At 39.0% G+C, this 124,788-nt stretch overlaps 5 protein-coding genes across 8 annotated transcripts; 2 read left to right on the top strand and 3 right to left on the bottom strand.

Moving 5' to 3' along the window:
- The first annotated feature begins 3,241 nt into the window (after positions 1 to 3,241).
- LOC102231003 (C-factor-like) lies at positions 3,242 to 12,380 on the top strand. The gene is made up of 7 exons (XM_014472938.2): positions 3,242 to 3,442; positions 6,088 to 6,142; positions 8,254 to 8,450; positions 9,512 to 9,557; positions 9,677 to 9,795; positions 10,797 to 10,907; positions 12,140 to 12,380. The coding sequence occupies exons 1-7, from the start codon at positions 3,296 to 3,298 to the stop codon at positions 12,251 to 12,253; spliced, it is 789 nt and encodes a 262-aa protein (XP_014328424.2). The 5' UTR covers positions 3,242 to 3,295; the 3' UTR covers positions 12,254 to 12,380.
- Positions 12,381 to 14,561: 2,181 nt separating this feature from the next.
- Positions 14,562 to 62,481, bottom strand: bcar1 (BCAR1, Cas family scaffolding protein). 2 transcript variants are annotated; one of them, XM_014472930.2, is made up of 8 exons: positions 62,009 to 62,481; positions 31,222 to 31,932; positions 23,498 to 23,647; positions 21,747 to 21,842; positions 21,108 to 21,485; positions 18,337 to 19,209; positions 17,029 to 17,118; positions 14,562 to 15,965 (listed from the first exon to the last, which is right to left on the bottom strand). In XM_014472930.2, exons 1-8 carry the CDS (start codon positions 62,018 to 62,020, stop codon positions 15,420 to 15,422), a joined length of 2,856 nt encoding a protein of 951 aa, XP_014328416.2. In that variant the 5' UTR covers positions 62,021 to 62,481; the 3' UTR covers positions 14,562 to 15,419. The 2 variants fall into 2 exon arrangements, with proteins under 2 accessions (XP_014328416.2, XP_023206352.1); XM_023350584.1 differs by lacking the exon at positions 62,009 to 62,481 and adding an exon at positions 45,372 to 45,718.
- A 4,797-nt stretch (positions 62,482 to 67,278) lies between these two features.
- cfdp1 (craniofacial development protein 1) lies at positions 67,279 to 76,196 on the bottom strand. Its single transcript, XM_014472934.2, has 8 exons — positions 76,129 to 76,196; positions 75,876 to 75,946; positions 73,950 to 74,070; positions 72,763 to 72,934; positions 72,490 to 72,599; positions 71,626 to 71,751; positions 68,619 to 68,777; positions 67,279 to 68,374 (listed from the first exon to the last, which is right to left on the bottom strand). The coding sequence occupies exons 1-8, from the start codon at positions 76,140 to 76,142 to the stop codon at positions 68,284 to 68,286; spliced, it is 864 nt and encodes a 287-aa protein (XP_014328420.1). The 5' UTR covers positions 76,143 to 76,196; the 3' UTR covers positions 67,279 to 68,283.
- A 12,226-nt stretch (positions 76,197 to 88,422) lies between these two features.
- On the top strand, positions 88,423 to 93,409 carry gal (galanin and GMAP prepropeptide). Of its 2 annotated transcripts, XM_005810102.2 has the most exons (7): positions 88,423 to 88,511; positions 88,594 to 88,674; positions 90,261 to 90,315; positions 90,754 to 90,825; positions 92,276 to 92,362; positions 92,527 to 92,598; positions 93,196 to 93,409. In XM_005810102.2, the coding sequence occupies exons 2-7, from the start codon at positions 88,594 to 88,596 to the stop codon at positions 93,255 to 93,257; spliced, it is 429 nt and encodes a 142-aa protein (XP_005810159.1). In that variant the 5' UTR covers positions 88,423 to 88,511; the 3' UTR covers positions 93,258 to 93,409. The 2 variants fall into 2 exon arrangements, with proteins under 2 accessions (XP_005810159.1, XP_005810160.1); XM_005810103.2 differs by lacking the exon at positions 90,754 to 90,825.
- A 403-nt stretch (positions 93,410 to 93,812) lies between these two features.
- On the bottom strand, positions 93,813 to 101,768 carry LOC102230219 (C-factor-like). Of its 2 annotated transcripts, none has more exons than XM_005810114.3 (6): positions 101,563 to 101,768; positions 99,533 to 99,584; positions 96,501 to 96,688; positions 95,337 to 95,492; positions 95,045 to 95,155; positions 93,813 to 94,672 (listed from the first exon to the last, which is right to left on the bottom strand). In XM_005810114.3, exons 1-6 carry the CDS (start codon positions 101,701 to 101,703, stop codon positions 94,559 to 94,561), a joined length of 762 nt encoding a protein of 253 aa, XP_005810171.1. In that variant the 5' UTR covers positions 101,704 to 101,768; the 3' UTR covers positions 93,813 to 94,558. The 2 variants fall into 2 exon arrangements, with proteins under 2 accessions (XP_005810171.1, XP_023200487.1); XM_023344719.1 differs by having other exon boundaries at positions 96,501 to 96,556.
- Positions 101,769 to 124,788: the final 23,020 nt, after the last annotated feature.

The raw sequence follows: 124,788 nt of genomic DNA, 5'->3' as shown, positions 1-124,788 counted from the left end.
AAATAATAATGACCTGTTTGAGGAGTTCCAATCAGGTTTTAAAGCTCATGATAGCTCTGAAACAGCACTGCTGAAACTTACATATGATATTTTCTTAGCTTTAAATAATGGACTTGAGTCTGTTCTGGTTTTGCTAGATCTCAGTGCTGCTTTTCACACAGTTGAACCACAATATTCTCTCAGAACGACTTGAACATGTACATACAGGTAAAAGCCAGTAAATTAGAATATTTTGAAAAACTTGATTTATTTCAGTAATTGCATTCAAAAGGTGTAACTTGTACATTATATTTATTCATTGCACACAGACTGATGCATTCAAATGTTTATTTCATTTAATTTTGATGATTTGAAGTGGCAACAAATGAAAATCCAAAATTCCGTGTGTCACAAAATTAGAATATTACTTAAGGCTAATACAAAAAAGGGATTTTTTAGAAATGTTGGCCAACTGAAAAGTATGAAAATGAAAAATATGAGCATGTACAATACTCAATACTTGGTTGGAGCTCCTTTTGCCTCAATTACTGCATTAATGCGGCGTGGCATGGAGTCGATGAGTTTCTGGCACTGCTCAGGTGTTATGAGAGCCCAGGTTGCTCTGATAGCGGCCTTCAACTCTTCTGTGTTTTTGGGTCTGGCATTCTGCATCTCCCTTTTCACAATACCCCACAGATTTTCTATGGGGCTAAGGTCAGGGGAGTTGGCTGGCCAATTTAGAACAGAAATACCATGGTCCGTAAACCAGGCACGGGTAGATTTTGCGCTGTGTGCAGGTGCCAAGTCCTGTTGGAACCTGAAATCTCCATCTCCATAGAGCAGGTCAGCAGCAGGAAGCATGAAGTGCTCTAAAACTTGCTGGTAGACGGCTGCGTTGACCCTGGATCTCAGGAAACAGAGTGGACCGACACCAGCAGATGACATGGCACCCCAAACCATCACTGATGGTGGAAACTTTACACTAGACTTCAGGCAACGTGGATCCTGTGCCTCTCCTGTCTTCCTCCAGACTCTGGGACCTCGATTTCCAAAGGAAATGCAAAATTTGCTTTCGTCAGAAAACATGACTTTGGACCACTCAGCAGCAGTCCAGCTCTTTTTTTCCTTAGCCCAGGTGAGACGCTTTTCGCGCTGTTTCTTGGTCAACAGTGGCTTGACACGAGGTATGCGGCAGTTGAAACCCATGTCTTTCAAGCGTCTCTTGGTGGTGGATCTTGAAGCACTGACTCCAGCAGCTGTCCACTCCTTGTGAATCTCCCCCACATTTTTGAATGGGTTTTTTTTCACAATCTTGACTAGGGTGCGGTGATCCCTATCGCTTATACACTTTTTCTGACCACAGTTTTTCCTTCCCTTTGCCTCTCTATTAATGTGTTTGGACACAGAGCTCTGAGAACAGCCAGCCTCTTCAGCAATAACCTTTTGTGTCTTTCCCTCCTTGTGCAATGTGTCGATGGTCGCCTTTTGGACAGCTGTCAAATCTGAAGTCTTCCCCATGTTTGTGTAGGCTTCAGAACTGGACTGAGAGACCATTTAAAGCCCTTTGAAGGTGTTTTGAGTTAATCAGCTGATTAGTTTGTGGCACCAGGTGTCTTCAAAATTTAACCCTTACACAATATTCTAATTTTGTGACACACGGAATTTTGGATTTTCATTTGTTGCCACTTCAAATCATCAAAATTAAATGAAATAAACATTTGAAGGCATCAGTCTGTGTGCAATGAATAAATATGATGTACAAGTTACACCTTTTGAATGCAATTACTGAAATAAATCAAGTTTTTCAAAATATTCTAATTTACTGGCTTTTACCTGTATAATGGGAACTAGACTGGTTTAAATCCTGTTTGTCTGACAGTTTCCACTTTGTTCATGGGAGCAATAAATCTTCACACAACAGGGTTACTTGTGATATACCCCAGGACTCTGCTTGGATTACTTCTCTTCCAATTGGAAAATCATCAGCGTATGGGATAAAATTTTTGCTGTTATGATGATGATACTCAGCTATACATGTCCATAAATCCTGATTAATCCAATCCCTTAAACAGATTACAGGCATATGTTCAAGACAATCTGTGATGAATATATGAATATTATAATTAGTGAGATGACTTTTGAAGGCTGCTCGCTGAACTTGATTTTATTTAAAGGATCAGAATAAAAAGATCTGAAGACAAAACACTGAACACTGGGGCGTGCCGTGGTGGCGTAGTGGTTAGCGCGACCTGTATTTGGAGGCCTTGAGTCCTCGATGCGGGTTCGACTCCCGGACCCAACGACATTTGCTGCATGTCTTCCCCCGTTTCCTGTCAGCCCACTGTCATATAAGGGACAGTAGAGCCCACAAAAGACCCCCTGGAGGGGTAAAAAAAACACTGAACACTTTTTCTTCTACTTCACAATTAAGCACTTATTAGTGTTGGTCTAATATGTAAACAGTTCAAGGAGTTTTTGAAATGCTTCGTCGTCCTCAGAGTTTCTGAGAATCACTGATTCATCCATTCATAGTTATGTCAAACCCTTCTCCTTTCTGGTAATCACTGATTCATCCATTCATAGTTATGTCAAACCCTTCTCCTTTCTGGTAATCACTGATTCATCCATTCATAGTTATGTCAAACCCTTCTCCTTTCTGATAATCACTGATTCATCCATTCATAGTTATGTCAAACCCTTCTCCTTTCTGTACTATTCTTGTTCATCTTGTTTAGGTCACCAAACTTGATGGACTCGTGTCAGCTATGTACTTTCTGTACTTCTGTAAAATGTAACTGGCTGGTTGCATGTGACCTGTCTCAACCCTACTGACAAGAAACTATTAGCATGCAGGAAACTTTCTGAAAGTCTCCATAGGGAAATTAACCACACTGCTTGTTCATGTTCTGACATCATGATTAGGCAATGATTATCTCAGAGGGTTATTTCTCAGTACTTCTAGGGTAAATGCAGTACCAGGTACTGAAGACACAGCTTCAAAATGTGAAGTTGATGTTAGGACAGAATAAAATTCTCATAGTTTAAATGAGGTGATGAAAACAGACAGACTTTGACAAAGGAATAGTTTTTTCTGGACAGACTTTGGATCCCTAAAAGTCACATAGCAGCTGCTTGGTGCATGATGACTGTCTGAATCTAAATGTGTAATAAGTTGCAAATGTTGACATAGTGATCCTGCCCACTTCAGAACGTACACCTATGACACAAATCTATGATTTCAGTGACACTGTGTTCTTTCAGTTATACTTATTGACTAACTGTACAGGCAGACGGCTCTGAGGGCTTGACTGCCAACATGTCAGTGAATCTGAAGGGCAACATTTTGGTAACTGGGACCAACAGGGGCATTGGTTTGGAGTTGGTGAAACAGCTAGCTGAGAAGACCGGACCAGAAACCCAGATTTACGCCAGCTGCAGAGATCCTGAAGGAACGAGGGCCGAGGTAGTGAACATTCTTCTCATAGTTTTCACATCCCGTGCAAACACAGACATATGCTGCTGCGCACACAGGAACTTCAGAGCTGTTTATTGATTCTTTGCAACTTTCATTTCTGTACATTTATTTCTGTTTAGAAAGGCAACCACTTCTAACAGTTATGTCGTAGCTGTAAATATAATGTTAGGCCACACATAGCTTTTTAAAATAATTAAGAGAATGAGTTAAAATGGACCCCTGTGAACGTTTCGTAAGTTTTCGTGTTTCCATTTGGGTCTCAACTGCTTCTAAAAACAGCCTAAGCCCTTAAAAACATCCACTCAGTCATTTAATGCTTTTTGGTCATTTAATGCTCATTGTTAATTAATAAGCAATGGGGACCCAGCTGAGCCCTGTCCATTACCTGGCAGCCCAAGTGGAGCTTGGTGTGAAGAAATAAACAATTTCACTTTTTATTCACCCAGCTAGTAGTTATTTAGTTTTGGACTGTATTTCCTTTTTCTTGAAAGTTAGCTCTTCAGTACATGGGCTCTGGCTAGAGCCCATGTACTGTGCAGAGGTATGAAGACTTTAATTGTTGTAGTAAACCCTGTGCCTACAGAACCTGCAGGCTGTGAGTCTGTTTAAAATGAGGAAATTATTCTCTGATACTTCCCCTCTGACTACATTTAGGTTCATAGAAAACATCACCTGAATAAATCTGACCTGACATGTCTTCTATGGACCTTTGTTATTTCATCTGATTTATTATTCACCTACATCAGGTCAGATGGGTTACATGAGCTGCCTGACAGAGGCAGATTACTCTGAGGGACTTTAAGTCAGTTTTAACTAAACAAGATAAATAAATTGATCAATCAAGTATATTTGTATAGGACATTTCAGGAACAAGGCAGTTCAAAGTGTGCTATATCATGAACACACACACAAATACAAAGTTATAGAACACATTGTCAAGTGCCGTCATTACACATCAGAATGTTGGTTAATGTTTCATTTATGATGTTTCAAAAGCAACTTTAAACAGGTGGTTTTAGTCTAGACCTAAAGAAACTCAGTGTTTCAGCTGTTTCACAGTTTTCTGGAAGTTTGTTCCAGAATTGTGGTGCATAGAAGCTGAATGCTGCTTCTCCATGATTGGTTCTGGTTCTGGGGATGCAGAGCAGAACCAACACCAGAAGACCTGAGAGGTCTGGAAGGTTGATCTAACATCAGCAGATCTTTAATGTGTTGTGGTTCTAAACTGTTCAGTGGTTTATAAACTAACAGAAGCATTTTAAAGTCTATTCTCTCAATGGAAGGACTTTAGAACTGGATTGTTTTTTTAGACAGACCTGTGAAGACACTGCTGCAGTAATCAATGTGACTAAAGATAATCTCATGGATACGTTTTTGTAGGTCTTGCTGAGGCATTAGTCTTGCGACTGTTCCTGTTTTTCAGTGGAATTTCAGTCCAGGGTTTCCAGTTGGAGACATGACGGAATGTATTATGGATTGAGCTGGCTCATTAATCCTTGGTACTCAGATGAAGGAAAGTGGAATGATAATGGCTCCGGAGGCTTGATGTTTTTTCTTTGGTGCAGTAGGTTGCAGATGAGAGGACGTCTTGGCTCTAAGCCAGCCGAGCTGTATCATCTCTGTATAGGGGTCAGTCCTGTTAGTCATCTAGTCACAGATATATTTTGGGGCTTTGCTCCAAGGCAGTTCCTGGGGCGCTAGCTGCTTGTTAAGTTGCTCACAAGTTGTTTGGTAGATATGGTTTATTTTCCAAACTTGAGTTGATTTTAATATTTACCTCCAGTCAAGAAACTCTCAATTCTATCGACTGATGTCTCTCTAAAATATTGTGATATTGTATAATTATGATCGATTGGAATTTACAAAATACAAAATTGTAAATTTATTTCAATTTACACAAATTTAAAGGACATTTTTGTAAAGCGTCTCAAGTCGACATTTGTTGTGAAATAATAAACTGAACTGAATTGAATTGAACTCAAAGAAGTACATAATTGAAATTTATCCAAGATTTCCAAATGATTTTACATAAAAAAATATCTGAAAGGTTGATGTTAATCTTGTACCCCTAAATGAAATGTAGGTAAACCAACTTTGTTTAGATGTTACCTGCTTAGTAGGCAACAGCAATCCCTGTGCAACTTTCACAGCTGTTCTGTGAAGGTCACAGATGTTTGTTAGAGAACAACCAGCATGAAGACCAGGATGCAGATCATGGGGAACGATGTGGAGACGTTTTAAACAGGGTTAGATTCTACAACAACACCACAGAACTCTGATCAATCCTTCATCCGGACATGGAGAGAGAACGGACCAGCTGCTGGCCTTCAGGCCTGTCCAGGAGAACAGGAATCAAAGAAACAGCCAAGAGGCCCACAGTGACTCTGGAGGAGATCCACGGCTCCAGTGGAAGAATCTGTTGCCAGAACAACTTTTATTTGTGCACTTCATAAATGTCTAGAATGTGTAGAAATGTCTAACATATTTAACCCACACTATACAATGCAAATGTATGAAGATCAGAGCTAAAGAAGAAAAAATGACTGGTTTAAGAATGAAGAGAATGTTACAACATTTACATATCACTAAGTGTCCTCTTCCTCTAACTTCATGTTTTTATTTGTGTTCATCAGGCTCTGAGGAACGTGGCCAATCGGTTTCCTGGAAAAATCACTCCAATCAAATTTGGTAAACACAACACACCCCATAAGAATACAGTACATTTTGAAACCTATTGTCATGTAATTGCAAGTCTATTTTTCCAGTGACCAGCTATGTAACAAAAACCAACAGTAGCTTCCAAAGACGGCAGCTTGAATCAGGTCTTAATTAAGATTTCAATGTGTAAAACAGGTGCACACTTCTTTCATAGTCTTGATTTTTGGTTTATTACATTTTTTTTTTAAAAATAACTTTTTTTACTACAATTTTGTGTATTTTCCAAATTTTCTGGATGGCTTTCATAATCGTTCTCAGTTATATGGAATCAAAATCAAGGAAGTGATGCAACCACACGTGGCTGTTGGGTAAGAGGTGCGTTACATGTGAAAGGTTTCCAGGGAAACACAGACACACACAGGGTAAACAACCATGCAGGCACCAACTCCCACACAATGGCAGCTTAGTGAGGCTGGTTAACCTAATGTATCAACATCATAGCACCTCTTAGTCTTTGTAAAGTTGGTTTAATAAATGTTTACCTACTGCACGTTTAAATCATTTCAAACAATGACCCCATTCAACACCTGCAGAATTTTCTAACAAACTAAGATACCTGGAAATATGTGATTTTACGTTTGAGATTGACATATTCAATCTGGAATTCATCTGGGAGTAACGCAGAGTAGAATCGCTGTTCTCCACCTCCAGTGGAGCAAGTTGAGCTGGCTTGGGGCTCTGGTTAGATTGTGAGGTGTTCTGGATACGGCCCCCCAGGAGGAGACCCAGACCCAGACTTATTTACCTGTGTCTCCTCCTGTACTCCTCGTCCCTGCAGGGTGTCTGGGCAATAAATTATAAAATCACCACATTTATTCCCATGAAAAGGCTTTGTAAGAGCCTTATGGTTGAAATGAGCAGTTACTGATGTGGCAGGAGCACACGGCTTTGACACTTGGGTGGTGGGTGTGTCGAGGTGGGCGTGACTGTCTCTAAGGTATGAATGACCACCACTGGAGAAATACACTTGAGCATCATGACTCAGCATCATCGCTTAGCATCATGACTCAGCATTCTAGAGGAGATTTACTCTTTTAAAACCTCAGACATTTACTAACACCACAGTGATCTCCAAAGAGCTGACACCGTGTCTGAGTCTAGTAAGGGAGGCCTCCAACTGCGACTGCTGTACAGAAAGCTGTCTACAGACTACTGCCAGTGTCTGGCTGTCCAAACAGGTTCACACTCAGAGCAGACTGTAAGATGCTAAAAGCATTCAAATCCCCCAAGATGTTACCATCGTACCCAAAGCAAGTTATAGCTACTGTTGATATAGAAGTGCACATCTGTATTTGCACAGTCAGCATTTTATGACAAGGATTTAGAAACATCCTGAATAACAATAACTTGGAGGGTTTCTAATAGAAAGCTTCATTTATCTAAAATAAATTTGGATTTGCAGAACCTTTGAGAATGAACCAGAAGACTTGTGGAACATTTCGCTCATGCTTTTTAAAAGGACCATGCTCTGCCCCGTGTACAAACGTGTTGTAAGACTTACCACCAAGACTTGACTGAAACTACTTGGCCTTGCAGTAGGAGAACACAAATCTAAAGGATGAAAGTCCAGAGCAGAGCATGACTGAAACGCTTTGGTGGGACCTGAGCAGAACTGTCTGCAGAATGACCTAAAGAACACCGAGTCTGCTATGATGAGAGCAATAGAATCAAGAAATTGTTCATGGGGCAATCTTAAATGAGTGAAGAGATAGAGATCAGATGTACATCAACATTTGGTTCTTGTCTCAAAGTAATTTCATCACAATGTGAAGCTTTATGTTGTTTTGTATTTTGGCCTTTTCTTTCACTCTGGCAGATTTTGTGAACCAGTAGCTCCAGTGAGGAAAAGCAAAACATCAGCTGATAGACTGAAGTACTGGCACAAAACACATCAGAACAGAGCAGTACAGAAGGATTCTATGCTTCAGTTTGGAACAGAGAGTCCTGCCAACTAACGTCTGTGATTTCACTTCCAAAACAATCCAGAACTGTGTGTGTTTTGGGCTGAATAATGAAAGGTTTACCTACTTATCATCTTGGTGGATGCTTTTCCAGTTGAATAACTTCATGTCCATTTGCAGATACAGCAGATGAAGACAGCATCTCAGCTGCCTTCCAGGCTGTGAGCCAGAAGCTCGGAGCTGCTGGGCTGAATCTTCTCATCAATAATGCTGCTATCAACAAACCGTCAGCCCCAGGATCACTGTCAGCCACCAGGAAACAGGACATGATGGAAGTGTACGAAACCAATGTTGCTGGACCATTTATCCTCACAAAGGTTGGTTTTCAGATCAGTTGAGTTTTATAGGTAGAGTTGGAACCAAAACTTTACAGATGTGAGAAGAAATCAGACAAAATATTTCCTGTTTCAGATCGGCGAAAATTACCAAAATTATTATACCAGATTATTTTTCAGACAATTTTTTGTTACTTCAAAAATTAAACTGGTTACAGTTGAATGATGCTGTATTGAAATTGTCATAGGAGTGTGTAAATTCAAGCTACTACCTTGTAGAAACGGGATTTCCAGTTCTTTGAAGACAGTCGGATCTTGTGGGTCTGTTCCCCTTGAAGCGCCGTTCAAAATACCTATGCAGTCGCTCTTTTTATCTTCAGCTAGAAGGAGGGGAGAGTTAAGGCCACATGATGCCCTGTGATGGATGGACAGATATCACAGGGCAACCCAGAGACACCCACATGCACACACACTATTATTCATTATTCACTTAGTTCAAGAAGTTGCAATCTAACCATTTGTGATTAAATCTGAAAATGTAACCAGTCAGCCTAATAACCGCTCTTGACGCCAAAGAAGCAGAAATAGAATAGTTTCAAAATCTACATTTGTAGACATACTGCTTTGCCTTTCACAGTACAGTCACTCAAACTGTAATTATCAGTCATTTTAAAATTAACTGTGTTTTAGTTACATATTTATTTAGTGGGGTCTTGTTCACAAAGGAAGGAAAAATGGTGCAGGAGATCAATATGGAGGATGGGATCAATGGGTAGAGACAGAAAGTACAAGATCACAGATACAAGCAGCTGAAATGAGTTTCCTCTGCAGGGTGTCTGGTCCCTCTGTTAGAGCGAGGATCTATCCTCTGGTAGGGTCTCTTTGACTCTCTCTCTCTCTCTCTCTCTCAATTTTCTCTCTATCTCTTTCTCTCTAGAAAATATGTAGTTACAACTGTATATTATTCAAATTACACAAAAGTACAAGGCAAAATAATAATTCAGTTCAACAGTTATTCTGCCCAGATTTCGATCTTAAAGCTGTCCCAGTGTCCCTCAGTTTTACCCTAACATGACTCCACTCTGTCACTTCAATCTTTCCAGGTGTTTCTTCCACTCCTCCAGAAAGCTGCAAACACAAGGGACGAAGGTAGTGACTTTTAGTATTTGCATACAAGAATTAGAAACTCTGGAACAGACATCTGGAGAACGACTTACTCTTATTTTAAGGTTTGAACCATGTTTTTATTTTCTGTGGTCTCCTATCAGGTGATGACATGTCCTGCAGAAGGTCAGCCATCATAAACATGTCCACTGTTTTCGCATCTGTGAAGAAGTGTCCTGAGACCTTCCATATGGCCCAGATGTACCCCTACAGGACCAGCAAGGTAATGACTCTCACTTTGGTTCCCTGGAGTCTTGCATCCTTACAGCTCTGTAACTAATTCTGGCTGAAAACTGTCGGTAAATTTGAGATCCAGACATTCTCATTGAGATCTTTTTATATTACGTCAGAAAAGTTCTATTTATGTGATTTCTTAATTCTACAAATTTGCTAATACTCAAGTTGTGTTGTACATACCAACATTATACTCAGCTTTTTTCAGAATTCAAATTCATCCATGATTTAACAAGAGAGTCAATTACTTTTTGACACAGTGCCATGGTTGTTTAGGTAGATTTTTTCCCTTTATAATATGGTGGAAATTTTTCATCAAAATGAAGAGGAAACTTTTCAGTAAATTAGAGAAAGGTTGACCTTTGTCTTTAGATGTTTTATTTGAAGGCTCTGTCACTGAACTAGTCAAAGTCCTGATACGAGTGTTTTTTAAACACTTCTCTACATTCTGCTCTAGCAACACAGAGGGACTTACCTCCGGTCAGTAAAAGGACAGCAGCTCAGCATATAGAGTCCTGCTAAACACCAACTCCAATACTTTCTACTCTCTGTGATTTCACCTACATTGTTCACCTGTTTCTTGCACTTTGACTGGACTTCATGCTTGTATGCATGAGCTGATTAAAGGAAATTAAACAGACACATATAAAAGAAAACAAAATAGATGTACATATCAATTTCTATCCATCCATCCATTATCTTACACACTTATCTCTAGTGGGGTTGCGAGGCGTGCTGGTGGTGGGTCACCCTGGACAGGTCGTATGTATCAATTTTCCATGACAATGAAATCTGCTTTTTTACTTTCTCAAGTTGTCTTTGCCTGGAATTTTTTTTGATCACATGAATGATATTTAGGGACAAAGCAAAGGAATTCAAGAATGGGAGAAACTTGTTACATTAAAATGCGTCTATAACGTAACAAAACGTGGCGATGTTCAGAGGCTGTGAATACGTTTCAAAGACAATATGATTGTTGTGATGTCACAGGCAGCCCTGAACATGCTGACTTGCTGTCAAGCTGAAGACTTCAGGCGCCATGGCATCTTGGTGACGGCCATCCACCCAGGCTGGGTCCAAACGGAGATGGGTGGAGAACAGGTCAGCCTCCATAACACTTTATAGTTGCTTTATGTGAGTGAGAGGTGGTGTAATCCCAGTCATGTTAACGTGAAAGAACAGATTTGTAGCCCGGACATTGAACTTCTGGCTGTGGGAATGCGGCCGTGTTATTTACCGAGGGAGTTTACGTCCGCCATTTTGATCGCTGTTTACATTCCCCCATCGGCTGATGCAGCGGTGGCCTGTGATGTCATCAGCTCTACCACAGCCAAACTCCAGACTCAACACCCGGAAGTTGTTATTGTGTCTTGTCTCTTGTCTTGTCTCTATGCTGTAACTGCGAAGTAATTTCCCTGGATGAATAAAGTACTTCTATTCTATTCTATTCTATTCTATTCTATTCTATTCTATTCTATTCTATTCTATTCTATTCTATACTATTCTATTCTATTCTATTCTATTCTTTATGTCATGTAAAACAACTTTGTTCAATGGGTACAACGGTCATTTTGCAATCTGTATGTTTTGGGTTCGACTCCAGCTTCCTTAGTTCACATGCTGAAGTGCCTCTGGGCAAGGCACCTAATCCAGGTTACCTACTGATCTGTGTGTCGATGCTGAAATGTTTGTGAGGTTGGCTGGGTGGATATGGCTCCAGTGTAAAGTGCTTTGATTGGTTGGTATGAAAGATGAGCAAATAGCTTCATATACTCAGTTTATCATTTTATTAAATACTGCATGCATATGGATGTCATCATGACTGGTTTGGATTGTACTTTTACTTTCCAAGAAAAATATGTACAATCGTAAATAAAAAGTGGTTATTTTCATTTCCATCTAGTAACTTTATAGGGTCATGACTTGATCAAGTTGAGTTAAATGATAAATAGCCTTTTAAATTTAAATTTAATTTAATTTCCCTTTGGGATTAATAAAGTATTTTTGAATTGAACTGAATTTATGTGTATCAATTCCAAGTATCCAAAAGCACTTTACACCACAGTCAGTCATTCACACACACACACACACATTCACACACTCGTGGTGGTGAGCTACATTGTTGCCACAGACTGTCAGAAGTGAGGCTGCCATTTAGGGTTAATGATCCTCTGATGACCTTCAGGAGGAGAAGCAGGTAAAGTGTCTTGTCCAAGGTCACAGTGGCAAAGTGACTGAGACGGACAAAGCAGGGCTTCAAACCAGCAACCTGGTCCATAAGACACGTCCATACCTGGTTTATGTAGTTTTTTTTTTCTGTTTTTTCCCCAAAGGCTCCTCTGATGCCCCAGGATAGCGTAGCTGGAATGCTGCGTGTCATGTCAACACTGAGCAACAAACACTCTGGCCTCCTTCTGGACTGGGAGGGCAACACAATCCCCTGGTAGAAACCATTGTGAGGACCACCAGCATTAACAAAAAATAACTTCATAATAACAATGTTTGTGTTTTTGCCACTTTTGTCTGTATTGTGAAAGTAAGCACTGAACAACTTTCAATAAAGCCATAAACTAAGATCACAATTCAGCATCTTGTTCCAGTTCGTCTTTTTGTGTCGCTTTACCTCTTTGTACTCAACTGTTTCTGGACAACTATTGTTTCAAGTCACCTCTGCATCCGAATGAGACCAAGATCTGGACTTTACTCTGCTCAAAACTTTCCTTTTCTTTATTCAGCCAGTCCTTTTCTGCTTCAGCTTTTTACAGATCCTCTCACATGTCAAACACTTTAAGATACACAGTAGTATTCAAAATGCATTCTATGATAGTGAGCTTGTCACAGGGGTGATTGACAGCGCTAAGACCTTCCTCCAGGCTCTGATTGGCTGTTTCTGAGTGAGCTGTATAATTGTCCAGTAAGCCCTGGGAGAAGGTACAGAAACTCCATTTTTTATTTTTTTTACCAAACGTGTAGAAAACATTTTTTTATATATAAAATTTACATACCGAAGCTTTCAAGTCACAATCCAAAATGTCACCACAGTTTTTGAAAGTGTTCCTAAGGCTTCTGGCCTGTCCATTAATGTTCAGTGTGAGCAGGTCAATGAACACACTCTTTGTGGCATCCCTGTTAGTTAAAGACTCTGCAACATACCTGGGTGTCAATATCACTAGTACAAACAGAAGCTTTGTGAATTTCACTCCCATCATTGAAAAGTTCAAACAGGCCAGTTAGAGGGATTTGTCCCAGAGAGGATTAGTTCTGTTTGCTGAAAACATCCAACATTAAGTTATCCAGTCTTTATTTGTAGACGTCAGTTGACAGAATGCTCTTTGACTTGTTATGGAAAACTCGAACATATCATTAGTGGAAGAATACAATTTCTGGTGCCATTAACGTAATTGATTTGTAATACTTCAATAACACTTTAAAATAAAATAGATTAAAAATTATCTTAAAAACTTCTCTATCAAACATATTGTATATAATACATGATGTGACATTAAAATCACAGTGATTGGTAGGAAAAACAAGGTGATGTAACTTCTGCTCTTCACTGCAGATGGTTTTGTTGTGGTCAGCCATTTATTGACTCACTTATGCTTTCAGTTAAGATAGTTTGTGAGAGAGCAGAGTGACAGTGATTCCCTATGCTGTGTGTGTGATAAGTTATTCCTGCTCCCAGCCAGCAGTCAGATGCTTCACCTACCAGTGGAAGACTGTTAACATACCTACGGTTACTTTGTCTCCGACGATGCCTTTGCCTTACTGTAAAGTATCCACATCCCATTTTTTTCTTTCTGTTCTTTTTTCCCCCATTGTTCTTAGAAAATGTGCAATATTTTATTGATCTGATATGTCGGTAGCAAATGCAAAGATCTAAACTCCTGGGTAATCTGGAGAAAAAAACTTTTTCTTTCACTTATTTCTACTTGTTTTCAATCATTTTATCTGAGCAGCCTCTTTTATGTTCCCTTTTGCAGTCAAGAGTTTCAGTGAGATTCTGTTGTTCTGAATAATATCTAGAACAGGGGTGTCAAACTCCAGTCCTCAAGGGTCGGTGTCCTGCAACTTTTAGATGTGCCTCTGCTGCACCACACCTGAATAGAATAATTAGATCTTTAGCAAGGCTCATGGAGAACTGATCTACACAAGGAGGAGGTAATTTCATTCCAGTGTTTTGTACCTGTGGCACATCTAAAAACTGCAGGACAGCGGCCCTTGAGGACTGGAGTTTGACACCTGTGGTCTAGAAGGACTCATTTTAAAGGCTTTCTTGGCTGTAGTGGCCTTTATGAACCTGAACCGGTCGCAGTCACATACATAGGGGGCGCTCTATCCCTGCTCCACAGCACAGCCCCTGGAATCACTCATTTCATTCCTTTTCAGAAAGGAATTCTCTGTAACCAGACCTCACTGCCTCCACTGCTGTGCTGTTGAACACACATCATGTTTGTTAAATGTTTTTCCATGTAGAAATAAGCATTTTAGCTGAAACAGCAATTGATCTGTGTAGTGATGATGACCTGCTGATATTTTCAATGTAACTTTAGATCAGTTACTGTCTACAAATGTTGCTTTCAGATGTCTCTACAGTCTGTGAAGCATATTTATTCCTTCTGAAACAAAATAATATTAAATTATGAGAATTCTGTTTGTAACTTTTCTATAGTTGATTGTAGTGATTCATTGTCATTCTTTGACTGGAACGCTGGTCTGGAGGCTCAGCTGCTGTCAATGTTTTCACCATAACCATGAGAAGAAAGACAAAAAGCAAATTTAATTGCATTGGTTTTTAACCTTTTACACTTTAGTTGAATACATGCCTCTTACAAAACAACATAGATACAGTTTGTCAAAAAAAAAAAAAAGAAAATTCTGTTAGATGGCACCGATATCATTATAGCTGCACATGCAGCTTCAGGGCTTTGGGTGTCTTTTGGGCAGCAGCGGCACTCAGGTGGACCAGCTATCATAACATGAGCCACTTTGGACACAGTTTCCAGGGCAACCGCAGCTCATCAGGTGACATTGAAAGATGTGTGTCTGGAATGGAGAATGGAGGCACTCACTACAACATAGAGCTATACGTAGCATCTGGAATTTATACATCCCTACCAAGAATGATACAAAGATCAAGAATCAGAGCCATAATTATACAGTAGAGGCAATATTAATAACAATGATTTATATGGTCTTAGGCTACAATTGTGATTTCATAATTTTTTCTTTAAAAAAGGAACATTTAGTGTTATTTTTTGATGAATTGTTCTTTCTGTACGTCTCTTTAAACAGGGAAGATAAATATTTACACTGATTATTTTACAGCCCATCTGCCATAATGTTCCTGTACTGCTGAGACGTTGAAGACAGGAATGATCCCAGTGAGAACAGGGAGGATGGGAAGAGAGATGACGGCTCAGCTCCAGTGAACAAGGACTCCAGAAAGTCTTACTGCTGCGTCTCAGGATTAAAGTGATAAAAAGTCCTGGATTTAGTCCAACCTCAGAACAGGAGTGTGCACGAGCTCCACTCAGAGGACATACCCCACCTCCACTCTGGCCCCCCCACCGCTGTGTGTGGAACAGTGCAGTGCAGTTTGTGTTTGGCGTCCTACATGAGCAGCAGCTGGCCCAGGCCCATCCTGAACTGCTGCGTGCAGCCGGCCAGCTCCTTCACCCTCTCCGTCATCTCTTTGGCTGCTCCAGCACATGGATACTGCAGCGCAGCTGTTTTCGTACTGATTACGATGTCTTTGAGTTTTTCACACAGGGTGTTACTGCTCTGGGCCATGCGACCCCTCACCTCTGGAGACTTGGCCTGGCGTGATAGCGTGTCCCCAATGAACACCAGCTTGTGCGCACTAAGGATGACAAATTTGCTGTGTGCCACGAAGATCTTTGGCGGCTGGTTGGAGTTGACGGCGGTGAAGAAGGCATCAATGGCATTGGTAACCGTGGTGATGTTCTGCTCACACTGCTCCTGGTAGAAGAGGAGGAGCTGGCGGTCACTGTGACACAGCTTGGAGGATGCAGGCTCTCCGGCGCCGTTCGTGGACAGCTGGTTGGCCAGAGGATGGTGCGGAGAAGGGACCCAGTCCGTCATGTCATTGTTTATTGGCCGGCTGACTTCCTGTTCAAGCCGCTCAAATTGTTTGATCTTTAAAAAAAACAAAAACAAAGGAGCAACATTGGAGGCAAAGTTTACCAAGGATCACAAATGATTAGATAGTTGGCCATAAACACAGAAGCAGTTAGGAATCAGGTAAATGTTCAAAGATTTTATAAAGTTCTGTCTCCTCGGATTACAAAAGTAATGTTTTTTTTTCTTAAACTGAATCTAGAATTCTGAACAGGAGGCTCTGGGCTGACAGGGTGTCCTGTTTTACCACCATGGCTGAAAAAACTAAAAAACTAGACAGAATTTGACTGAAATTGATTATCTGAATTTGTGAATTTGAATCTGATTTGACTGAATATCGATTGAATAAATTTCAATGTATCCATTGAATGAAAGTGATTATCATTTTACTATATTAACTTTAGTGTATTATTGAGCTTCTATATAATAGATCAACACAAAGTATTGTACAATGATAAAGGAAGAAAGACACCTGGTGCTCAGTTACTTCTTTTGCAAATAAAAGTGTGAATAGTGGAGCATCTCCACGTGAAGGCAGTTCCCCACAGGCTTGTCACAAGAACAGATTTTGTTGGACGATAAATTGTTCCAGAAGTTATTGCGATAGACAATAATATTGTTGTTTTGCAATAATTTTGGAGTACTATAATGGTAATGGCATAATAATGCAAGAACACATTCTCAAAGATCAATAAACTTTAAATTCTAATGAACATTTAAGTCTGGAGAAGCTGCAGAAATACACACTCCAGTGGACGGTTCCAGCAGGACGGTGGCAGCCAGACCTTAGACCACAGGGTGTTTGCAGACTTTTCCCATCCATTGTGGGTGACTCAGTTTGAGCAACTTAGCAAAGTCTCTAGGTGTGCTAAGCTGGTAGAAAAAGAACTGTAAATATGCATTTAACCGTATGCAATACTTTGTGTTGGTCTATCACATGACAAGATCTAAAATAGTACAAGGGCTATGAAGTATTTCTACTCATATGTAGGAAACTCTGATTAAAAGAGTCTTTAGTCTTTTTTCCAGGCTTGTATAACTTAATGATGCCTTTTGATTTGTTAAACAGCAGAACACAAACCTGTTGCTGCTCCAGCTGCGTCTTGTTGTGTCTGATTATGTTGCCTTTTTCCAGAAGCTGTCTTTGATTCTTCTCAAACTCTTCTTTTCCCTTCCAAACCAAAGCAAACATATTACATTACTGCTTCTGCTTCCCCCTACTGGAGACTAGAAGAACTGCCATAGCATTGCTCCCTCAGCCACAAAATTCTGTATCAGCCTGCTTAATGTTTTTTTTTTTAATTAAAATGAAAATATCTGGGCACAATATTTTCAGACTGGCCTCTCCCTTCAGCTTCACAACATGAATTACAGGCTGTTGTGACACAGACCTGAATATGTATTGTGAGATGTAAAGACCCAGTTCCTTAGTTCTTATACTCACATTATAGCAGTTTGTTGGTAAGCTAAGTCCTGAACAAAAGGCATAAAACACCCTGTGTCCAAATTTGTGTCATATTTTATGCCAGGTGAAACAATAAACGCCATATGGTGTAAAAATATATCCCTGGGGGTCCATTATGATACCAGGTGTTACAAATGGTACCTGGCATCTTTTGTACATGTGTTCTGATAAAATATGTAGCAATAAGTCATCCCTGCTATTTCCCCAGTGAACAGATCCAAAGCTCATTCAACCAACCTGCTCTCTGTATGGGCAAACAAGACAAGAAGATCCCTGATCCTAAAAAACATCTAACTAACAGAGGAATGTGTCACTTTCCCATATCAGAAGTGTAGTGACTTGTTCTATCTCGCTCTTTTAGAAACACAATTTCATAACTTTTGTTTTGCTTTGCTATTTTATCAAAAATAATTTATCACAATCTACTGATTTTTTTTAAAATCTTGTTCAAAAACTACTCCATCAAATCAAAAAATTAAATTCAAGATACATAAACCAATAAAATAAGACAGATTCAGTCACTATAATAAGTTTGTGAGTGGTTTGTAGGAAGCTTCATCTTGTTTAGTTTATTTAATAAATCTTGCATTAAAGAGCAAAGATAGCAGCTAGTAAACATGGAGTCTAAATAACAGAAAGTATAACAGATTTTTAACAGCAGATGGCGAAATTAATCCCAGGTAATGTGTTTTTACATCACCTAGCAACCAACCTGGTGCAAAATACGGAACTTGTCATCTGTGATGCCTTGTGGAGCAATATTATGATATATTTTTTTCTTATTTGGTTAATGTGAGTAAAAGAGCTTGCCATATATAACAATCATTTAACACATTACACTGATATGGACAGAAGGTATTGTGTAAAAGAGACTTATGCCATAATAGATTTTCTAGCTCAACGTCTTGTGTGGCAGTAATGTACCTGTAAATGGACGTAATCATAGTCCTCCATCCAGCCTTCCTCTGTGACCTCATATGGTCTGTCCACTCCTTCCTCCTCTGCAGATGTAAATTTTGGGGGAGAAGGGAGGGGCCGTGACTGAATATGCACTTTCTCCCCTCCCTGGTAGGTTCCGCTACCTGATCCTGTCATGTGACCACTAATCTCCCCAGGGATTGGAGGGAGGGGCAGCTGCTGTTGCTGCTGCCGGTTTGTCCTTTTGAAGAGCAGTGAGGCGTTACCATGAAGAAAGGAGGCCAGTTGTTTGGCGTCATCAGGGATCCCTCTCGCTGTTATGATCAGTCGATCTAAGTCATCCCCTCCTGGAGTCGGAGTGGACAGTGCTGTGGGTGACCATGAGATGCTGTCTAAGCTCTGACTGTGCCGAATCAAACTCTGGAAGACCTCCTCCATCTTTCCAACCTGCCGACCCAGTTTGGTCTGCAGCAAGCGGTCTGTGGCCTGGGCAGCGTTTGCCACAGCACCTCGAGCAAATTCTAGGAAGTCTCGGACAGTGACTCGCACCCGGTCAGCAGCCTGATGAATGGCTGTGAGGTTCCCATCCAGGTGAGCAGGGCTCCTCCAGTTGCCTGTGATGAACGACATCATGAGGGAAACACTGGACTCGACAGCCTGCTGTAGGCGAGACAGACGCTCCATGGCTTGATCAAGGTCCAGCATGAGAGGTTTTCCTTGGATGGAGCCGGAAGCAGGAAGTGAGGACGTGTCCCGGACAGGAACCATGTCTAACGAAGAAGCAGAGTGGTTGCTCCGTGTGCTTCCTGTGCTTGAAGCAGAGAGGCGCTTAAACGACTTGGTCAGCTCTTCAGCATTGGACTGGGCATCACGGACAACCTGGAGAACAACGTGGATGCTGATTACAACTTTTCATAAGTCATGTACATACTGTATATTAACAGTAATGGATTTACATTTTGATGAACAACTGACCAAGTAACTGGACTGTCAAATGCAATGAAATGAGTAATAGAAGGACTGGCTGAACTTTTGAAAGTTTATTCCATTTGGATAGTGGCTCTCTCTATCCTACACTAGAGAGCACCCGGTGCAGCCTAGATCTGAAACAAGGTAGAATATTTAGGAACAGAGCCAACAGCTTGTCACATTATTCCACTTTACTACATGTCATATATTTAGGCTGCTATGAAACTTCTCAAGCCTCAAACCAAATCAGTAATAATTTTAATTAATTTAATTTTTTAATTCTACAGCAGTGGTTTTCATACTTTCTTATGATAAATAAATACTACCTTAGATGGAAAGATATTTTAAACTGTAACAGAACTTCAGCTTATAAAGGAAAGTCAGACAAACTTGAAATTCTGAGTGGGAAAATGAGAGAATTCATGGCAGCATGTTATTTAAAACTGACAGATGAACTCAGAAAATCCAGAAGTCATTCTGTATTTTGGTGATTTGGTTCTCATCAAATCTTTTACATACACACTACTAATATAAAATTCTCTTTTGCACTCTCAGTCTGTACTGGGAGTCCATCCCCAGTACACTTCTGTTTTAAGTTTCTAATGAAATAAATGTGTTTGATTGGCAATTTTACTTCTGGTCGTAATCAGTTGACCCAGGTGGAAATAAGGACCACTGTCAGCAGAGATAAGCTTTACTTAGGGTCTGAAAATTAAACTTAAACTATGTAAAATTATAAGTCAGGCTTAAGAACATTAAGAGGAAGAACATTTGTTTATCTCCTACCTTTAAATTAAAGGACAAGTTGGTTTTGCTCTCTGTAAGGATCATGCTGCTATCTAGTGGATTTACATGAGTACTACTCATCTCTGTTTGACTTATTCTGATCAGATAACACACACCATGTTCTATTTTGCTTTGTTTGTTTCAAATGAAAAGATCTCTGTAACAGATGGGGTTCCGTGTTAAATACAGGGTGTATGCACATTACTGTTTGCTGTAAACATGACTGGAAGTGATTGATAAAACAGTTTTTGTAAGATGTGCTAGTTTTTAGAGACTAGAACTGCTGTAGGACAGTCTGGTTTTGTCCAGACATCAGTGTCACTACCTCACCAGGTTTATCCGAACCTCTTCCTCTTTTCCAATCTGAGACTGTTAGCAGAGGTGGTTGATAAATCTATTACAATATATACCACAAAGGACACATCATCAATATCAATAGAAAATATATATAGATAGAATGTTCAATAATTTCACTGAACTCCGACTCAGCCTTCAGGGGGATGTGGACAGACGAAGGATTTAGCCTCTCGATTGAACTTAATTATTTCAAGTAAAGTGAAAGTAAAATGTACTTTTAAGTTAAAAATGTGTAACATTTAGGTTAATTCCAAACAAAAAAGCAAGTTGTCATCACTAAACAAAAAGAATTAAGTGAGATTAATGTAAAAAAAAGTTCAGAACATGAACTATAGCCCAAATAGACTTTTTAGAGAGTATAACACTAAAGGTCAATAATAGAATTGAAGTTTGAGTTTACAACTTAGCAAAATGTGAAAAAGTTAGATATTAACTGTAAGATAAGATATTAACTAGACTCTCTACAAAAGCTATGTGTTTGAGCTAAGCTACAGTAAAATCTCTGAATCTATGCAATAAATATAATATCAATTGCAAGTTTAGAAACTCTGTTAACAGCAAAACAAAAATGTTTGAAAAGTATCGACATGTGTTAGAATAACCTGGACACTTCTTTACAATGTCTGCATGAAGATAAAATGGACAACATACTGAAGCATCCTTACCTGTGGCGGGACATCATAGACATACTGGTCTCCCCTCTCACCGCCTCGGTCCTCTCGTTCCCGTGGGAAGTCGTACACATCCTGGCTGGGGAGGCCTCCGCCACGCAGGGTGGCTGGGATGTCGTAGATCTCCTGGCTGACTGCACCTCTCTCCCCCCGGTGATGTTTCTCAGTCAGAATAGGAGGCGGAACATCATAAACATCTTCTGGAATTAGCGGCTCATCATCATCACTGACGTTGTTGTGCTGGTACTGGCCAGGAGCGGCGGGAACCTGGTGCTTCAATTTGGCAAAGTGAGGTGGCACATCATAGGTCTCCTCCCTGATTAACTGACCGTCAGGAACATCTTTACTCACTGAGGGGGGGAAGTTGTACACCTGAAGAGACAGAAGAACCAAAATACACTTACATTTTTGGTCCAAACCTTGTGTTTAGTGTTCTTGATGTTCTTGCATCATATCAAAAAATAAAACTGCTCAACAAAATGGCTGAGAAATAGAAGTGACTGGTAAATACAAATACTTGTGCTTAGAAATGCAATAGGTTGTGGTCTTTTCAGGAGGTGCAGTTAATTAATGACAACTAAAGGTCAGCAGCTTTAGGTAATAGTTATATTCTACAGCCCAACAGAGCCTTACAGTTTGCTGGGGGTTCTTGTCTGTGATCGCTGGGGTGTCATATATGTCTTGACCACTAGATGGCCCCTTCACCACCATAGGCGGAGTGTCATACACCTAAGAAAAGTGGAAAAAACAAAATTTGTAAATAATTTGTTGCAGCATACAGGAAATTGGAACAACACAAAACCACACATTCACAAATGTTATCTCCATGTTTATACATGTTTCTGTCTCATCTTACTGAAATGATTATTAGTATCATTAAACCCATTTCAGATTCCTTTCTATGTGACCTACACAAAAGATTGTGCTTCTAACTTCCATTTGGGGAGGTTGGGGTGAGAATTAGGACAGATTATGACTCCAGCATAAATTGAAATAAAATAGTCTAGAGTCGACTGGCAAGGTCTGGATAAAACATCTCCACTGATTACTATTACATCTGAGGAATTCCATCTTACGCCAAGTAGTAACATCAACTGCATAATTTTTGAAATGCCCATAAATGATGTGACTTATAAAATATAAGCCCTGAATACCCAAATAGCAAAGGATGTTTATTCCATGTTGAATTATGGTCAAAAAGGTTGACATTTTCTACCTGGGATTTTATTACTGGGAGTGCTTTTAAATTAAGCACGATATGTTGGGATCAGTGGATTGTGACTGCTTTCTGTACATTTCTTACTTGTCTGTAAATATTATTACTGACGGTTTGTGGATAATGTGTTCCCAGGTAGCAAAACATGTTAATTTGATGTTGAATTATGGTCAAAAAGGTTGATTTTTGTTTAAGGTTGACGATTGATGGTGGATCAACCATCAAACATCCACCCAGAGATCATACATCTTCCACCCCGGTGCTGAGAAGAACTCAGGGTTCAGGAAGAGAGGAAACAGTGGAATATATAGAACTGTAAATTGGAATTGTTGCTGAAACCAGCTGTAGAGCTCAGCATAACAATGAAAAGATACATTGTCTCAGAAAACAATGTGTCTCATCTGGTCCCTTTAGTTTGAAGCTGTCTCAGAATAAGCTCAGCATTGTAAGGACTAAGCTGTCCTGATGATGGAGGACCCCATTCTGATACATAAAATAAACAAAGGGTAACATTACCCCCATGTTGCCCTGACACACTGACAGCAGTCATGTGACCAATGACATTTCGTCCTCTTCTTCTCATGTTCTCAGGTTAAATCCAGCCTCATCAAAGTCTATAAACCTCTATTAAAGTCAGTTGACCTATTTATATTTTGTTGTGTGCCCCTCATTATTCACCTGTGTGTATGTGTGTGTGTGTGTGTGTGTGTGTGTGTGTGTGTGTGTGCATGTGTGCGTGTGTGTGTGTGTGTGCGTGCGTGTGTGTGTGTGTGTATGCGAGGGGGTGTGTGCGTGTGTGCGCACACCTGGTCACTGAGTTTAATCCTTTAGGCCATAGGTGTGCTCATTTGAAAGTCTGATCGATTTCAGTGTGAAAGGGATGTTAGTGTGTACAGTGTTTTGCAAAGTGTGTGCATAGTTGAGCAAATCTATGCTGGATGTTCATAAAAAACTGTAATAATAATAGTTATTTATCTGAATCACCTGCTTTTGACAATGTAGGCAAAAACTGAAGTTGTAAAATTGGCTATAATATTTTGATAGGTGGACTTCTAAAGAAAGTACCAATGGGGTTCTACAGCAGCGAACATTAGCCAGAATGTCAACTACCAGAATGTCAACCCATTGAGCCAAACAGTTTTCACTGCAATCACACATAAACACTGACCTGGGTGCTGTACTGCTGGCGGGTGGGTGGAACATCATAAATGTCCTGCTGGGCCGGTGGCTGATGTCTGGGTGGGACGTCATACTCGTCCTTGTCGGCCTTTAGTGTGTCGTACACATAAAGCTGTCCCACTCGAGTGGGAACAACCACCTGCACACAGCAGCAGATGGACACAACACAGTTTAGACTGTAAATAAGAAAACTAATAGTGTTTATAATCATACAACCTGCATCAGCCTGAATCAAAGAAGGACAGAACAACAGGAACAAAAAAATCAAAGTCCAAACTTTATGACACACGAGCTGTGAGCAGCATACAATTATGTCACTATGACAACCTGCAAAGGTAAGAGCCAAGTCAGTGTAATTCAAATTCAAAAAGACTTTATTGATCCCAAAGGGAAATTAAATGTTGTAGCTCATATTAATTCTAAGTCTTCAAAGAGTTATTGTAGATAGCAATAGCTGTTGGCAGGAAAGCTCTCCTGTAGCGGTCTGTATTACAGTGATCTGAAGAAGCCTCTGACTGAAGACACTCTGTTTTCCCAAGGAGAGGATGGTCAGTGTTGTCCACAATTTTCTTAATTTTATGAAGAATCCTTCTTCGCATCATCATCTCCAGAAGTTCTACAGTCGTCCCCAGAGCAGAACCAGAGCAGAACCAGAACCAGCATTTTTTATCAGGTTGTTGAGCCTTTTGAGGTCCCTGGTTCTGATGCTGACATATGAATCATTGACATTAGTACAAAACAAATCCTGTAGCCATGTCTCAGTAAAACACAAAATATTGCATTCCCTATATTCTTTCTGAGTCTTTGTCAGGGCTTGAAGTTCATCCATCTTGTTAGCTAACAATCTCAACCCATGATGATGGATGGAAGAGATGGTTTGAACTTCCTCCTTCTTTCTCTCCTCTTTGCTCCTGCTCTCCTTTTCAACTCTTCTGGCACTTCCGCCTTCAGTTGTGGTATTATTTCAACTTTTCCTATGTTAATCAGCTGCTCCCTGCTGTAAATCACCTTGTTGCTATGGTTACACATCATAACATCATAGCAGAGTATGAAAAATAGTGCCAAAAATCTGTCCAACTACACACAGCATCCAAAACAAGAAGAAATGGTTATCCAAAAGAAAGCAATTTTCCCCTAGAAAGGCAGGAGTGAAGTTTTGAAAAAGAAAAACATTCAAAGTACAGAGCTACTTCAACATGTTGTCATCCTCAGCAACGCAATTTTAAAATTGAATTATAGTTCCTGAGAGATAAAAACTCGAACATCTTTGAGGAAGAAGGGGAATTTATTGTCTTCACACTGAATGGACCGAGACTAAAGGTGTTCTGTCTCATCACGACACAGGGCGGACACAGAAAAAACACAGCCAATAACAACAGAGCAGGGGTCCAGTCATAGTTGTCGTGGGAACCAGGCTGACCTATTGTGCTCCTGTTTAAACTGTGAATTATATGGTTTGAGTGAAGAGTCAACCTGTCAGGCTGGGAAATCCCAACGCATGACCAGATGGAACCTCACAACATCTTCATCTACGAAGCAGAGAGTCACATTTATTCAGGGAAATCTCAGTGTTCGGGTTCATTGATACAATCAGAGTTTCTGATTCTCCTGTTTGTCTGGTGATGCTTCCTGTACCATTAGGAAAATGTATCAAATTATTTAGAAGTTATGGTTATAATGAATTAATTATAATCAATTGTATTTTTGCTAAATACCAATATTTGACGCAATAAACAAAGTTTTTTATTAAGCATCACTAAACCGTGTTCTCAGGAAATCCCTTACCAGATTAACCGAAGAAAGAGAGCACCATGTGTATCTAGACCAGGGGAGGAAAACTTCTGGTCAGTTCAGGCCACATCAAGATCAAGAATGTCCTTAACGGCTTGTGGCAGAATGTATTGCCAAAACTACCCCAATAACAAATATGAATAAATAACGGTCTCTGCATTCACTTAGAATGTCTTGAAATTAAAAAAAATATTATGGTAAACATCTTTTCACTTTGATGATGGCAGTATACAAATTTGATTGATAAAATACTATCTAAGAACACAACTGTAATACTGAAGGCTTAATTTCTAGAGTCTGCAGGGCAACATAGAATAATCATAATCAATTGTTCTTTTACTAAATAATTCATCCATCCATCCATCCATCCATCCATCCATCTTCTTCCGCTTATCCGAGGTCGGGTCGCGGGGGTAGCAACTTCAGAAGGGAGGCCCAGACTTCCCTCTCCCCAGCCACTTCTTCTAGCTCTTCCGGGGGAATCCCAAGGCGTTCCCAGGCCAGCCGAGAGACATAGTCCCTCCAGCGTGTCCTGGGTCTTCCCCGGGGCCTCCTTCCGGTGGGACGTGCCCAGAACACCTCACCAGGGAGGCGTCCAGGAGGCATCCTGGCCAGATACCCGAGCCACCTCAACTGGCTCCTCTCGATGTGAAGGAGCAGCGGCTCTACTCTGAGTCCCTCCCGGATGACTGAGCTTCTCACCCTATCTCTAAGGGAGAGCCCAGCCACCCTACGGAGAAAACCCATTTCGGCCGCTTGTATCCGCGATCTCGTTCTTTCGGTCATGACCCAAAGCTCATGACCATAGATGAGGGTGGGAACGTAGATCGACCGGTAAATCGAGAGCTTCGCTTTTTGGCTCAGCTCTCTCTTCACCACGACGGACCGGTACAGCGCCCGCTTGACGGCAGAAGCTGCGCCAATCCGCCTGTCGATCTCCCGCTCCCTTCTTCCCCCATTCGTGAACAAGATCCCGAGATACTTAAACTCCTCCACTTGGGGCAGGACACCCCCCCTGACCCGGAGAAGGCACTCTACCCTTTTCCGGCTCAAGACCATGGCCTCGGATTTGGAGGCACTGATCCCCATCCCGGCCGCTTCACACTCGGCTGCGAACCGCTCCAGCGAGAGCTGCAGATCACGATCTGATGAAGCCAAAAGGACCACATCGTCTGCGAAGAGCAGAGACGAGATCCTAAGGCCACCAAATCGGATCCCCTCAACACCTTGGCTGCGCCTAGAAATTCTGTCCATGAAAGTGATGAACAGAATCGGTGACAAAGGGCAGCCCTGGCGGAGTCCAACTCTCACCGGAAACGAGCCCGACTTACTGCCGGCAATGCGGACCAGACTCTGACACCGGTCATACAGGGACCTGACAGCCCGTATCAAAGAGCCCGGTACCCCATACTCCCGGAGACAATGTACTCCCATACATTAAACAATTACTAAATAATTGTTTAATGTTAAAATTTAGCACTACTTTACACTGAAGCGGTCATATCAAATAGTGATACTAAATAGTGATTTCAAGCATTTTCTCTGTGTTGACCATCACTCATCGACAATATTTATGCCTTCTGTTGTCAAAAAACTCAAAGTAAATCCATGTAAAAAATAAATTTCCCTGTAAAGAGCCAACGTTTATCATTCATAGCATGTTGAACCGTCCTGCCCTTATCCATAACTAAACCAATAAATAAATTCATTCTAAAATGACTACGCATACAACCAGAGAACTGTCAGGAAATTCCATAGCGGAAATGTACAGTATATATTAATTTTGTAAATGGTATTTTTTCTGAAATTAATGACTCAAAATAAATGCTTTGAAGTTCCAGGCCTAATCTAGAAAGCAGAGAGTCGTTTCAGCACAATTGGCAGCAGTTGGCTTCGACCCAGATGTCTCCTTTCTTTCTCTGTCACACATACACATAAACGTGGGCGCACGCGCACACACACACACACACACCCACACACACGCGCCCCCCCGCACACGCCCACGCACACACCCCGACACACACACACACACACAAAACACGTCACTACAGAACTGTCAGGTCAGCAGTCTTTTCCATGGTTATGTAAAATGCTCATAATTTCTGTATTGATAATCTTGTTTTGTGGCTCTGTCTTCTTTAGCTGTACACCAAATTGTTTTTCCTGTGGTGAAGTAAATTTAACATAAATGAATTTGAGAAATAAACAATAAAAATTCAAGTTAGCATCTTTACACAAATATATTTAGCATTGAGGTCAAAAATATTTGGTCATTGTAATTCTTTTTCAGAAAAGAAATTGTTTAAGTACTAAGAGCCTGTCTTTTTAAGTTCATCCACACAACAAAAATCTATTTTGTTGTCTTTACTGTGCTTCAGTCGGTACTTCAAAACAAAAAGTACTACCCATAATCCATCAGAGATCCCAAGCAAAAACGGACCAGCGGTCATTTGAAATAGAGGCCATTTTGTGCTAGCAGAAGTCATTAATAGTCATATTTAGTTTATGACAACAAAATCTATCCACTTATTTTGCGTTTGCAATACTGAAATCATACAAAATCACTTCATTTGCTTTTATATGTTGTAATAATTGATTTGATTTGATTTTTTCAGGACAATAGTTTATATTTGACAGTCAGGATTGGCCAGCAAAATATCCCACAGTGCATTGAACCACCAGCAGCAGCAACTAATAAAACCAACTTTTTATTTGTCACAAAAAATAGTTTTAAGATGTTTAAGTCAAAAATGTAGACTCCAAAGCTTCATCTATGCAGGCCCTGCAACTTCATTATTAACACCATTCATTATTATTCGTTAATTTTGGTTGAACATCTTCAGTGTTGAAATAATAAATGAATGAGAATTGTTGACACACTGAGCACACAGAGCTCTGTCAGCATGTCCAGATTGGCTTCATTTCTTAAGTCTCAAAGCAGAACTGCCTGAGGATGGCTCTATACTTCCAGATTTGCTGACCTAAATATCCAGCAAAGAGAAAGCCTGTGTCGTGATCTCTGAATGAATCAGCGCTCTCATAAAAGCAGCAGCTACTCTGACCTATAAACAATAAGTGCATTCACACACAGTGACGGAGAATTCTTCCACATGAAAATATGCCTGCAAATTCAAACAAGCTGTGAGTGGCACGAGCTGGGATGCTTCCTTTTGTTCCATGTTGTTGATGACGTCAACCAGGAGTCTTTGTTCAACAGATGACCTTCGCTCTGAGCAATGTCCCTCCCCCGCTCACTACCAGAACAGTTCAGGCTGAACTGAACCTCCTGGTTATTCCACCAAATATTGATTTCTGAACTCTTCCTGAGTTAAAACATTCGTTTTGTTGTTTCTAAATGAATATGAACTTGTTTTCTTTGCCTTATTTGAGGTCTGAAAGCACTGTGTCTTTTTTGTTATTTTGACTATTTTTCATTTTTTTCTTGTAATTTCAGAGACATGTTGTCAGTAGTTCTTAGAATAAAAGAACAATGTTCATTTTACTCAAACATATACTTATAAAAAAGCTTCAGTGACAGCTGCCTTCGCTTTAGTGACTGATGCTACGGCAGTTACCACCAGAAGTGCCTCTATAGCTGCCATTCCACTATTTGAGCTCAGCTCAATCCATGTGGATTTATTCTGGTATCATTTCAACTTCATTCTAGCACAACCTTTTACTAGCAATATCATGAGCAATATTTATTCTTGTAATTTACTTTTTCCTCTTAGCCTGACCCTTAGCCTTAGCTTGCCCTTAAGTTTTGGGAGACTGGAAAAACATTTTTTCGGGGTTCTAAATATCAATTAATCATGAAGTACTTTGAGACAGACAGTGAAACACAGATATCACATTTTCAGAGGCAGTATGGCAGCAACAGCACCTCCACCAAACACACACTCATCTGTACATCTAAAACACACACATGATCTGCTCGTCACCTGCTGCCACAGAAGAACACAGTCATCCAACCGAGACACGGAGAATGAATAATTAAATCCTTTTGTTTCACCTCATCCACCTATCAAAGACACACAGGAGCATTTGTTGATGCTCTGCTGCGTTTCTATGCTTCCCATGTCATGTTTTGTCTTTTAACAAGTGGATAATCTTTCACCAAGCAAACACATTTTGATGCATTTGTATTGTTTGGCCACATGCAAAATAATTGTTCTGCCTTTTAAAGTGAACATTTTCAAAGAGAATTTTTGCATTTCCTTGTGGGTTTGGCAAACAGATTTTGAGAAACCCACTGGTGATGTTTTTGCCAGAAATCACAACTTTGGATGAAGTTTACTGATGTTTTTCTACATCTGTCACCATCAAACTTCAATGGGACAACATCTAACGTTATTTGATCCTCTCGTGTTGTGAAAAGAAACGTGTTTGAGGTGGATAGTTACAAAAACATGTGCAACAATCAAGGTCAAGGTCTTGGCATATTTAGTCTAAAAATCTTAACTGACATAGCAATATGTACTACTGTATCTCCAAAACTTTAAGCACTTCAGTGTGACTTCTGTCAACATGTTGCTTCCAAGTTTAGATTAAGCCGACCATGTTGGCGTGTTGATCCTTCTGTAGGTGCTGGCATTGCTCACTTAAAAACAACTGCGGCTCTTTCCAAATTTAAAGCAACAAATGTGGATTAGCATGTTTAATGAGTATGGCTAAAAGAAAGTACACCCCCTTTAAATGTCAAAGAGTTCTACTGTGGGCCTGGTAACTTTTGGCTCAGTTTGAAACTGGGTGGAGATTCTTACACAAAGAGGAAGAAATGGTATGTAGATGGCTCCTTTATGGAAAATAAGGATTTTCCATAAAGTCCATAAGAAAATGTATATGCAACTTTTGAAAGTCACTTCATGAAAGTCTCAGTATGAGGCTGCAATAAACATTTAACCAGTTTCTAACTGGAAAAACAAAAACTAAACAAATAAACAAAAAAAGTTGGATGACAGACAGACAAAGGGAGTTTGTTCCGTTTCTATTTCTCTGCCTTTGACATGAACTTGTTTCTTTTTTACCTCTGAAATTAGAAGAGGAGGGGGTTACACATTTGAGGTATGAGAAGGGCCCAAACTATGTCTCACAGACAGGAGGCAGAATGACTCCACAAACTACAGTTCTGCATAAACTCTACATACATCCTGAAAAAAATGACAGTGGAGCAGGGACACAGCAGGAACATGGACAATGTAGTACTGACCTTGTGACATGAAAACACTGTTGTGCATTTTAATCTACCATCGTGTTGAGTTCTGCATGTCACATTTTACAGCACTTCTCTAAATGGAGCTTTAGAATATAGAACTTTATCTGGGGTTCCAGACAAATCCCGGTCATATTCCTAGGATAAGAGTTTTGAAATTAACTTACATTTTTTCATTGTATTTGTATTTTAAAAATTAGTCAAAGCCTCAAGAAAACAAGTTTAGATTAACAGCAAAAGAACACAAAATTTTTATCAAGGCCTTTATGACAGATGTGTTTAATTGTTTCCATTCATGTGTTAAAGACAAAACCACAGCAGGTTGGTTGGTCAGCAGGTTCACTGCCAAGAGTCATGCTGTCAGCTAGATTCTTTCAAACTTTAAACAATAATCAAAACTCTATGGATATTTTTAATCTTTAGTGAGAAAAAAGACACATTCATACCTAGAAGGGTCTTAAAGAAACACAATGCCCAGAACATAACAGTCAGAAAAAACAAATGAGCCAGTGCATGAAATGTCTTCTTCTGTTATGCTGCTTTTCATAATTCAGTTACAATTCATATTTAGCCTTTCATATTTATTCTGATTCATTGTTTGACATTGTATTAATTCCTCTTTTCAAATTCAAAAGCAAAAAGCATTATTTATTGTTTTTGGCAAAGCACAATATTTTAAATTCTTACTCCATTTGCTTCCTCTTCCTTACCTTGCCATGTGGCTTTGTGCTGTTCTCCCAGGATGGAGGTACCTGGTACACATCCTGGCCAGTTCCTGTCACCCCAGCTGAAGCAGTTGCCTGACTGAGCCCTGGGCCTACAGAGGGGGGGACTTGGTAGATATCTTGACCAGGCAGCTCAAACGGTCTGTGGCCTACAGCTGAGGTCTTCTTAGGCGGTCCTGGTGGGGCTTGTGGTGAGGATCCGTTTGGACCACATGGAACCTGATATAGACTTTGGGAGCTCACCTTGGGGCCATGGGAAGGGGGCATCATGTAAACAGAGTCTGTGCTTGGTTGGACAGGATTGGGGCCAGAGTACGCCGGATGCATGGATGTGTACTGAACTGAAGGAAGGGGCTTATTTGCGTACACTGGTGGAGTTGATGTAGAGTTGGCAGTTGGTTTGGAGTATGCGCTTTGAGGGAGGAGGGGTCTTTGCACCTGGGGGGTTGCACAGGAAACAGCTGGATCTGGTGTGGTAGGGGTGACTTGCTGCTGTTGCTTACTGTCGTACATGCCGACCAGAATCTTGAGACGATTCCCTGGGACGATGCCTTGTCGGCCATGGAGAGAGCAGAGCCACCATCCATCCAATCCCTGCGTGTCCCGCTCCAACACCGTCATGATGTCACCCTTCCGGAAGGAGAGCTCATCTGGAGACTCAGCCACATTGTCATACAATGCTTTGGCCAAAATATTCTGCCAAAAATCAGAAACAAACAGATGGAATTATAAAATTACCAATAACATATTAAATAACATTAAAAGTTGCACAAATCAATCAGTCATACATTGGACCTGTAGTCAGACGTCACTACTACACATCGGGTAACACATTACAAAGATGATAAAAGAACACTCTTTACACAAGTATCAGCATGCAACTGCGTCTAAATGTAGATTATAACAGTGGCCATTAACCTTTGAACTCTGGGCGAGTCATTTTATTACCTCAGGTTTCCTGTGACCAAACATCTGATTTACATAAATGTCAAAGAATGCTTAGGAGGAAGGAACACATCTCAAAAATGCAGAACAGGCAGGGGACCTCTGGTCTGTAAAACTCTTTTCATGGGTTTTCTTTGACTGACTCCACTGAAGTTGGAGCGTTCCAAATATGAAAGAATTGAGGTTTGTCAGTAAATTGTTGGACAGGTGTCAGGAGGTAGGACACACTTATATTTGGGTAGGAAATCAAACCTATTTAAAGGGATGTGGTGGAGACCAGAGTTGCATCACTAAGAAAGGATTATTGATATTATATTGAGTTTAATTGATTTACAGACCCAATGTTTCTTGTTAAAGTTCTTTATTTCAGCTGCACATTGACATTTGGTTGAACATTCTCGTGGGCAAGGCGACTAGCCATCATTACTGTACCGGGAGAATGTGGGTACAAATGTTAATATGTTTCATAGGATTTTTTTTGGTTCAATTTGAGTTTAGCAATTGTTTGAATGATCATGTATGTTTCCTGGTGTGTCTCCTCAGCAGGGTGGAGCAACAAAAAGAGGGAAATGCTCCAAGTACTGCTGAAAGTAAAGGATTTAAAGAGCTCTTGAAATAAATAGAAAACAGCCATTCCACTGGATGGAAAATAGTCTTTAATTGAGGACACTCAAAACACCTTCTAACAAGTCCAGACCTGGAAGTCCAAGTCAACAAGTTAAAGCAGAAGCTGGAATGGACCCTGCAACATGACAATGACACACTAGGAACTGCTCAGAAATTAAGAAGTGGAAAGAACTGGGCTGACTCAGTCCAGATCCTCATCTCACTGAGATGCTGAGGGTGACTTGAAACAGGCTGTACCCCTCATACACCTTAGAGCTTAAAGTGAGGAGTGCATTACATTGGTCCCAGTCCTACCAATGTTAGTGGCTGGCAGATGGAAAGAAGACGCCTCTCACTGGCTCATTGAACCAAAGGGTGTGGCACTGACTCTCTATGGGTAGGGTGTCCTAACTTCTTCCTCAGCTAGAAAACATGTTTTGTTGATACATTTTGTTTAATGAGTAAGACAAGATTTCCATAATACAATTTAGTGTACGTGTATGAAAAATCAATAATGCCTGATAGGTAAATAAGATGTCCTGGTTTAAGATGTGTTATGAAGACAGGCTGAGGACAGAGTACAGTACAGGAGGAAAGAACTGTTTTGGCCAAAGACATCAGTTGTTAAAGAAGAGAGATCACATCTTGTCAGATTGGCAAACCATCTGTACTAATACAGTCAGTGATGTTACAGATGCCATGGTTTTATCTGCACAATGGTTCAATAGTTGATTGAACACACAGGTGTGAAAGCCGGAGTGCAAACAGAAACACCGTCAGCCTTTGTGGAACCTTTTGAAACTAAATCAATATTAGTCGTTCACGTCAGACCTCAGCCATGTCCACTCCTTCTGGCGTCAGAGTCCCACCCCAGTTATCACGGACTGGTACAGGCAGTACTGGCTCTATGCCAGAGCGACGCTCACATACAGACTCCTGAGCAGAAAGTCCTGCCTGTCTGAGAAAAACCAAGTAACTGCTTTTACTTTCGTAGCACACTATGGCAGTTTTCCCATTAATTATCCATAATTAATGGGAAATTATGAATAATTTTAATATCATTCACTTCATCATATAATTGTCTCAACAAAATGTAAATAATGTTTTAGAAAGAGGATCAGATTAAGGGAACAAATCAGTTTAGTCCAAAGAAATAAAACAAAGTCGTCTCATCAAGAAAGAGGAAGTGGAATGGACATGAATCACACATCAACCTTTGTTATGTTATCATGAGGCCTTCAGTGTGTTCTGCTGGCCCTTCCTCTGATGGGTTTACTTGAACTCATTTAGCATGGCTGACTCATAGATTCCAGTCACGTTTAGAATTTTGTTTCAGAATTTCCTTGTTCTAAAGTCAGAATCCAGTCAAACAGCAACATTTTTATTCACAGGAGGAGAATCTAATTACAACACAATGGGGATAAGCCTGGTCTAGAAATACCTCAGAAACTGAAGACTGAGCTCATGTAAAGTAAGAAAAATGCAAAAACAAAAAAAACAAAAAACAGATAAAGATCTCATTCTGTTGAGTCTTTTTTTTAGTAGCAAGACATGGTGACAACAGCATGTCTACACTGTAAAAAGCAACTTTATATTTAATTGAAAAAAAGTGTGTGAATCTAACTTGACTTTGTCAAGGCTTTGCTAACACTAAATTAAACCAAGTCCAATTTAGTGTTATATTTAATTGAGTGTGCAATTAAATATAAAGTTCACTTTAATCAAATAAATTAACCAGATTTAACTTATTTTACATAGTTATAATAAACACTTTATTCAAATAAGCTGATGACCTATTGAGGTAAAAATGTTTTAAAAATAAACTTGAAGTAAGGTGAAAGGGTCAGAATCCATTATTTGACAGTGGAGATTGGCCAGCAAGGTATCCCACAATGCAGCAGGACCCAGGTTGGAAGTGAAATAAAGATGATTTAATGGTGAAAAAGGCACAAAAAATCCAAAAGTCCAGGCAGCACAGATGAGCAGAAAGTTAAGGCTCACAACTGGTAGCGACTGGCAACATAAGATGCGACATGATAGAACTGACAAACAGGTAAGACAAGGACCCGACAAAGACACAGAAACACAGGTGGCATTAAATACACACAGGGTAATCACAGAACGAGACACACCTGGGAACAATCAAGGGGTAGACAGGACAACAGGAGACTCAAGACACAGAAACCCAAAATAAACACACAGAAAAACTGAAATCAACACAGAGAAAACTCAATCCTGTCAAAAACTGCATTATGAGTGAGTTACTGTGTTCTGTCTGATTGTGTTTGCTTTACTGGAAAATAGTGAGCAAAATATCACTGCTTTCTTTCTATATTTTCTATCAAATTTGAGCAGAGAAACAAAAAGCAGGCTCCAGGAACAGTTTCAATTAAGGAATTTTCTTTTCACATAAGTAGTTGTAAGTTAAAATTGTCCCTTCAGAAAGCTTTGTCTTTATTTACATGTAAAAAAAGGTTTTGGGTACAATTTAAGTAATTACAACATACTCTGATTCATTAAGTTACCTTAAGTTATGCTCATTAAAATTGCACAAGTTAATGTTACTCATTCAGTTTATTTAATGAAAACAAAAAAATAGAGGCAATGAATTTGCATATAAGTAAGGAGCTGATTATGTTTTACAGTGTAGAGCCCCTCCAGATTATATTTCTACAATAAACATGCGACCATGCACCCACTTTGTCCTTTCCATCATACAAACCTCCCACATCATGATCTTGTTGTGTTTTTAGAATATGCAGATCACAGCATTAATTTCAGCGATTATGTATAATATAAAATATACAGTAGTTTGTCTGTTTGTGTCTGAGCTCACCTGTTCTAACCAGGCTGAATGCTGTTGTTTTGATGTGGTTTCTTTCTCCATAAGGTTAGATAAGGTTCCCAAATAGCAGCTGGGAGTCATCATACTCTGCTTTGTTTGTTAAAGAATTGTGTTGAATCTTATTATCAGCAATCAGAAAATGTGAAAAAACTACGAAAAACACATTTTACTCTTGTTGAAGTTGTGCACAATTAGCTATTTAAAGGGGCAGCACTATATGTTTTCCAGCCACATAGTCATTTTAAGGGACAATCAAATAATTGTGTTACCTTCAGTTGTTATAAAAATTCTGTACATATAATGTGACTTAAAATGTTTTTTTGACTTCGTCATTTACATAATACATAAACATAAACATAAATGAATAAAGAATTAATTTAGAAAGAGTGTATTTACTGTGTACTGACATCTAGGACATAAATATGTTTTATAACATGAGAAAACAAGGCGTTCACTGAATAGAGAGTAATGTGAACAGCTGGTGGAGCGAGTTCAACGCAGACAGGTTGCTCATCTGAGCATATGTGTGTTTGTGTGAGGTGGGGGGGAGATGGAGCGTGTGTGTGTGGCCTAAGATCCTTTGTCTCTTGCCTCCTATTTGACCCCTGGGGACAAACATTGCCTTGCCACAGGAGGGGTTGGATGTTTGAGTTTCTGGAAGTGTCTTTTTTTTCTTACATGACAAAAAGTAAAGAGGGGAAATTACATGTTTGATGTTGTTTTTCTCTCTACGCAAATTTCCACAAAAACCACAATTTAGCAGTGATCCTTGATGATCTTTGATATACAGTCTGTTGTTCTGTCATATTTCATCATTAAGTAGAAGAGCTTCAGTGTGTGGGGGTGTTACCTGTATAAGGATAAATGTGGTTCTTTTTCATTGCTTAAGTTTAAACAATAGAAGATTTAAGTTATGAAAAAACACTGGGTTTCTCATTCTCCCTGGGTTAAATATCACTGAATGGAGTCAGATTTCAGTGAACCAAGGAGAGTTTTGGTGCTTTATTGTTTGCTATTGTCCACTGAAAATGTCGCATGTTTTCCCGTCAGGTCAAAGATTGTAGAATACTGCACACTTTCATGCCACATTCATTTTGGACACTTGCCTTTTAGAGAGTGAAAAGCTAAAGCTCATGGAAAATGGTGGGGACATAGTGGCAAAGAATGGTAACAATAATGTGTAGAAATGTTATCTAATCATAATCAATGTAATCATCATCTCAATTTTCAGCATCAGTATCACTATTAAATGCTTTAATTTACTATAAGTTAACAACTTTTAGATGTTTGTGTTTACCGTAGAGGGTAAACGATCAGGATGATGGGTAGGTCTAGACTTGGCTTAGAACATGTTATAAAATGTTTTAGCAAACATACAACACAGGAGTTGAATACTTTTTAAAGTTCCAAAAAGTGTCAACTGTACACAGACGCGTAAAATATAAGGGAACGTCATTCAGGTACATGTTGATTCTGAGAAGTCAGGAAACACAAATATAGCTGCTTTCTGAAGGTTGCCCTTATCCACAGCCAGAAGCCTAAAACATCTAAAACTAACAGCTTAGGCTGGTCAAGGAGCCACATTTAGCCCTTCAACACAACCAGGTAGGCTGGAATGAGAAAAACAAAGACAACAAAGAACAGCAGTGATCAGCAGACAGAGTCTCCATCAGCCTACTTGCTAAACGGCTGTTTGGAAGTGATACCAGAAAAACAGCTGTTATTTCCCCCCATTGCAAATACAAACATGATTATCAGTGTTTATTATTAATGCATTTCCTTTTCTGACTGAATAAATCAACTCATCAGTGAAGGATTGAGTGGGTTGCTGTGATTAGACATTCATGCATTTTATTTCTTCCTACATCTTTACCAGGACATGAAAATGGCCGATATGGAAATCTCAAGTAATTTTGTATTTCATTACCCAACCATGTGTATCTTATATCTGACTGATATCAGAGACAGGAGAATTGGATTTCTTCTCTAGATATCTACCTGGTTCCACTGAAACACACCTCCACCACTAGACTGTCATATTGTAGCAAAACGATAAAAAAAAATCCCAAAGCCTTTCAGTTTAAATATGATTAATATATTTCTATTTAGCACTTTCCCCCAGTTTTCATTAGCAGGAGCTATGTTAAATTTGCTCAGAGTCAGGATCAGATCTCAGTCCAGCTTACAACCACAGGCAGTAAATCACTTCAGCCAAACCTGCTGACAAACATTCTGCTTACATTAGCAGCACAATTATTCTCTGCAGATAGTAATCTTTGGAGCAGGAGCTGACAGTCTCTGAGAGGAGACGAGTCTGATATGTGGCTCTCTTGCTGCTGCGCTCCATTCTTCCCTCCCCCTCTTTCTTTCCTGTCTTGGCACGTCAGATCTTGAGAAATATTTGGGAGCGCACGGCTGATTTGTTCCATGACAGAAAGAATGTTTCACCCAGCAGCAGCATCCAGCTGCAGCTGGACAGGTATTGCTTTAGGAAACTAAGTCTTAAATTGTCCTTACAGGGATACGGCGCTAGAAGAGCTCTGTTACTTTACTTAGCTTTATTGCCCAAGAAATCTGACACACAAGGAATTTAACCCAGGCTGTAAATCTCTTCCGTTTCACACACAAACTGAAGATGCATGAACAGAGCTACACATCAACAAAGGTAAAAGTAGAGACATGTTTAACTATGTTAGCTTTCATTTCTCTATGAAAAACTATACATTTTTGATTTTCAAAGTCTTGAACAATGTCAATCATGGCAGGAGGTGAGATGTGCAAAAGAAACAAATTGTTTAAATAGGCGCTTGCAGTGTGGATTTTACCTACAGACACTGATTTTGTTCCCTTCAGGCAGATCCAGATTTGTTTTGATGAGCGATAATTCCATCTGAAAAAAAAATCATGCCTCAGGCTATGACTAACAGGAGGAATACGGGCCAGGATAGTGTAGGCTCCAGTGGGAGTGGCCTGGGATTGCTTAACCTGTTTGCAGACAACACAGCGAGGTATTTATGTGTGCTACATTTTCATGAACAACCCTAGTGCTGACAGCTAAGCTGCTGGCAAGACACCACAGGCAAATCATGCACAAAAACATCACTTTAAGAGCAGGCTTAGAGAGTAGATATTTTTACTATTATTCTGACTGAGGTTTTTGTAAGTGTTTGTCATGGAGCAAACTGGTAGAAATTTGGGTACCAAAATTGTTTGCCAGCATCCAGTAACAAGGTATACCATGGTTTGAAAAAGTCACAGTTTAAAAATCACAAAACAGATTCTATTCATGTATTTCCTTTGTATTCATTTAAAAATAATACAATCTAATTACTTCACCTTACTTACAAAAAGCAAACTTGCTGCCTCAAAAAAGTAAAGTTTACAAAGCTTAAAAATGTTAGCATGTGCAAGTTATACATCTCAAGCTTACACCAATTGAGTCTGTTATTGGCAGTAATTCCCTGATCCTTACATCAATGAAATCATTTCACCCTCAGCATGTTGAAAATGGAAATCCATCCTTGGAGTTGAGGAAACTAATCAGGTCAAACATACACCTAAACTAAAGCAACTCAAAACTGAAAATGTTTAATATTGTCAGAATATATTTTCACAATATATTTTTGTTTTAATACCCTCAAACTGTTGGACTTTTGATTCAACTTATCATGTTGTCAGGATCTCTTAACTGTCCATTCCAGAAAATAACAACACATTTGGAAATGATTGTGTTCAACATATGACAGAAGATCCACAGAGCAGCATATATTTAAGGGCTTTCCCAACCAGTACTTACACATCAGAGGTAAAACCTGTCCACACATGCTCTGTGATAACAAACCAGCTTTACCTCTGTGCTAAAAACATCTTTGTGATGCAGACACAAGTCCTCATCTTTACACTGGGATACAACGTTTAAAACCACAGAAGCTCAAGACAGCTCTGGATCAGCAAGAAGAGTCCTCATGTATGAACACTGAAGACTAAATCCAAGCTGAAGGAATCTGGCTGAGGTTGGTTTTTCAGCTATAGAAGCAGAGGTTTGCTCATAAATCCTCTGAGAAAGCTGCAGCTGAGACGTCACCTTGGACAATGACTCAGCACTGAGCAGCGGACAAACACGCCGTGATTCACAGCATGTTGTCAGCTAACTGGAGTGCCAATCCAGACACAACAATACACAGACAGATACTGTTCATATGGATGGTGCACATGCTCCTGCTCTGAGACAGCCAGGAAGGGATAAGAGTTGAGAAATTCAGCTCAGAAAAAAAAACACGCTGCATAGCATCAAAACAAAATACACTCCTCCCTTGAGAGGCGCTTCAAGAACAACGCCCCTGCTGCACTGTACACTCCTACACTGTGTGGTCAGGAGTGGATGACACATCTTTTTTGACCTGATGCCAATTTTGAGACTCATTCAATGTCAGTGTTATCTACATGGAGTCTGATCTACAGCACAAACCAAAAATCAAAGAGAGCTACCTTTGATTCAGTATCAATGAGATCATTTCATCCCTTTTCTTTTATGGCTTTTATTTCAACATGTGGATTTTTTTAAGAGCTCAAAATTGAATAATTGGGAGAATAGCAGTAAATATGACAACATATTTCCATATTTGTAGTGAAATTTCAGATGGAAACATAATGCATCTGTAGTTTCATTAATTATTGAGTTGTGAACTGACAAGGCGACTCCTCAGAATCATCACAGACTAATTGTGGTTTGGTTTTATAAAATAGAATGGCAGTAATTCAGAATCAATTTCTATTTCCAACCAACAGCAATTTCAGCCTGCAAGTTCAGTCTGTAATTATTAAATAATGTTATTCATTCCACATCTAAAACAAAAACCCACTAACATTTAGTAGAAGTTAATTTGGTCCGGTCAAGTGATGACTGCAGGGTTCTGATCCACAGTGAGGGCAGATCACAATGGGTCCGACTCCATTAACTCACTGCCTCACTGACTGACTGCTGTAGTTCTACTTCTACTTTATTCATTTGGTGTCCCATCAAATACAGCTCTTTACATGAGCAAAGTTAGACTTGTTCTGTAAACGTTTTAGCCTATTTCTGAAAGTTGTTTTTTAAAACCAAATCAGTTAAATCATTTCAGAGATTACTGGAAGGGAGAATATGGACAAAATAGACTTAATTCAGTTTACAGTTTGATATTTCACTTACAGTCTTTTAAAAGTTTTTGAAACATGTACACAGTATGTGACTGAGGCGCAGATATGAATGATTCTGAACTGATATGCAACTATTAAAACATGATTATGTTTAAACTAATTTCGACAAATCCAGAAGGCTGAATGATGTAAGAACAGCACCAGGTCAGTTTACAGTAAACACACAACAAAGTCTCTAAGATGGCTGAACCAGAACCAGAACCAGAAACTGAACCAGAAACTTCCGCACTAAAGAGAAAACTGGTTTGGAGCCGAGCCACACCAAATCCGTTGCACAAAACTAAGATACAATATTCTGAAGCAGGACAGACATGAGGAACTGCATCACACAGTCCAACACGGAGGTAGCAGTAAAAACTCATTACAAAGTTCATTGAAACTTTTTTCTGTAAAGGATTAGAAATCTAATTGAGTTGTTGAGAAGCAGGGCTTGGCATCATTTTGAGGTCCTTTCTGTCAGGTCAGTTTGCCACAATCAGGATGATTAACAATCAGCATAAACCAACCAGATTATAATATCATTCCAATCAAGTTGAATCTGATCAAAATATTCAGATTGGGGCATTCTTATGATGCATTTTTATTCTCATCTGCCAGTAGTTATGATTATTTACATCCATGTAAACATGCTAACATGTCCACACTCTAAAACAAGAACAAAACAAAGTCAGGAGGTCTTTCAGGAGAGCAGGGAGGATGTCTCTAACGTGAACGTGTGAACTGATATTGGCATAAATGTCCACATGTTTGGGTAAGTACAGCTATGGTGTTGTTCACCAAATGAGAGCGGTGAGGACTTCATATTTGGAAAAAGAGCTGAAAAGGAAAGTAGCAGAGGATGATCTTTAGGGATTTTGCTTTAGTTACTGATGAAGTAAGAAGATTGTTCAGATGACGTAAAGCAAAAGGTCATGTGGGGAGTTGGGGGGTGCACCCTGTTGCACAAGTAATTGATTTATAAACAGCCATATGAAATGTAATTAAACTGAATTATGAAACAGCTACTTGATAAATATGACAGAATATGTTGAAGGACCTGGCTCAAGAGATATTTTGATGAAAACAGAAAAAAAAGATGTCAAGATTATAATGACTGAATTTATGGATCTTAAGGTGAGTTCTCCTCTAGGTATGGGAAATGCCTACACTCTGAGCTGATTGCATCAGAATGTTCAATTTACTGACAACAGTTAGAGTAATCACTTAGCCAATGAAAAATACAAACCATTTGTAGTAATACGCTTCCAGTTTGGGGAAAAATCAGTAAGACAAGAATAGATTCCCAAGAGAGCGGAGCTGAAACAATGGTGCTGGGAAGAGGATGACCTCTATTGTTTAACAAAGTAATCCCTCCCTGCAAAACGCCAACCAGAGACCAGCGGACAAGTCAGTCAGGGCCAGAAGAGAATCATTTAGCCAGCAGCAGGTACTAACGTCAGACCAAAATGTTAAACATGTTGGACTAGATTTAATATGATAAATAAACAGCAGGTGTAAATGCCAGCCTGGTTTCATCTGAGTTCTCTATTCACATTTTCTGTCCAAACTGAAAAAATAATTTCAATAAACAATATTTTGAGATTTTCAAAGATAAATATATTGCTTCTGATCACAATGAAATAAATCAAGTCATATGTTTTATATTTCATAATGCTTCTGAGTGAAAGAGAGCAGCGCCTGCCTTGTGGGTGGCTGACTGGCATCAGTCACACATGATGCCTCTGGATGAGCTGTTAGGTGAAGTAAGTCAGAGTCGGCAGAAAAGTCGGAACTTTTCTAACCAGCTGGTTCTGGATAACCGGTCAGATAACTCACAGCTCCAGGTGGGACATTAGAGCAGTATGAGCACATTAGACTGCAGTCAGTGGAGCGGTTGGTTAGAGTGTGTGCTTTTCTGTCATGTTGGGGACAGAGGGGAATTCCAGGTCTCCATGACTCAGCCAGTAAATCAGTGACAAGAACAAGATTTATGTCCTCACACAAGGTCAATTCCTTAAAATCTTCCTTTCAGTTTATATTTAGATTTAAGTGTAAAATGACAGACTGAACTTATATGAGGAACTGCGTTAATTCTGAACAGATATATCTGAGTGGCTTCCAGAAGTTCCAGAAGACTGAAACCAGAACCTCAAAATATATTGATCTGATAAAGTAGCAGTCAGTCAGTCAGACATAGATCACTTTGATTTGACCATTTTCCCACCCTGAGGGGGATATTTTTCACCAGTGTGATGTTGGACAGGATGTCATCGTAGCTTTATAACCACAGCCTTCCTGCACAGACAGCAGCACTGATAGTTTACTGATATTACTGGATTAGACATTGGCAAAGTAAGAAATGATATTTCATCCTCAGTGCCAGGTGTGAAGCTGATTTTCAAACAACAAAAAATAAAGAGAAAAAAATTGCAACATGTAAATTAAGTCAAATTTTAGGTCTGTGTAAGCTGTCACTTAAACACTTGAAACTGAGACATCACCAAACATATCCAGTCGAGTTGGTCCACAAAGTTGACTGTAGACTGAATTCAGAGTCACCTGTGAATAATTTAGGCTAAATTGAACATTCTGCTAGACCTTTTACTGGAGTTTCCCTGTGGGAAATAATAAATAAAGAATTTATTCCAGATAGTACATTCAGATATTGTTTTCATATCTTCAAATAAATATTTAGAGTCATCATCCTGGTCACTGAGGCTTCACAGTGGTGCAGTTGGTAGCTCTGCTGCCTTGCAGCAAGACGGTCCTGGGTTCGATTCCCGGCCCTGGGTTCAGTTTGCATGTTCTCCCTGTCATGTGTGGGTTCTCTCTGGGTACTCCAGCTTCTTCCCACAGTCCAAAAACAAGACTGTCTGTCTAACTTCTCCTTGGTTGCATCTACTTGCTGATCAAGAAAAGTTATGACATAAAAAGATCAGTATCTTATCCTATAATGTAGTTTTTCATACATCAAACTTGAGACTAAAAGTGAAGTTTGAATCACATTGCATTTTAAGCAATACTGTGTTTCCTTATTAAAAGCACTTTGAACTGCCAATTCAAAGGAATTGAATTGTTTTTACTAACATTATTCCTTCATATATTTATTTTATTTGCTTAAGTAGCTACTACAGTTTTTTATTTGGTTCCTCAATTATTTGTGAGAATAACTGATCAATTACTAAAGTACTAAAATAATGGTTTACAACAACGTTGGAATATAGCTTTAGAACCCAGCCTTGCTTAAACTTCTCCTCAGCTCCAGTTTTCTCTCTCTGGTGTTTTCCTTGCTCCTAATGATGTTGGTTCATTCATTCAGTCGATCTATTACTTGAATCCTAGCAGAATATTTTAAAGTTCATAGTTATAGTGTGATAAAAGGTGGAAAATTGTAAAGTGGATAAATACTTTTCTAAATGTTTGGCTTATTCAAACCAAAACAGTGAAACGGGTAAATAAGCATCAGTATACGCCTCATGTTTCTGTTGAGAGAGAGAAACAGATTTTCAGTGGTCTGGAGGGAAACCTCTTGGTCTCTTTAAGGTTTTTCTGAAGTCGCAGACCATTCACAAAAATGATGTGGGATCATTAACATGACACAAAGATCCGACTACATGGACCTACTTGTCTCCATTCTGTCTCTAAGAGTGGTACTGAAGGATGAGGAACAGCCAGCAGTGGAGCTCTGACAGAGCAGCAGCTGTGTGCCAACTCACTGGAATGCTATCCCATATTAATTACACACTAATTACTGGCGTGTAATTACTTGTTCAACTCACAGCAATCTACTCTGCAGTGTTTCTCTGTCTGCTACATTCCTGACTGTGTAGTTACCCTAAACACACAAACATGGAGGCAGGATGTGAACCACACAACTGAAGTCTCACAAACAATAGCAGGGAATGTCAGGGACTGTTAGCTACTCCCAGCTAGCCGAAGCTTTTCTCTTAGACTCGAGTTCGTTCGTCTCTCCTGCCCTTTGGCCATTAAATCTGTATTTCTCTCTACCATGTTACTGAGTCAGCAGAAACACACACACGTACACACACTGAATACCCCCCAGCCCCATCTGTCCCATTCTGTCTTTAGTTTCTCACTTTTCCAGAGTAATAAACCCATCCAGTTGCACCTCAGACCTCCTCCTTTGGATGGTCTCTCTTTTCCATATTTTCCATTTTGCCTTCATTTAACATCATCGTTAGCTCGGCTGTCGATCTTCTCTCTGCACCTTAACCTTTAATAAGAATGGGAGGAGTTTTAAACTTTATGTTCACATTCCACTACAGCGCAGTCAAAGTACACACACACACACACACACCCTGCTGAGAGCCAACAAAAGGTAGGAATCCACAGAGAAAAAAAGTTAACTCCAGTTTCTCTCCCTCCTCCCTGTCTTTTTCCCCCCTCAGCTCCCTCCACCCCCGCCTCAGTCCAGACAGAGCTGAGGTATAACAGGTCCTGCTCAAATCCTCAAATGCTAAACCAATAACATGCAGTCAAACACCAAGGAAAGAAAAAAACCCTGAGGAAGCAGTAATTTTCCACACACATACACACTCACCAAATAGTTCATTTTATCCCTGGAGCTGTGAGCTAGATGGTGTAATTCCAGGACAGGACTTTCTCAGTCCCTGGGAGACACTTAGATCCTGAAGGAAGATCCTCAAGTTCCCCCCGAAAACCCCTTCAGCTTTACCCCTCCTCCCTCCTCCCTCTTCTTTCTTTTTCCTCTCCGTAGCCCCTTTAGTCTGGTTCTGTCTTCTTTTCAGCACTCAACCAGATCCCGATGCATCCTACTACTTCCTGATCTCACACAACAAGAATGAGAGTGCTGCGTGGCCCATCTACCAGCCCCCTGCTGCCCCTTCCTTCTCCCCTGATCACTCCTATCTCTGCGAGAGGAAAAGAGGGAGGAGAGAGGAACCCGACACGTCACTTCCTCTCAGATCCTGGTATCCCCTGTCTACACTGGTCATTTGAGCTCTTATCATGCAAATGGCTTTGCCCTCCCAATGTCCCCACTGCTCCTTCTCTTTCACCCCCTGGCTGTGAGAGACCGTCAGTGCACTGTAGACGTTCTGCCCAACAAACACAGCAAACACGTCACGTCATTTTTTCAGCCTGAGGCCTGATAAAAATCAACTGGATGTAAAAGCACAACAAACAGAAATCTGCTGAAGAAATCTTAGCGAAACCAGCATTTCCCATATTCCTGCAGATTTCAGTGGTGAAAAGCAGAACTGGTCTGAGATCCTGACCTGTTGTATAAAAACCACAATATGTTTCTCTATGTGTTTAATTTATTTGTATAAAGTGCCTCCTGAAAGAATCACAATGCTTGACTTTCTTTGCATTTTGTTATGTTAGAAGCTTATTCTAACTCAAACTGAAAAATAATATTTAAACAACAAGATAAACACAGAATAGATCACAATGCCTAACAAAAAAGTTCAGGTCGAGGTGTAAACCTATAAAAAAATTTAAAATTCAACAAAATACATTCGTAGCTAATGTATGCAAATTTCACTGACTGCATTAAAACATGGCTCTCTTGGTTTTGGGGGATTTTCTCCCAGCCTTCTCTCTGGGCTCAGGATCAGTCAGGTTGAATGGGCAGAATAAGCAGGTTATATTTTCAGGTGCACAGATGGATTTAAGTCTCATTTTCCTGTGTGACTGTGATCTATATCTGGCTGCTATCATCTTAAAATATGTTTGGTGTCCAGCCTAGAAATGTCTATTTTGGACTAATCAGTGCAGATAATAACTGTATTTGTTGTGGCTTGACAATCTGTAAGCTGTCACCAGGTAATGTTTAATCAAATTGACCTTTGCTTTTCAACAACAGTTTTTTTCCTTCTTGCCTCTCTACCATAAACCCCTGATTGGTGGATTGGTGAAGAGTGTTAGTGAAGTTTAACTGTATGGGTGGTTCTCCTTTCTCTCCGCCCCAATGACTATTGTGTTCGTGGTCCCCTCTGACCAAGGCCCGTCTTCCATTTCCAGTAAGGGAGACCAGTGTTCAGTACTGCTGGACCTGGTTCTTATTCTTTCACAGATTTCTGCTTTGACACAAGTTAATGAGGTCTACTGGACGTTCCTCTGACTCCATTGTTTGGTTTCTGCTCTAATGTAAAGTGTTGACTGTGAGACCTTATCAGGACAAACGTCCCATTCAAAATTATTTCCAATCAACTGAACGTGATAAAGGTGGATAGTTTCAGAAACATCTCAAGTATGGATGTAAGATGTACCTGACCTCACTTCTTCATTCAAAAGGGTGTGAATACTTTTGTCTCTATGATATTAAATGCTTACATTTTTTTATGAATTTACAAAGTGCCTGAAAATATGTTTTCACTTTGTCATTACAGTGTGCTGTAGTGACTATTCTGAAATCAGATGAAAAACAAGTCTAAAAAAAATAGATTTAAAAGAAATAAAGTAGAGAAAACTGACTAAACAGTATATCGGCCTTGTACAGTCAGCTATGTTGATCAGTTTTTAATAATTACCTACATTTGTAAATGAGTCCCAGATCTCACCAAATGAATATGGTATAGAAATGAGCATGACTGATTTTATTTAGGCCATAACTGGACTATACATATTGCAAAGTGAGCTATCCAGAAGATCAATTATAACCTTTTTATATTTGTAGTTCCTCAAAATTGAAGATATGAAATGAAGCTATACAAATAAATATACAAACCACCTATTTATTTGTCACCAAATTAGTTTTAAGATGCTTTAGGTGAAAACGTAGACTCCAGCGCTTCATCTATGTAGTCAGTTTATCAGGAAAGAAGCTACTTTCAGAGCAGTAGAGCGCTTTTTAGCTAGTCTGTAGCATTTACGTGAAACTGAACCATGAGTGAGCTGGATGTTCATTTTCATGACCACCCCGCTCTGCCTGATGTTGTAGCTTCAGGCAGAAATGACTGTGTTGGATTTACTGAAAAAAGTGAACAAGCTATTAATGTTTCCATATTTTTTGTCAAAGTTTGAATAGAGCCAGTAACTGTTTCAATCAAATATTTTCTAGTAGTTTCTAATTCAGAAAAGCTAGGCTTTGGTTGTTGCTTTAGTTATTACAACATACTCAGATTTATTAAGTTAACTGAAGATTTTACAGTGTACTTGCAAATTTCACTGACTGCATTAAAAAAGTTTAATAATTAATACAAGGTTCAGTTTTGCTTGATCCACTTGACAGAATTAAGTTCACTTGGATTTTCCTTTTCATGTAACAAAATAAGGAAAAACTTTAAACTAAGAACAGTCTTGCTTGATAAGCATACAAATTTAGGCAACCAGTTGCATAATTTATTTAAATAAATGCAGCAGAATATTTTTATCGTTGTAGTTAAAGCCAAGATATTTATCATTAGGGATAAATTTTAGACACATGAAGTTGGATGGTGTTGATTATTTTCACTTTCTTAAACCCTGACTCTTTGAAATATGAACAATGTTTGGTAGATAAATGCCACAGAGATGCATTTTGGGAAAAAATCCCCCAGTCAAGCTGAGCCAACTGACTTTTCAGCCACCACTGCCTGGGATCCATGTTGACAACAGCTCTATTATGTCTGGTCCATACTGCACGATTGCCAACTATCCACAAGATCATACCACACACCTACACACACTGCCCCACAGCCCTCCATGTCAAACTGACCTCCACACACACCAACACTGTGCAGAACAAAAAGACACAACTCTGCAAGGTGTAGGTCAGGGACAATCTGAATATGCTAATGTTCTCTGTAGGGAGGCAGCACTTGTTCTGTCTCAGTTCAGATGAAGGACATCTTCACTCACACTGCCATCTTTCTGTGTGCAGGACAATTTTTTGTTTAAGCTTTAAAAACAGTGGTGGCTGATGAAAGTTCCTGACTAGCCTTCCTCCTGTCTTCCTCTCTCCCTGTTCAGAGCTGATGCTGGCCTGCATCAGACCTCAGCAAACTTTTACATTTCTGGTTGACAGCACTGCCTAATCGGCTGAGAGGAAGGAGAATCCTGCCAAAAGTTGTACTTGCACACAGGTGAGGGAATTTGAGTCTTACAAAATTTTTTGCTTTTGTCAAGGTCTGTAAATAGACCTTGACAAAAAATAATTTAACTTGTGTAATCACTTTTTACAAGAAAAATCTTTTTTACACATATAAATTCTTATGCATGGATGCACAAAGATAAAGTTTCATACATCCCAGTTTAGCAGGTGGCAAAGTGTATTTGCAACTACACATTCATAAGCACAACATTACATATTTAGATACTCATGGACACACATCAGTATCTAAATTCTCAGACATTTTATTTTATAAGGCTATAAAACTCAAGTCACAGGTTGCTGTGGTGGTGCAGGGGTAAAGCACAACCCAGGTAATCAGGCCTTGGTCCTCGATGCGCCGTCACAGGTTCTGATGATTACTGCATGTCTTCCCCCTCTGTCATTACCCACTTTACTGTTTGACCTCTCTCAAATAAAGGCCACTGGAGTCAATAAAAACCTCAAGTCGCAACTACATGGTCTGATTTACAAGGACAAAATATATGACTGGAATTTGTGTCCATAGTAGAGAGCACTACATGGTTCAAGTGGGTTATGAACAACAAAGCAGCCACCAAGCATCACCGTAATATTGAACTAATGTTATTTTTCTGAAATGTTACAGGTTTTGCAGCAGATGTAAATCTGACCAAAAACGTTCCACTTAAATAGAACTTAAATAGCTCAGTTTTTGTTACTCGCCATATCAATCAATGGCTATAACTTTATATCAAGTAATGCTGAGGAAGCAAGTGTAGTAAAAGAAATATTGCCACCCAAATGTTGGAGTTTGCCATCACTTCAAAATGTTAAAAATGTTTGGCTTAAAAATAGCAATAAACTCAAAATGATGCTGTATTGCAGTGATCTGTTGATTTTGCGTGAATTTTTGCAATCATTGAATCACAAAAAACTGATGGGACTGAAACTTTCACAGCCACCGCAATGAAAATCCTCTGTGCGCTCCACTGGATGAGGTCAAAAAATGTTTCCTTATCTAATAACGGCACACAGCATATTTCTCTCTTCAGTCTTCTCTGATGCTTACTTTGAACTTTGATCTGCACCATGTCTAGATGTCTAAATGAACTCAGATATGTGATTGGCTGATTTGCTATTTTGGTTAACAAGCAATTAAAAGGCGTAGCTAAAAGCGACCAATAAGCTTAGGTTTTGTGTCTACTAGAGTTTAAACATTTTGTCAAATGCACCTTCTTTACATTTTTCATGCATGTTTCCTGAAGCTAAAACATTTTGCTGCTTACTGACTGTGATAGTTTGGTGTCATATCTATATTGTTCTCTGAACATGAATGGCCATATTTATGATTCCACTGACTTTTTTGTACCATAAATGTCATGAAAGAAGCATTGTACATGACAGGCATCTGGGATCATTTCGCTCCAGCTTGCATGCCTAAGGTCAACAGTCTTTACAAGAGCAATCTCATTTATCATGGGACTCAGTTCACTGCACAGTAGGAACCATTCAGATGTGGTTGAGTCATTATGATGAAACATGTCACTGTACAATACCAAAGGTCTGCTGTAAAAAGCTAATTAACTGTGTTCATTAAATTCTACATTTTTCCAGCTTTTATGAAGCTGACAGGATCCAGAGATTTTGGTTGTGGTTTAAACAAAGTTTCATTGATTAACATCTGAGGGTCCAGATTGAGCCAGTGTCCTTAGCGTAGCCTCAGAAATATTACGAATACGTTTTTTGTAAAATTGGCATTAGATGAATACAATAAATAGGAATATTTAGTAAATTTTGCATTATTGTTTTAGCACTGATTTCACTGAATATGGACCACATGAAGCAAGTGCAACTCACCCACAGCATGCAGGTGATGAGCAAAGTAGACATTAAATGTTTGAAAATCACAGGTAAACAGGGTTGCAGGAATCAAGTGTTTTAGTCTTTTGAGTATTTCTTAGTTATGGACCAATCAGTCAGCAAGTGGTCAAAACTGGAACAGTTTTCCTTAATGTGTTTTGATCGCTGATACTGACAATAAAAAACTGACAAATCTGGAGCATTAAAAGCTCAGAAAAAAAGTCACTTTCTATTCTGTAACAACATTTTAAAGAAGCTTAGCTGACTGCAATCAGTTTTCACCACTATTCCTCCTCTAGAGCCAAAAAGTGGGAGTAAAATAAATTGTGCTTTTACTTTTGCATCAGAACCATCACTAAAGCTACATCTTCATGATGGAACTCGCCCTTAACTCACCCTCAAAGTAGATTCACTCTCAACTCTGTATCAGTTGCATTAAAATAATTATTGTTCACATTAATATTATTGTTGGGGCCAGCTCTTTGACTAGGCCACTAACTGCTAAAGGGGGTGCTGCTGTGGCAACCCAAAAGAAACAAAGTAAAAATGAAAGACATATCATGAAATAAATAATAGCACCTTGACTGCAGCCCTCTCCTTATACTCTGTATTGAAAACAGAAATTCTAGGAAAATAAAAAATCTCTGGTTGTTCCTCATTCTGATGGACTTCTCACTGCCGCCTATCAAACGCTCCAGAAAGGAAAACTGAAGTCACCAACCAATGTGCCACAACCAGCTGATCCAATGTAAGTTGGTAGAGGAATATTTATGTCTGACAGTGAATGTTGAAGCTGAAGTTACCCTATGACCTGCACAGTTTGTGTTTTTCATCTTAAAAAGCTGTGAGCTCATGCTAGAACTGTTTTAAATGATTTCACCATTTTAGAAAACCAACAGAATCTAGTGAACACTGAGACAGCCTACTATTATTATGCAAAAAGCTGTGAAATAAAATATATTTGATGGTACATATGGTTTCCACAGAGATGTCTCAGTCATGAATATGTATCCATCACCTCCCCATCAGGCTCTGATCAGTGCAGCTCGACTCAGTTTCTAACAATGAATTCAGGATGTAGAGAAACAAAGCAAACCCATAAGGTCAATATTAGTTCTCTAAACACATCTCATTTACTTACACAGGACATAAAGCATTACAACTTAACAGCATATGCTAAATACAGAAATTCAACTTTTTTCAGTCAGGAAGGATTCTGGGAGCTGCAACAAATAGTTCTTTTTAGAATAGAGTGTATGGAGGAAGTGATGTTTTCACTTATGCATGTTTAACAGCCTTCACAGCATCCCGAGTAATAAATATTACACTGAAGCTGTTTAGTGACATTTCAAACACAACAACTTGTCAGTCTTAAAAGTATTAATTTACTCTGAAGTAAATTAATACTCTGACTCCAGTCCATGCAGCTGGCTGTGAGGGAGAAGCACACGTCACACAGCCCTCATTCGGTTCTGGATGAAGCACTTCCTGGAGAGCATTTTTGAAACTATTGTGTTGTTTTAAGTCCAGACCTGTTGCCCTGGACCAAAACGTCTGGGGCTCTTTCTGTATGAAGTCTGCATGTTCTCTCTGTTCTCTGTGGCTTTTCTCCTGCTCTCAGGTTTAAATCTGTTGAGCATGTGGTTGTCTGTCCTGTGTTGCCCTATGATGGAGTGGTAACATGTGCAGGACGCACCCACCCAGGATATTGCTGCCATAAAACAAATCCTTTTACCATAAAAAATATAATAGATAATAAAACTCTCCAGTTACCCTTTTTATTTAACAATTTGCCATTTAGTTTTACAGCTTTAAAAATATTTCCTTCCTGATACCCTCGTATTTTCCTCATACCACTCATTAAAGTGGGGCCTTATGTACGGTTTATCATGGTGGAGCTCACCATGGAGCTCAATATCCCACCACATAATATGGTACAAACTTAAGATATTAATTATGGTCTGTTTTAACTATATTTTGAGAAAATGTGTAACTGGACACATAATGACCAGACTCCACTCATCTTTATTTTTATTTACAGAAAAAGCAGATCATTAGTTATTGTTGGAACTGTGTGTGCATTTTGTTATGGTCAAGTAAATATCCACTGATGGCTTTATGTTTGAAAAATCACTCAGGAGTCCCTAAAGGCTTGTTTCCATTTTCTCACTAGTTTAAAGCTTTTTATTCAATCCGTTTGCTTGAAGATGTCAAGTTTTTATTAATACAGTGGTACTTGAAAGATAAAATATAAATGTTTCTTATGAAATAAAAATTGTGCTGGGCTTTGTGTACATGCCTCAGCTCGAACTTATTTAACATTCCATAAAGTTAAAGTTCTTAAAGTTAAATATTTGCTGCCTGTTTTGTTTGACTGGTTTAACCTTCTCTAAAATGATGGCAGATTACAATGATTGAGTTCTGTCAAGTAATCCACTAAGGACTGACTGGGAAGGACTAAAGAATATGAAACTGAACTGATTTTAATGATCAAATGATTGGTGGTAATAACTTTGAGGTTTATGAATCTGTAATATGAAATAAGTAGTGTTTTCAAAATAAAACACTCTCTGGGACTACAGCTGGGATTTGCTCAGACTTCATGTTCTGTGCTGCTCATCTTTCTAAGGACCGGTTCCCTCCGCCTCCCCCAGCCTGACGCCCAAGATAAGACAGGACAGTTCAAGGCAGATGACAGGAGTTAAATTGTCACGCCATGCTTGAAGACCTACCTCCACCTGTGGTGCCCCTTGCAGGCAGTCAAACATTCTGCAGAGCACCTGGAGAAAAGGGACGTCCACAGAACACACAATACATCTGTGAGCTCAGGAAACGTGAAATAAAGTGTTTAGGAAATAAAATGTTTTAATGTTTTATAATATTTGCTTGCCTTTATCGGTTTGCAAAGAAAGTCAAGAAAAATTCCAAGATTAGTCAAAGACCATTTTACACTTAAAATGGCTGTACTCTACCCAACTCACTCAACAATAATGGTGTTATGTGTTTAAGTTTAAAGGTTTATATTTTACATTGAGAGTAATACACAATTGTGTCAAAAACAGGGCATTTGTAGAAACTGAATATGGGTTTTTGTTTGTAAATTGTGAATCTATCACTGACTAATGGATCAAACAAACATACCAGGACCAACAACTAACTGTGTTGGTCCTTAATGCTATCTGAGCATTAAGTAAATTCCTATTCTTCAGAACCTGATTTACTAAATAATATTTAGGGTAAAAGATTAACTGAAACAGAAATCTGTTTGATGTATGGTATTTCAGACCGACAATAAAACTGGAAAAAAAAAATTTGATTAAATCATTTAAATGCTGACCTTTTGACCTGAGCTGGTCTCCTTGCACATCCCCACAAGTTCTGTTTTGTTACTGGTTCTAACATCCCACTCGTTATGTGTAACGTGTCCCATTCTACCCAGCATTACAAACATCAGTGTCATGTTCCGTGTTTTTCTGTGTGTTTATTTTGAGTTTCCTGTGTATCTGTGTCTCAGTGTCCTGTCTTCCCCTTGATTGTTCCCAGGTGTGTCTCGTTCTGTGATTACCCCCTGTGTATTTAACTCCACCTGTGTTCCTTGTTCCTCGTCTTGCAATTGTCTAATGTGCACTCAGTCCTTCGTGTGTCCAGTCATGCTGCCTGTGTTTTTGGACTGTTTGGATTTTGTCCATTAAATCACCATTATACATCTACCTGGGTCCATCTGCGTCTGCCTCACCACCTCACCACCACAATTCATGACAATCAGTAAATAAACACATCCATCCAGCTGAATCTGTGAAGAAGAACACATCATTCCCTCAGTAGCCTTCAGAGGCTCTGCAGCCTTTTTATAGGCCATCAGAAGTAGAGTAGGCTAATTAGCATTCAGTCCCAATATAGTGCAGCACAACACTCCATGTTGTGAAATTTTACAGCATGTTGAAGGAATGCCAGAAATCTGGTTTGGGGAAAATCCAGAAACAAAGACAGAGAAATCATTTTTAAAAAGCTGTCTCATGTCACCTCGGCTGACTCCTGGCTTCACACCAAGTCTCAATATTTACCTAAACTAAAATTTTTGAGCAGAGGAAAACATGTTGGCACAAAACCCAGCTAAGAGGTTCATCTTGGTAAACAGGAGAACTTTATTCCACGTGTGGAGTAAAGCCAAGCTGCTCTGTAAACAAATGAAGAAAAAACCTGTTTGCATTACTTTGCTGTCATATTTTTGATTTGGATGTTAATTCATTTGACTGATTCTGATTTAGACCTACCTCCTAGGCCTAAATCTGGGAGGTAGATTTAGACCTCCGAGATTTTTACAGTATGAAGGTTTGCACTTTTGTAAGTTCTCCCCTGTCTGTGTGTGTATATGTGAGTTTCATTATGATTATATTGATGAAATCTCAAAGAGTTGGAGCTCATCACCAAATAAAATTCATAAAAATAAAACATGAAAAAATCAGGTCTACCATTATAGGGTTGTAATGTTAAAAAAGAGTTTTCTGCTGATTATCAAGAAGAGAATAAATCATTTTTGATAGGTTAACAGCTTCAGTGTTAACAAAGCCTAAAAATGAAGATGTTCATGACAAAGAAAGGTACACACACACACAAAATAACAAGTAAACACCAAATGTTTCCAGTTGGGCCTGGTGAGCTGGTTGGATTAGAGGTTTGCTACTCTGTCAACAGTCAATCATGCTTTCATTACTAAGTATACAGCTCTGTCTGTAGGTATCTGTTTGCTGCTACATTCATTCTTTAAAAAGTAAAAAGTTTGAATTCACCCCTGGAAACACAGACGTATTAAAATGTCACAACATCTGAACAAACGTTAATAAGATTAAGGCTCTTACTGCGCATCTGACATTGTCACATTGCTGACTCTAAGCTGTCCTCCACTGCTGTCACCGCAGTACAACAGGAACGATTTATAAAGCACAAAAGAACATGCTAGAACAAACAAATGGGGACAAAAGGACCTAGACTGATGTTCTAAAAGTTTGGAAAACTGCAATTTCTTTGTTATGTAAGGCCGGTGGGGGGGCGGGGGGGGGGCTGGCCTGGCTGGCCTGGTTTTCAGCCACACTTCTCCACTGAGGACAAGAATGTATTTCAGAGAAGTACAGAGACAAGTATGCACATTCTGTACTGCACAAGTGGTGCACAAATATATGACACTTACACACACACACGCACCCCCACACATAGTGCAGTCTGGCTCATATCCCAAACTTCCATCTCTGTCTGGCCAAAGGAATGCTGCGTTTCCTGTGAGTGCTGGGATCAGCGCTCACTGGCTGCTTCCCATGGCTCTCCAAACAGATTCCAGCACTTTGATAAGGAAGTAATCTTCTCCATGATTATATGTAGCAGCTACTGAAACCACTGCACTAGCAATCAAATCCATATTTCAAGTTACTTTGTGTCAATCTATGTCCTTCTCACAACTCTCTGCCTTGCTGTAAACTTTTTCTTTCAGAATTTTCAAGTAATGTTTATTGTGCCAAACCCGCCGGCTAAATGAATTTGAGCATCTGAACTCGACCAGAATCCTTCGGTCTCAGCAGGGCCCTGAAGAAATATGAGCCTGTTTCCTATTTGACAATCAAAGGTTGTTTCAGCTGTGAAAATATCTCATGAGAGATTTAGTTTTAGTTAAAAATAGAACGGCTGTGACAAAAATAGCAGAGGGGCAGATCGTTTTATCCATCTGAATATTTAATATGGAAACTACAAAGAAAACGCAAAAGAAAAGAACGGAAATGAAATGAGAGGAACAGAACCGCAGCTAGGAAAATAATTTAAATGGAATCTCAAGATTTCCGGGAACGACGTGGACACAGTGATTCAGCACCGAAAAATGTTAGCAGAAACAGAAATGTAACAAAGTTGTGATTTTAATAAAGTGAATACTTTATGCTGATGTTACATCAGGCGTTTCCCAGACATCTCTGTAGATCTCCCTCCTGGGGGAGCTGCTGCTGCAGGGACAACATGTCAGCTGTGGACATGTGCCAGAGGAGCATCCATGTCAGCTTCAGAGAGGATGTTACAGGCTGAACATTAGCAGTCAGAGGTCTTCATGATATGCACTATCAGCAGTGCTGTTTACCAGTAGGTAAGAACTGGACCTAAACTAGTTCTGGTTCATTCATCACATTTCACATTCATTTATAACTGGGGACATCTGTATTGAATTTGAAGCTGTCTATAAGACTGGACTGACATGACTGCATGTATGTGTGTACACATCAGAGCCTTTTCCGTTAAGTGCCTTGAGAAGACTTTTGATTGAATCAGCATTTTAAAAATGACCTGAACTAAACTGAATAAGTCATAACATTATTAGCATATTAATTACAGCGTCACCTACAACTTGTAACCTAGCCTTCCCCTGCTTACTTACACCTGTCTGTACAAAAACTACAGGGAATTTGCAAATTTAATTATTTCATCAACAGAAAACAAAATGAGGGACATTTTTGTTAAAAGGCTCCATTTAGACAACATTTGTCATGTTCCCACTTCTAAAGCATTGCAAAGTTTGTGCTGTGGATTCTGTTTAAGCACATTACCTGACAAAATCTTCCAACATGTCAGTGAAAGAGCTCAGTGTGATCTGGACAGTTATAGATCACACAGATGAGCTGACAATGGTCAGAGAGGTGTCAGAAGTAACAGAACCATTCAGCATCTTGTCTCCTGCTCACTGGCAGTATATTTGGAAACAAGCAATGATCAATTTAATCTATTCATATTAATGATTAGGTTAGGAGTCTTCAGTTCCTAGTCTCACATTTTAAGAGAAGCTACAGGCCTAAAGGTTAAATTTGAACAAAGAGAAGGGGAGGTTTGCATAATTTATAACCATTGCAAAATCAGTGTGTGCATACATAATAAAGTAAAGCAGTGTTTGGAATATCAGGTTTGTTGGTTGTTATTGTCAGCTGTCATAAATACTCAGTTTGAAAGATAAAACATTCTGGAGCAACAGAAGCTAAAGGTCAGAGAGCTGGAAGCAACAATATCACTGTCCAATGTCTTAATGTGCTGCAGGCAGCTACTGAAGCTTTAGCAACAATAAACGGGGATGTTGATGGAAAACAGACAAAGCTTAAAACTGGCCAGACTAACACTGAGAATCAGTCAGCCACAAAACATTGTTTTGTTCTGTTGTTTAGTTCTAAAAGTCTTACCTTGATAAAATCTCAGCTTAAAACAACACAACATCTGAATTCCCTGTTTGCAACTCAGAGACATCAGAGTGAGTTTGTCTCCAGAACAAAGTCCAGCTCATCTATTCAAGAGGAACCAGTACTATCTTCTCTACAATTCTCCATGTTTCAATGTCACATATTTCCTTCAGAGTTTGACTTGTTTTCTGTACAGCTGCAGAAGAAAACTCAGATTATGTGTTGAGAACACTGTGTGATTGGGAAAACACAAAGAAGTGGTTCGTGGGAGGACCAGCTTTTATTTCCAAATACAGCAGATATCCTGCTAGAAGCTGAGTATGACTGCATCATCATCATCATCATTATCATCATCATCATCATCATCATCATCTTCATTATGCTGCTTATTCCCTGGGCCTGTCTGCCCTGCTGGTGCCCTTTTCCCTGTTCCTGTATATATTGCTGCGTCTCTGCCGTGTGTTAACCATGTGGCCCCATCATGTCAGGGGCAAGAGGTCAAAAACACATCACTGACAAGAAGGTTATTCAAGGACAAATCAGGCAGTGTGAAAAAACTCACAAAACAGCCTTGAAACTGATACTTGATGAAGTAAGGTTTTCTTAGTAAAGATTTGCTGCATCCACACACATCTGTGACAAATCCCTTCTTTCATTTCATAATTTGTTTTCCTATGCAGGTTAATCATAGGAAGACAGTTCTGTGCTCCATCACCAAGTTTTACAGATCTTCAATAAATTACTAATAGTACATTTTTCACACTGAAATACCAAAATAGGTCCAAGACAAATTCTGAATAAAGGAATTAAGCTAAAGCTGCAATATAGATTAAAAAATGGATGAATAATTTCATTTAAAACATGAATCCTTGTCCTGAATATTGTGTTGATTCACATGGCAGTTAACACTCTGACAAACACATGAGCTGCTTTTACTGGAACATTCAATATTGATGGAAAACTTAACTGCCTCATTGCACATAATGACTGCACAGGTTTACAGTCATGGTTAGTCAATGATACTTTATTGCATGTGGGCCAAGTTAGAAGGCTCCCCAGTGTGGGAGAGCTAAATATGAGACACAAACCATGTTGTGTTCTTACATCAACACTGCTGCCATATATACAAATCTATGCATCAACTTTGTAATATGGAGCAATCCATTACCTCACATAAACATCCTCATATTCCATTCCAACACTGTTGAAAAAATTGCTGTTAAAACTAACATAATCTTCTTCAAGTTAATATACAACAGAGAAAACCCAAACAACCAAAGAATAGAAGATGCACATCACACATGCTTTACAGGACCAACAGCTGAGCCTTTGGATGGAAACAGTAACGGGGGAAAGTGATGCTGACAAGCAGAACTGATCTGTTTTCTGATTAAATGATCAGACTAGAAACATAGATGGTGGCAGCTGAGCTGTTTTGGGGCATTCCTGTGAGGGATGTAAGGATTAACCAACTTCTAGCAGTTTCTCCTTCTGAATAAGATGTGGACATAACCCACTTCTATAATCCAGAAACACGACATGTGAAACACGACTGGAAATATACAGCAGCAGCGATCAGACAGTTTCTGGATAAAATTTGTATGCAGCAGCTTTGAATTATTTGCTCTGGTATAATCTGGAAATTGCGTGGCTCAGTTGATAGCACTGATTACTTGCAGCAAGAAGGTCCTGGGTTCAAATCCCAGCCTGTGGTCAATCTGAAATTTGTATGTTCTCCCTGTGTGTGGGTTCTGTCTTGGTACTCTGGCTTCTTCCCACAGTCTGAGAGCATTGAATGTTTTTAACTAATCAGGTCAACAGATGTCTCCTTAGATGTTAGGGCATGATTATTTGTTCTGTCCGTCCCTATGATGGACTGGTGACCCCGCCTCTGGCCACTGGAGATAGGGACCAGCTCCCCTAGCAATCCCATTAGGGATAAGATAATGGATGGATGGTCTAATCTGAGACCTCGGGTACATGAGAGTGCGCAGAAATCACACTTAAAGTTCTAACAGCCGGTAGGAACAGGAAGTGCTTAGAAAGAAAAGAGGAGACAGTTCAATTGCACAGTAACACGTTGCATTTAAAAATGGAGATGAAATAAACCATTATGTGCAATACTTGTCTACAAAACAACCCAGTGCAACCTGGAATATGAACACAGATTCACTGATACAGAAAATGACTGAGATGTGTGGAATATAGTTTCCATAGACTGAAATTAGAGAAAATTTGTTCAGTAAAAATATGTTCACATGTTCATGTTCACAAATGGTGAATATAATTGATCATTTATTTAATTTATAATTAATTTATTTAATTTTGCTTTACTTTTAATATTTTAATGTTTTTTTAATTTATTTCAAGATAATGTGGAATGGCACTAATTTTTCTTTGTGTGTGTGTAAAAATCTATTATTCAACATTTTTATAAATACTTAGTTATTTTAACAGACTGACAAATTCACTCTTCAAGAAAAACAATGTTTTTCCAAAGTCAGTGGGTAGTCATTTAAATAATCACGATTTCAACATGGAGGACAATAATCCTGATAAAACATGTCTGTAACTCAACAGCCCTGATTTGTATCTGACTTCTGCTGGTAACTCGTCATGACTTGTGTGTTTGTGTTGGAATCCAGAAACTGACTCACTCTTTTTTCACTTCATTTAACTGTATTTAATTCAGGCTCGTAGGATTGTTGGTGTGTTGTTACACAACCAGGTGTGTATACGGAACAGAACATTTTCCAGTTCATTTTCAAATGTCTGGTTAGTTACTGCAGACCACAATACAAGTCAGCCCCAGTCCCACTCTGACACTTCATAACAATTAATTAAATTGGTGCAAAGTTTATGATGGACAACTCAGTAGGGTCAAATGTCATCAGTATTAGCAATACATTGGTATTGTGATTATATACCACTGAACTCACACTCCAACTTATTTTGTGAAATTGATTTTAAATTGAAGGAAGTTTCTATAAATGTAGATATTTAATATACAAATTAACAAAATTATGCATAAATGGGCCTGGCAAAGCAATTACATGGCAAATTAATTGATTTTAAAATCCTTGGTGTTAAAATGCATCAACCAGCACAAGCTTAAAGATAATTCAAAACTCCAGCAAATAAAGGATATTAATAGACCTAGAGCTGTATTTAAATAAGCATCGGATTGAAACACGAAGGCATTTTACAGGTTTCTAGAAGCTCATACGAGCTCATTACATTTTTCAGGCTGACATGGTAGAACTCTGATTCTGGGACGCTCTCCGATTGTTTAATCAAGCTGAGGTATTAAGGATTTCAGATCCCAACCTCTCCATAAAAAAATCCTGGTGGCTTTAGGAAAGCAGTGCATTTCCACTGCATGCAGCAGATTGCTGCACCAATTATTATCAACAGAACTCAGATCATTCCTCATGCATTAAATGGAAACGCTTTTCCATGTAAAGACACTTTGACATGCAGACAAGTGGGCATCTCACCTACTCCCTCTCTCACACACGCACATATGAGGCCCACAGTTCCAGCCTCCAGGCAGTGTTTGTGAAGCAGATACTGTGGAATGTGATAAGGAGGAACACAACAAGCTCGAGCAGCGTCTGATTCCAGCAGATCTGAGACAGTCTCCAGAGACAGAGAACCCACTGGAACCTCAGCTGCTGCTGATCGTGTTGACAGGACAGGGCAGGTCAGCCGGAAATAGCCAGTCGAGCTTCCAGCACAGAGCCTCAGTAAAATGGCCTAACTGCTCCTTTAATAACCAGCAGGCTGTGCAGCAGCAGCAGCAGCAGCTAGCTGCTCAGGCTGACTGTTAGCGTGGCACAGGGCTGCAGGGGCAAACTGCCTCTGCATTACAACAGCACTAGTGTGTTATAACATATTCATAATTTTTTTTGCTGTTATTCAGTAAAGGAGCAGCCGAATATGAGTCCTATTGAGTGCCCGCTGTAGTGAGGTGGAACAGGGTGTGTGATGGAGCTGTCAGCTGCTCTCCAGCCTCAAGTATCTGCCTTTGTGGACTGCTAATGAGAGGCAGTGGAGGAGGAAGGCTGGCATGCATATGTCGAGCCTCGGGGCTGAGATACTTACAGGAACAGACATCTTGCGCTGCTGTCACTCTTCTCTTTAAAACGCCCGCTGTGTTGGTTCCTCCGCCGCTACTTTTATCTGACAAAATGAGGCAGACAGCCTGCGGTTCAGTCCTCCGAGCGGCCCATATTGAAGTATCCGGAAAGACAGGCTCCCCTGCAGCAGGAACACGTCAGGATGTGCTGGGGTTGGGAGTAAGTGTTGGAAATGTGCGCAGCCCCGGCTTGGATATGCGTCAGCGCCGATGCGTCCGCCTGTCAGCAGAGCCGGTGCGCTCCCTCTCCTCTGTCCGGTCTCCCTGCACCGCCCTGCCGTTTGTCCCGGAATGCTTCAGCTAGCCATGCAGCCGCTTAGGGGAAAAAATGGAATATGACGCAGCTGGGTTTGCTGAGGTCAGATGTGCAGTGTTCTGTTTGCGGATGAGAGCGCTGAGCTGCGCCGCTCCGCGTCGCGCTGCGTGCTGCTGTCCGCTCCTCCACAGAGACGATCCGGTCCAGCCTTAAAGGGGCCGAGCAATCTGCGGCAGATACTTCAGAACAACACAGGATCTGAAAGCAACAATAATAATAATAATAATAATAATAATAATAATAATAATAATAATAATAATAATAATAATAATAACAATAAATATTAGCAGTGTAAAACTTTTTGGTAGTTAGATTTTTGAACTCTATTTCGTTAAGTTTAACATTTGTTGGATTCTTAAACCATGACATTTGCAGGGCCGTGCAGAGACCTTTGGAGGAGCAGGGGCTCAAAGTTAAAAAGGGGCACATAGAACAAGATCTTAAAACTCCGTACAACAACATAGCAACAACCCATATTAATCAAGGATTTAATTGGATCCTACTATATCATTGCCATCTTGTGGGGACAATGCAAAGCAAATGTAGTATATTTTCCCCAACGGGTATAAAGTTTCTGTTTCTGCTGCTGACAGTCCTGGAGGGCTGAGCTGATCTGAGACTGTAGCTGTTAAACAGACCAGAGGAGAGAAGGTCTCTGGTTATGAAGTTATGAAATAAGCTAATTTGCTGCCATTTTACTAATTAAGCCCTAATAATATCTATTTAACTTCTAGAACAACTTGACTGCAGACTGATATATAGATCAAAAAACTCAAAGGGGTTCCCTATATAATGTTTTGATGTTAGCACCTCTGAGATCTAGAATTATAGGACTGAGATATCAAGGCAAAGAAAACGAAGTAGCTGCTGTCAGGGGCCTCCAGCTCCAGACATTTAGGGGCCCCTAGAAATGGTTTAATTGTAACACAGACCATAGATCTAAAGCTGTAGCATCATTTATACAGAATGTTATTAAATTTTGTTTAATGAATCAGCTGAGAAAAAAAAATGACATTTAGGATTTAATTAGGAAGTTTACTTTGTAAAAGTTTAAAGAATCATCTTGATAGTTTGATTGTTGTGTTACCATGGCTACAATATGTTGTAATCTTTGTGTTTGTTCACAAATACATCACAGCAAATAACCAATAATCAGCGATTGATTTTAAACTCGGCCAATAAACTCGGTCTCCCTCTCACAGATTCACTTGATCTAGATTTAAACATGTTAGTGATGCTGAGGTTCTTAGTAGGAAGGATTTCGGGGAGATGGGGGCCCCATATCAGGCCGGCCCTGCATGAACAGCCGCTGCGATGCGCATCCCTAGAATTTACCTTTAATCCCCCGGTGGCCCCATGTCAGTCCGCTGATGCTTTGGGGACATTTTGATTCATTTCATTGTGGCATGTTTGGCTTTTGCTCCGGTTCTAATTATTGCTACAATGTTTTCACTGATTATTTTGTGAACTGCTATGAAATGCTATGGGCCGAATCTTCCTATAACACTTGAGGTTCTGCAATAACTTCTATTGATAACTTCTTCTAATAAAAATGATTAAGTTAAAGTCAGACGTTTTCTCTGCAGCCGAAGCATTTGTGTTTAGGGGCGAGGACAATTATGAAAATATAAGTAGAAACAGTTTTTCTAACGTCAACGTCAGACCTACATTTTTATTCACAAACCAATGTATGGAAAAATATATTCTTGCCCATAATTTGATAGTTAGAGGACACAGATCCGCCCCACTCCTCACCATGGACCCGATGTCTGAACAACAAGGAGGAAGAAACTGAGAGTCATTAGACTGAGGGCAGCCAGACTAGTTTATTTTGCTAAATTATTATATTTAGCTAAACATTATTATTGAGGGGCACAAGTAGGCCTCCTGATGCACAGATTAAAAAAAATTTAAAAACTCAAAAAGGGCATCAAGGATAAAAGGGGCAGGGGCTCAAGCCCCCCCCCTGCAGGTGCCTGGCTTTACATGAATAATTATCTACGATTTTAAGTAGCAGTGGCCTTTGGAGGGTAAATAAGAGAATATAACACCCTAGCTGAGCTCTGCCTTGTCCATGTCCCAATATCACTCCACAGCTCCCGTCACCCTGCCCGTCTTCCTCCCAACTAATTTCCCCAGTTTTGCACTTTCTTGCTCGATCTGATCGTTTCTGTTCAGGATGTCATTTTATTCAGAACCGCTTTTAAGGAATAACAGCGGATGCTGAGTATAAATTACACCACCATCACTCCTGGTATGGTTTTGTTCTCTATGGAGGTGAAGAAAAGTTTGAAGGTTGAGTTGTTTTTTGTCAGAGTAAACAAGAACATTTTGAGAAATGTCCTCAGTGATGCGTTCAGGACGGATGTACCTGTTGCTGAACAGTACAAGAAGAGACTACTGGATGTGTGTTCAACATAAATTATTTAGTTTAGATAATGAATGTGTAAAATAAAATAGGTGGCAAAACCCTTAGTTACACAGCAGTTACTGTTTCCACAGCAGCAGCTTCATCAGGAACCTTTACTGTAGTTTAATAAGCTTGTCTAAGAAATTCAGCTCCACAACATACAATAAAAGCACTGCAAAAATAATACGTCAAATAAGTACACATAACCCGATAGAGAGAGATATGTTCCGATCAAACATTACTAAGGTTTATCCCATTCTTTAAATACTAAGAACTTGATGTATTACTTAGTGAATACATCAAGTTTTTTATCTTTTATATTTAAAAACAGATAAGAGAAAGTTAAAAGCTTCATCTTGAGCATCTGATCCTTATCATTTACTAGTACATCTCAAAAAACTAATATTGCATAAAAATTGAATATTTCTCACCAGTCCTCTTAGAAAGGGAAACTCATATTATATACACTGCCTGGCCAAAAAAAAAAGTCGCCACCAAAAAATGGTCACACTATCTAATATTTTGTTGGACCGCCTTTAGCTTTGATTACAGCCCGCATTCGCTGTGGCATTGTTTCAATAAGCTTCTGCAGTGTCACAAGATTTATTTCCATCCAGTGTTGCATTAATCTTTCACCAAGATCTTGTATTGATGATGGGAGAGTCTGACCACTGCACAAAGCCTTCTCTAGCACATCCCAAAGATTCTCAATGGGGTTAAGGTCTGGACTCTGTGGTGGCCAATCCATGTGTGAAAAAGATGTCTCATGCTCCCTGAACCACTCTTTCACAATGTGAGCCTGATGAATCCTGGCATTGTCATCTTGGAATATGCCCGTTCCATTTGGGAAGACAAAATCCATTGATGGAATAACCTGGTCATTCAGTATATTCAGGTAGTCAGCTGACCTCATTCTTTGGGCACACAATGTTGCTGAACCTAGACCTGACCAACTGCAGCAACCCCAGATCATAGCACTGCCCCCACAGGCTTGTACAGTAGGCACTAGGCATGATGGGTGCATCACTTCACCTGCCTCTCTTCTTACCCTGATGCGCCCATCACTCTGGAACAGGGTAAATCTGGACTCATCAGACCACATGACCCTCTTCCATTCCTCCAGAGTCCAATCTTTATGCTCCCTAGCAAACTGAAGCCTTTTTTTCTGGTTAGCCTTACTGATTAGAGGTTTTCTTACGGCTACACAGCTGTTCAATCCCAACCCCTTGAGTTCCCTTCGCATTGTGCGTGTGGAAATGCTTTTGCGTTCACAATTAAACATACTCCTGAGTTCTGCTGTTGTTTTTCTTCGATTTGATTTGACCAAACGTTTAAGTAATCGCCGATCACGATCATTCAGGATTTTTTTCCGACCACATTTCTTCCTGGAAGACGATGGTTCCCCACCATCCTTCCAGTTTTTAATGATGCGTTGGACAGTTCTTAACCCAATTCTAGTAGTTTCTGCAATCTCCTTAGATGTTTTCTCTGCTTGATGCATGCCAATGATTTGACCCTTCTTAAACAGACTAACATCTTTTCCACGACCACAGGATGTGTCCTTTGCCAGGGTTGTTTAAGAAATGAGGAGTTACTCATTGCATCAGCTGGGGTTAAATAACTTGTTGCCAGCTGAAAGATAATCGCCTATGCAGTACTTATCCAACAGGAGGCTTGTACCTATTTGCTTAGTTAAATCCAGGTGGTGACTTTTTTTTTGGCCAGGCAGTGTAGAATCACAGAGTGAAACACAGAGTGATATTTTCCAGGCCTAGATTTTTTTTTTTGCAATTTTGATTGTGGCTTACAGAAAATAAAAACTCAAAATTCAATGTTTCAGATGATTTGCACATCATGAGAAATGCAATGGTGCCTGACACCTGTAGAGGTTTCCTGGTCAGCCTGGACACGCTCAGACCGGCCACTGCTGAAGAAGCTTCTTGCTCACTGTGTATTGTTTCCAAGCATATCAGCAGGAAATTGAGTGAAAGGAAAAGATGTGGTAGGAAAAGTTGCAGCAGCAACAGGGAGAACCGGAGCCTTGAGGCGATTGTCGAGCGATCTTCACCAGGCGTGAGAGGCAGACTGAAAAAAAATTCAATTGAGTGAAGTATGGATTTGATGGCCCTACCAACCACCAATTCAGAATTCCTGTTAGTTCATATTTAAGAAACCCTCTTGTCCTCCTGCCTTTCATTAACTGCAACAATTTGAACTTGCAGCTTGTATAGAAGACACGTCTATACTCACTCAGACTCCATCCTCTCCGCTATGGGACAGACAAGCAAGGACCAAACTGTAGACGAGGCCAAGCTGGGCGACAGGATGACGGGCAAACAGTTCAGTCAGAAGGAAAAATTATACATTGTGATTTTCTGGATGTTATTTAGATTCTGAAAACACAACGCTAAAAATACACGGGTTCTGTAACAAAAACTTTTTAAAACACTGCACACAAATTACACACAGACGTCTAACATTGAATTCAAGTTATGTAGAGAAATAAAAACAGCTAAATAACCGAATATATATGTGCAAAAAATCATTAGGCAATTTTTTTTATTATTATTTTAAACAATAGCAAAAATAGAACAAAACAATACAGCTACTTAAAAAGCCCTTTTCACAGTCTTCTGGAAGCCAGGGTGGATGCCCTGGTGACTTTTCCCATTCAGTGAGGAAGAACAGAGACGGATCGCTGCTGCTCTGAGCTCCCAGGCACACAGAGCCTCTGCTGCTGGAAGCAGTGAGTGTTCAGAGGGGGACCCTGCTGGAGGAGGGGCTGCTGACCCTGCTGTCACATCCACACAGCTAATCCTCCAGTGAGTTTAGAAAATGAAATCAGCCGTTTTGTTCAAAATAAAACTGAATTCCTTTTAAAAGTAACAGATTAACAGTATATTTACAGATTCAACCTCAAACACCACACAGACCACATTGGTTCATTTACAAGCAGTAGCTAAGGTACAATCCTCCATAACCACATCCTAAACTTTGACTTCTGATTCTTGTGGAATATCCAGCTGGTTATTCCATAAGTTAATGTGTAACTTATGTTTGATGACATACAAACGTAAGTTACAAAAGGTAAAGTTTTATTTCTGCTCTGTGATCCTTAAACAAACAGGACAGCCAGTTGTGTGCACCTGTACAGCTCAGCTGTGAAACAGAGATGTCAGTTAATCCAAAAGTGCAAATGATTGGAATGCGAGGGAGTCACATGTCAGACTGAATCAATATTCACTCCAGAGATAATTAATTTGAAACTTGATGTGAGCTGCAGTAAAAGCAGCAAACACAAACTGGTTCTCACAAGGATGAACCCCCAGAGGCATCAACACCCGTCCATTACCTGACCTCAACCTATTTATACAGCCAGCCTGAAATAGGCTCAGCCACAGAGCCAGTCACATCTCCTATTACAGGATGAACATCAACTCTGTCGGGTGGGAAACAAGTTACAGGAGTTCAAACCCCGCTCCGCTCCGCATGCCGGTCTGTTGTTCATCAGTGTCTCATCGTTTCATGTTGCTCAGTCGGACTGCTTTTTCCAGCTCAAACTGCCGGTGGTCGACGCGCTCCAGGAAGTTCTTTCGCTCCACAAAACTAAACACACAAAAAGAGAAAATTAGCCTTACCTTCCCTCAAACACATCCTAACACACAGAGAGGCTCAACAACTCCCTGTGCAATATGTACGTAAAATGATCTGCTGTGTCTGAATGGCTGCAAGTTGGTCCAGTTCTCTGAATCAAATGCAAAATAAGGACAAAGTTCAGACAGATGTCAGCAGATCCTCAGAGACATGGGGACATCCAGTGTCTCGACACTAAGACACTCTGCTCTCTTACCCTTCTCTGCCTCTGTTATGGATAGCCAGCTCCTCTGTGATGCCCTCCTCTGATTTAAAAGCATCCCAGTCCATCTTTGACTTTTCCAGGGTGCTCATTTTTTGCTTCTTTCCTCCAATCCGATTAAGGATGCTGGACATGCCTGCTGGACGCTTAGCACTGCAGAAACAAAGGAGGTGAGAGCAGAGATGACCGACGCTGAAACACATTGACAGGAGAGCTGAACAGCCCTAGTAGTTGAGCTTCCGTTTGTGGAGCTCACAGTGAGCTGACCTCACCTGACGATGATGACCTAACTTTGTATCGACTGGTTTTGGAGTGAAAAATGTCAGTCTATTTTTCACTTAAATTTGAACACAATTTAAGTTTTTACTTCTACATCTTAGAGTGTGTGTTACATCTGTGGTCAACACAGAGCTCTCAGCTGAAGTCATGTTGAGATGAAAGCTTCTGCTGTGAGAACCTGCAGATCAAAGTTAGTTCCAATCAATCACTTTGTGAAGGAATAATAACACATCAGAGGAGATGAGCCTTGTAATTTCATGCTGCATGACAAAGTCCTGCTTGGTTAATTACTGACAACCATTTCACAGCAGTTATTTTGGCATTTTAAAATGACAACCAACCATGAGAGCTGTGCAGAAATAAACTCAGATTATAATTTGCTGATGCTTGGTTTGCCGCTGCACTAAACATAAACTTAATCTAATTACTCTCTCTCTGTAAATCATCGTCTTCAATCTTCTTCTAATCATTTTCCCTCAAAACCTAAGTTAAAAGTCGCACTGCCATCAACTGTGAACTGTGCTGTGCTCCTGTTTACTGTGTCAATAGGTTTGATATCTTTCCAAAGCTGCAGCAGGAAAATAGAAATATCGAGGAAGTCTTGCAGTTTAGTTTCAAAAGAACAGATTAAACCTTCATCATAAAGGATCCAGTTTAATGTTTCTAATACTAAATGTGCTGCTGTTATTTTACTGAGCTTCACTTCTTCATTAACAAAAAGTCTCACTAATACGCTGCAGATTGAGTGCAACTCTAATCACTGAAATGTTATACTTGGAACATTTCAGTTCCGAGTACACACACACACACACAGTATTTCTTTTTACTCACTAGTTTGTCATCACCTTCAGTTTGGCGTCAACTCCGTCAGATGGATTTTATGCTTTTAATTTTAAATAATATTTCTTTTGTTTCTTGAGCAGACAAATGCTTCTCAAGAAGCATTTGTCTGCTCAAGACAAATGAGTAAAAATATCACTAATAGGGTCATTAAAAAATAATTTTATATTCATTTTTGGGAGATGGTGATGACATAGTTCTGAGTCAGGTCCATTAAAAATTCAATTTTTTAAAAAATGTTACAACTGAGAGTCTGCACCTTAACATCTTTACATTTCCAAAACATTATTTGTCATATTGTATACATAAGCTTAAGGAATAATTAAATTTTTGGGGGGAAAAATTTAAACCCATTTCGTCCCACTTCTCAAGAATCACTGAACTACAAATGACTTTCATCTGTAGTGATAATATTCTATATCTATATCATATTTCTTGTATTGTGTGAAAGAACTCAAGTTCCTCCTGTGTGTTCTACTCTTTTACTACTATCACCCCACCCATCCTAGGCCAACACACACGCACACGCCCACACACACACCCACCCACCCCCACACACAGATAGGAAATGGGCTGTGGACACTGTGGTTCCCTTTTGCTACAGAACTATTTCCCATTTCCTCTCTGCTGCCAGAGCTTTCTTCTCTGGAAAAAGGATGTGCACATCCCCCCTCCCTTTAACATTGTGGAAGTTAAATGAATTACAAATATGAAAAGCCTCTCAGGACAAATAGGCTTGAACATTTTATTTAACTTTCATGCTGTATACTTTTAAGCATATACAGTGTGAAAGCATAGCGAAAAAGTTGGCATGTTTATGCATCAAAAGTTCATCAATATTTAATGTGCAAACTATATCCTAACAGCATGTCAACATCACGTAAAGTATGCCTTTTTGCTAAGGTGTAACAGCATCGGTTTATGTGCTGTCACTGCACTTACTCATGAGTTAATAGTAATACTTCCATTAGGATATTTGTTTTTCTTTTGGCAAATAAAGATCTGTTCTTGTACACAATGTGTCCACTAGAGGGCGCACCGTGTGTTAAAACTTTACAGTCAAACTCAATGTAGACAATTTTCTACTAAATTATAATCTTCAAACTTATTTTAACAATTAGCAATAATTAAGGGAATTAGACCATTGTCTAGGAAGATAAGTTCTTATAGCAACTATTGTTTTATTTAATATAACTTATATTAAATAATATTAATAATATGCTATTATTTTTAGACCAATATTTTAATAATGATTGAGACGTGAAGTATTTCTTTTAGCGCATGTGTAATGAACATGCAGTGACATGTTGCTTTAGGGGAAACTTCACTTCTTGGCAGTTTGAAATGTAATTATCACAAAAATATCATTCCTGCTTCAAATTTCAGAAAGTGAAACTCATCAATTCATCACATGTAGTAAAATAGTTCAAGTCTTTATTTCTTGACATTTTGATGAAACCCCAAAATTCAATGACCCAAAAATTTGAATATTACATCAGATCAATGTTGGGATTATAAATTATAGCATGAATGCAGCGTGGCATAGAGGAGACCAGCCAGTGGTTCTGCTGAGGTGTACTGGAAGCCCAGGCTGCTTTCAGTTCTGCCTTCAGGTCATCTCCATGGTTGGTTCTGGTGACTCTTCTTTCTCTTGACAAGACTCCATACACTACTTTTTCACAATATTTGAATTTTTGCAGATGTATCTCCATACAGAGTAAGATACCTGCAGGCTTCTGAGTAAATCTTTATCTCTGCTTTTAGCTAGACAATAACTATGAAGAGACAAACTGAGGCACACAGTATTTTTTTAACATGCAATTGATAATTATGTCTAAAGATATTTTGGTGAGGCCGAACATACTGTAAGGTGTGTGTTTACCTGGGACCAGGAAGAAATGACTGTGTGTGAGATGAGCTTGTTTCTTCATCTTGCTCCTGGTGAGCACTTTGACTCTTCAGATAACTCTTAGCTTCCCTGGAGTCAGCTGATACCTCCTTATCCACCCTAAGACAGACAAATGCACATGAATACTGATTCTGCTTCTGTGTTTGGTCATTGGATAGCAGGCAAGAGAGCTAGTAGTCACTAAATCACTGAGTCTTTTTTTACATAACATTCAATTATTAGCAATAGGCTTCTACAGGATGGTGAATACTTACAGCTGCAGTATGTAACTTTTATAAAAAATTATTCATTTACATACATTTTGAAACTGTCACTATGTGATGACAGTAGATACAATAACAGAAAACATGGCTGGTCATATATCTAGAAGATATAAATAAACATATATAAAATTAATAAAATAGATGACAAATTTCCTCCAGCAATGCCAATTCTGAGCAGCATTACTATCTTATAAATCCAGTAAAACATCACATGATGACACAGCAGCGATATGTCTGGATGCTCTGGGTCTGTAGACCAGAAAAAGTGCCAGAGATTATATTTGCTGCATGTTCCACAAATTATGTGGGTTACAGACGCCTGAGTGGGACGGATTAGAGCAATATTATTCAATAAAGACAAAACATAAACACCATGATCCAGACAGTAGTTGTGTGTGTGCAGCTCCATCTGCTGTTCATTGTGTAAATGATAAATTTCACCCATACATATGGCGAGAACTGATAGCAAACAGTTGAATAATTGATTATGTAAACAATGCTCTGTGTCTCTGAGCTTTAATAAAACAAAAACCTGTTATGTGTCTCAGAACAGCAGCAGGATTCACACACTGACCTCACTTCCTCTCCAGCGAAGTCAAACACTTTAGTGATGGTGACTTTAGCTGGTCCTGATGGTTTGGCTTCTGTAATTAATGACGTCTCCTTTAACACTGAACATTCAGTCTGTAAGTAAAAACACATTCGTCAAATCAGGACAAAGACATTTAAAGAGTCATAAAGTGGTGATTGCAAACAGACAAACACAACATTCTGTAGTTCAGATGGTTGTCATGGTAACATCTTGACGTTTTTAAAAACTCTGACGTCTCCCCTGGAATATATTCACCTCCTTAGTGGAATCTGACTGGCAGCTGGGCGCAGAGTCTTTGGGTCTTGATCCGACATCGGACAGGAAACTCGCCCAAAGATCATCCGACTTCTTCTTCCGTTTCTCCTCATCATCACTGTCTTCCTTTGGCAGCTGAGCCTCTTCCTGATTTAGCTCCTCTTTCCTGCTCCTAGTTCAAAGGATTCATAAAGTCTTCACCATTATCATTTATTTTCCCTAAACTCACTCATTTTTAATTAAATATAAAGAACACTCACTAAAAAAATACATACGTTTTTTTTTGTTTTGTTTTACTGTGGAAGATGCTGCATTAAAAATTAGTTTATTTATATGGCAGCTGCACACTCCATAAATAATTCTAGATGAGAATGAAAAAGTAAACACGTTGAAAGCATATAAAACCTTATTTGATTTCATTTTAAATACAAATAATTTAAATATAAACTGTTTTTTCTCATAATCAAAGGGATATTTAAAATTGGTTCCATTTCATTTTCATATTTTTAAAACATAGAAGATATTTCTCAGATATAACCAGGCACCTGGTACAATGGCACGGCACACACATGGAAATGACAAAAACCTCACACTCCCCCACACACACACAGACAGCAGGTTGCTTCAAACACTCCATTTGTCTTGACGCAGCCTGTTGGAGTCAAAAATGGAAAAACAAGTAATTTTTTTATTTTCAGCTTTTAGATTTTAAAAATAAAAATGTATTTATTTTTAGCTTGTTTTTACCACAACAAAATGTGTTGTTTAAAACGGGATATTTGTCAAATAATCTCTGGTCTGGATTTTTATTCCTGGTTTCTGATGACCAAACCATCTCTGAACCCGAACGGTCAGAGCCTGGAGGCAGGCCATCAATGCTGAGAGCCGATTCAGACGTGAATCTGTGTTCTGTCGTTAGGAGCCTTGACTCTGTTTCAGCCTCATCAGTCCAAACCCGCTTCTTCCTGCCTCACTCATACTTCATTACCACAGTTCCATTAACTAGTGCAAACACACAACTATTGTCTGTCATCACACCATAATACCAAACCACACACACATACACACATACACAATCATGTGACAATCATACAGTGACAGCGGCGTCACCTGTGCAGCTCAGTCTCTGACTGCGACAGAAAGTTGTTCTTTTGATTGGACCCCTGATTTTTGTGTCTCAAACTCACTTCCTGCTGATGTCTTTTCTTTTCTTTTTCTTCTTGAGGTCAGGATGAGGCACAGTGTCATCCTCATGGAGGGGGTCTTCCTTCTCACACTCATTAATGTCATCCTCACTGAGGTTATCGTCTGAAAGAAAGACCAGTGGCATACAAAATTTTAAAAACATACAGAAAGTTACTATTTGTGTATAGAAAGCAAATATTTACATACAGTATATAAAAAGACACACTCTTTTTTTCCCCTTTATCTGACATCAGACCAGATTGAACCTTTCCTGTTTTGGCCCATCAAGATGATCAAAATTATTTCTGCAATAAAAAAAAACATCTGAATAAAGAAAGAATCATTTTTAGAGGGTTATTATAGAACTTTCTTGGAATTCAATATTTTACATTAACCACGATGCGTTTCCATGAACTTCTAGTAGCTGTGTGCTGAAGCAGGAGCTGAAGGACGACTTAGACACAACCTGGAGCTCACTGGTCAACTGACAGACACTGAGGCAGAGTAACATTTCAACACCCACTGTGTTTAGAGCCAAAGTGAATTAGTAATTAGTGCCAGTGGGTGTGTGTATTCTACATCTTCTTAAACCCTCACTTGGTAGTAATGGTAGATGGTCAGGTTCTGGTTGTGCTGGAGGTTTCTTCCTGTTAAAGGGAGTTTTTCCCCTCCACTGTCACCACATGCATGGTCAGTATGAGGGATTACTGTAAAGCCAACAACACAACGCAATCTGGTGGGTTTCTTTAGATAGAAAACTTTGTAACCAGTCTGAATAATAAACAGAATTTGATTGTGTGATAATTAGGATCAGTTGGAATCTGCCTGTGTGATCGTCATGAGTTGTGTGTTGTGAATTGGATCTAAGGCTAGTTATGAGCTGACTGGTAACTCAGTGGTTACCAGTGGTACTACAGTGTCCATACTCAACATTTTGTAAGACAAAGTAAAGATGAATGCTGCAAACTTCAAACAGAACATCTGATTATTTGACATAAGAGGAAGAGAAATAAAAACGTTTTATAGGTTCGGTCAGTTAAAGAGCAAGGATCTGTTGGTTCATGTTTTTCTAGTATCAGAATCAACCGGTTTGTCAATTTTTAAAAGGAAGATGTTGCATTCTGGATTTTAAAAAAATGAATTTTTTCATAAAACCATAACTAAACAAGTGTAGTAGAAGATTAAGGAAAACCCACTGAGGTTCACTGAGATCTATATAAAGCTTATGGTGAGAATAATTTCTGACAGAGTGAGTAAAACTTAATCTGGAGGCAAAACCACTCTGGTCAATAAGTTGGTTTGCCCCCACATCAAGACCCGCTGTGCAGAAAAAGGCTAGACATTCCACAGCAGGATAACTTGGCAAGGAGGAAGAGTTTGTAAAAAAAAAAAGAAAGTAAACTTTAGTCAATCCACAAACCTAAACAAACATATTGTTTGTTTAGTGAGGGTTTTTTCTAAACTGCATGGCGTCTGTGTCTGGTAAGAACGGAAGGTTGTCTGGGATTTGAAAACATTAAATTTTAAACTTGTGATGAATATTTTTCACTGCGCTTTCACGGAACCAAAAGCTGAACTCATTTTATCTAAGGACTGCTTCGGCGTGTTGTCTCAGTTTTCATTATACAAATGTTAATATGATGTAATTAACATGTTGATGCCGTCTATAATGACTCATACCGTCAGAATTGTAGTTTGTTTCTTAAACCATAGGATACATAATATTTACCCACATAAGAAAAATCTACAGTAAATTGTTCAAGATTTAAATAAAATATCATTATTAATGTCATAATAAAATAAAATATCATTATTAATGTCATAATACTACTATTAATATATTACATCTAGACTGAAGACATCTGGCTGGATGTCATCGTCCTCTTATTCAACAGCAAAGCGTTATTTAACGCAAGGCGCAGCCTCACCTGATGGAACATAGTCGGCATCTTCATTTGACAAATATCCGTCTGAGTCGTAGTCAGAGTAACTCATGGCGCTGAGGGGGAGGAAAACTTCAGTGAGGTCAGAATAATAAGGGGCTGCTGTGTTTCCCAACAGCCTGTTTTGATGTTACACAGTTTAAGAGGTGCAACGCGCGCTGCGTTCAGACGTTTCCTTAACACCAGAACAAAGACGGGATCCTTAAACACTGGCACAAACTGAAGAGTACGTTCTTACTCGTCAACAACCATTCGCTCCCGCACACCGAGGCTTCCGGTCCGAAATCGCCCAGCTCCGAAAGGAAACGACGTTCTCTTTAGGAAGGTTCCGGAGCAATATGACCTGGAAGTAATTGTTCCGTTTCAGTTTTTATTTCTTGTTTTTTGCCCCTTTCCCCCCCCACAAAGTAAAAAAGACGTGTCTGGACATTTTTGTAATTGCAACTTTGTCAGATTTAAAAATGAACCCAATATTTCATTCCACTTCAATGGGTGTTTAATCATTTGTGTGTTTAATATTTTTTTTAAAGCGTGTCTTATCAGTCACTGTACTACAGTTTACAGTACAGAATTACAAAGCAGACAATTTATGCGGTGCTGTAAATTTATGAGTGTCTGTAAAGTTAAAGATGACAGACAGCAGAACCAGCAATGCAGCTGAAGGCAGAGCCACCTGGGCTTCCTGGCTGCAGAACCACAACCTGGTCTCTTCCATGCCACACCAAATGGAGATGATCACCCTGTGCTAAATGCACTGTTTCTCAATTATTTTCTGTCATGCCCCCCCTGGGGATCATAATTTCTTTCGCCCCCTGCCCCCCTGCTCAGTGCCCTTCCCTCCCCAGAATTTAAATACTATTGCGAATCTGTTCATATTTAATAATTACAAACCACTGGCTCCAGCATTCTATGACCTATTATCAAAACCGCTGTTTTATTGTTCTCAGCCTCAAAATAATTTCCAAAATCAGTTTATTGAGTGAATCCGTAACATTTAATCAGGACTACTCAGTTTGAAAAAGAAAAAGTGCAAATGATTCACTGGGTGTGCATTTTAAAACTTAATACAGTAAAACTTTTTACAACTATAAGCATTGGTTATTTATCAGCTTCTTCAGTTTAGGTTTCACAAGATATATAGTTTTTTAAACATTTATTTAAAAATTTATGGAAAGATTTGTAGCAATATTGCTTATATTTCAATTTAGATGAAAAGTGCATAACATTTTGCATTAACAATAAAAATATAGGTTTCCTCTATTTCCTGACCTTTTTTCTGTGAGCTACAGTTACTTGCTTCTGATGGAGTATAAGGGCCGGGCTCTGAGTTTTTGATTCGGGTTTTAAATACGAGTAAAGTCGTAATTTTATGATAACTTTTCACCATACTGCACTAAATTGCGGAATCTTGAGGGTCTTGAAAGGTTATGGTTGGAACTGGTTTAACAAATGACTAAATACTAAATGTTTTTAGCACATCAGAAGCAAATTTTCAGCCCCAGGACTTTGAAACGATTGTTTAAACACCTTTTTATTTAATAGAAAGAACCAGACTTGCTGAGAGGGTCACGTTATATCATTAAGCTTTTTAATTTAACGACTTTTTTCCGGCAATATTGCGTCTTTACTCTGCCAATATTAAAATTATTCTGCTAATACGACTTGGTTCTAGTAGTATGACTGTATTCTTGTATTTGAAAATAAACATTTCTTAGCCTGGCCATAAAACTCCGTCATACTTGCTTTACTTTACTGACCTCTACTGCCGTTTGTCTTTTCACTGTCAAACTTCTCCGTATCTCCTCTATGACATTTTTTTTTATTATTATTATTATTCTTTTTTTATGGCGGTTGGCAAACAACTTATAGGTGCATTACCGCCACCTTCCAGATTGGAGTATGGATCAGACGTTTACCTATTCTAATCTCCCCATAATGCCCGTTCTTCTTAGAAAACAAACAATACTGTTAAAAACTACATCCTCAGATGATCTCTGAAACAATTCCCTAATATCTCACTTGTTTTTATTCCTACTTAAATCTCTAAGTAACACCTCTCTTTCCTGAACATATCTATTACATTCTAAAAATATACTGTATGTTGTGCTGTTTCTAATTTACCACAATAACTACAACAACCTGTATTATGTTTATTAATTATTTTAAGAGTACTATTTAATCCTGTATGTCCAAACCTTATTCTAGATATAACATCTTCTTCTTTTTAAATTCTATTACATTTCCTTAATTCCCCAACTTTTTTTTGACACTATAATAAAATCTAGCATTGCCTCCTCTATCCCACTGTTCTTGCCATTTCTTCTTGATATACATTTTAATAATATTCTTCACCTCATTTTTACTTATTTTAATATTTAAATCAACAATGTTCTTTTTTGTAGCACTCTTAGCAAAACTATCAGCCAACTCATTTCCTACCACACCAATGTGGGCAGGAATCCAAACTAGTTTAACATGAGAACCATAATTTTTAATCCTAAAAATGGAGTGAATTATATCCAATGTAATATCTTGCCTTGATTCTGAATTTAACTCTAGAATACTTATTAATGCACTACTTGAATCTGAACAAATTAAAACCTCCCTCTCTCTTGTTTCCTCAATCCACTCTAAAGCCATTAAAATAGCCATAAATTCACCTGTATACACGGTCAATTTATCCGTTTTTCTTTTATTTCTCATAATATTTAAATCTGGATTTACAAATGATATACCTACTCATCATTTAACATTTTAGAAGCATCTGTATATATTTGTATATACTCTGAATATTCTCTTTTTATATAACTTTCCACCTCCTTTTTTTTCTATGACCGTTTTTACATGGTTTGTTTATTTATTATATTTTTTCTTATCCACTAGTAACAGGGATATTAGTCTTGTTTTAAACTGAGACATTGTTTTTATCTGGAGAATTACCCACAAATTTCGTTGTACAATGTTCCATTGTTACAATGACAATGTTCTGTTCTGATAGCAAAGACGGGTTAAAGAGTCTCCCTGGAGAAACAATTGGAAGCACAATACCAACGTAGTGTGGTCAGTATGTGAACACATAGGGAGACTGAGGTCAGGGTTCTTTTATTCAGTGGAACTCCATAACCACTGTTTGACTTCATCGTCATCAGTCAGACTTCAATCAATGAAGTGATAAGTCAGAAAAAAGAAAAAAATCATTTGGACACCTTAGCTAGGATGAAACAACTGAAGTGCAATTATACCGTTTTTTTATGTTTGTTTTTAAGAGTTTATAGTTGATGTTTAGTTATTGTTAATGTCTTCAAATAAATAAATAAATACCTAGTGATATTTTCAAATTTCCTGTCAACTTTGGACATTTCTTAACTGAAAAACACCGTAGGCCACTGGATAACTGCCTGAGCGACCCTACCACCAGGCTTAGCAAGTTTTCTGGGGGAAACCCTGGAAAGCTTTTCACAGCTTTCATTAGTTAAATTTCAGTCAAAGGAAATATGGTATACTCATTGCCTCCAAAAGATGGCAGCAAAGCATCTGATACCAGCTGCTGCTTAATCACACGAAGAATGAAAGAAACATCCTGGGTAAGTTGCATTTCTGAGACTGACAGCTGAAGCTTTAATGTACCTTGTTGATCAAACATTTAATCTAATTTATTTCAGTTGTTTGTCAAATGAGTAAGAAAAAAAGGTGTTGGCCAAAGTAATTATTAGTTAATACAAACATGTCAAAGAGAATTGCAGAAATTGTGGACAGAAGGGTAATAACACTGACTCTGCACATAAACTTGAGACACTGACTTAAAAAGCTTTTTGGCCTTTTCATAAATACATTTAAAAAGTTCTTCAGTAAATCACGGAAATAGAAAAAGGTCAAATGCATTTCATTGCAAAAACTTTTATCTGTGACAATATTTATACATATATTTATAAGAACCTTCATTGGAGATTTGGATTTGTATTTACTACATGGATGTGAACAGTTGTTACAGGTGGCTTCTTGTTCAGTGGAGTAGAAATGAATCATAGACTTTTATATAAAGTGGAGATGCTCAAAAAACCCAGGTCCAAAAAGATGTTCACTCTGTTATACTTTTAAAATCTTTCTTTCTCATATATTTGCAAGGCTAGTTTAACAGAATGACATTTCAGTGTGTGTTATGTTCTGCTAAGTAGATAAATAACTTTTAAAATATCTTTCAAATAATAGCTTCTGAATCGCATGTTCTGATTTAAAGGAGGAACACAACGCATTAAACAGCAAAGATCATAGGAAGCAAAGAGATGCTCTAACAAAGAGAGGCAGCCATTACACCTTCTCCTCACAAATAACACATAATTGTCTTCTCCAAATCTAATGTGTTTAGATGGCAGACTCAGCTCCATTTGAAGATGACCTAAATGAAGAGTGATTACATGTAATTTGCACATATTAATAGCAGGAGGTGACAGAATGGCCACATAGTGGAGTGGACAGTCAAAGTGTTGCGTGATCAAACCAGGTAACATGAACAGGAAAAAAAAATACTTTAACAAGAGTTTGGATGAGAAGAAGTAAGAAATTTATGAAAGTGAGTGCAAGGTGAGAACAGCAATACTGAGCCAAAGGAGTCAGTCAAGTCTACACCAGCCGCTGATCCTGGCTGCTTTCTGCAGGTTCCAGTTAGCAGATCATATAACAGCTTCAGGTTGTCACCATTTCTGGGTGTTTCCCAACAAAGAGAAGAGAGGCTGGAATGGACTATAGAGGGCTGTTTCACAAGGCTTAATAGTGGATTAAGCCTTGATTCAGTGTCACAAAAGCTGTAACATATAGGTTACCATGGCAATTTATTCTGTGCAGTTAGCCTGCTCCAGACCAGGCTAACAGCCAGGCCTGGATAAGCCTGGAGTTTTATCTGTTCAGTCAGAGATCTCACCAATCAGAAACCAATGTGTTCTGTCTGTGATTCTATTGTCTTATGTCTGTTTGGTATTTTGTTAATCACTCTGCATTAAAATATCACTAATTAATTTTGAAATTCAGTGAAGTACTATTATTGTTTTAACAGTCTAATGTTATAAAATACAATCATCAATTTTAAAACGACCCATACAGATTATGTTTGTGAAGACTGTTGTTCTAAGTCTGACAGAAAGCCTTTAATAGACTATAGCAGTGCTGAAGGGATTAGAGAAATGTCTGATAAAGAAACAAATGTATTGTAATCAAGTCAAACCACTATTTTTAGCATTCTTTACATACTTTAATGATGAAATTTAATTCATCATTAAAGTGAATTAACGTAAATTACAATGTAAATTAACTTTAGTTCTGGCATTAAACAAATACACAATTTAAATCAACTTTTAAAACAAGTACTTGTTTACATCATAAACATACCTTTTGTCTCCATCAAGCAGATTGATAATAGGATATATTTTTATAAGATTATCTTATGTGATGTACACATTGTAAACCTTACAGCCATAACATAGTCAAGGATTTGCTAAAATTACTTTGTCCAAGTCAGTTTGACATCATACTGTAAGTCCTTTCAATAATTTTATGAAATCCCTGCATCCCCTCATTCTTAGCTCCTTATTATTTCTTGGATAGAAATCAACAATTCCCTTTGAAAATAAAATAAATTGATAGACATGCTTTCACAAAGAAAGCATTTAGGTTTAATGTGGGTATTGAAAGTAAAGCATAACTGAATTCAGTGCTGAGGAAGTCCTAGGAAACAAGCCTTAATATAGATGCTTCATCTCCCTTTGACTCAAACTGACCCCAGGCCTCCAATATAGAGAATTAATGTCAGGAAGCAGAAGTAAAAATACTTCTGTTGTTTCTTCTAATATGGCCATTTTCTGAGAAAGAAAATTACACACTTCAAATTCTGCAGCCACCATGTTGAGTGCAAACAATGGTCCATGATATAATTCTGTCAGGAAAACACTTCAATGCAATGTTTTTTAATGTAACAAAAAAATTAATTAACCCAAAATTGTTCAAGCCAATTTTGACATGTTTTGAAGTGTTTAGTGGGGAAAAATCTAGTAATGCTTTCATTGAGGATTGAAATTTCTAGCACTGAAAGATATCACTAATGGTATCATATTGTATGAGTCATCAGTGTCTGGTAATAACAGACCCAAAGGAAAAATAACATTGACCTGGCAACAATGTTGACACGCTGTTAGGCTCTGAAATAAGAAGGTAGAAATAAAACAAAAATATTTAATATCAGAAAAGTTCAGCTTTTAAGTAAGCCTTGGTTTAGATTTGAGACAAAACAGATCACCATGTGATCACACTGTAAATGGTCTTCACTTTTATACATGTTTAAAGGGAACATCACACAACCTGTGGCTCATTGGATAGAGCAGTCATCTTGGTTATAGGTTGTAGATCAGGCTGAAATCATTCCTGATAAAGTTCAAATCCTGGGTTCTGCAGCAAATCTGATTGCTTGTTGATCATTTTCTATGTTTTGTGAATGTTTGTTATAAAAAGATGTCTTCACAAATTTTATACAGTTGCCTTGGTAATAAACCATTTACCATTTAGCCTAAAGGCTGACGTTAGACCTAATAATCATTAATTTTACTTCAGTCGTTTTCCATCCTTGATTTGGACCTTACCCCAGAGTTATTGGGCTAGCACAAACATATTGAATTGAGGAGATGTAAAAGCAATGTCTATAGGGAGATCAATATGGATTTATGCTGATGCTGTTGGAAGATCTGGTTGTTCTCCTGTTCTGGTTTTTCTCTCTGCTGTCAGTAATGACCCATGTGAAGCTGTCAATTGAGTTATAGTGGCAGTTATGAAAAGATCTCCTCAATGTAAACTATTGACTTGTTTATTTCCACAGCTCTAAATAAAGCTGACTTTGAAGTAGTGATTTAAAAAATGATCATCTTCATCAGAGTTTTATGCTACAATATAAGTAACTCTGATCCTATCTTAAGAGGGAATTGGTGGGAGGGTTTATCGTTTCAGTGCTGGACCGCTGCCATGAGTCCTTAAGGGAAAAATCACAGAGTGGCCCAGAAAGTAAAATTCCACTCCTTTAACTCATCTATCTAAACTACATCCTATGGTGTTCCCCTGTGAAGTTCTTTTCATAATCTTATGATTGATAGGTAATCAGAGGCCACCAAGTTCCCAAAGAATGGAGAAAATATTTTTCCCCTAAAAAATAAAAAGTGATGCCACAGACAGCTGGAGAATGGTGTTTCTGCCTGCATGTGTCTTCTTGCAACTAAGATTTACATTGAAAACGAGATGAAGATTGGCCGTGGCTCACAGCGTGGTTTTCTTATCTCAAGATTGCAGGGTTTTTTGTTAGCACAGATACCATTGTGCAATGATACCTGACAAAGTACCATGTATCATACTAATGGGGGATTAACAAACAAACAGTCCTAAGTTAGTGTAGACCAAATAAGAGCACCACGTACAAGATAAAAACATTAAAATGTCATTGAAAAACAAATGAAAGGAAGAAACTGGAATGTGAATTGTAATGGTTTTTTTCTTTTTATTCCCCAAGAATTTTCAGTTATGATGCTTTGAGAGCTGGGGATGGGACAGCCTTATGCGCGTTGCTGTTAAGCTCAAAGCAGACAAGGGGAGGACAGGGCAGGACAGACCCCTATTTTCTGAGAACACAAAGAAAAGCAAAGAGGATATGACTACTGAGCTATTATGGTAGCATTAACAGGTCCAGGAAAAGGTAGATGGAGTTACAGCCACAATAAGAAAGCCACAGCAGGCCACAAAGACATGCACCGCAGAGTCCGTCAGTGTTGAAACTGGCAACATGGGGTTAAAGTACTCTGCACAGCCTTCTTACGGCACCATCTCCTGCCAAACAGTTAGCAGGTGAGTTGGGTCCTTCTTTTCATGCATGCTGACTTGTGTGTTGAGGCTTGAGAGTTGGTGTTTAATTAAGCACACAGTTAAGTGTTTAATTGAATTAAAAGGCACCATATTTTACTTTTGAGGGGTATTGCTACAACCCACAATTTACTGGAGGGAATGTTTGCCATGATAAAAATGAACTCCAAAGAATTTATGAGGGATTATTGCCAGAAAACTGGAGAAATTCTTAAAAACAAGTTGACTTTAGGTCCTTTTTTTGGAATCGCTAATGAATATTGAAGAAGATGAGTAAAAATCTTTTGGGGATGATGTTCCTAAAAGAGAGATGTTAAAATATATCATGCAGTCAACGGCAACAACTCAGAGACAGATGATGAGCTCTAACGTCTTCAGAAGATGATGGAGGCACCACAAAAGAACAAACAGTGTCATCCAAAGAGTGTTATCCCTAAAGGGATAATGCCATGGTTCCAAGGAAGACATCATACACCTTGATGCAACTGGAAGTGTCAATTAGAAACATAGTTTAGACAAAAGCTTATATTATGTTTTAGCTGTAAGAAATGCAACAAGGGAAGCATCTCCACTTCCAGCTGCCACATTTGACGTGCGACAACTGCACAGCCTCTGTAACATGCTTCCTGCAGTCTTTTCTTACAAACCTCAAAGATATGTTTGGCAATCATCAGAATGATCATTATGCAAAATGCAAAATGACATTTTGCATAATGAGTCTGGAAGATCTGCTGCAGAGGTATGACTAGCTAATAGTAGAATAACACGAGATCTTCCGATTGTTCATTGTTATTTGAGTTGTGATGAAAAAAACCAAAGATTTCTGCAAAAATCAGTATGTGAAACAGTTTATTCAATACGTTTACACAATAAATACATTAACATTTAGTGTAAACTTAGACTTTTGTCCTGGCCAGATGATTGTTTGTGTTGCAGGTATATTGTGGTATATTTGCCGATTACAAATAACCAGTTTATGACTTTGACTAAAAGATTAATTTCAAGCCTAAGTTTAAAATGTAGAATTGCACGTAATCTATTCACAATATGTAAACTAAATTACAGTATCACAAATTTTAATGGTATTAATTAGAAATAAATATTGCCCTTGACTCAAAGTGCATCATCAATACTCACACTCCACTGCTTTGCTAATATTACACAAAAAGCCAAGACAATTTCAAAGACAAATGTATATCTTTTGTATATATGTATATCTTTTATTAGACATAGTTCAGTCTACAGCCAGCTGTAGATTATAGCTGGCTTCTCAGAATATGCACACTGAGTGAAGCGATCAAAAATCGGGAAAATTCAGTAGCACCAGTCTGTGACTCTTCAACATGCTGTCATCTCCAGGACACTGAGAAATACTTGAGTATGGGGCCCGGGTCAAAGATGATGCTCTGGTATATACTGTATATATACTGCATATATACTGTATATATATGTATATATATATATATATATATATATATATATATATATATATATATATATATATATATATATATATATATATATATATATATATATATATATATATATATATATACTGCTCAAAAAAATAAAGGGAACACTCAAATAACACATCCTAGATCTGAATGAAAGAATGAATACTTTGTTCTGTACAAAGTTCCATTTGCACAACAGCAGGTGACATTGATTGTCAATCAGTGTTGCTTCCTAAGTGGACAGTTTGATTTCACAGAAGTTTGATTTACTTGGAGTTATATTGTGTTGTTTAAGTGTTCCCTTTATATATATATATATATATATATATATATATATATATATATATATACTGTGATCATATATATATACTGTGATGAGGACAACTGGTTGGACAAGCTGAACATGGTGAGGATATGAGGATAAGTGAAAGAAATGTTGCAGAGGTGATTTGGTAAAAAATGACTAAGTGACTATAGATAAAGGACTTCTGAAGGATCTTGGACGCACTCAATTTATTTTTGGCTATCAAACTAAAGGGGCTAAATTCAAATCCATAGCAGACCTTAAAGACTTTTGTGAAACATAAAAAGGAAAATCATTTATATTTTTTTCCCTTTGGAATTATGCTGACTTTTTTTGTTAGTCTGCCACATACAATTTAAGTCAAATTGAAACCTGTGGTTGTAATATGATACATGCTAAAAAGTTCAAATGATATGAATACTTTCACTTTATCTGTGTAGCCCTTTTCTCATACATTCATCCAGACATAGAAGCAATGGGCTTATGAGGAGACACGTGGCAGCTCAGTGTCGAACACCTTCAAACACTTCATCACAAAGCGGGGCTGAGGATCGAACCATTGATCTCCCATTGGAAGCCAACCAAACAACTTCCTCTTCAAGTAAACCTTCAAAGAGATTCCATAATCAGGTTTAGCAATAAGAATGCTATTGCTTTTGCAAAGGCAAAATGATTTGTGTAAATGCTAATTAGGGAACTATGCAGCCCTGAAGCAACCTTTGCAGATGAATGACATGAGAATAGCAAATGCTCAGGGAGTTCAGGGACAAGCTGGAGAATGTTATCTGAATGATTGAACGTAATCAAGGTAAACCAAATAATATGTCTAATAACCATTACAGTGTTTATTTATTTATTTATTGTTTGTTTGTTCACACATACAAACACAGGCATGATCATTATGAATATGAGAGCAGTTTCATGTAACCCAATCAAATTTTCAATTTGTCTTCTATTATCTCTCACTGAACCTGTGGATGGGTTGGCCCATTGTTCAGAACGGTGCTGCTCGCTGACTCTGTGGTAGTAAAACAGCTGGCAGGTTGGGATTAGTGACTTTTAAAGATTAATTCATGAAACCAATCACAGCTGATTGGTAATCAGCTGTAACACTAATTCTTACTAGAAATATAAACTTATGATAATGTACTCCTCTGCATCTTATGCAGAGTACAGAGATAGTGTACAGTCTGTCATTTATGCCACTGATGATTAGCTGTCTATGCCTATTCTCCATAAAAGCAACAAGCATAATCAAATATAAAACAAAATCAGTGACAAAGTTGTTGTTGTCCATGTTTATAATCTTGTCAGTTATGTGCCTTTGATGTGGAACAGTAATCTCTAACGCTATACCGACAGTCTGATGATATGTTGTTTATTGTTCCTGAGTTTTTCCCAACAGTTTTTCAGAATTTTAGAATTTGCAAAGTCTCCAGCTTTAAATACTGGAGTGATTTTGGCAATTTGATGCCAAAACATTTGATGCGGAAATGATACCGTTGTGAATGACAAGTTATAGATAACGGTCAATGGATCTTTCTTGACTATTGTCATATTTTTTTTATAAATAAAATGAAAAGTAAGATAATTTTTGCATGTTTTAATACATATGGGGAGAGTTGTAAACATCATGTTACAACTCACTCCTTACTGTATGTACACAAAATAGATTTTTTCCAAAGCACCAAGCTTTCATGTCATTGACTCCAACTCCCACACAGCTCAGAGGACTGAAGGGCCTTTGGACCTTTAGGTGTTTTAGCTGAAACAAAGTCCTACTGCATTGTATATTGAGATAAAACTTTTACAGGCTGTTCTTCAACTGATCAAAATTTTAAGACTATAACACAGAATTAAAAGTGAGTTAAAAATATTTCCAGCTGGCTGATTGAAAAGTTGCTCCATGTGGTGAAGATGGCATCACAAAGGGAATCTGTTGTCTGAAAACGATCTCCATTATTGTAAATCTCTCCTGACATTCGTCCCAAACATTCTCAGTGAGTTCAGTTGGAGGATTTAGAGGCAGGAGTCTGCCTCCTAAAAGAAATCATACGGAGTGATGAACTGCATTCTCAACAGAGAATAAAACTTTCCTGTCTTTTATTGTTCCATGTTTTATTCTTCCTTGTAAAGTCAAAACTGGTAACTTTGTGGTGGGAAGAAGTTATATCCTACAAATATATTCTTTTTGTTTTTTAAGCTCTTTTCTTACATATGATATTTTTCTTTAACAGCACTAAGAATTTAGATCATTTTTCACTTTTTTCTGTCCTCTTGTCTTCATCAGAGAAGGGCAGATTCTAATAATTCATAAGTCTTCATCATTAAATATTTAAATTACAAAATATTTTATCCATTGACAATAAATACATAAATACAATTGTAATATTATTTAACACTCCAAATCTTGATGTCTCCAGGTTTACTCAATGTAAAAAGTTTGTTTGAATCATATAGGTTAGTATTCTTATTAATGAATCTCAGGTGGGGTTTCTAAGGACCACTTCCTGTTTAAACAGACAGCGGGACCGTTGTTTCAGAACTAAATGCTTCATAACTAAAATAAATAAAAACGTATACGTTATAAAACGCCTTGGTTATGATCATTGACAAGAAGATGCTTTATCGACCAATAGGACTCTCAGTGATGGAGGGAACTCAAGAAATGAACTCTTGATCAGATTAGAAGGAAAAAATATAAGACAGGCGTGTTTTCTCCGTAAAATTCAATCTCAGGTCTCCGAGGGCGACAAGGAAAAATCTGATGATGGCACCACTGAATTCTGCCTAACCTCCCCATCCTGTGAGCAGGAGCAGGAGGGGCTGCTGACGGCAGCAGGCGGCGGCAGGATCAGGCTGCTGAGGCTAATAAAAGGAGGCCGGAGTCCTCACTTCATCCCAAACAGATCAGAGACTCTGCGGCAAACTTCAGCTCGGACAGCGCCACCTGACGGACAGACCGATCAAAGAAAGGTAGGCGCACTTTTTTTCTTGGCCAACACTGTTTCTGATGAAACGGAGCTTTTATTCAGCCTTTATTCTGTTTCTGACTCAGATGCAGAGGTGCTTCGGCGTTTTTTGCGTGACGCTCATCTTTTGCGCAACCCTCTCTGAGACCATCGGTCTGGTTATCGCGGTAAGTTTCTGCGCAGTTAACGCAACTTTGTCCATTTGGCACAATAGCTTCACATTACCAGCTTCTGTTTAGCTTTAGTTCAAAGTCTAAACATTTTAAACCAAATCAAATCTGTATTAAATGTTTGAACATAAACATATCAAAGCTCACCTCTGTTTGTTAAAACCTCTAATGGATGCTCTCTGTTTTTTTTTCTTTTTTTGTCCTTTGATATTCTCACAACAAATATATTTATTTAGTTTTAACTTTTTCTTTTCATACAGACATCAGTGAATTTAGAAGTAGATTTGTGTATTTAAATACACGGCTAAACCACTGATAATTTTGTTAATTTCATTGTATTAGCAGAAGGTGAAGTTGACTAATTTGGACAGATTTAATCATTTACCTACTCTAAATTTACAAATGGCTGCATAATAACATCTTCTTTTTCCAGCCATTTTAAAAATGTATTTGTTCATGTGACATCCAAGACAACCAATCCAACTCTGCTTTTCACAAACATTACAAGACGGTTAAGGCTTCTGTTAGTAAAACCCTGAATTGAATCAAAGCTGTTGCTCTGTAACCTCATAGTGTCATGTTTAAATGATTGATATTATGTGAATTATGAGGTAAATATTCAACTTTGCATAAATTGATATTTGGAAGGTTTTAGGCGGTTATTTATTTTGCATTATTTTAAACATTTAAAAAAAATAAAATCAGGTCTAATTTTCTTCTCATCTGTGTCTTAACACAGAAAAGAAAAAAATGTTTGTTTTTCAATGTAATATTTAATACATTGTAAAATGTTTCAAACTGATATCTAGATTCCCTAAAAGCCATGAAAAAAACAAATTTCCAGAACTTACAAATGAAGATCAAACTGTGAAATGCAGCAATGCTAAAAGACAGCTGTGAAAATTTAGGACTCACTTAGCAAAGGTGACATTTAGCATAATAGCAGTTGACTGGATAATAAATAATAATATGTTTGATAGAATATTCAATATTCAACATATAGCTAAGCAAGGTGAATGGCATCAGCTGACTCCCTCACACTGTGGTTGAAACCTGCTGGTTGCGCAGCAGCAGTTGAATTTTTCACCCCTGTGCTTCTTAACTACTTTAAATTAAACACTGGGGAAGAGTGAAAACTGTGTATCAAACAGACAAGGTTACTCCACCAGTCTGGTAGTAATACAGATATTTAAAACAAAAATACAATCAATAGTTACCAATATCTACAGATCTGAAATGCTCATACAGTGATATGTTTTTCAGCCATATCATGCAGACCCAGATGTAACAAAAAAAACATGTTTAGCTTACGTACAGTATATTATAAGAAAAAACCCAACTAAATATATTTTCTCTTCTTATTCTTAATAGGGATGTCACAACCCTACTAACAATAAGGGTATATGTTATACAACAGATATTAATATCCATATTGTTGTTTTACATTTGGAAGTATTCCATTCCTTCTGATATCTGGGGTCTAGAGTTCCAATCAGCATCATGTCATCTTTTATTGTTAGAGAACTAAAACGACAGGAAAACGTATGAATGAGTTTGTTCTGCTGTGTCTTTGGAACCTTCAGGCGAAAGAGAAGCGTGGCTGGACTCTGAACAGTGCTGGCTACCTGTTAGGTCCTCGTAAGTAAGACTGCACAGCCCCATGACACACACACACACACACGCACCCCCACCAGCTCACACCCATCCGCTATTCTTTGTTCTCCCTGAAAATGTTGCTCATTTAACAAAGTGCACAAAAGAGCTGATGGAGCTCATCTTTGTGTTGATGTGTTTCTTTGTCTGTGTCCATCTTCTCTGTGTATCAGCTAATGTAGTGTAATTTGAAGATGACTTCATTAGCTTCAGAGGACACATTAAGTTAACAATGGGTGTCCCAGATGTATGTGTGTGTTCTTAATAAGGTCCAGTTAGTTGAGAACACAAAGCCTGTACCCTGAGCAGTGTGTCTCCGCTTGCGAGCGCACTCGCGTGTATGTGTGTGTGTGTGTGTGGGGGTGTGTGTGTGTGTGTGTGGAGCCCAGGTAAAGGTTGCTCCTGCCTCATCCTGTGTTTCAGGTCGTATTGATCACCTAATTCAGATAAAGGATTCCCCCAGTGCCAGAGGCAGAGACGAGCTGGTCACTCAATGTAAGATAGAAACATACGGCCGCTGCAGGGCCTTGGCATCAGGCCAGGAATTGCTCTTTATTAACATCTTTTCTTTTTAGCTGCTTCTGTTGTCCATCAGAGGACACATCCTCATGCTGTTCTCTCATGCCTCCATTCTTCTCCATCCCAATGGTGCATTTTTGCCGATGCGTTAAACAGAAGGAATTGAGTGCATCATGAATAAGATTGAATCACAAATAAAAAAAAATCTGTAAAACCTCCTTTAAATCTCATAAATAGTCTGATTATATGTTCTTCTAGACTGTTATAACAAGTGGAATCATATTTGAAAAAAAGCAACAATTAAGTAATAACTACATAATTTTGGAGAGGACAAAGGAGGTAAATTTGAATGGCAGTTATTATTTTCCATTGATATCAATTCAGATTTGTCCAGGTGGGGCTCATGTTGCTTACAGCAAGACTGAGTAAAACCCAGATGAGTGATGTTGGAAACATCCTGAAAGATACTGGAGAAAATGGAAATTGAAGAATCTTAAAAAAAAGACCTCGATTAAATAAAAATACATCATTCATAAACAGGAAGAATGGAAGTGCAATACCACCATTTCTATTCATTTTGATTGTTTTTTTTTTGGTTTGTTGTTTTACAACTCTATAGTTGTGTGTTGGCAATGTCTTCCAGTAACATAATTACCCAGTAATATTTTACATTTCCATATTATGTTTTAATACAAAAACATGGTGGACCGAACACCAGGCTTAGCAGGTTTTCTGGGGGAAACCCTGAACCCTGTACATAAATATCATAAATCATTTAAGACAAATAGCCCCAGTGACTGAATTCATAAAACAAAAATATATAAAAATAAATCAAACAGCTTCTAGGATAAGGTGTGAGAATCTGTTGCCTTTTCAATACAATCTAAAGCTCTCTTACTCATTGTTAGTGACAACTGCTACAACCTAGAAAACCGCTTTGCTTTTCTGTTTTTATTTTTTAATTGTTCTAGGACATTTTGTGTGTTTGCATTAAAAGTCATATTTTGAATGTACCTTTCTGTTCTCAGCTTCATTGCAATTCCATGAGCCAAGCCCTGTAGCTGGTCTGTACAAGTTCTAAAACTGAAGAAAACATTAACAAACCAAATGTAGTGCTTAGTTATCCAACTGTTAATACTATCCTTGAACTCTTCTGTAGAGAGCATGTATGTATGTATGTGTGTCTGCATGATGCCTCTGAAACAGTGGGGTGTTTAAAAAATACTGTTTATCCTCAAAATAGTTAAACTTTTAATTGCCAAATGACATTTTTAGCTGAGCTAGCTTGGAAATCATTCTTCCATTAAGTTGTAGAAAACAAATGTACTGTATTATTAGAATTAACGCTGCACTGGTTAAAAAACTAATTTGACCGCTTCACTGCTTATATGATTACATTTGACTGTGGTCACTCCTCACTGTCCAGACGGAATAGATGGACACAGGACACTAGGAGACAAGGCGGGTCTGGCTGGCAAGAGAGACATGGGCCAGGACGAAGACTTCAGAACAGGTCTGTCACTCTCTCACACAGATTTTATACTACATTCTGGAATAGATGTGGTTGAAAGTTGCTTGAAGAAAAACCTGGGAATCAGAAAACCTGCATTTGATCATTTGTAAGAAGAAAAAAAGTCAACTCTAAGGTTCATGCATTTTCCTGCTGTGCCTCTGTAGGTTCCTTGCGAATAGGAGATGAAGACATCATCCATACTGTCATCGATTTCCTGTCGTACCTCAAACTTAAAGGTATTTTTGAGTTAAAGTGAAACTGATGGCACAATTTTGAAATATGAAATAATATGAAAGTGTTTAACTGCCAGAGCTTGGAAATAAATTCAGGAGAGGTGTCTTATTTGAACAAGAAAACTTTCTTATAAAAGAATGCAAATCTTGTCAAAATAACAAAAAGATCATAACAGTAAAACAGCAAAATCTCCTGGGATTTTTAGATGTTGCCTAAAAGAAAGAGTGAGAAGGATGGTGGCGAGCCCCTTTACGCAAGTCGTAATCTGTCAGAGGTGTGTATTTTTATATCTCATTGTAATGAGAAACTTCCTTGTTATAACAAGATACTGCTCCTCAATGTATTCCCAAACTCTGGCCATGAAAACGCTTCTGAAATTATCGGATTAATTCAAACAAATAATTATCTCACCATTTGGGGGCATTCATTAAATTCAGTAAATATTTTTCCACATATCAAACCTGTTCAAGAGGGTTAGGGTTCTTACTGTTACACGCCCTGTCGAGACATCTCAAAGGTAATGATTAATATGTGGCTCTAGAGGAAGCAGGACAAGTTTTTCTGAATGCTGTTCATGTTTGTCTTGTGTGTGATTTCAGAGATGGGAGCCCTGGACAGCCTGTCTTCTCCTGTGTCATCAGATGAACTGGCCAATCCCTAACATCTCTCCTCCAACAGTGTTTCAGATGTTTGACCTCCCAGTTCCCTAAATGTCCACTTATCTTAACTCCATGGGCAAACTTATATTCCCCAACTATACATCTTGGTTATTTCTGTTCCTGTGTAAATAAATCTTTTATCTACTGAAGCTCACTCTGTGTTTGTCAGCTGCAGATGGGTGCAAATATTAAATATTGTTATGTATATTTACCATTCTGTCACAGGACTGCAAGAATACAGTGAAATTAGCAAATTAAAATAGATTCATGATATGCCTTATTTTATATCCTTGTCTTTACCATTTGAAACAACAATTAATTCTAAAAATGACACAGCTCTTATTTTAAACAGCAAAAAGTAGTGAGTGGTTGAGTTTTGCCTTCTTTGTCCTCAGGTAAGGCAGCGCACACCTGGTGAGCAGTGTTAACATGTAGATACAACCAAATTTTACATACTGAAACTTTATTTGATGAAAATGAAAAAACTTAATACAAAGTAAAAAGTTTTGTTAATCTGTTAACATTTATTAAACCACACAGACATCTGCCCTCTTGGGTTTTTTTATTTATACAACTCATAAACAGTGAATCCAGAGAGAAAATAATAATAAAAAAAAAGAAAACTGAAACTACTTGACACATTTTGTGATGGAGTGTATGTGCCAGGGGCACGACGGCATGTTCATGATGCATCACGTTAAGCATTGAAAAACTGTAATACCATTATTGCACCACTAGATGTCAATAATGTCAAGAAATGTTTTTTCTTTAAATCAGAATTTAAAGAAAGAAACTGATTTTGCTATAGCAGTGATGGGTAAAATATTCTTTCAAGTGACATTTGTTCTTTTTGAGATGTTTGCATTTCCCTCCTATTTATTGCCTTAGTGACTTAGATATTGGTCCAAAATAAGTGATTAGTACATAATTTAATGGTAAACAATATTGGTTGAAGTGGTTTAAAAGAACTGTGCAAGAGAGCAGCAAGTGTGTATGGCAGACTATATTACCATTTAATTAGCTTGGCTATTGCCTTCCTACAATTCTGCTCAATTCTCATCTCCATTCAATGCTCCGTCTGGAATTTCTCCCATTGACCTCAATTTCTCATAGTGAGTTTCAACCAGGCCAATCAGTGAACATAAGTTGAGAAGAGAGATGCAGCCACGGTGGCATGCTAATGCGCAGAGACGCCAGTGGTGTGATTGGTATGCTCCCAGCTTCATGCCATGTTCAATGCATCGACTATTTTTCAGGAATGAGTCTGCTCTGCCAGTGAAATGCTCTGTGCAGCAAATACGCTTCACCACTGTAGCTTCTGTCCATGGTAGTCAAGGAATTCTCCATGGTCCCGCTCGCTAAGGCTGAAGAGGACAGACAGGATTCCAGAAACACTCTGCTCTACTGTTAAGTCAGCCTGTAACACAGAAATAGATTGTCAGTGGAGGATTTCCTCTGATATACACAAATTTCTCAGATATAGACCCACATTTATATTGGGTTAGATGACGGTTGAATCAACATTGATATAGTATCAGCTATGGTTGAAACCCCAACAATGATTCAGTATATAAGTCACAGACTATTTTTTGTATAATTTCAATGTCAGACTTCAACATGGATTCAATATTTCTGCCTAACCATATTTCAATGTTGATTCACTCATATTTTGCTGTCTGGATCCCAAAGTTTATCAGTACAACACCATATAGGATGTTCCTGTGAACCTTTTTTAAGTATTGTTGAAAAGAAGCCCGGAGAGATTGATTTTAATCTAAAGAGTGCTTACATGAGGTCCTCCCATGTCCGTCCTCACCCAGCCAGGGTGAAGAGACATGCAGAGAATTCCACTGGACTCCAAATCAGCAGCTAGACACCTTGTCACCATGTTTAGGGCTGCCTGTGGAAAATAAACAAAAATATTCTTTCAGTCTGTTGTTGTGACTCACAAAAACATATAAAACAGTTTTATTGCATCATTTCACAGTGACACTTAATATAAGTAGTTATGGGTATTACTTCCTCATATAAACCAAATCTACCATCTGAATTTTGTAACAATTTCTTGTGCATGTTCTGACCTTAGAGGTACAATAGGCATAGCTCCTGAATTTGGCGGCATCTCCACAGTTCAGTGTGATGGAACCAAGGACAGAGGACATGTTGATGACAGCTGCTCTGTGGATCCCCATCCCACCTGACCTGGCAGCAGCAGTCTCCAGCAGAGGCATGAAGGCCTGATCAAAACCAACAAAACAGCAAGAAGAACAGGTTGCAAAACATAATCAGTGTCAGTGCTCCAGAACACCAGAAAGGCCAAAACATGCTGACAGAACAACATCATCTGTAAAATTAAAAGATAAGTACCTGAGGTGCCCAGACCACACACTGTCTTTTCCACGATTATATAATTTGTACATGAACATCACAAACAGGTTCAGTGGCAAGGAAAAACCCTGGCAGAGTCCAGCTCTCACTAGGATGAAGCTTGAGTTGAACAGAATACAAACACAGCTCGTATTTTGCTCGTCTCACTTACAGTGAAACAAGAAAATGTCACCTCATATTCCATCCATGAAAGGTTTTTTGTCCCGTTAAAACACACTTACTTGGTGAGCAAAAGGTTGACTCATTTACAAAACACATACTGCAATTAAGTCCACGCTATCACACAAAATAAACGGAGAGTAACAGTGGATAACAGGTCAGAATAAGAAGAGTTGGATTGCTTTTAAGGCATACATGAACATTATGGTCTGGCAGAGGAGTAAATCAGCTTTCAGACATGGCTTTTCTCAGGTCATTATGCCTTTTTGTGGCACTTTTCTCTGTCAGACAATCTAGTCTTGTTAAGCATACATTTTAATGTTGAGCTGACCCACCAAATTCTCCAGTTCTCATTATAAAGTTAATTGTAAAGTCAGTGGGCAAAATATAATGTAGAAATTATGTATTTGTTGATTTCATACACAGTGGAACATCTGCACATTTTATTTGCCAACTTTAGACCTGAAGGTGTTATAGAAGGTAAAAACGAGTCTCAACGTCTGAAATAAGAGGACAAACTAGTGGCACAAAATATTTCCCTAAAAGTTAAATGTGATATGAAAAAAACCGCACATAAGAAAGTTTAAAAAAAAAAAAAATGAAATCCATGCATTTTATTGCATTCAAATACATAACATACATACTGTAACACCAATCCTATTTTGGTATAAAGTACAAAGCATTTGGGTCTTCCATACCTTTGTTACAAAGAGTGGTGCAACAGTGTTGACCTGGAACATCGTCATCATTGCCTCTGGGGTTACAGTGCTGATGTTAGTGGAGAATCCAATGGCAGCATTATTAATCAAGCAGTTGAGTCCTGAATTTCCCACAATAGACTGAACCTGTTCAGAGGCTGAACTTATGCTCTGCTCACTGCTCACATCTGGAATGAACGGAAACATGAATGTGCAATTTACAATCTTTTGTAAAAATGTTTTTGACACTAGAAGTCTGTATTGAACTGTCATTTGACAGGAAACGAGGTTAGAGAGAGGAGCCTGCAGGAGGACAACCATGTCAAGGACTATAGTGTTTACACATGGGTGGCCACTGTTAAGGAGGAAAGTTATTTGGTTAGCTTAAGTTTTGGAAAAAAGCATGGCTCTGCTTTCCTCCTGTTACCCCGGGTCGCGAGCGGATGTCATCACGGCTGCAAAACTACGGCGAAGCAGAATGACGTCACAGATCACAGAGTTTAATTCATACAGAGCAATCGACAACAAAGCTGCAGAGATACAGAGATATGCATTTTCTCATGAAAATAAAAACACACAAGGGGGAAGACAGACAAACACAAAACAAATACAAAAAGGCAAAAATAGCGGCCGCGTTCTCTCTCTCTCTCTGGATTTTTTCCTAACACGGAGTTTTAAACTAAAGAGGTGTTTCCCTATTTAATATATGCAAAGTAGGCGTTCTGCTCTTCGACCAATTAGAACTCCCTCAGGCCCCCAAAGAAAGTTGGGACTTCCTGATTTATAGCAAAGGCGTCTGTTTTTTATCTAAGCAAAGGCGGACTACCCCGTGGTCATCTCTGCCTGATACGGAAGATCCCTGGCGCCAAAGAGTCTCCTGCTCTATCGGAATGTAAATTTTATTGCTGTGTCTGTCAAAAGGGGGAGGAAAAAAGGGCCCTGCTCTGTCTGCTTACCGCATCTCAGACGAGACCTGTTCCAAATAAGAGTATTGTATATAACTATTACACATGTCGTATATTAGCTGTATTAAACGCCAACAAATAATCATTTTCCTTTACACCACCCAGCACCAATACAATTTAATCTTTAATGTGATTAAATATTCATCCATGACTGACTGCTTGGCCACTAAAGGGTTTGACACACAGCAGGCAACATCGCTCCTTCTCCATTAAATTCCTATAAAATGTGAGTGATGAGGTGACAATCACTTGCCCTCCTCCTATAAAATTTGTGCTTGTGAAATTTTGAGCTTGTACACACAAACGTGCAAGCTCTGTGAGACAAGAAAGCTGAAAAATATCAAATTGTCGTCACTGCTGTTGCTATTGAGTCCCATGTGTTGGGTTCACCCTGGGTGTCCTGGGGCCTCAGGTATACAGCGTGCGTAACTCAAAAACTGTTGCAGCACATTGTTTGATGCACAAATGAGTATGTTAAAAAATTTATGTTACATGAAAGGTTGTGTAAATACACAAACTTATTACCTGAAAATATGTGGCAGCAAACGTATTGTCAATTACAAACGACAAAATCCAAAATTTACCTTAATACACTGAACTGTCACTCCATTCAGTGTTATATATTCAAGGTGCATTGGAACCAATATTTTTTCACCATTTCAATATTTTATTAGCTAAAACTAACTGATCTCATTCTACAATTTGGAACTCACAAAACTGATCCCATTTAGCCACATACAATCATATGACACACACCACATGTCTTGAGAAACCCTCAAGAAATGATTACGAAGTAAACAGAATGTTTTCTCTGTTTTTGTCTCATGTAGATGTAATTGTGCATTGGTTTGGGCACCAACGAGCATCAAATGCATGTTATCTGAGGGCACTTTCATTCTGACTGAAAAAGAAAACGGAGTCGGATCAGCAGATTAACTCCAAACAGGTCAGGTTTGGTCAGGTTAAGGTTTTTGAACCTTAAGGAGGACAAGGTGTGTACACAATGTCCTTGTGCAACTGCCTAACAAAAAGTGGCATGCTGGTCTGATTCAACACACGATTCCTTACTGTGGAGTAGCTTTCAACAGCATGTTTATTTCCACACTTACTGCAGAGAACTCTCTGGCTCTCTGCCTATTTTTTAAGTTCTGACTGAAATCTCAACTCGAAGAAGAATTTTCACTTTGATTGCTCAATGAGTCTGATAATTTTACTCTTTAAATTTTAATTTATTTCATACTTTAAAATATATGTCTTTTTAATCATTAGTAGTTGGAAAACAGAACTATTGTTATGGTTATTTAGATGTGTGGTAAGAGTCTTTGGATATTTATAGTACTTTACATATGCATTTAGGGGCGGGAACAGGACAGTCCATGTACCTGCAGCTACTCTCTATTTCATGCAAATTCAGTTTTATGAAGGAACAGTGCATAGCCAGGTGTGTGCGCATGATTTTATACATCTGAAATTTTTTCTGCGCTGCAATTTTTAAATTATGTTCCTAGAGCCAACTTTGAAAGCTACAGATCCATGAGGCCCCTTTAAACTATCGGCTTTCACTGTCATTTATTGATCCCCATATGTCAAACCCATACAAAAGAATCAGTTCTCCAGAGACTGACGTTTGACTGATGTAGAATTAATTAGTTGCCAAATGAACAAATTATTTAAAGTCATTTTTCACCAGTTAGTAAGTTTCAGATAATGTTAATATAGCATGTGTCCATTATACATACCAATTAGCCTCAGTATTTAAAGCACACCCCTCAATCTGGTCCATTCAAACAACTTTAACCCACAATCATAAATGTAATGTGGGTTCATGTGGTGTTGGGCACTGGGATTATATTATTTATTTATTGCTTTGTGTTTTCACACTAAAACTTTGTTGTCCACATTCATATAAGCACTGCACAGAGGACTTCATGAAGTTCCTGAAGGATAACATTAAGCCATCTCCAATTAAACAAAAAATTGTTATTCCAACTGGTGGGTTTTACCAAGACAGAGATTTTAATGTTGCTGATGAAATATAAGGGATGGACAAAGTACAGACATACTTACCAAATGTAACAATATGAAGACCTGAGTGTGTTTTTGACAGCTCCTGCAGAGCCTAGGGAAAGGAAAGTCAAGTTTAGCATTTAATGTGTACTATATATACTGCATGTATGGTAGTAAGTTACACTCACAACACAGTCATTTTTGTATGACATAAAATTTGTTTGATGAGCATTTAGCCATGACAAGTAAAAGCTTTTTCACACCACTGAATATGTGCTTTGTAAAACTCTATAACTGCAAGCACAAAGTCTGCTTTTATATGAAGGAAAAAAAATCGATGTATTTTTTTAACATCTGCAGCATCATCTGCCACTTTTTATGAAGGTAACAAAGCTGGCTGCCCTGCATAGCAACCTGTGTTGTTGCTACACAATGCAATAAAACCCTTGACGCCAGTACAAACTCTTCAACACAACAACCATGATCAACAAGCTTTGACATATAGAGCAGTTATATTTGGACTGAAGTAATCAGAGTGATAAGGCACTAAACACAGTGTTCAACATCTTCAACTTAAGTCTCACTACCACCACCTGAGGAAATGTTCAATAAAGCTGTGAGGAAAATTAATGTAAACAAAGCCTATTTATACAGAGTAATGGTTGGTATTTTATGTGCAGCTAATCTTGTGTCAGATGGACGAGACTGTAGTGACAAGAAGTTAGCATCGCTTTGGAAAAACTGTTTACTTCTGTAGCACAGCTTATCACTTGGTAAGTCACATGGGTAAACTACAGAAAATGTATTTCCACAATTACATTAACATTACATAAAAAGAAAAACTATGTTTTTCAAATGTAGGGGTTTATGTATCAGGACATAAGAGAAATTAGCTGTTCTTCACCAAATTCTAATATATAGACTTAACACCCAGTAAACAAAAACTACACCAGTTTTATCTGTTGTTATGCACCAGATAAAAACAGGTGGCAGGAGACAAACAGTTTTCCTGTAATGGTAAATTGTTTCTTCACCAATGAGGAGCACATACACAATCATGATTGACAGTGCTAAGAGCTTCCTCTTGGCTCTGATCGGATGTTTCTTACCAGGAACATGCATTTCTGCTGATGGCAATAGCAGCAACAAGCTAGCACTGTGTTTGCATTCTCATTTATCCATAACAGTAGTATGGAAAATATGTTGGAAAACTGCACTTTTCCCAAGTTCTGTGCATACTGAAGAAAAAATAACAAATATGGTATTTATTAAAACTAGGGTTTCGCATATTACATGGTTTGGTCGTCTTACTGGGGTTGTTTGTCCACTCCAGTGGAGGCAGACTTAAGTGACAGACTTTATTTCCAATTATTTCAATGTTTTATTGAAAGAAACATTGCCACTCAACAAACACAGCATAATTTTAACATTCAAATTGTCTGCCATCATATTCATGCAATTAAAACCAACTTAACCCAATTATTCCACCAAAGTGGGACGTGGTGTTGGCCAAAGTTCCCGGATGTGTTTTTGCTATCACATTCCATCCGTCAGTTAGGGTACCAGTATCAGTTGCCATGGTGATAACACGAACCAAAAAACGAATCAGCTTTGTGACACTGAGAACTGCATTTTACTATTTTATCTTTCTCAAATCAGAATATCTGACATTGCTTTAAGATTGGCTCAAGAAATAAAAAAGGTAAGCATGACTTAATGAGCCACAGCTTGTTACAGGATCTTTGTGTACAGCTGGGGTCCCCAAAGTCGGTCCTCTAGGTCCGGCATCCTGCACGTTTTAGTTCTCTCTCTGGTGGCACCAACAACCTTTTCAGCATGTCAATGTTCTACTTGTAATGAGCCATCATTTGATCCAGGTGCGTTAAACCAGGGAGAGAACTAAAACATGCAGGATGCCGGACCTAGAGGACCCACTTTGGGCACCGCTGGTGTCCAGTATAGATAGGAATCAACCAGACTTTATGGCTTACGGACCGTATTTGAGCCGTTGGGTCCAAACTATGAATTCAGTCAGTGTTATCAGTGACAACATAAAAGAGCGAAACTAAATGAGCAGCTCGGGTGGTTACCGTGGAAGCAGCAGGGTTGCGGGCTGTCGCTATGATGGTAGCGGGTCTGTTGCTGCTGTTAGCCAGCTGTGTAACCAGCTGCAGTCCTATCCCTCTGCTGGAACCAGTCATCAACACGGACCTCCACACACCCTGACTCATGTTTACTTCGTAAAGTTCTTCTGATAGTTCTTCTGTAACAGTTATCCAACCTTTTCTTCTTTGACATAATGTTGTAACTTTGTTTGCACATTATACTGCCACCACCTGGAGAGAGGTAGCTACTGTGGGAAATGACTACATTTCAGACGAGGTCAGCCGCATGTAGCAGACTCGCTCTTCAATTACTGGTTTTGCGTCGTGTTCACTGCACATGAGAAACCATAGTTTAAAAGAGATTGTAATAAATGTTAAAGCAAACACATTTCAGTTACATTTCATAAAACATTTGTAGAAGTTTTAGTAAGATACATTTCAAGCTCTATGTTGACATGTGTTCCACATATCTACCTGCTGACGTTCAGAATTTATTGGAACTTTATTGTTCCCCTCGGATCATCTGATCAGAGGATGTTGGTGAAACAACAGTCACTTTAAACTCGTCTTTCAGGCTGTGTCCCCGAGGCTCTGCATGAATTCCACTGTCTCTACGAAGCAGCTAAAGACACTGTTATTCCAACACGTTTTTACCCAGGCTGTTACATTTGGCCAGTTTTTATATTCTTGTGTTTTGTTTGTGCCTTTGAAGCACTTTGTGTTTTTAATATCTGTGATAGGTGCTATATAAATAATTTTTACTTACTACATCTGATTCACTCAACAAAGGTGAAAGAAAAATGAACTAAGACATAAGTGATGAACTAAGAAAAACAGAAAAAACACAGAAAAACAAAACCCCAACTCAAAAAGCCAGAGTTCTGACACTCATCCACGTCACCAAAGGTCAGTGTCAATGTCAATGTCAATGTCAAATTTATTTATATAGCACTTTCAAAACAGGCATAAAACTGCACCAAAGGTCATGTGATTTCACTACAGAGACTCTGTTAAAATGAGCTGATAAAAGTACACTTTACAAAAGACAGAAACCAGAATCAGCTAAAGAATCATTCTTCTGATTTCAGGACAAAACAGGTTTCTGCGTGGGCATGATGAACCAGGCTTTGACTGAGCCGAATCCTGGACAGTCCACACAGGTCTATACTGAAGATGACAAGCCTCCTCAGAAAGATCCCTGCTCTGAAAAAGAGAATGTCCATGAAACCTGTTCTACTATGATTCCTGTTGGAGCAGGTTCTTGGGGTGATAGCAGTTTATCATGGATCATTCCCCATACTTATCAACAAATCATCTCACCAGAGATTCTGGACCCATTCAGCTTTAGGTAATGTGACATTATGTTTTATCTTCTGATAAAGTGATTTTGCTGCACTGTTGTACCAATACAGTGGATCTAAAAAATATTCACACCACTTAATTTTACTTTTTTTTTACACAGTATTACACTGTAAACAAATTAGACCACTGTCAAAATCATTAGCATTTTCAACCTTCAGTGTGATACAGTGAGTAGAATAAGTATTGATTTCCAATGGAGTCACTGACATAAATGTTACACCAAATCCTGGCAGCAACTGAAGTCATGCAGACATACAAACAAGTCAAAAGCAAATTAGTCCACAAATAAAGTCACGACTTTTAGAGCCATAATGGTCAAGGTCAGTGGTGGTTCTTGTTATGGGTAAAAAGGCACTCTGCCCAGGACACCATAGCCCTAGGGGCAGAGCAACCATCAAGGAAAAAATGTCTTTCCATTGCTTATTTGCTGAACATAATGATACTGGTGGCAGCATCATAATAAGGTTGTGGGTTTTTTAGACGGAAACAGTTTATTTTTTTAAGGTAGATGAAATAATTAATATTTTAAAATCAGTTCTTAAATTAAACTTTCAGGTGGCAACTAGAAGGTTTTTCAATGAGTCTAATCATACGTCAAAAATAAATAGACATTGCTTCATCAGAAGGAAATGTAACTTTTGGAAGGACCAAAAGGCAAATAAATCTGGTTAGGTCATTTGGAGAGGACTTAAGATGAGAGATGTCATGCAATGTGGCAGATTTGGAGAACTTCTATAAGATTTATTGGGCAAATAGTATAGACCATAAGAAATAAAATGGTGAAGTTCAATCAAAGGTTGCTCAAAACAAGTATTAATTAAGGGTGGCCACATTTTGTAAAAACTGATGCTTACAATTTTGTTTTTCAGTGACTGTATACACATCATATTACAGATGGAGAAAAAATGGGAGATTATTCCTTATGGTCTAATATTTTACTTTGCAAGGACTTTGCTTTTTACCAGGGGTGTGTTTGCTTTTAAGATCTACTGTATAAGAATCTCTGAATATACTTCTAAACTGCCCAAGTTGTATTCATCTCAGATTGGAGTACCCATATCAGGCCATGCCGTGTCAGCTGACCTACCAAAACTACCACATGGAAACCCAGATGAACCAGAACCAACTCCCTGCTGAGTATGTCCTCATTCACCCCTCTCTACCAACATGGCTTCTCTAAAGACATGCAGTCCTACAACTGTCCAACTTGAGCTACAGTTTATTTTTAGTGTATATTGAACAAACCTGGTTGTGGGCATTGGAACAACTTACACTATTGTGATGTGTGGGCTCTGCAGCCTTAATACACCATTGTTTGAGTAGTGCTGTGGTTGGAATTTAATGGTGACTTAAGTTACTCTGATCTCTCCAGTCCTGGTCCCTCCTACAGCAGCCACCTCGACTCAGCCTCTGCCATTTGGTCGAATAAGGAACCAGTTTTCTCCAATGTAAGGGTTAGTTCAAACATTCAGAATCAAGTAATGACTTAACAGATTTAATCAGATTGCATACATCTGTTTCCACGTTTCCAAGAGTGTGAGGTTTCCCTGTGCTTATTCAGGTGGATTTATACAATCCTGTACCCATGGAAAATCTGCAGTTTCAGCAGCAACCTACTGAAGTTGCATCTCACATCACTCAGACTGTAAGTGCAGCTAATTATTTTAAATTTTGTGGGCAAAAGTGTATCTGCAAACATTATCACACACAGATCAGTGGATTTCTGTGTCTAAGAGTATATGTACAATTTAAAATTAAAACAGACAGATAGAAACTTTATTTCAGACTCCAGGCCAAACTAAAACAAAAAGAACAAAATAAACAACCAAATAAATTGACATCTGCTGTCATCTAAAGATTAGATAAAATTTGATATAAAATGACATAAAAGGTAATAACAGACAACTGTACCAGTGTTTCCACAGCTGTGAATGGTATCATGTAGAGCTCAACTATGGGTTTATTAAGGTCATGATACTTTTATGTTCAGATTCATTTAAAATATATATAAATTTAAACCTCCCGCAGTTTTATCAAAACATCAAAGTCAAAGTAAAAAGTTCCTTTAAGTAAAAAATTTTTAACTTTTAAATTAATTCAACACAAAAAAGTAAGTTGTCATTACTAAACCAAAATGATTAAGTGAGATTTATGTAAATAAGTCCATTACATGAATTACAGCCTAAATAAACTTTTTAGAGTGTACAATATTCCCACATAGAGCCAGGGGCCAGGATTAAAGTAGTAAAGATAACCTCTTTTTAATTGTCAGGTGATGTATGACGTCGTTGGAGGTGGACAAGTAGTGCTAGTTACTCCCCCCGAGGCAGGACCCACATATCTGTCCCTGGATTCTGCAGAAACACATCAACACAATAAAATGGCCCCAGGTGAAGGTTAGGAGGAACTGAAACAACAGAGATTATAAAACTGCTTCAGGCTTCTTCCCAGAAGTTTTTACATACACTAGCAGCACTACAACACTCAGACTTTTTTAACATGCTGGAACTGGCCTAACATTATGGACTAAAGATGCCACACCTATTGTCATGCAGTTAAACATAATAAAATGCTTATCCTATTTCATTTCTAGCAGCTGTACTTGATTTGTTTTCCTTTGCATAGCTTCCTTCATGTTTCCTTTGTGATAAAGGTTTTTACTGCAAAACAAACAGGCTAAAATGATCCAAGTCAGATAGTATCAATTATACAAGCAATAAATAACATAGCTTAGAATGTGCATCTCCTTGATGTATCAAAGAGCAACCAGTAGAAAAAAAGAATCATATTAGTGCCAGTATTGGTTCTGAATGGAGGATCGTAAGGTAACAAGAACAGAGACTACAATCCTAACCTGGTATGTTTGGATTACAAGTCAGGATTGTAGTTTGGGTGAGGCAGAGAAAAAGGGCCAGACTCAGTCATTTCAAAGGTGCAGGTGCGCCTAGACACGTATATTAAAGGGGAACATCAAATCTCTTAATTTGACTAAAAGTGTTAACTAAAAAGAATGGCTTATGAATTTTGAAGTAGATAGAGTCTCATAACTCGTCATTGTTTTTAACAGTTGCCAATGTGTTGGAGACTACCAAACAGGTAAGAGAAGATTTCTGTGCTGCATACTGTGCCATTTTGAACTTGTTTGTCTTTAATAGTTAGTTATTTTTCATATCCATTTATTCAGTGATGTATTTATCCTCAGCATCCTGAAAACCATCAGACAGCTTGTTCTCTGTATGAGTGCAGAGTTCAGACAACCAGCATCCAGCCTCAGGCCTCTCTGCAGAGGTAAGATTTATGGCTGTTAAAGGTTTTTTGAAATAATGATCATGAAAATAACAATAAAATTACTGTTTTTCTATAACTATTTTTGCTATATTATATCTCTACATTATATATAGAAATTCTTATAAACAAAGTAAATGAATGAACAGTAAAAAATTGTGACCAAGTAATGTTTAATGCATCTGTTGAGATAATTCATATGTTTAATTAGTTTTTAAGTTGCAAATCTAATCATTCTTTTTGATTTTGGAAAATGACATTAAACATGTGCAAACCTGAATATATTAGACCAATATTTATAAAAGAACTTTAAATCAGCAATATGTTTCCTGTTTTGCCTGCAGCTCTATTTTACCTGATTAACAGGCGCTGATGGTCTTAAATAATTTACAATATATTTAAAGTATTGCATTAATAAGCTTTCAACAAAAAAGAAAAAATTAAATGGTTTAATTCAATATTCTGCCTCCAATTATTAGCATAATCTGGCTATGATTTAGTATTTTGTGCGCTGTTTTTGAATAATTTTAATTCTACGTTTAATTGCTCATGAAGTTAGATGGAACATGCGTTACCATGTGTGTCTATACATTCCCTGAATCTTATAATTGTGTCTCTTTGCTGCACAGGAAGTGCCTGTTTAAAAAGATTTTAAAAAACAGTTTTCTTGTCTGTGTGTTTCAACAAAAATGCTACTCATAAAGTCAAGTTTTCTGAGATATTTCCAGCCATAAAGGCAGAAACTGAACTGAACCCATTACTCCTACTAAGTGAAGACCATTAAAAAATATATATAGACAGTAGGACAGCATTATAAGCAAAAAGGACAAAAATCATCTAAAAATTAATGTTTCCAACTGGAAAATGAAAAAGAAAACTCTTAAAAAGATTCAGCACTTGTCATATAACAAGCTGTAAGTTTTAGATATCACAGAATTAACTCTAATATAGCAATTAACATAATTAATGTGAGCAGTTATTCTAGTCTAGCATCTAAATTCAGTTAAACTCATGCTATTGTTTTACCGTTTATTTTACGAACAGGACGACTGTACATCAAAGACATTTTTACATTATCAAGTTGTGGAAAGCATTTTTTTTTCATCTATATTTAATCTGATGCATTATGTGTTTAGCATGATCCAATGTTAAACTTGGTCATGTTAGCTTAGCACCAGTTGTTTCCATTTCTGCCTCAAAAAGCCCAAACTACGTAACTCTACTATTGTAAAATTTCTATCCTGGTACCAACTCTTTACTAAGCCTGAATAAGTCAAATCAAATTTTATTTATGTAGCACATTTACAACGTCAGTTGACCAAAGTGGTAAAACAAAAACTATTTTATTAAGTTTGGTAAAAATAATAAGAAAATCATAAAATATCAAAAATATGAATAAAAACGAATACATACTTAATTTCAGTTGCAGCTATATTTCTCAAAAAACTTCAGTGAAGTACAATTTTTTTGTTGTTGTTGTTTAACTGGTGTTGAAGATAGTTGTGTCCCTGGCCTTAAACTGATCAACTGACTAAGAGATGTTAGCAGACAAAGGGAAACTGTTCCACAGGCTGGGTGCTTCCACAGAGAAGGTTCTGTCCCCTCTAGTCTTTACTGGGCTTTAGGGACAACCAATAAAAGCTGGTCGGTTGACCTTAGGTTTCTGGGTGGAGTGTAGAACTACAAGAGTTCACTTAAGATAGGCCCATAGAATTTAGACACAAAAATAATCAATAAAACCTTAAATTATACCTGAAAAGCAATAGGAAGCCAAGGAAGGGTTTGCAAAAGGAGGTTCATGCCTCCTTGTTTTCTTCAACAGACTGACTGCAGCAGTCTGTTGATGCTCTGCAGTTGCTGCAGGGAGCTCTGGTCCAGCAATAAATACAAAGAGTTACCATAATCTAAACATGGTGTAATAAATGCATGGAATGCATAAATGCCCTTTCAAAATCTCAAAATCGGGCAGAAGATAAGATCTTATTTTATCAAGATCAAAGCCAGTTTCTGGAAGACACTGGCTTTGATAATAATGCTAATATGCTTATCAAATTTAAACATATAATCAACCATAACACCCAGATTTTTCACTGGCATGTCCAAGCAGGGGATTGCATTGACCGAACACCAGAATCTCAGTTTTTTCCTTATTTAGGTTTTTTCTTAAATTGCGTTCGGCTATGCCTGTACATCCCTAAGACAATCCTGTATGTACAGCAGACTGGCTGTCAGTTACAGATAGATAGATTTGAATCTCTCCTGTAAATAAAAAGAAACTTTGCGCTTTAAAAAACACAAACATCTGTTTTCATCAGAGGACAGCCTGGCTTCACATTGATGCCAATTTAAAACTGGCTTAAGTTGACTTTCATCCTTTACCCCTGTAGACCAGTTGGAGCTTTGATGGAGTTGAGATCCAAGAAGCCCTGCCACTGTACAAGATCAAGGTGCCTCAAACTGTGAGTCAACCATCTTACATCATTGTCTTCATCTCTAAAATAGCTGAAAGCTATAAACTTTTATCTAATCACTTACCCCTACTCTAACACTCTTTGTTTGAGCTGAAAATGTTGTTTGTGATGCATGTCTTAAACAATTATTATTCTCAGTTATTCAGGTGTGAAAAATATTTTCTCCAGGTTGCGTTCAAGTCAGGCTATATCGGAAATTTATGTTTGTATTACACTTAAATCCTGATCCTAACCCTACGTTTTACCATTACCAGTAAATACCTATCCCTAGTCTAACTTAAACTCAGTTCACACCTTAGTCCTAAACCTCACCCCTAGCCCATATGCAGCAGTTCTTATGGAGCCAGAAAAAGAAGCAGAAAAATGGTCCTTACAATGTATCAAATACAAGACCACACACACATGGGCACAGCATAAAGGGATTTGGTGTGATTTATTTGGTGTTTTTATCTCTTTCAGCTACTGTGAGTGTTTCGCCAATGGAGTGATGTGCAGCAACTGTGACTGCTCTAACTGCCACAACAATGAAGAGCATGAAATGAAGCGTCGTGAAGCAATCAAGGTATGACAACCCAAGTTCTCTTAATCATGGATTTATTTGTAAGACTAGAGTAACTAGAGTATGCTACATCAGTAGTGTCAAAGTATTTAAACACTATTTGCTAATTGCAGATTGCTGGCAATGTAAAATACCATATATCATTCGAATCATTTGTTATGGCTTGTTAACACAAATAGTTAATCAGCCAGTACCACAGCGACCACTCAATACATTTAAATGTCGTCGTAAAGATGTCTAGCTGAATTTCAAAGTGAGCATCAGGTTGGGGAAGAAACAAGATTTACATAATTCTGACTCTGAGATGATTGCTGATGCGCTGACCCAAGTTTTGAATACAGTTACTGTTCTAACAGACTAGCAAATGATCAACCTGAATTGTGAAGAACAATCTCTGAAATTTACACAAGATGGTTAGACAAAGAGAAAATTTCAGTAAGCAGCAGCTGACATCATAAACAATGTCTTGTTTATGTGAAAGGTCAGAGAAAAAGCAGCAGACTAGCCTGAGAAGAGCTGCTAGGGGAGGCAAGTGGTTGTCTCCCAAGTTGTTGACTTCCGGGGGGCAACCACTGGTCATTCTGATTGGAAGTGCTTGAAACTTAAACATTTTTCTCTTGAATCTTATCTTGTTTTCTGGTTTTGCAGCTACGTAACCCCAATGCCTTCAAGTCTAAGCTTGTTGATTGGAAGACAGGAAAGGCCAAAAGTTGGAACAACAAAGGCTGCAACTGTAAACGTTCAGGATGCCTGAAGAACTACTGTGAATGCTATGAGGTAACTCCAGCACACACACAACACATCCCAGGGTCAAAGAAGTCTGTTTTGGTGATGTAACTCCATTAATAACGTTTTTGTCCACATTCTTCTGTTGTTCTTCTATTTGTATTTGTCTAATTCACATTCTCTCACAAAGTCTTGTCTACTTTGATTTACTAAGTAATTATATCACAAACACCTCTTTCTTAGAGGGTCAACTAGCTTATTTATAAGGTGCCGGAAATTCCACAACTTGATAGTGGGGGAAAAAAATCAAAGTGCAATTCAACAGAATACAATTTAATAAAATATGACAAGCAAAGGCAAACTGAAGAAAATTTGTTGTTTATATCCAAATAAACAAACATTTTTTGATAATAGCTTTTAGTTTGTGAAATGGTTTTATTCAAAGTGCTGCATCAAAATAATCCAAAAATGTGCGAATCTTGTGTCAAATTAACCTAAAATTAGACACTGACTGTAAGTTCTGAAATCAAGCAGCATCTCACTCAGTAAGGTAATTGCTTAGGAATATTAGTAGATAAACATGGTGTTGCTACACCATGCTGAACTGATGAACATGTATGATGAATATTTTTTGTAGGCACGAAACGGTTACCAGTTTTCAGGGTAAAAACATTGTGTATAGTTAAATTCTTTGAAGCAGCATTTTCAATGAGCGCTTTAAAGAATTACATCTTTAAATAAATGAACCATCTTCTCTCCTACAATCAGGTGGAATATGTTTCATTTCAAGTATTTCTGTAGGAAAAGTTGTTGCCAGAAAGAAAAGCATGTCCCTTTAGTTTGTGGTTTTTAACAATTAACTTTGAAGAACAATTTCTGTTAGATCTGTGGTTTTGCTTATTTTCCACACTTTGATAACACTGAAAAGCATGATAAATATAAGCACGTTATACGTGGAGTGAAATTGACGTATCACATTCTTATTTCATTTGCAGGCTAACATCCAGTGTACTTCCAGCTGCAAATGTATTGGCTGTTTGAACCATACAAACAACTCTCAAGTGGGTGCCAAGGGGGATGGGGGGAAAGTGAGGAACAGGTGAGTCTGTCAAGCTTAACTTGGAACATTTTGTGGCTAGTTTTAATCTCAAAGGTTGAAATTTCCTGAGTATTTTTGTGTATAAACTTATTATGTGTATACTGTATACTTGCATTGAGCTACATCTTTAAAGATGGAACTCATCTAATGTAACTCCTGTTTGAAATTTAACAGGTATTTTGGAGCAATTTACAATAGGTCTTTAATAATGTTTGGTCATTCTGATTGGATAATCAGCTTTCTGCAATGCAACAATGAAAACATACACATTATGTCATGGGATGTCTATCACATTCAAGTTTACAAAAATAAACTAAGTACTTTTTACTCAGAAAAAACAGTTAAAATTATTCTTTCATACTGATTGTATTTTGTTTTTCACAAATAATCTGCATGATGTATGGTGTGTTTACTTGCTGTTTTACAGCCCATCAGGAACACACTGCATTTAAACAAATAAATCGGAAATGTGCCACTCCTTTATGATATTGCTAATAGTTACCCATGTGTAATACAATAAATGAAACATAAAAGTAAATCTTTATTTTAACTGATAGCCCCTCGTTTGTATGTGTGTTCTCAGATGTTCTCAGTCAGTGTTGACCCCTGAATGGGTGGAGACTGTATGCAGATGTTTGCTGACTAAGGCAAGTGAGGCTGAGAAGGAGAACAAGTCACACACCATGGCTCAGCATTTGGTCCTGGCAGAGTTCGGACATCATCTCTCAGAAATTGTCAAAGCCATGTTCGACTACTGCCCACAGTAACACTTTCCCTATGAAGGACCAGGAAATCTCTGGAGCCCTGTGGTGAACTGAAAAGCTGGGCAACATCTGCTTTAGCTACACAATTAGCATGTTTGAATGTTCTACAGGCTGTTTGTTGTTTTAAAATATTTCCTGACATTTTGTGAAACTTTGATGAATTCTTTAGTTTGTTATATAACAAAATATAAAGTTTCCTTCTCATTTATTTTTAATTTGTTGTAGTTGTATTTATAACAAAAACAATATGTAAGATATATGGTCCCGTTTAACGGATCAGCACTTAGCATTCATCAGCATAACACAATAAACCAATGTAGCATTATACACGTTTTAATCTTTATTGTTCAGCTCACATTGTCATGTAAACATTGTAACTTTTTGAATTTTTAAAATCTGTTTTTAGGTTTGCCTTGATAATTGACAAATATCAGGCAAATGAAATAAAATACTACACATTGCTTTTCAACCATTTGAAATTGAGTATTTTCTAAAAAGTCTTTGGGACTGCTATTTTTAAGACAACTCTATACCTTTATGTAAAACACAATTTCTATATAGAGACATATAGTCACATTCTTAACAACACTTCACCTGCCAGGCAAATACGAAGCTCCAGGCCAGTGGTGCTGTGAGAGTCAACGTCACAAAACTGTCACGTTGAAAGCTCTTGGGAGCATAAGTGTACATGGTCTATTGAAGATAGATCAATAGATCAATAGATCTATCTTCAATAGATCTCATGGTCTGCTGAAGAAATCTGTGGACGCTTATTTACCTGGATTACTTTAGCCTGGCTTGACAAAGCTGCACCTGAGCCTGGTTTAGTCTTTGTGAAACCAGGATGAACTGATGGCGTTATGTCAGCCTGGCTTTATCTCTGATCCTGGATTTCATAATCCTACTTTTGTGAAACAGTCCTTTGGTCATTTCTCTGAGTTTTCTTTTGACTAGCATCCGTCTCATGTAACTGCTGTTATCAAAACCAGACCTTGTCCTACGCTATTTTTTTCATCCAGAGGTTCTGGGTTCTCGGCTGTTGAGAAACGATTGTTTCATTGAGGTGTGGCCTGTGTTGAGGTTTTAAATTTTACCCAATTTATAACATTTGCTTGTGGCGTATGTAAAGTACCAGTTCAATACTAGGAATCATACTGAAAATTGCCTGCGCTGTAAACAAACAACCTCCACTGAAAAGTGCAGTTCTAAATGAGGCAGCTGGTGATGTTAGTTGAATATTTGGAAGCGTGACAAACACGGGCTGAACAACTTCGCTGCCATTGATAAAACTACAGGCAGACTAAACCAGCGCAGAAAGCCAACATCATCATTAACAACTACTCCTTCTCTTTGCTGATTGGCCTGGCAGGAAATCTGCTGGAGAGAATCAGAGAGAATTGGAGAAAGCCCACAGTGTGCTGTAAAAAAAGACTTTTTTTCCAAGAGAGGTTGTACAGGGTTCCACATACATACAGGGATCCAGAAACAACTTCCATATGCAGACCCATCAGTGGCAAAACTGTGGTTGACACATCCACAAGAATTTAAATCAAGGGAAAAATATTTCTTTGTGTAAAACTGTTGTATCTTTGAAACTTTTCAAAGCTAAGCCAATTTCAATTTCCTATGTAAATGTTACTATGACAACAGTAAAATCTTTGTATCTGACCTAGTCCTTTAAAATGAGAACTGGTTCTTACTGGTTCTGACTCGTCTGGATAAGCCAATGTAAAATATAATTTAAAAATGACTGATGAAGTCTGTGGGATCAAATAGTTATGCAAGTATGAACACAAACAGAAATAAAAAGAGCGCTAACTAAAAACCTATTATTTTCCTAGGATGACATAACTTACACTTGCAGAACTCAAACAGAGGAAGACTATCGATGTGCAGATTGTTGCCATGACGTCACCCTGTTTTTGTGCTGCTTTTTTACCTTTGAGTAAACAGGAGTCCTGCCAGGTCCCATGGGGAGCAGGATCGAATCCGTTCCTGCTTCCAGCGCTCCTTATGGAGGATATAAGCGGCCTGGAACATTGCTCTGATCCACAAACACATGCTGTGACTTGGCCACTTGTTCTTGCTACAGCAGATATGGTGAGTGCAGTTTAGTGTTTCTTTATTGCAAAGCTTTTTCTAAAAGTAAAAATATCTAAATCTGAATATTTTAAGTGTCCGCAGGTGACTTTATTTCAGAGTATGTAAAATTGACAATGTAATTAAAGAAACTGGTTTAAGATTGACTTTGTACTCTCTTATAAATAATTAAAGTAATCTTCATTCTCCAATATTAATTAAAAAATTAAGTATTGTTTGTAGTTTGACTATAGATTTGTTGAAATTTTATTTATTTATTTAAACTCTTTCATACTTTTAAGACACTTTTAAAAAATGAAAACTAAAAATGTCTACAATTTGATGTGCTTTTTGACAAGGATGAAAGTCATATCAGTAGTATGATAAGAAAAAAATATTTATGGACTTTGCTGTTGGTGTGCCACCCTAATATTATCAATGCAAGCATGTGAAATGGTGACAGGGTATGATAATTAGTGCACCAACTAGAAACTGTTTATTGACTGTGTTTAGATAGTAAGGTAACTAATTCACAACTGTATTTTACAGATCCTCAAATCAATATGGATCCTCAGGCTAATAAAACAAGCCTCAAGGAGACTTTTATTTATGAATTCAAAAGCAGAATAAAAGTTTCAAAAATCCATCAATTTTTCCCCCCCCCAAAGAATCCATTATATGTTTTTCTAATTACAATTTTTTCTCATTTTATTTCTGCATGTTTTCAATATAAAAATTTTTGCACTTTGATTGTGGTAATATGCCAATTTAAATCTTTCAGTAGAAAAAGGTCAAACATGTTATGTGGTCGAATTAGATAGAACAATGAAATGTTTGGGAAATTAACTCGAATTCCACCCATCAGTCATCTGGACACATTTTACATACAAAGTTTATATTTGTATTTTAGTTGTCTTCTATACTGCATCATTCATTTAGCAAGATCTTCATGTTGCTATGGTCTTTCCTTTTAGAGCCAAGAGAATTTGGTGCATCATCTGTTGATTCCCTGTTTTTATACTCTTGTGATGCATTCTTGTTCCTCTGCAGAGCAAGTCACAATATATATTTCAATCTGGAGAGACTCACACAGAGAAGAAAATAGCAGTTAAAAAGATTTAATGGTACAATTTCTTTGGCGCTCGGACCCGGCAGAAGACCGTGAGCCGAGGATCGCCGTGAGCAGGCGGTCTGCTCGGCGAGCTCGGGATAGTCTTCCCCCCGGGACCGAAACTGGTGGTGGAGTGGAGCTTGGAGAGGAAGAGCACAAGGGATCCTGGACGACGACCCTCATGGTGAAGGTGGAGAAGGGGAGGAGGTGGGTCGAAGCACGGCTGACGAGCAGGAAGACCCCAGGGTAGCTCGGACTTTTGAAGGTGTCTTTGGACGACGATTGGCTGGAGCGGCGTGAAGCTCCGGTCCGGATTGGCTGCGGTCGGGCGTAGTGATTAGATGATGTGGTGAAGCTGGTCGAGTCTCCCAGTTTGAATTTTCGCCAAGGCTCCATTTCAATCTGGAGAGACTCACACAGAGAAGAAAATAGCAGTTAAAAAGATTTAATGGTACAATTTCTTTGGCGCTCGGACCCGGCAGAAGACCGTGAGCCGAGGATCGCCGTGAGCAGGCGGTCTGCTCGGCGAGCTCGGGATAGTCTTCCCCCCAAAAGAGGGAGCCGGGCCGAGGCCTGGCTGGCCTGCAGTCGGATGACTGATAGGCGCACCACGTTGGTTGGGGCCTGCAGTCTGACGAGACTGATAGGCGTCGGTTGGGGCCTGCAGTCTGACAAGACTGATAGGCGTCGGTTGGGGCCTGCAGTCTGACAAGACTGATAGGCGTCGGTTGGGCCTGCAGTCTGACAAGACTGATAGGCGTCGGTTGGGCCTGCAGTCTGACAAGACTGATAGGCGCCGGTTGGGCCTGCAGTCTGACAAGACTGATAGGCGCCGGTTGGGCCTGCAGTCTGACAAGACTGATAGGCGCCGGTTGGGCCTGCAGTCTGACAAGACTGATAGGCGTCGGTTGGGCCTGCAGTCTGACAAGACTGATAGGCGTCGGTTGGGCCTGCAGTCTGACAAGACTGATAGGCGTCGGTTGGGCCTGCAGTCTGACAAGACTGATAGGCGTCGGTTGGGGCCTGCAGTCTGACAAGACTGATAGGCGTCGGTTGGGGCCTGCAGTCTGACAAGACTGATAGGCGTCGGTTGGGGCCTGCAGCTCGGCGAGACTGATAGGCGTCAGTCGGGGCCTGCAGTCGACGGGACTGATAGGCGACGGTAGGGCCTGCAGCTTGGCGAGACTGATAGGCGTCGGTCGGCCCTGCAATCTGACAGGACTGATAGGCGTCGGTAGGGCCTGCAGTCTGACGGGACTGATAGGCGTCGGTAGGGCCTGCAGTCTGACAAGATTGATAGGCGTCGGTAGGGCCTGCAGTCTGCCGAAACTGATAGGCGTCAGTCGGGCCTGCAGCCTGACGAGACTGATAGGCGTGGGTCGGGGCCTGCAGTCTGCCGAACTGATAGGCGTCAGTCAGGGCCTGCAGTCTGACGAGACTGATAGGCGTCAGTCAGGGCCTGCAGTCTGACGAGACTGATAGGCGATAGGGCCCGCACGCTGGCGGGACTGATGGCGAAGCAGCGTGATGGACTGCGAGGCCAAGCCGGCAGGGCTGAGGGCCTGTTGGGCCCTGCTAGCTTCCCTAGGTGTGAAATAAATGTTAGAGGTGACTGTAGCGGCCTCTTGGAATGAACAGCCAGATGCAGGGAGTTCCGAACGGGTGCAGTTTAATCTTGACCTTTCTTGTCAGACACCGTGAAAACTGTAGCATAAATAAAGGATACATAATGTATAAATAAAACATGAATGTTCACAAAACACAATTGCGCACATTCCTACCTCATTCTGCTTTCCAAGAGCGCTATTTTACAAATTTTCTTTTTCTTCAGGCTCTAACGCTGACTCTGCGTGGTTAGCGAAACAGGAAGTGCCTAACACAAAATACGCAAGGAAGAAATCTACCGCTCTTCAAAATAAAGCACAAATCAACCACTAAGTGTCACTGTGGGACCAATGAACAAAAAGAAGAATTTCACCATTAAGTAGCTATTTACGGTGACTAGGGCTCCACCACCAGTAATTTGGAGAGATGCTCACCTGCAGACATTGCATGTGGAGCTTCGAGCACAGCTGAAAGATTTGGTAGGATATAGGATGAGAAGGCCGGGGATGACCAGCGGCCGAGCTGAAGGAGAGAAGCTGAAGGGACGCCTGACGATGGTGATGTGGCAACGCCTATTCTAAAAGAATGGCCCGAGAAGTGGCGAGGGGGAGGATCTCAGCTGAGATCAGTCTGAGGTGGCAGATGAAACGGGCAGCGGTTGTAGTGGTCAGGGAAGAATTTAGTATCGAGTTAGATAGTCTCTAACTGATTGAATACTTTAGATGCAGTGTGAACTCACTCCGTACCTGAAATCCATAGAAGGCTAGGAGGAAAGCGCATGAGTGGAGCTCTGATGTAGGGGACGAAGGCGCCGGATTGGTGTGCAGTGATAAGATTCCCAAGTGATGGGAATGAGATGGGTTTCCAGCTATCAGGATTAGAGGAGCTATGCTTAGAAATCCCTTGAGAAGAAATTCACAGCGGGGTTCGACTAGACTAGATGACCAGACTAGACTAGATGATGTGGTAGGTTGCTAAAGCTTAGCGTGAAAGTTGCTTCCAGCGAGCAGACTGCGGATGTAGGAAAGAACTGAAGAAGGGAAGCTGTAAGAATGCTTTGCACGGAGGCAGATGTGGGAGTTATAACTGGACCTGGAGGGACAGACTGGCTGCCTGTGATCTGCTGTAATATGATTAAGTTGTACGGATATACGAATCCTGCTTAACTAATTAATTAATTAATGCAACTACGGATGAATGCGTGGATGTAATTCTCGAAATGCTGGAGTGTTTTTATCTTATGCTGGGGCAATGAGACGAAGTTGGATCGCTAAATAATAGGGGCCTGTAAATCCCCCAAAAGCTCTTTAGAGAACGCAAGGAAAAGGGTAGAACAAGTCAGGATTCCTACTGCGCGGTAGACTACAGCACGGACACGAGACCGAGAGTCGACGTCGGGCCGGAGGTTAGTTTCCTGCCAATGAGGATCGCCATACGTCCTGCTCCAACGGCTGGTAGCGACCGACAGAAAGGGATTACCGAAACGCTTTTAGGTAATCGGCCACATAACAGGGAAGTTAGATCTTCGTGAGCCATATTGCCAGCGACTGTCCGGCTTGGTGGTAAGCAGTCGGATTATCGGGGAACGGGAGGCTTGTTTTATACGAGCGAGCTTTGTGGTCGGCTACGACTAGCTCCAGCGGTAATTACTGACCATCCATTTACCAGAAGAACATTGGCTGGTTTTATCCCGTCGCATGTATCGAACTGACGGCTGTACAGATGACGCTGACCACCTAGCGCGCATGTCTGCGTACCAACTGTGTGTATGCCTCCTTGATATGGGTCGGAACCAATGGATGACGAGGAAAGAAAGCTGTCAGAGCGAGCGGCGATGTGAACTATGAATCACTTGAAAGAGGACTCGTGAAGTTCGTATCGCTGTGCAGGTGAAGCTGACTGTTCGAGGGTGGAGGTTAAGATTGACGACTGGAAAGTACGCAGATGAGATCCGGTCTGGCTGCAATGAAGCTGCAAAATTAGAGAGCCTACGAGCGGCTTCTGATGATCAGACTACTCGGGGTGAGACATTGGCCCGACTGAGGGGGAAGGAGAACCATCCTCCCCGCTTTGTGCACCAGGAGCGGCCCCGTTATTGATGGTGCTGCTAAGGTGTGTGTGCATGACTGTTTCTCCCCGTGTATGTCGGCTGCCTGGGTGGCTTGTGTTCCTGATTGCACAACTGAGATCGTCAAGCCATCTACGGTCAATGGCTGGGATTGCGGTTGTTGTGGATGCTGGACCTACTAATGAAGCCATTCGTGTGTTCCTGCAGCGTTGTTACGCTTCCACCTGGTTCACCAGATATAAGCGCGGATCTAGGTAGGCTGCGTCTCTGCTCTCGGGTAATCTACCTGCTGGGTCCATGGTTAAGGTATTTTCTCTTTCAGACACCTGATGACTGCACCATTTTGGAGCTGCAGCACTCGGACGCTCTGCCATCTGTGTGGATGGGCTGCTTGCATGGATCTGGAGTAGAAGGGGCAGCACAGCTTTTTTTTTTTTTTTTTTTTTTTTCCCAGAAAGAGAAATTGTAAATAAAAGATTGCCCATAACTCCGTTTGTTTTCAGGTGCGTTTTATATGGAACTTTAGGCGGATCCCCTCTACTAGTCGTGAAAAGCTTAAAGAAAATGGTGCTGCGATTAGGAGACCAGCGGCAGCTGGGGCGGAGGCCAGAATGAGCTGAAATGCTACGGTGGCCGACAGGTGCAAATGCGCAGCAAAAGAGAAAACATGCAAACAAAAAAGAAGACACCCCCGAATGAAATGCAGCAAACAAAAAGAGAGACGCAAACACCCCCGAATGAAATGCAGCAAATAAAAAGAGAGACGCAAACACCCCCGAATGAAATGCAGCAAATAAAAAGAGAGACGCAAACACCCCCGAATGAAATGCAGCAAATAAAAAGAGAGACGCAAACACCCCCGAATGAAATGCAGCAAACAAAAAGAGAGACGCAAACACCCCCGAATGAAATGCAGCAAACAAAAAGAGAGACGCAAACACCCCCGAATGAAATGCAGCAAACAAAAAGTGTTGAAAACGGAAGTGCTCCAGACCACTAGGGGGAGTCAAAGAAAATAGTATTCATTTCTATGGGACCAGATGCAAGATTCAGAGAAAGAAATTTGAAAGAAAGTAAAGGTATCTCTCTGAATCTTGCATCTGGAAAGTGTGATTATTGTGAGAAGTCTGAAACAATAGAGCATGTTATTTTAGAGTGTTGTAAGTATGAAGAAGAGAGAAGATGCATGCTGAGAGAGTGTGTAGGTATTAAAGAAAGGTTTAATTTAATAGAATTTTTGAGGAGAGATTTCGGGAGTAGACATATTCAAATAATTATTCGGTATCTTAAAAAAACAAAGCTATTTCATAGGATATGAGTAGAGCAAGTTGGGTGTGAATGTGTAAAGAGTAATATGTAATGTAATATCAAAGAGGGGTATATAAAGTTATAAGCAAGTTGGATAATATAAGCAGGTGTGTATGTGTGGGGGTATGTTTAATCAGGAGTTAATGGAGGGAAAAGGTAGAAAGTGAAAGTTTATAGACCATCTCGAACCACACTCCATACTGGTAAGTGGCGGTAATGCTACTGTAAGTTTGTTGCCAACCGCCAATAAATACCAAGAAGAAGAAGAAGAAGAAGAAGAATCTTGCATCTGGTCCCATAGAAATGAATACTATTTTCTTTGACTCCCCCTAGTGGTCTGGAGCACTTCCGTTTTCAACACTTTTTGTTTGCTGCATTTCATTCGGGGGTGTTTGCGTCTCTCTTTTTATTTGCTGCATTTCATTCGGGGGTGTTTGCGTCTCTCTTTTTATTTGCTGCATTTCATTCGGGGGTGTTTGCGTCTCTCTTTTTATTTGCTGCATTTCATTCGGGGGTGTTTGCGTCTCTCTTTTTATTTGCTGCATTTCATTCGGGGGTGTTTGCGTCTCTCTTTTTATTTGCTGCATTTCATTCGGGGGTGTTTGCGTCTCTCTTTTTGTTTGCTGCATTTCATTCGGGGGTGTCTTCTTTTTTGTTTGCATGTTTTCTCTTTTGCTGCGCATTTGCACCTGTCGGCCACCGTAAAATGCAAACTGGAACTACTGACAGAATTTGGAGCGAGCTTAGCAACAGAGGGAAGAGAGGGCTACGGCGGCCTGAGCGGGGAACTAACGGAACGAGCTAGTCGCGACCCTGGAAATGCCAAGACTGACTGGCGATAGGAGGCGTGGTAAACGTGAGTTAAAGGCACTGGTACGCTGACAGAGACGTAAAGCGAAGGGAGAATGAACGAGTCAGGAGCAGGTACGTCTTACCTAGACGACGCCCAATGGGCGCAGATGAAGCTGCGGGTTGATGAGGCTGACAAGCCAGCTGCGAGCCGAGATAGGTGGAGGTGAGCGTAGCGGTCTGATGCGACGTCCTCTCGGAGGTGAACTGGGAGAGACGATCGGGCAACGGATCGAGTCCATGGTGGGGCGAGCAGGAAGAGCCGACGTGCGTCGGTGCAGCCACGGCGGATCGTGGAGACAACCAGCGCTTGCTGCGGGGGACAGCGCCAATGAGCCGCAGCAGCCTATGGTGAGCCGGAGCGGGGAACCGGGCAGATAGCGGAGGACTGCGACGTCAACGAGGGGAGGACGGAAAATTCCGGCTCGTCGTCGCCGATGGAGGCCGAAGGAAGGCGTGATGAGGGCGGTTAGATTGGTGAGGAGTGGCGGGGAGTCGACAGGAGCGCAGCCGGCCGGTGAGGGATACTGCCTGGATCTGGGCGGACGGAAGGCAGCTGAAACTTGTTGACTGAATGACGGAGAGGTAGGAGAAGCGTTCACGTAGGTTCGAAGCACGGCTGACGAGCAGGAAGACCCCAGGGTAGCTCGGACTTTTGAAGGTGTCTTTGGACGACGATTGGCTGGAGCGGCGTGAAGCTCCGGTCCGGATTGGCTGCGGTCGGGCGTAGTGATTAGATGATGTGGTGAAGCTGGTCGAGTCTCCCAGTTTGAATTTTCGCCCAGGCTCCATTTCTTACAGTGCTTTTAGACCAAATTTACCAGAGGGATCAGAGTGGGTCAGTGTTTTTTTTAAATGGATTCATTGTTTAGACTTAGACTTATTTTGGTAGTATAAAATAACAGGGACGGCTGGTATAAGTGGGCTAGTAGGGCTAAGCCCTCCCTGACATTTACAATAAAGTTGTTAAAATAAACAACTTAAAAATAACTACCTAAAAATAAATACATTTTATAAATAATGTATCACATTTTGTTAAATTTTCAACAAACCTAGTGTCAAACTGCCTGGGGAAAATCCCGGGGTCTTTCCGAAGCGCTAACTTCTGACAGCCCCATTCAGTGTTACTGTCTGTCGCGGCTCAGAATGATTGACAGGCGTCTAGCCACGCCCCTTCGGTTTGCGGCTCCTTGAGGCTAAGTTTGGTCAGCCCAGGACCAGCCCCCGGCCACAGGATTCATCCAATCAGGATGGACTTTTCTCGAGCTCAAGTGTGTGTGGGCGTGGTTTGGTGTAGACTGAGTAGGTGCTATGGCGAGCAGTATTAGCATAAAGGAGGGGGATTATTTAACCTTTTTGTGTCCCAGAAAAGTCGTTGGAGTGAGTTTCTCTTTAAATAAGGTAGGTCTCATTTAAAAACATATTGTAGCTTGTTTCATTTTATCAGTGTGATTGTGTCCAGTGTTGGGGAATCAATTTGGACAACTGCAGAGGCTCTCTGTAATTGGTCTCAGGTATGTTTCCATAGTTATTTTTTTTATGGTTGTCTATAGCAGGTTTTTTCCTTATTTTTCAAATTGGATGGGTCTCATTGCCCACCCTTCAAATATTACCACCAGCCTCGACTGTAAAATAATATAAAGTGACAAAAGAATGAAACAACCATTCAAGAACTTCCAGGTTCCAGACCCGTAATCTAGCAAACAAAATCTGTGACCCAATAGACCCTTTTCACATGACGTCACACAACTTCCGTTTTGGCTCGAAGCTGTGTATCCTTAGTTCCGGTGTACATAGTAAGTAATGATAAAGTTGTCTATTTCATATATATATATATATATATATATATATAGAGAGAGAGAGAGAGAGAGAGATGTATAAATCTGACAGCATATGTTGATCAGACAGATCACCGGAGCATGGAGTTTACACAGTCTCTAAAACATTTGCCTAAAATAAGATTTGAAGATATATCACGATTTGCAAACCAGTTCTCTCTGACAAAAAAATCTAAATTAGACAAAGGCTACAAATTCTTCACCGAACAATACCTGTTTGACTATGAAGGTAGGTATTTTTGTTTTGCGTAACCGTTAGCTTAGCATTAGTGAATTTTGTTAGCTAGCTAACTACGTGACATAACTGTTCCTTAACCAGAACTTTTTACTGTTTTTGAACTATAACGTTTTAGGCTCTAATCTTGATCAGATTATTAAATTATAGACTGGAGTTGCCACTCATCCCATAAAATAGGGATTTGTTTGTTATAAGCAGAGATGTCCGGTGCCGCCGCTGCTTTGTAATGCCTTTAATCGGACCACTTTTTCGGTAACGAATAATCTAACGAGTTCGTATTTCAAATCCAGTAATCAGATTAAAGTTATTTATCCAAATCATTGCACATTAATATTTTCTTGTGTATTTATTTTTATTCCTTCTTTGCGTCTTTGGGAGAGACTCTGTGACAGTTAGCAGTGACAGAAACATGAACAGTGCATGGAGATGCGCATTTTGTTGCTGGAAAAACAGAAATATCGTCAAGCCCAACTGTTATTTGTGGCTTTTGTCTTGTTTTTTCTAAACTTAACGGTTATCTAGCACGTAAACACTGTTTTATAAAACACAGAAAGTGAACCTCTAAACGTTACAGCGCTGACAGAGAGTATATTTTTCCTAAATGTGGCTAAAGCTGCTGCTAGGTGGTTTACTCTCCGATCGGAGGCTGTTTATTTTACACACAGATAGAGAATGGTGACTTTACAATGATTAGTAACAGCTATCTAACACTTAAATGCTGTTATTATTAAACTTACCTTTTATTATATCCTTAAGATTATGAGAATGCGGGAAGTTTTCAGCTTGGTTCCCAAGGCAAAATCACACCGGAAGTAAAGATACCCAGTTTTGAGTTATGGCGGCCATTGTCTGACGTCACTATGAAAAGGGTCTATTTCAACGGTACTATGATTGTAGATGACGTCAGACATCTGCGACGTCAAATTGAAAATGCTTAGCTCTTTGGCTGGATGGAGCTAGTGCAATCGGACCAAGCATACGTCATTTACTCATAATGCATTGCAAAGTAAACAACCTTGCGACGTCTGTGTGACTATGTTTTATTTAAATGTACAAAAACCAAATAGCCTACAGTATTATTACTGTATTGTTTTACATGTAAAATTAATATTTCTCAAATAAGGTCTATTGTTATAACCTTATAACAATAATCCCTTTAATTTCCTACTAGGCACCAAAACTGTTGCTGCACAATAGAAAAGTGGTGTAGCCATGTCCAATTTTAATTTCACCAGACAAACTCATGCTGGATACAACTTAATAATACTTCATGAGACTGATTATACCAAAAAAAAGGTTTAGTGTCATAATGTTTAATCTAACAGTGTTTGTAAGGATGTTTCTGATCTGATCTGCCAAACAGAAACATTTTGTTATAATAAGAAATTGTACAATATAAAATACCACAATACTGAACTCTACCCAGTTTGGTGGCAGTTTGTGGTGGCGTTTCCTGGGAATTTTTGTACAGTTCAAATCAAAAGACCAAGGAGGATTACAGATAAGGTGAGGACAGAGATATGGTGTAAGAATGGTAAAATGGTAAATGGCCTGTACTTATATAGGCCATTGTATAGCGTTTATCATGGCCAGAGGCCACAAAGTGCTTCACTACATTCACCCATTCAAGCACACATTCACACCTAATGGTTTGCGCTACTGCATTGTAGTCAAAAGCTGCCCTGGGGCAGAGTGACAGAAGCCAGCCTGCTATGCACTGGCACCACCTGGCCAGTGGGTGGCACCACCACCAGCAGACAAGTTGAGTGAAGTGTCTTGTGAGAGGAATCAAGGGCCTCCTCATTTACTTTATATCTGAAGCACTTCAATATTTTATTACCTAACTCCT

Source organism: Xiphophorus maculatus, chromosome 2, assembly GCF_002775205.1.
Source record: "Xiphophorus maculatus strain JP 163 A chromosome 2, X_maculatus-5.0-male, whole genome shotgun sequence".
In the NCBI taxonomy this organism is placed as follows: domain Eukaryota; kingdom Metazoa; phylum Chordata; class Actinopteri; order Cyprinodontiformes; family Poeciliidae; genus Xiphophorus; species Xiphophorus maculatus.
The sequence above is the reverse complement of the archived record's forward strand: the minus strand, read 5'-3'. Positions and strand labels throughout refer to the sequence as shown.

Bases quoted from the DNA above. Each gene is read 5' to 3' on its own strand.
- LOC102231003 (XM_014472938.2), top strand. From the start codon at position 3,296: ATGTCAGTGAATCTGAAGGGCAACATTTTGGTAACTGGGACCAACAGG. The intron at 8,451-9,511 runs GTTGGTTTTCAG...CAATCTTTCCAG, and splicing joins GACCATTTATCCTCACAAAG to GTGTTTCTTCCACTCCTCCA. The intron at 9,558-9,676 runs GTAGTGACTTTT...GTCTCCTATCAG, and splicing joins TGCAAACACAAGGGACGAAG to GTGATGACATGTCCTGCAGA.
- bcar1 (XM_014472930.2), bottom strand. The intron at 23,648-31,221 runs GTAAGGAAGAGG...TGCTGTGTGCAG, and splicing joins GCACAAAGCCACATGGCAAG to GTGGTTGTTCCCACTCGAGT. The intron at 15,966-17,028 runs GTTTGTGTTCTG...TTTTTTTTAAAG, and splicing joins CGCAGCTGGAGCAGCAACAG to ATCAAACAATTTGAGCGGCT.
- cfdp1 (XM_014472934.2), bottom strand. The intron at 74,071-75,875 runs GTGAGGCTGCGC...TCTTTCTTTCAG, and splicing joins TGCCGACTATGTTCCATCAG to ACGATAACCTCAGTGAGGAT. The intron at 68,778-71,625 runs GTAAACACACAC...TTGTTTCTGCAG, and splicing joins TCATTTCTTCCTGGTCCCAG to TGCTAAGCGTCCAGCAGGCA.
- gal (XM_005810102.2), top strand. From the start codon at position 88,594: ATGCAGAGGTGCTTCGGCGTTTTTTGCGTGACGCTCATCTTTTGCGCA. The intron at 88,675-90,260 runs GTAAGTTTCTGC...TGGAACCTTCAG, and splicing joins CCATCGGTCTGGTTATCGCG to GCGAAAGAGAAGCGTGGCTG. The intron at 90,826-92,275 runs GTAAGATAGAAA...CTCACTGTCCAG, and splicing joins AGACGAGCTGGTCACTCAAT to ACGGAATAGATGGACACAGG.
- LOC102230219 (XM_005810114.3), bottom strand. From the start codon at position 101,703: ATGAGTCAGGGTGTGTGGAGGTCCGTGTTGATGACTGGTTCCAGCAGA. The intron at 99,585-101,562 runs GTAACCACCCGA...TCCTTTCCCTAG, and splicing joins GCAACCCTGCTGCTTCCACG to GCTCTGCAGGAGCTGTCAAA. The intron at 94,673-95,044 runs GTAAGCACTCTT...TCTGTGTTACAG, and splicing joins CGGACATGGGAGGACCTCAT to GCTGACTTAACAGTAGAGCA.